Consider the following 139,062-nt stretch of genomic DNA (forward strand, 5'->3'; position numbering starts at 1 on the left):
GTCGTACATAAAATGCGCTGCACCCACCAAAAAATACAAAGCGTTTAAAATCGACTGGAGAATGGATTTATAGCCTTCTCTCAAGCGAATTTCCTGCCTTTCAGACCCAGGCTCCTGTAACAATATTCCGCTCCATAAGAGGTGGACGGTACAGTACACCGTGCTGCCCCCCCACCCCCCCCGCCCAACCCGCCCCCCTACCTCCCGGCCCTCTCCCCCCCCCCCCCACACACACACACCGCCTGGGAACAATTAATCTCATACCTCCTGTCATCTGGTCTCCGGCCGTCTACCAGTTTTACCCCCTGAATTTAGGGACCAGCTCCAGGCCTTTATTTCCATTTCCCACTCCCGGTATTCCCGTTCTCGGGACATAGAATGCTTTGTTGGAATTCTATTACGCTTAGGTATAACCTGCCACCCCCACCCTGTGGTGTGGTTTCAAACCCCTTGCCAGGGAATAAATGAACAGTATTCGCTGGGTTCATATACAAATGACCCAGCTGCGAAAATATTCACATAAAACAAGGCGAGACGGCGGAGCCGTAAAACACAGCGATTTGATTTAATTCACGTCGCCAGAAATAGTCGGTGTGGTCGGCTCACGGCATATTAGAGGGAGACTGCGGTGATCAAAGACCGGCGAGCTCCACCTGTGTCATTCCACTTGTTAGGTCATGCCTGAAGGTTTGCCGTACGAGGGGGGCGTGCGCAGCCGCCCGGCCCCTGCTCAGGTCGGAGACCCTTTGAAGTGCACACTCTGCTCCTCACCAGCCAGCCTACCCCTTGATGTGATGGTCCCTCGCTAAGCTACTGTGTGCCTCGCCGGGGCTCCTCTAGTCGAGGGGGACGAAGCCGGCCACGGAGCCACGAGGTCTTCATTAAGGAAGGGAAGGAAACCTAGAGAGCCCGGATCCCACGGGGGGCTTATAGAGAGTGCACTCGGCTGAAGGCGATTGTCCGAAAAAGGTGGGATACGGTCGTGTCCTTCCTCCGCCGGGGGGGAAGCGGAGCCTGTCTGAACTGAACACCAGCTGTCTGGCAGGTGAAAGCAGCCGCAGCCTTTAGATCTTCTGTCCGATAGCCTGGAAAAGAGCAGAGAGCTCTCTCTCTCTCTCTCTCTCTCTCTCTCTCTCCCGATTTCCCACCGCATGGTCACGCACACACGGATAGATAGACGGCGAAGACGGTTTAGGATGTGACAGGACATGATATTTATACGGATTTAGTAACCGCGACTAGACTAAATAAAGTGTAGACTATATGGAAAAGGTCTCAAAAGAACATCCTACACCATTGATCATCTCAAGAACTCCCATGGAGGTTGCCAACAGGCACTGGGGCTTGGTGCATCTTCTCTTTTATTTTATGGGCCTCAGCCATTCATCCATAGAACCTCCATGACTTATTCAACAGCACCATCTCCATCACCCCGCGAAGCCTCGAAAACATGTCCTTGTTGAATGTTTTATGAGCAACTTGACAGGAGAACGCGAAAGTTACGGCGCATTCTTATAAGGTCACATGCGAGTTAATCCGTGTTGAAAAATCAGGCTATATAACAGACATATGCGTGTGTGAGAGCGGGAGAAAGAGGGAGAGAGGGAGGAAGGGGGAGAGACAGGTAGAGAGGGGGGGGGAGTGAAGAGAGAGAGAGGTATGGGAGGGGAGAAATAGAATGTCTTGCAGGATTATCATGCGAGTAGCTATGCGTGTAGCTATGCGTGTTTCCTCGGGTGTTCTAACCGTGCCCTGGCGGATCATTTTAACTGTCTGGCTGTTAGTGGGAAGCAGAGGTTGAGGGATTGGTTGAGGTATATACGCACGCAGAACTCTCCGACGCAAAAGATATGTCCTGAACCCAACCATTTACGAGACCACTGAATATATGAATGAAAAGTTTCCATTTGTGTAGCCTATTTACATCGATTACAGTCCTTCAGTATATTCAGGCCCAACCAGGCATGTGTTTGGGTTGGTCCACAAAACCATGCTCAACTGACCTCTAAATCCCCACCAGGAGGGAACCATAGTTGAATGTGATTATTTCTGTTTGTGTCTGTTGGCTCATGCACCGATATGTCATCCGAGCATGAGATTATCCGTTGAATCGTTTTATTCAGCCTTGTTATCTGGGTGGCTTGATACTGCAGGCTAAATAGAACGCTTTGGGAAGTTTAGGTAGGAGGGAAGCTGACACTCTCTGCAAGGCCCCTAGCATTCTGTTCTATGAGCTCTGAGCATGTCAATTAGCACACACTGATGCCTGGCATCCAAGGACCGGTCACTGAGCAGTAGTGAATCATTCCTCCGATTTCCGTTTTCAGTTTATCTTTGATCACGGCAAATATGTAATGTAGCGTGGACAGTCCCCGGTGGCAAAGTCCCAACTATTACACTGTTTTCAGAATTCATGTGAACATTAATGTCGTTCATCTCATTACACAATGTCCATAGTTTCAATAGTAAGTCTGAGAAATGCTAGACATATGCCATTTGTAGTAGGATGTAAATGACTTTCTTAATTATTACACCATAAACATAGAAGACAGTTGGTTGAAAATGCCTGACAGAGCCGTCAGTTATAATCATGGTAAATCATTAATTAATTCAGGAAATTAATTATTTTTAAAATGGATTGAAATCCAGACCCAAAACAACGGCAGCGCTTTCGTATAGAGATTTAATTCGGGTTCCAATTCCATCTTAAATAAGTCTGGATTCCAACATAGCTGAATGTTCCACAGCCACAGCCCTTGTAAAACCTGGCTCACTGGCCTCTCTGTGGTTCCCCTTCATTAACCTGTCTGCTAACAAAACATAACCCATAACAATGCTCCCTGGACCAAGTGCATACCAGTCGGCAACGCAAACCACATGGAGAAGAACACGGCAACAGGAAACTGTGTACCGACCATAATATTTACCTCCACGAATTGGTCCCCCACTTCTCATGCATTGGCCTGTCATCAAAGTTAGACTGTGGTTGGGTGATTCAAACGGGTGAGCTCAGAGCTCTCACCATTATCAGACAGAGCGTCAGTCTATCAGTCTGCCTATCTGATTCTGTGTCCAGCTGTCTGTCTGTCCCACCACACCAAATGTCTGTCTGAGATGAAGATGAGCACGTCTGTGTGTGCCGTCTTTGAACCTGGAGCTCCAGGGTGTGTGTGTGTGTGTACAAGCCTGTGTATTTGTGTGTGTGTATGTGTATGTGTGTGTGTTTGCCTGTGCATGTCTTTCAAATGATTAGTGCATCTCCAAGAAACGCTCTCTCAATGCTTCTGGAATGCATTTACCCTTTTTTTTTATCAAGAGGTCACTGCGATCCGATTAGAATGTGATCACGCGAGATCAACGATAACAAAGCATGGAAAGTGCACGTTAAACGTGTTCCATCCAGTGCGGTTGTATTCTCTCAGACCCCCAGAGACAGTCACAGTACCCTGTGAGGCTGCAGTCCTGCCCTTAACCCTGGATGTCTGGGGGAGGAAGACTCTGCCACACATCTCATCAACCAAACCTCACTCTGCCGTGCTTTCCCCAAGCCCTGATACACACTTCCATCATATCGTCAACTGAGTCACTCCTGTATTTAATGGGAAATAATTTGCTATCCTAAAATGAGGTTTATCGGTTAGGCCATTCATGCTGTTGAATGTCATAATTGACTTTGAAGGGCGGGTGGGTTTAACGTCCCCATCTGCCCGCCATATGGGCTTGCGACGGTATAGCTTGAGGCGATTTGCAATGTTTTTTCACCTGATACAATTTGTAACGGAAAAGCTATTCAACCCTCAAGAAATGCTCCCACCCCCAGCTGCTACCAGCCAAACAGCCCGCATGAGGCCAGACATGCCATTCGAGTGTGGGCGGAAAGGCATTACTTCTATTGAAAGCCCCCGGATCGGAAGGTTGTTGTGGCAAGAGAGTGGGTTGAAGGATGCTGGACTGCTGGCTAGATTGGCAGTGGATTGGAAATGGTGTTGAATACTCACACAGCCTTGCTCTTTGTGATTGGCTACCATACAGCATGCCCTCACCCAGATGATGTCTCTTTCAGTGCAGTGCAGGCCCTGGAAAACCCCGGCTTGAACGACAGGCTTGAACAGAAGTACTGAAAGCACTTCTTTTTGAAGTAAAGCGCATTAAATTACCTTGAATCCTTTTACTTTTATCGAGCTTCACAATAAAAATGATCATCGTAATGTTTTTGATACATAAATGCATAAAAAAAGAAAGAAGAAAAAAATAATAATCATAAACTCCGAGTGCTTTTAAGAGACTACAGGGAGATCCAAAAGATCTTGATGTCCAAAGGCCAGGCTGAAAAGGGAATAGTCTTGGGAGACTTTTTAATTAAGTTAATGGACCCACCCTAGTGGGACTCCCAGACCAGTGAGTTCCAGAGGGTGAGGGCAGCCATCCTGAAAGCTCTGTCCCAAAAACCATCCTCACAACAATGTGTGTGGGGAGGAGAGTGGGGGCTGACCCAACCCCACCGCTTTATCTGAGCTTTCTAAGACCACAGAGACACTCTCTTTGGACCGGTCCCAGCTCAGTCCAGAGAACACATCCCTCAAAGACCTCACTGGATGATTTGAGTTTCAGCCTCCTGGCTGGGCTGGCTGGCAGATGAACGAACACATTCCGTACACGACGCCGTTCCCATTGGGCGCCGGGGAGAGCCATGTGACACTGATCTTTGATGGTGATTGTGTGCGTTGTTTGTGGTCGTGTCTGACGGGGCGGGAGCCCGTATACGCGTATGTTCGCGTCCCGGCAGTGTGTTTAGTCTGCGAGCACAAGAAAGAGACCTGCGGTTTGGACATTTGTTTCTGTTTGGCAGAGGCGGAGGGCCGTATGCGCTCCTCTCTGATAAATCTGTCATTGCTCCACATGAGATCGTAGCATGTCATTGGCTGGTGTCCCCCCGCTTAGCCCCGCACTATTAAATCCAAAGGATATTGGGTCGTTCTTTGAGCGCTCTCTCTCTCTCTCTCTCTCTCTCTCTCTCTCTCTCTCTCTCTCTCTCTCTCTCTCTCTCTCTCTCTCTCTCTCTCTCTCTCTCTCTCTCTCTCTCTCTCTCTCTCTCTCTCTCTCTCTCTCTCTCTCTCTCTCTCTCTCTCTCTCTCTCTCTCTCTCTCTCTCTCTCTCTCTCTCTCTCTCTCTCTCTCATCTACTCCCAGGAAATAATACTCGACCAGAACACAAACCGATTCTTTATTTTATTTACTGGTCCGTCAATTTTGCACTGAACTATGCGAAGCCATTACAATTATTTGCTTGAGGATTTATCTTTGCTTCATAACACGCAGGCCTTTTTTTAAATCATGAGAGAGACTAGACCAGAGTTTAGACGGGGTGTGTTGGGGGCGGGGGGGGGCGTTTGGTCATCGGTATGTCATTGTCTGACAGTAGAGGAAGCAGCTTTGTTCTGTTACCAGAGATTGAGCTACACAAGCAACAGCAGGACAAAATATCTGCTGAGCACCAGCCACGGTGCCCTCGCTCTGAGGCGGATCAATACACAACAGAAATGATGATGAGGAATGCTGCATCCAATCATCATTGGAGTCGGTCTCCATCTCGAATTGAACATGATCCACACAAAATACATGAAAACGGCTTTAGATGATGCACTGCATAGGGTATCCCTCCTGAGTGTGCTTCGTTTGAAGCCACAACTGTTAAAGATCTACATAAACAAACTTGCCGCGCTTGTAAACACATTTTTAGGTTGTTTCTTCGGCCAAATAGATTAGAGTCGTAAACTTGAAATTACCGTTACCAGTTGCCATCCTGTAGTGAAGTGTTTACACAATCTTGTGCTGGCAACTAACCTTTCCAACAAAACATTGTGCACACAATCCCAGACTTCTTATGCAAATCTCTCAGTAGAGCCTCCCGCCACAGAAACACAGAGTATGAACTTCTTCTGAATTTGTTTGTTGTCACTAGAACATTTTTCCTTTGCTTATGCCACTGAAGCCTTATCATGCAGTTCACGCAGTCCCGTTTGCCTCACTTGGACTCGATACGACTGAAAGTTTCCAGTCGTATTTATTTGATTAGGAGCCCATCTGACTCCTACTAAAACTTCCACACACTCATCCAGAGGCTACCCTGGAGCTGGATGGAAAAGTTTGGAGTTTCACTCTTTTTTTGTTCCATCTCGAGGCCTGTTATTTTATTACAGAGAGGGAGAGAGTGCTGTATCTCTGTATGAGGGAAGTGAAGAGGGCTCTGGAATAATGCTACTCAAAGGAAACTGTTTTCTCATTAACATGCTGGCATGTGGGCAAGGTTGACACATGGGGCATAAATAAGTTACATTTTCTCACATATAAGCCTTAGCAAAAATCAATTAGCACAGATGAACTGCATCCGGAGCACTTGGAGAACACTAGACCAGGCGATCTTTGGCCAAGACGTTGATATTCAATGCCCCAATAAAAGCCTGGAAATGTAATTATAGTGGCACCATCCTTCTTCTGACTATCACAATTCTTTCCACTAGTTAAAAAGAGAATGAAGAATGAGCAGAAATATAGTAGGAAAAAGAGAACATAATTTTGACTGCAGTTGACATGTCATTGGAACAAAAACAAAGTCATAAACTGAGCAAGGGAGAGAGCTGTGCCAATTGGGCTACTGGTTGGGAGTACAAAAGGAAGTGACACAACAAATTCATGGTTTTACATACAGGAAATGACATGCTGCAGCCGGGCTTAGAATACGCATCAGCTGTGCAGCTGCGGCTACTTTCAAGAAAAAAGGAAATCTTACATTTTACAGACGTGGCAGAGATCCTGATTGCTTATGATTGTGTCTTTGCTACAAGCAATCTTTTTCAGTCTGCCATTGAATGATTGAATGTGACAACAAACTGGAGATGGAGGTTTTCATCAGTTGACATCTTTGATGTCCACATCAAAGTTTGTATCAAAGATTGGGTATTTTGTATGCATCTATATGCAGCTCACTTACATGCACATGCGCCTTATCCTGCATATTTGACCCTGAGTCAGTGTATCCTATAGCCTGCATAATAGATTAGTTAGGCAGGGAAATCTGATCTGATGTCTAGTCGCATTGCAAATTCACTCCGGGTTGAACAGCATATGGTTTGTGTTACCCAAGGCCAAACAGGCCAACAATCCTGCAGTACACCAGTGAATTCACGGCACTGACGGACCATGTATTTCAGTTCAAGCCACCCTGCCACAACAAGCAAAGATACGTTGTTACTTCAGCACAGGCAACAAACAATGTTCTTGGGTTTGCTTGTATCTTTTCGGAGAGCGAGATGTAGAGACCCCTACGCATGTCTTATGGGCTGTTTGGACAGTCCTACGCACCAATAAAGAAATATCCTTAAAGTCCATGGTGGGCCAAAACTGACCGTGAAATCTACAATTTGGGATGCTCAGAGAACAGACACACAGAGAGCCAAAGGTGAAGTCATATGAACCCCAGAAAAGCCACAAGGGAGGTAGTGTTCACAAACATAATTCTTATTGGCACATTAGGAAAGGGGGAAGCAGTTCAACAGAACAAGCCGACCCATGGTGCTACATACATTGTTTATTTTCGAATATATGTCATTATTTCCAAAAGCTGAAATAATTCATACTATTTGTATCGGTTGTGTGCATCGATTGTGTTAAAACAATGGTGCTGAACTGATTGCTTGTTTTTCCATTCCAATCTCCTGCATCCCTCTTTTTCTCTTTTCCCCCTCTTTTTCTTTGGAGAGATTTTGCAAAGCGTTCCTGAGGTCCAACTAAAACAAAGCTAATGTCACTAGCTCCAGCAGCATTGCCCTGAACCGCCAAGCAATCTGAGCAGGCGATCTCTGCCATGATCCTGTCCAGACAATACCCCGACTTCCTCTCCTACCCAATGAAAACACATACCGTGATATGGCGGCTGCGAGACGGAGACAAGGAATAAAGAGAGAAAGAGAGAAAGAGAGAAAGAGAGAGAGAGAGAGAGAGAAAAAGAGAAAAAGAGGGTGCAGAAAGGATAAAAAAGGCGCCAGACAGCCATTATGCCTAAACAACTGACACAACTGTGCAGTGTGTCCACCGTGTGCACACACTGCACACCCCTCCCCAATCCCTCCCTGCTGTCCTTACTCTTTGTTTGAATAACCGTTGTGCTCTTGTTGAATGCGTGCTCGCCGCCATACTCCAGCAGTCGTGGAGAAAAGGCTTTCAGCGTGATGAAGAACAGCCACCGGGCGGCTGGTAATTTCCAGACAGAGGCCCGGCTGACCTGGGGCCGCTTCTGGTGGAGGTGCTGGGGGCACTGGGTGTGTGTGTGTGTGTGTGCGTGCGTGCAAGCGTGTGTTTCTGTGTGTTTGTGAATGTGTGTGTGTGTGTGTGTGCACGGCGTGCGTGTGTCCGTACGTACGTGTGTTTGTGCGCAGGTGTGTTTATGTGTTTGTGAATGTGGTGGGGAGGTCAACCATGAACCCTGGGTCTTCTCTGCCGCATCAGTCTCCCTCTCTTATCCTGAGCAGCCGAGGAGGAGACCAAAGCCCAACCCTGTGCCTCTGATTCAGAATACAGAGATCTCACAGATGTGGGGAGACGGTGGGCATTGGGGATGAGCCCGGTCGAAAACAGGACGGACCCGATCATTTGATCTGGGGTTCCAGAGCTGCATCTCAACAATGGCAGGATAAGTCCTTTACTGCTGTGCTGTGTGTCTGCCTCCCTCGTCCTCTCGCTCACCCTCTCTCTCTCGACAGAATGATCCGTAAAGCTATTAAGAGAGTCAAGAAGGCTTAGTGTCAACGCTGCGTTGGCTATTTAATTTGACTAAATCAGGACCAGCTTTACACGCCCCTACACGCCTTCTGAAGCGTATAACCAACACTGGCAGATAACAGGATCCTGATGTGAGATTCTGTACCATATCTGTGCGATGCATATACAGAGAGGCCCGGCCAAGTGTTTGATCAGAGTTGTTGTTGTTGTCGACTCGGATAAAGTTCTGTGTTGGCCGTCTTCACGAAGAATATGATCTGACAAAAGATGTGATTCAATTTAACCTAGGTCTTTTGGGTCGCTAGGATGGATGCTGTTAACATCAAAGAAACCACTGGTAGATCTGGTCAAATTAAGTCAATCTCAAGATACATTTTTAGATAATAAAACCGATCCACAGCCATTACACAGCGAAAAGAAAACTGCCATTAGGATGGAATGATCTGTGAGCCTTTCAAAGCGGATAATGTTAACGTCGACGACGGCGAGAGCAATTTTTAGACTACGCCATCTGGGATCTATACAAAAGGATTGATTCAGCATCACACAGCAAAGACAGATGTGGGGGAACTATGTATTGCCATGGGAACGCTTTCAAGTCAGGAAAACCGAGCATGGGTTGGATCAGGGTTTTTTCCCTCAGAACCCGAAGTGAAGTCAGCCTTACGTGGCCACAGCTACTATCTACTACAGCTACTAACTTTTCATCTTTTCTCTGACTCCAACGTCTCAACGGAGGGGGAGAAAATCCAGTTTGACTAAGACTTCGTGGGCTGAATGTGAGTCTCTTCCAGGAAAAAGGATTACTTACTTACTTAGGACTTTTTTTTTTTTTTTTACTGTATGACTTTTTGTAACACAAATAACTCACACTTGATTTGGGCTGATGTAGGCTTTGCTTGTGTCTAGATAGAACATTCAATGGATAATCATTCAGGGAATAGCATTTGTGGTTTCTGATGACATTTAACACCGGGCCAGAGCGGTTCAATAATAAATGGAGGTGAGAGGTTGTGGCGGATGACAGGAGAACCGACGCGCTGAACGAAACACAATAGGGAAGTGTAATATTTGTAGAGAGGTGCAGCGGATGAAGGAGAAGGCTTACATGTAAGTTCGGGTAGGCCACGTTAGACGCAATGCGTCTCGGGCCCCCTCCTATGGAAACTATTTCTCTGTCTCCCAGACATGTTGTTTTAACTTTAAAAAGCCCTGCACTGGTGCTGTCCCGTGTTTGATGGACCCCCCTCACCCCAGACATTCCCACCCCACCTTCTCACTTTGGCAAAGGGCGGTAGACGTTGGCCAGGGTCGGGTTCCATTAGTGCAGAAACACTGACCAACACCCGTCATTCTGCCAAACGCTTCCTGAGAAAATACTGGACTTACTAAATAAGGTCTAGGCTGCCCTCCTATCAACCAAATGATTAATGCATTTATTCAGGGATGAATGCCGGCCAAGCCATCAGGGTTGAGACTTCTGCGGTGGAAAACCAGAAGGTCATTGTGTCACGCCAGGAAAGAATACACAAGAATACACTACTGGACTTCTAGTTTTGACACGATTATTGGGGGATTTTCTAGCGCAGTATAAAACACACAGATGCAGTATTTCAATAGTGTCCTAGGAGTATGGCTAACAATACAATACAGCATAGTAAAATCAATAGCTCAAGGAAAAGCTCCAAGTTCGCAATGCAACACAACTTATTGAAAACAGCAGGACCTTTTGTTTGGCAGTTAATCCAAACTCTTTAAACTGAGTCACTAACCATTTTGCATGCTTTCCAACTGCAAGTCTAATTACTGACTACAGCCAGGGCTGAACTCACGATTTGGGCTCTCCGATATTTCCCCTCGTAAACTGTTAACAGTGTACGGTGAGACCACAAAGTCTATCAACATCAGCATGGAATAGAACAGTGGATGACAAATCCGCTAAACATGCCTAGAAGATAATGGTTTGGAAAACATCCTGTTCAGTCAAAATATCAAAGCAAAATATCAAGAGTACTCCATGTCATATTCCCTGCCGATGCAAAAGGCTATAGGTTATAATTGTTTGCATTTCTACGCATTCTGTGATGTCAATGCCTGTGGAAATGAGGAAAATGTTTGTGTAAAAAAAAATAAACAATGTAGAGTAAAAGCTAACAATTTTGTCATGTTTATAAGCAATGCTTATATTCGCAAAGATAGCAAAGATATTGCATTGTCACACAAAAGGATTGTCTATAGATAACAGGCAATCCCACCGAAAAAGCCCTCCCCATTGAATCCTTGGCTGACGCCTTGCCTTATCTAGTTACGGTACTGAATTCCAAAACATTTGGAGAGCAGATAGCATGGTTCTTGTTGAGGCTAACTTGAGCGGACCACATCGACGTCTGTGTCCAACCTGCTAGCTCATGAATCCCGCGCCGCAGTCCTCCAAGTGTCTGGGTTTTTTCAGGGGTGCTCACTGACCTCGCGGTGGGGTTCTGGGTCAGGGCCTTAAGCCCTCAGACCCCCGAGAGACGGTTGTTTTTTGGAGAGTAACAGTCTCGCCCCTGGGGTTCAGTTTCCATGACCCAGTTGAAGGCCATGCTTTGGCAGAGCAGCCAGAGAAGACTCTAGCAGCTAACCCATGCTGGGTCTTACCAGAACTCCCTGCCTATTTTAGCTCCGTGAAAAGGATATGGAAGGATGTGTGGGAGGTAAATAAGAAAAAGAACATCTGGACGATTAAAAAGGAAAAGTGACCAGAGTTTTTCAGTTTGTAAGAAGAAAAAGTGTGAGATGGTATGAGATCTGTGCTGAATGTACAAGGAGACAGAATACTTCTGTTTTGCTTTTCATAAGGTCATGTTATGATAACCCTCAGCATGAAAACATTTATGAGCCCAGCAGAGCAGGGACGAAGAAGGCTTTAATAACAGAGCTTTTTGGACCTTCCCTGGCATCGTTTCCTGTTTGCAATGAACAAGCCTCACCAAATCACAAAGTTATTCCGAGCGTCGGTTCACCATCTTTGTTCCACATTAAATTCTTTCTTTTCTGCATTTCCTTTTCTGTCAAGCATAATCTCCATATCAGCCGCAACCAGGCAGTGTCCCTGTGACTCGCCTCCTTGTAAAAAGACACTTCCTAAGGCCGTCTGTCTGTTGAACGATGGACAAATTGGAAGCATCTCAAGAATTGAAACAAGTGATCCACGAGGCTAATGCACCCCAGCAGGCCCATGAAAGCGACGTGCTTCACTGGGGAACCTCTAGCTGTCATGCTTCAGAAGGACCGAGGTCAAGCACCCGGGGTCAAGCTCGTCCATCCTCTGGTAAAGGCAAGAGGTACTAAGGAGCATTGCCCCCCCCGAGTCCACTGGTAAAGGCCACCTCCTGTCTGGTCTGCCACGAACCACGAGGAACAGCACTTCAACCTGAGTGCATGTTTGAATGTGGGCAGGAATATCTTGATGTAAAAACAGAGAGAGACCATCAGACAGGCAGGCAGGCAGGCAGGCTGACAGGCAGGCAGATAAGTAGATATATAGAAAGAAAGATTGATAGACAGATTTATAGATAAGTAGATGCAAAGATACATATTCAGAGGAAATCAAACACGTGGGCCGGCCCAACAGGAAATGAAAGACATGGTTTAGGCAACAGCCCACAGTCGCATCTAGTCAGACTCCCCCCATAACCTCAGCCCTGCAGGAACAAGGCCTGTCAACATTCTCACACGAGTCTGACCTCATGTTCGCCAGACCAGTGGCAAATATAAACCACCATCAGGACACTTAAACAAAAGCTCTGCCTCTGTAAATAACGAAAATTATATATATTTTTTTTATATTCTGTTATGAATATCTCTGTGAAGATCACCCACACAGTATTCCCCCCTGTAGAACAAAGAAACACGTTTGAATAAGTTGCTGAGGAGCTGTTACATGTTAGCGTGGCTTATTCGGTGGGGAACAAACATTAACCAAAGGATGTGCTTTTCCTTGGCTGTGCTTTTCCTTGTCTGTGGTTCCCTCCTAAACTCCCTCTTTCAAGGTCCTTGTTGTCACGTTTTATTATTGAGTAGGGCCTTTACGACATCCTGCCTTACAAAATGAAGACGAAAATTATCATCCTGGCGAAATTCTATGAGCATGAGCGTGACATTTCCAGCGTATTTCCCTCATTTCTCAGCCAACCGCAAGCCCTGTGGGATCCTGCCTCTCACTCCTCTTCCACAGCTAATTGCAAGCTACGCTTTGCTCTCATAAGTATCTTTAAGCTTGTTTCACTGGCAGTTACAAAATTAGCTTGTTTTCCCTAAGCCCATGGGCACGGCTTTACAGTACACAGTGTGGAACAGGCAATCAGGGGCACTTAAGTTGTAGAAAGGCAATCACCGTTGAATGGAAAACCTAGACCCATAGGTATGATAGGGCTCCTTCAACCCCAGTCAGGTTTACAAGACTGAATAACAACTTCAAGTCTTCCTAATAGCGCTTTTGAAAATCTGGTGAGAATTAAAGCGATACCGTGTTTACAGTTTTTATGTACTTGTGTAGCCCTTCTGTTTATCCAGGCTCACAAATCAGAAGTGAGATTCTTTCACTTCAACACTGCATTGGCAGAGCTTTCACCGTTTCTGCTGCTTCGTGTTTAGCTTCCAGGCATACATTGCATATCAAAGTGAAAAGTGACATTTTTCTCGAATCCTCTGTTGGAAAGCACTGTCTCCTGATCGTCTCCTCTCCTATTCGTTCCTGTGTCTACAATCCAAGTTGTTTTGACGTTGGTATTGCATGACAGGATTTGATCTTTAAATATATAATGTCTATGGACTTGGATATGCGCTGAACTCTAAAGTCACTGTAATGCTGTTCAAGGGAAGGAAACTTGTGCATGTGCGCTTGGACCGGGAGATAATGGCCATTGTGGAGTGGCAGGGTGGTTGACCATGCTGGACTGGGCTGTGGTGTGTTTGGCTTGCAGCCTTGGGAAGGCAGTAGCAGGATCCCTCTCTGCCTACAGCAAACCCTCTCTCTCTCTGCACGCTCTCAGCGGCCAGCCTCCATTTAGCAGGGCATAAATGGGTCTTTGCCTTGACTATGGAAGACTATGGAAACGTTGTTAACGGCAGGGAAACAACACGGTTTCTGTAACAATGGCTGCCCTTAATTGAAATCCTCTATTTATCGAACAGACATTTAATGCTGGAGCCAGTCTTTCTTTTCTGTTGGGCATGTAGTTCTGCTCAATAATACATAGACTGAAATCAAGCGGGCAGGGAATTCACTTGGGTTGGACATCGATGGTAATAGTGTTCTCAGGGTCGAGAGTTGTTAGATCATCTCATTAAATAGGTTATGGAAACTAAAGCAGAGATGCGGAACCATGTCCTTGCCCCTGGGGAAGCGAAGGCTATGCACTCTGTATATACGTTATGCATCTAGATCCATACATCTGGACTAAGTCAGCCAACAGTATCGGTGAAAGTAACACTTTATTGACTCTTTGCAGACTTTTTAAAACATATATCTTTCTTCTTCTTCGCCTTCTGACACGGTTGCATATTTGCACACTGAACTCAGCTATCAATCCGTCAAAATAAAACTACATTCAGTAGAGCTTGCGTCTGTGTCAGTTGGTGCAGAAAGGGGCTTGGGAGAGAGGGGACGGGAAGAGATTGGGTCCAGTGCTTACCCAAAGCGTTGTTTTCACCCGGGCCTCCTAAGTCAACAATCTAACCAACCTACAGGCGTTAGGGCCCAGTGGGAGGGAGAGAGAAAAAGCAGCAAGAAAGATGAAGAATGAGCAGCGAAAAAGAAACCTTGCAGGAAAAGACGTGGAACGGGGGTAGTTTTTCCTCTAACATCTAAGGTTTCACGGGTTTAGCATTTCCTACTTGAGAGGTCCACATGTGCCCCCAGTCATTCGTCTGACATCATCAATTACCTCAAATTAACCGAATGATGGTCCACCGAGCAGAAAACCTAGTAGGCGATTAATCAGTAAGAGCACCTTGAGCCTCGCAGCTCGACCTGAGGGGGATAAGAAGAAAAATGTGCGGGGTACCGACCACGCACCAAGTACCATGGAGTGTGTACTTTGCATTTCCATCCTTTCCAAGCCGTAGATTTGCTATTTGCACATTGGAAACAACACGGTCCAGAGAGTATATATCCCTCTGGGGATGAAATTGCCAATATCCACTGATCCACTTGACTAGACCCCGATGAGTGACTTTAATGGACAACACACCCATATCCCCGTGGCATATCCATACCGTAGAGCCATTGGGGAGAGAGGGAAGGAAAACGCAGAGCGAGAGATGGACTTTTTAGCAACTTGTTTTAGGTAGGCTACAGCCACAGCCTCAAAGCAGAGGTGTATTCTGGTTTTATTCAGTCATTTCTGCTTTATGCATCCTCTGTCTAAGCATGAGTTACTAGCGGTTTGGGGGATGACGTAATCGTGGAAAGGTCCTGGGTGCAGTCAAACTTGTAAGTCAGTGAGGAATTTTTCATCTGGTCAAGGCTGGCTGGGCTGTCTTTAAAAATAAAGATGTTAGTCATCACATGAGAGGAGGGGAGAGGAGCAGGAGAGCGGAGGAGAGAGAGGAAGGGAAAGTCATTACCAGAGGCAGAAGCCATGTTGTTTACTAAACACTGCTACCAATCGGGACTCGTATGTTGGTAATATCAATAATGAAGCACAGGTCAAAGTACATGTGCTTGACCTGCTAGGTTAACAACCGTATCATCTAAAGGGGAAACATATAAAGCTTGAAGTATGTTTACCCATAACCCATCGTGTGAACCTCTTGACACAAACACATTTACATTTGTGTTTCTCTTTGTTTGCTTTAGACATTTGGAGCCCAAGTTCATGGGCAAGTAATAGACGTAACAGTATAAATCATGCATTTGTCACCAGACTTTAGGGAGTGAGCACATGGTAGTATGTTACCATACACTACATGTTATGCTGTCAGGCCGACAATTTAAAAAGTTGTACTTTCGGCTGAGTTCAAGGCAGATTTCATTAATGACACCGGAAATAAGGCTTATCTTGCAAGAATGATCTTTTACTGACCTTTTTAAGCACATGACATCTCATGAAAACAAATTAGTCTACAGTGCCCCCAGCAATTAGCTTGCGTTCTAAAGATAGAAAACCGTTCTATACTTAATGCAAACGGTGCAGGTGTTTATATTACACCTACCTTGGCTTAGCTAATTCCTTCTGGACTTCCAGGATAGCTACTCAGCCCTTTTTTTATACATGACAATGGCATTTGTAGGACAACACGTATATATTTTAAATATATTGATGTATTTTTTATATATATAACAGAATAGTGAAAGGAGGCTGAGCACCACCAATTGTCCTTTGAGAAGGTCAAGTGTTCATGTACTCTTCATGTATGCTAACAAAGTAAAGGGCGAGGGTGGGGGGGGGGGGGGGGGGGGGAGCACTCTTTGGTATGGGTTCCTCGCATGTGTTCCTTATTACCTCATCTTCAGCGGGCAATTTATGACTCCATCGCGGGCCCCCCTCTCTGCTGAGCCGTTAGCATCTGCCCAAGATAAAAGAAAAGCCCTGCATTATTACTCAGGTTGCGTGGACCTGTTCACACAGCCAGCGCCAAGTCTCGGAGTATCTGGGTTTCATGCTGGTATAAACATATATTTGCAGAGGAAAGTATGCAAAGGGGGTGTATAGGGATTAAAATGCAACTGAATTATACCATTTGTTAGAATGCATTGTGTTGTCGGCTTGTGTTATTACCCAAAATAAATTACCCTGTCATGGAAGCCGATACAACAAACTTAGTTGCAAATGTAGAAAATGAAATATAGAAAGTGTACCTACATGATGACACATAATATAATACACACAAATATATGAAAAGCTTACTTCACTGTTACCTGTTTGCATAGATCTTGTGTGTACTGTCGCCTACTAGCGGTTGAAAATAAACTTTTTAAAGAGATAGTTTACTTCGCTATCGATTCGCCCCACGCTCTGCCCCTTCCCATGATTTGTATATCTCAATCATGACTTTCTAAAATTAGACATTTTTCTAATTCTTAAAGGGCAACTAATAACCATAGTGTTCTTGCAAGGTTCTAGTATTCTAGCCGTGGTGTACGTGTCTAGCATCCTGTGTAGCCTTGCTCGCTTGACGATCGAAGCAAAGTAATCATCTTTAGACGACAGCCCCATCTGGTGGTGAGAAGGGTTGCAATGCATGCCAGCTTGAAAGTCAAACTTAATTGAAGTACAGATAACGGGATTGAAACTGACTCTGGTAAAAGTTTATCCATAATAAAAATCACTTTAGGAAAAATCATATAGTAGATCAAATTAAAATAGAAATACTTAAAAATGAGTATGTTTGGTGAAATTATTGAGCTGCTGTAAGGTATAGTGAAAACAAGGTTAACAGTATTATATTTTATTAGCCAGAAGTCCTACAGGTTATCGTTGCTGTGGGTCTGCTGGACTACAAAGCATATAGAATACAGTTAACACAAGAAAGCAGCTGAAGACACCCACACAGTTTATAACCAATGTCACTCATGACAGATCAACATATTAAACCGATCAGTCATATCAGACTCTTGCCAAACATGTCGATTGAGAAGAATATTCCTTGAACAAAATGTCAAATTTTGATCTAAATTCATAATTTTATGTCAAATGCAACATATATGGATTAGACATTAGAACCATGACTAACGTGGTGAATACTAATAGGATGCGTTATGTCTGAGTATGTGTCAGCGATGGGCAGTGCATTGTTGGGAATCACAGATGTTGGCCCAAGATTAAGCCGCTTATAATCTATTATGATTATCCATTAAGATACTGATGATCATTTCAGTCACAAAATGGAACTCCTCTTAAAGTGAACTTAGTTGTATCAAGTTAGACATGTTGTGGTCAACAAGAAATAATTCTGAAATAAAAAAAAAACGAAATAATAACAAAGTGACCCTAAAATATAACGGTACTGCAGTAATACACTTAACCAAGTTTAGAGGCATTGCACGCGGAAGCTTTTTAATGAGAATATGATGTGCATGTAGTAGCGACTGTAGCAAGAGATACTGATACATCGTTTCACATTGGACCACGTTGAGTGCTACTGTCTTGTTCCGTCAAAAGATGCACGACAGACAGGCGGCCGCAGCATCATCTTCATCATCATCATCCTCTGCTGCAAAGATTTCATCAAACAGAGTCCAACAATTTTACAGGTAAACTACGCTACAAAGAAAAGCATGTAGTGTGTGATTCGCAGTAGCGGTCTCGGCTACGAGTAAAGCAGAAGCGTTTCGGACAGATTTGCCCTTAGATCAACTCGCCCACAACCCCCGCCCTCAATTCCGATTGGCTGTGGAACCAAGTCGAGGGGGGGGGGGGGGGGGGGGGGGGGGGGGGGGGGAGGCGGCGGCAGGCAGGTGGCGGGTCTTCATGTGGGCGTTCTCAGGGAGCCAACGGCCCCAGACTGAGCTCCACGTGGTGTGTGAGCCAGATGGCCTCCGTAGTGGCGTCGCCCGCCTCCTCGTTGGGCCTGATGGGAGCAGCCAGGTTGCGGAAGTCGTGGCGGATCTTGAACGACACCAAGACATCCGTGTCACCCTCCTTCTGGGGCACCACTTTGATGAAGAAGCCGATCTTGTTGGATTTCCTGAAGGCGACCACACTGCAGACAGGACAGGGGGAAGGGGCGAGAGGTGAGGATTTAATGAGCAATGGCCTGGGCATAGGGGTGGGTGCGTGTGTAAGCGTGTGAGTGTGAGCGCGTGTGTGTCTCTCTCTCACTCTGGGTCATCTTGAAAATCCTGAGGTTCGGCTAGTTCATCGTAATCAGCGGCAGCATCCTTTCCTGCCAGGACAAGTTCCTTGGTTGGAACCATCACCTACAACAACAACAACAATCCTTTAAAAATATGTCACGTGTAGGAGTCAATTTCTCACACTCCAGTTAGGGGACAGGCTTGGGGCCATATGGGAATTTTATAATCAAGTGTGACATTGGGACCCTATGATAACCCAGTTATCCTCATGACTAGATAACACAAATCAATTAGCATCAGTGCACGAGCGATATAATTGAAACGGCGTGTTCCGTGTCATACCTTGGCAGTGCTGTTCACGTCTTCTGGGTCGCCCTCTTCGCAGGCCACCAGGGTAACGTGGGTCAGGTTCTCCACTGGGTTGGTCAGGGTCAGCAGAACTTGGCTCTCCTAACCAAATATAGGGCAAGTGTAGGATGCATATGTTTGTTAGTAGCCAAGGCCTTTCAATGCTTTCAATGTCGATTAAGAAGCTAATTTACTTATTCACATGAGGTTGGCAGCAGCATCTTAAAAGGTCAATACGGGGCTGGGTGATCAAACTATTGTGGCGGTCTCTACTTGTTCAACTGAAACATTTGATGGCAACTATGGTTTGAGCACCCAGGCCAGTATTGTCATTTTGTCCGTGTATACATAGATTTTTAAGATGGGCTAGTGAAGGCCTTGGGAATGGATAAATATGTATACTTCAACATGATGCATTTATACAGTGTATTAATATTGTATATATTTGTATTAATATCCAGGAGCACATGAGACACTGACCTTCATGTACCGGAGATTTGGAATAGACATAATTCTCACTTCTGGGATGTAACTCCTGTGATCAAAATGGAAAACAATTATCTTCCACAAACAACATGCCAATAACAACAACAACAAGAACCCCTATTATCACAGATAATTTACAACCTATGTATCCATGTTTCACTATGGATATGTGGCCAACTTTAATGAACAGAATGAAAAACAATCATTAATTCATCATTCAACAATTTTTCAGCCATTTCTAAAGTTCTGACATTTTCTAAAACATTGATCACTGGGAAACTACCTTTTCTAGCGACCTGATGATGAATATTGGAAACAAATTTAATTATTTTCAGAAATATACATTGTATTCAAATCTTTGAAAGATAACCCAAGATAAAAAGTTGATAAAAGCAAACTAATACTCACACAGCCACCAGCTGAATTTTGAACTTAATCGAAGTCGGGTTGAATTCCGGTTTGCTCAAATTATGCTCGCATTTCTAGGGAAGGAAAGGCGAATGTCAGCGCGAGTCTCTAGCGCAGAGGACACACGTGAACCACACCATTCAAAACACAAACAGACGAGACGTACCCTGCAGCGCAGCGACCTCTTCATCAGGAGATGCTTATGTTTGGGGTGGAGTTGGGACGCTCCCGACGGCTGGAAGTCCGGCTGCAGCAGGCGCTGCCGCAGGGTCGTCACTGGAGGGAACGCCACCAAAATGAGGAAAGTTGACCACAGAGTGGCAGGCATATAGACACATCGATGCCGGGCCGACCTAGTGGTACAACCACCCTGCCAACGGTGCTCCTTTGGGGAGGGGGCACCTACCCTCTGGTAGGTTAATGGGTCGTGTGTAGCAGTCCTCAGGCAAGGGCTCGACCTCATCCAGGGCCTGGGCTGGTTCTATGTTGATCTCCTTCTGGTCCTCGCCTTCTTTGAGGCTAGTGGAACAAAGGGATTTCACTTTAGGCCAACACGAGGCCCAACCGATGTCCAGGCAAGCAGGTACACAGAAAGTCAGGTGTGCGGCACTTGAAAATGGGAAGTCGTTTAAAAATCCAAAAACGTAAGAATAATTTTTTTCGTTTTCATAGATTCTAATTGAATGCAGCAGTAGGTTATGATGGGAGACTCACGTTAGGCCGGCCAGGCTGGATAGGGGAGCTCCGGCCCGCTGCCTCTGCAGCCTGGTGCCCAGGCCGTACTTCTCCTACAGGAGAGAGCATGGCACGTCAGGCTCAATGCACTACGGTGCGGGATGTACCATATTAGTACTCGGGATGTCAACATACAACAGAATATTAAAAGACAAATGTCTCCATAAAGAAAGGCCATTAAAACTACATTTGCAAAAGATGCAAACAGAAATTCCACCTTGGTAATGGGAACAAATAGGGTTTCTAAAAGGGTCAGGATAGAGGGGTGGAAGTGGTTTGGTAAGACTTATGGTCAAATTAGTGTTGACCTATATGTTTTTAACTCGTGGTGCAACTACACTTGGTTACAATGTGTTTGCTACTCGTTTACCAATTCAAAAGGCCCCTATTTTGTGGATCAACAACATTTAGCTAGAGGGAGACATTCATGTGATCTGGGAAGTTAGAATTAAGAGAGAGAGGGGAGAGAAGAAGACAGTGCTACTGTACACAATACAGACAACCCAAAGTTGTGAAAAATACAACTCACCACCACATGAATAGTGTGTTGCTGGGAGGGTAAAGAAATAAAAAATAAGAATCATTGCACACAAGCAAAAGGGTTAAAAGGGAAAAACAGGTTAAAAAAGACAGGAGGAAGCAAAGCAGTTAAGCATGAGTGGCAACTGGGGACATGCAAAGGCAAACAAAATCCATCTTTGAAAGCAGCCGAACTTCATAGATAAATTGTAATATATTATTTTGTATCTACCCCCAACCTTTAAAACATCATGAAACTACTCTCGATAAAAAAAGATCTTAAGACATTGACCTAAATAACATGGATAATTGAGGTCAAGTTCCCTGATCATTGATGATGAAATATTTAATAGCTGATTGCATGGCAGACACATTTATAAAGTTCAATGCGACTTTGAAATAAATTAGAATTGTCCTTGGCCGCTTGAAGGACTTCACTCCCATTTTCCTTCACTTAAAAAAAAAAAAGACTAACCAACTTCTATAAATATTTGACATTAGAAATATATTCATTAAAAAATATTTCTCCTTGATTCAACTAATGTCTTTGAAATGACGTTGGATAATAATCGGTTTGTCCCTGGGGATAGATAGAATATATATAGAAAAGGATACATTAAAGTCTCTTTGTCAGTACAATGTCAACATTTTAGAAAACACAATGCATGCTTATTAATTTCACAACAAAGTTAGTCTGAGCTCATTTCTTATAACTTAATATAATCCACCCCAGGGACCACCCAATCAGAAAGAAGGGCGCAGTTTTCAAAGAGTAAATGGCTGTGCTACTTCAGATCATACGGCCCAGTGAGCTGAAAGCCTGCTGTAGTGTACCGAGAACGCCATCGGCATGCACTGTCTCCTCCTGGCCATCTTCTTCCGGTCTCGCTCCTGTCTCTCTCGTTGGGCCAACTGCTGGTAGTACTCTATCAGTTTGTTGATCTGCAAATTGAGCGAACAGGGATTAACAGTTTAGTAATCAATCACATGCGTCTTAATTTCAACGATAAGGAAGTATGCGAATAATGGGGTAATTGTGTGTCTATTTGCATGTGGACCAGAGATCTTGTGATCAAGACTCATGTGGAAAGACAGAGTTCCACTCACCCGCTGAGTGTGAGGGTTTTCTGGTTCTTGCCATCCACCACTGGCTGTAACGAACAAAACACAATTCCGGTACACTGTCACAACAGCTAGCAAGGCTTAAATGAGTTCTCAAACCAGGATTTGCCAAATATATTTGAAGTGTTCGAACCGCACTGTAAAAATTGCTCTGGCACATCTGTCCTATTTATTATGGACATCGTGATTGAAGTTAAGTCTCAAGTATGGGCCGGAATCCCAAGAAAGTGTAATGGTGGGTGAAAGGTTCTGGGTTCTTCCCCATGTCCTTCCTTGCACATACCCGTACCTGCTCATCAGTGATCTGTATCTACTTGTCACTGTAGGTGGCACTGTATAAAGCGAAATAACTATATGAAGCAGTAAAGTACAGTGCGTCATTCCAGTGTGTGACTCACCAACTGATTTGTCTGCCATGCCCACGTCTCTGGAAGTCCAGCGGCAAAACCCACACGCGAGGTAGTAGGCCTTCTTCATGGTGGTTTTGGTGGGGTCATCGGGCATGGGGGCTGGGATGTTGGTGGCCCGGGTGGACAGGGTGTGCATGCAACACGGGCAGTCGAAACAGTTGGCGCATCTGCAGCGACGAGGGAATACAGGAGGAGTTTCATATGTCGTTTTTCCCTCTAATGTTTACGCATCAAAAAATGTGAAGACACTTATGGTTTGTTCTTTAAGGAATCGCTGATGTATAAATGCACATGTTGCTCACCTGTTCTTCTTCAGTTTAGCCTCGGCTGAAGGCATGTTCTCCAAGCAGCTCGGGCAGTAATGAGAGTCCACCTAAACAACATCCATTAGTAGGACTCAATTAAACAGTAAACAATGGGCTCAAAGGCTAAATGATAACTATATGAACAGAATGAATATAATGACAATTTTATTATTTAATTATTAATATTTATAATGGTTGTGATGTTTTAATTCCAGTGACTATGTTATGCCAAAGCTGACAAATCCAGAGAGGTCGTGTTTGGGTCGCTCTTGTATGGGTGTGGTGTCTGTACAGTGAGAATGAACCCAATCCAAACCGATTGAAGCATAAAGCAGCTATAACACAAGTCATCACCCTTTTTAGGCCATAGCCTATTACGATATATAAAAACACAGAAATAATAAACAACTTCCCTAACATTGCCTATTCTAACAGCTTCTACACAGCAACGCACCGGCGGATATATGTGGCCTATTCATACTAGACATCTAGCTAGGTGGGAGGAGCACAGCATATCGTTTTAAACATTAACCGATCATGAAGGAAACGTAGAGCAAGTGTCGACTGAATAAAAGGAAGGAAATGGGTCTCTGGTGAAAAGGTACTCAGCAATTAGACCCATAACAGCCTGTCAAATCAAGGGGATCAGGCTAACAGCAGTCCACAACACTATAGCTAGCCTAGCTACCGATGCTAGCGCTAGCTCACTAATGACCACTGACAGAAGACGTGGAAACAAACCTCATGAGACACGCATTCCAGGGACCGGAGCTCGCTGCAATAGCGACAGAAATACAGCTGGGACAGCGGAGACCTGGTCTTCTTCTCCCCGCGGACCAGATAGATCACTCTATCGGGCTGCAGGAGAGACGCCATCTGTATACAATTGCAACTGGACTGCCTGTCAGAAGCCTAGCTACGAACCGCTAGCACGTATCCCCTCTATAGTCTTGACGTTATCGCTGTCGTAGGAGCACTTTCTGAAATCTTTACCCGCAAAATGCTGACCTCTGGTGGACACCAGTGGAAGTAACCATTACAATGCTGACCTCTGGCGGCCACCAGTGGAAGTGAGCCTTACAATTCTGACCTCCGGTGGAAGTGTTGGGAGTGGAGTCATGACCCACCCCCGCTCCGTAACTTAATATGAGGAAATTGTAAATGGCAGTGAAGCATTTAAAGTGTGAATTAAATAAAACGTATTAATTATTGTGGCTATAGTTCACATTCTCCTAAGTGTGCGTGTGTGTGTGTGCTTATGGGAATGCATGTTCGTCTAAAGTTATATCAAATATAAAGCAGTGAGGAACTCTGTGATTGTAATACACTCGTCAACTTTTTAATTATACACATATATATAAAACAGACAATAAACCACATGTGCTTAGGAGATGAAATTGTCTGCCAACCATCACTGGCGTGAGGTAGGCTAGTTTACTTCAGTCTTGAGTAAAATAGCCACGTATAATCAAAGAAAACAGATCTTACACCTGGGTCGAGTAAGAACAATAAGCTAATAACCCACATTACTATTGTGGGCAACCTTTTGGCTGGCTGGTTTAGGACATCTGGTTACCTGTTTTCCAAACGTCTTAGACTTTCTCTCACAGTCTAGAACCAGTGGCCGACTATAAGTGTTAGATTAATCACTAACTGCAGAAATTGTTGTTATGTCATGTTAGGTCGTCTACAATGTCTTTAGTGGGATCCGTTTTGGTTGACCGAAGCATCACATATTATACTATTAAGCAACTCTTACATACACACAGTTCCTTTAGTCATTTACTGTTGAATGTGAATACATTTAATTACTTTGCAACTAATTCTATGTCTTCAATTTTCCTTCATATCCTTCATGGTTCTTAAATTTCCATTCAAAATGTTCTTAAAAAGTCTATAATTAAACTTGTGGAAACATTCAGAAACCCTGTTTACTGTGTGTGTCTGTTTACTGTTAGGATTGTTTGATTTCTCTGCTTATTGGTTTTGCAGACCGGGCCGTTGTCTATCTATGTCTATATATTCTACTGAAATGCACACATATAGCTTGTGTGATGATGCGATGACAGGGGGAAGGGAGGTCAAAGGGCCAAGAGTCAAGGGAAACTCCAAGATGAGCCCACGATCACTGAATGCCTATTGGTTCAGACGGGTGCGCGTCAGTTTGTTCAATGCAGCATGTAGGTATAAAATTAACCCCAACCTGCGAAATTACAGGCAGCGACCGAGCCTACAGAGGGTTCAGACGTTCAAGACGACGGGGATGGAGAGGATACGGATTTTACCTTTGGTTCTGCTGGGTCTTCTCCGACCCAGCATGGGCACAGTGTTTCCATTGACCCAGGTAGGTGGCCTACATCCGCGGGAACACACTCCCGCGTAAAAATATCTTTATATTGTTATTGGTCATGGATCACTTTTTTTCAGATCATAAAAATTGGTTTAGACTAGGCTACATATTCTGCGGTCAAGCATGACCTATAATGGATTTGCGAATATCCGTGTATCAAAGAGTATGGGGTAGTTCTGACTTATGTTTTCACCCTGAAGGTAAAATCAAACACATAGGCCTATTTAGCATAGGATAATCAATTAAGTATAGTAGCCTACCTTGTTAAGTGCTAACGTCAAATAATGCGTTATTGGTCATTCATATTAATTATTAAGTTAATGTCAAAGCAGAAACGTTTAAGGACCTTGCCTCAGGACATCGACTAGAACAGTGTTTTTTATTCTTGAAATAGACATTGACAACAATATAAAATAATAGATAATTGAAAATAAAGATATAAAAAAGTTAGGTAGGTAGTAAAATGTTCAGTAAATAGCCTACCATTTTTTTTCTAAAATAGTGTTGCTATGTGGATTCCTTCATATCATTAACATTGTAATGTTTTCTTTTGATGTTTCGTCATTATTTGTGTAGGCTAGATAAACTCAACAGGGTTACTGAGGGTTCTCTTTTCACTGTTCAGGCCACGGTCTTGTAAAAGGGGCTGGCACTCTTTGCTCGGCCACACTGTGTTATAGGGCTGTCACTTTTTCCAAAAATGAAATTCGAACGAATTTCGAATGTCCATAATTAATTCGAATACATTCGACCCCCCCCCCCCATAGAACTATAAAATAAAAAGAAAAAAAAGAAACACGACAACGACTGTTGTCGTGTTTCTTTTTATTTCTTGTGGAAATCACGTATACCTACTGAATTCATAACAGCACAGGATAAAAACACATCTTTGATAACACATTTGTAAACACAACAAGAGGAAGCTCCGACACACAAGTGCGGCTGTCTTTTACGCATTAACAATAACTGCTTGGAGCGCGATATGCGGAGCGCGATATGCGGAGCGCATGTCGTCCATGGCACACACAGCCTATATAAACGAACAATCTGTGAGGCCGACCTCCAACACGGCATGCTGCTCTTTTGTACTTGTAAAGAAAATTACAAGTAGTCTCGCAGCTCTCCGTTACCGCTGCAGCTGCAGCCGCTACAGGCTGCCCATCGCAGCAGCGGACTTTTCTCCCTGTCGTGTGCGATCAGTGTCGGTCTCCGTTTCAATGAGCTCGTGTGAGAGGCTTTCAGTCACGAGATGTTTCTGTGCAGGGGAAAGGTGGACTAACCGGGAGAAGCGGGGATCCAGGAGGGCCGCTTTATTGAGGAAAAGCCACTCGCCGCTCTCTTCTTTATAGCGCATTTTTACAGTTCGAATGGAGAATTACACTTCGAATTCGAACTTTTCACCCCACCTTCGAACGAATATTCGAACTTCGAATAAAAAGTGACAGCCCTTTTATAGTTATCCTTTTTTTCTTTGCATACGAAGTGGTCAGCGAAAGGTCTTGTTGACAATCAGGTGTAATACCTAAAGACAAAGGTTGTAAAACACTGGACCAAGAGCATCACTTCTCTAGATGCAGACACAATTTGGTGTTTCTAACCGTAAAGACTAAGAACAAATTCTAAATGTACTAACTTTAGTGTCCTACATGTCAAGCCAATTTACTTTGTTACTTCTGTTTGTTATCAATACATTTTGCCTTACATAATACAATGTAGGAAAACCAAACACTGAATGAAATTAGATCGGGATAGATGTTTTTGACCTGTCGAAATAAGATGTTTGGTGATTCAACCAAACCAGACAACACACGACTTTGTTGTCATTGACCTGATAAGATGAAGACAATTATTTGTAACCAGCAGGTGTGTTTCCCTCCCTCAGCCGTGTGAAACAGATGTAAACGGTACCATTTATGGGTACCAGGCAAAAACCCTGAATGAGAGTCGAACCGTCTCCTTCAGAGAGTACGTTGGGCAGACAGTCCTCTTTGTCAACACAGCTACATACTGATCCCTTACCAACCAGTATGTGGGTGAGCATTGAATAACACTTTCTTCTTTAAGTCCACCATAAACAATCACCCCTTTCCTCCAGCTCCGAGGCTACATCATCTGTACTTTCTTCTGTTTGATACCATCAGAGTTGAATGCACTACACGAGGAGCTGAAGTCCTATGGATTCACCGTTCTCGGGTTTCCCTGTAATATTTTTGGAAAACAAGAACCAGGGAACAATGATGAGATCCTACCAGGTATAAAGTAAGTAATCCTCTTCTCTCTGCATGGCTAGCCGAATACACATAAGGAATGCAACCAATGAAACTGAACCAGGGCGTTTAAAGTTGCAGCATACCCTTGACGCCTGGCTCCAATGAAGGGATGTAACGTTAGATCTATGAATGTAGATATCTCTCAATCATCTGTCAATCTGCAACATTTTTAATTTGGTAACTAACCCTTAAGTCCCTCCACCTCTCCATGCATTCCTCAATGGAGTGAAGCGGCCAGGCTAGTGGTTCTACAATCCATAGCCTGCCATAAGAGAATGTAGCATTACCCAAGTACTACTTAAAGATTGGTTTGGCCCCATGAGGCAGTGGGGGCCCCAAGCCCTAATCGTCTCCCCGGTGGTCCTTTTCCCCTGACAAGACGATCGTTTCCTGCGTTTCAGACACGTAAGACCAGGAAAGGGATTTGTCCCCACGTTCCCGCTGTTTGAGCTCGGTGATGTCAATGGAGATCAGGAACAACCGGTGTACACCTTCCTCAAGGCGAGTCCCCTCCCCCCTCATGGAATATTACATGTGATATAGGACATATAAACATTAGTATGTATAGCAGAGTAGTGGGGGGGGGGGGGGGGGGGGGATCTGTCAATGTAATGCGTTTACGTTTTGCTTTGCAGAGCTCCTGCCCGCCGGTCGGCGACAACATGGGACCGGCGTCCGAGAGACTGTTCTGGGAGCCGCTCAAGCTGAGCGACATCAAGTGGAACTTCGAGAAGTTCCTGGTGGGGCCGGACGGGAAGCCCGTCAGGAGGTGGTGTTCCAGGGTCGCAGTCTCCGTCGTCAGAAGATTCATCACAGACTACCTCCGGCGTATACCAGCCCAAAGGGATCTGATCAGCCCCCTTTTAGAATCTTAAGCAAACGTTTAGACCCTTCAACTGGCGACTCGCTTGCTTTCACGGAGATGAGGCACAGGTGACGGTCCCCCCTGGCGGTCTGCGACAGGTTCTGTGAAGCGCAGAGTTGGGCATGATAACATGAAGATGGGGCTTGAAAGCAGGATCTCTGTGGAGCCTCTTCCGAGTCTGTGGGTCCAGAGCCAGCCCTGGAGTGCATCGGGGCTGCTCCGCGATCCCAGCGTCATGTCCTCTCGTACAGCGGCAGAACCTGCAGCACAACCGCCTGCAGAGGACCTGGGTTCGCTGGGTACCTTCAATAAAGCTTGGGGGAAACACAGTTGCTGACTCAAATTCCTGCCTCAAGAAATATGCAAAGTTATGCAGACTTATTGACTGTGTGTGTGTGTGTGTGTGTGTGTGTGTGTGTGTGTGTGTGTGATTGCAACCCCTGGATTTAGCATATCAAATAGGACGTTCAGAGTTGACAGAGGAAAGACATTTAGAATATTTATTAAGCTGGTCAAATACAAAAAGTCTCACATAAGATGTGCTTTTGCCTACAGCAAAAAGGAACAAGAAAAACATAACTAGGCTACAAACCAAGAAAATACAACTGCCAATAATTACAGCGTACCTTTCAAAGTGCAATTCAGCTAATGTCTCAATTCAGCTCCCACCAGTGAGGATTTGTTCCCAATAAATTGTTGGATTAAAAAAAAGTTGTCCCAAATAATCTACAGACAATTTGAAGCCCGCCATCCCATCTTCTGCAATACATACTAGGGGAAACTATGAATACTGAGCTAAATTGTGAATCAAACCAAAACAAAAAGTGAAAGGAGTTAACATAGCGAGTAAACCATTTCAAATGGCTGTGTCTGAAGCTGGGCTTGTTTTTAGTACTGGGCCGAGTGTTGCAGCAGGTCATCGAGGACTCTGTTGCTGGTCATTGACATGACATGACATGACATGACATGACATGACATGACATGACATGACACGACATGACACACACACAAACACACGGTGATACTGCTGCAACACAAGGTTGTGTGTTCTAAAAGACAATTGAAAATCTTCCTCGTCACTGCGACAAGACAACCATATGATGAGGGGGGGGGGGAGGGTCATCTTCCTGATCTTAAATCGTTATTTGACTCACCGCAAGTGACCTTGTTTGTTTGAAGGAATGAGAGGAAGCAGATCAATTGTTCACAGAGTTGGGGGAGAGAAGTGGGGAAGGGGTTCAATTGGCTAATCTCTGCAAAGGATGGGAATTTGTTATGGACAACGGTATAGGATGCTGAAGGATAAAGGAAAGGTAAGAACAAGTGACCAAATCATTAAATCGGGTGCGGTAAATTAAAGTGTTGGTTTTTATGAGATTAGGTCCATTAGAGTGAAAAAACGCGTTTGTATGTGTATGTGCTGTTTTGTCGAGTATTGTGTGTCTGATACAAACATACAATGCCAATAGCTACAATATATTGGGATTACAGTAACAACATAGAAAGAACAGCATTACTAAAGACAATGATTTACACTGAGTCAATGCAACTATCAAAACATTAGATTATAAATAAATTATCAATAATCACAATCATGTATTTTTTGCCATGATACCATCAAAATTAATTTCCCAAAATTTTAGTATTTCAACAATCACTTTTGAACAGTTACACATATGGGACAGGTCTAGAACATCAATGGTACTGAAGAAATCATCATAAATGAAATAACATTCACATTACAATGTCTATGATTCAATGTACCTACATAATCATTCTTTGTTGGAATGAATATATGTGGTCTTGTTCTTAAATCGGGAATGGCTTCCGTTTAACTCAACGAGTAACAAACTAGGTATGTGAAGTTGTTACATTTCTGCAGAGACAATCACGTAGGTATATTGTCAGAAAAAAAAAAAGTATGTTGATAGTTTCCAACCTATTTAACAAATGACTTCGGTTCCTGCATAGAATCATATGAAGCAGATTGAGTCTCAAAAATAATAAGTTTAAAAAAATCTAAACAATATATCATGTATATATATTCAGAATAGCGAAAACAGTGTTTCACAAATAGGCTTATAAAACGCAAGTATAAACAACATTCCGATATCTACAGTTCAGTAGGAAAATTATAGTTCAAATTACACCTTGTCAAATCAAAACAAACTGAATCATGCTACTACCCAAGCTTCATTTGGTTGGATCAGTGATGCTTCTAGTGCTTTCCAGGGTCAAGGTTCTGTCTTTCCCTTTTTCCGAATCCTGCCGCCGTTGACTGATCTGAAGAAACAAGACAGACGACCATTGTAAGCTCAGCGATCCCCAGCCGAGCGGCCCTATGTGGTGTTTAGCCTCAAAACAAGACGATGCCGGCTACGCTGACCGAACCACCGGAACCGTCTCTCCTGGATTCACTTATACATTTGTAAAAATTGCTTTGTTGTACCATGTCTAGTGTAGGGCCCGACCGATATTGATTTTTGAGTGCCGATGCCGATGCCGATTATTTTCAGAGAAAAATTACGATTACGATTTAATCGGCCGATTAAAATAAATAAATAAAAAAAGCCTATAAAACGTAGTTTTTGATACCTTAAATATACTTTAAACACTTTTGACGAATATGTGAATTGAATGCAGAACCTTTGAGTGTTTTAGAATACATTTACAGTAAAAAAATGAGTGTAATGTAAAATGTAAAATAAATAACTAACTCCCAATGTGCTGCGCTCGTGAGCAGTGACTAACACGTGCGTGCTGAGCAGTATGGTCTCACCGTTAGAGTCTACAGTATAACAAATTAACATGGCCTGGGACCTAAAGAAAAACAGGCACAACATGCTCAAACAACGCGTCTTGTGTACATTGGTGAGGTGAGCGCGCAGCTGCCTGAGCGAGCATGCTTTCATGTTGTATGGTAAAATTCAATCTCCTCTTTTTTACTCCAGCTAAAGTTGTTAGTTAGCAAGGCGAGTAGGAGCGCAATCTGCAGGATACTAAGCGCAATAACATTTAAAAAAAAAAAAAAAAAAAAACGGTTGTAATCGGCGTCTTTTTGGCAGATGTCGATTATTTTCAAAAAGGCTATAATCGGCCGATTAAATCGGCAGGCCGATGACACACTAGACTAGGTCGGGCCCTAGTCTAGTGTGTGCTTAAACAAGCCATCAACCAGAGTCACCAGGCCCGAGTAAGATCTGTTTGACTCTGGGGGAGGCTGACCAGTGCCCACAGGTTAAACAAGCGATCATACAACGCATAAACACACACACAAATACACAGTCAGGATATTTCGGCAGCATGTGACACCTGCTCTGTCAATAATTGATCCTCTGTCCTTGTTTTGGAGGAGCTAGTAAAGCCACCTAGATGGCATGTAGCTAGGAACAATTAGTCCATACCGCCTCTGCCTAAGAGCATTTAGAGTGAACGCTCCTGCCACAAATAAACACAATAAAGCGCTTTGCTTTTTGTGATCAAACATTTGGTAAATTACTAACGATTCAGTTATTTAAGTAGACGAACTCTGATCGACGCACGTTGGGCAACAGTTACACATATGTTTGTATTGCAGAACTACACTCAAAAGCAGTTTCGCAATCGTTTACATTCCAAACAGTTACGCCCACGCTAAATACTCTTTGGCCAAATAAGTATAAGGAATTATTTATGAAATGCTTCATCACGTTTGAGTAAAGCCAGGGGATCCGGTTCCTATTGTTTGATCACCAGGACCACTATGGTCCTTCAAGCACACTGTGGGCACAAGGTGCCTCACCAAAACGTGACTCATGAACCAGGTAAACCAGGCAACCTGAGCAACTTCAGCTTGAAGATAAGAGCTCCAAGACAGGGGGGGAGGGAAGGGGATGGCCTCTGACCGTACCTGTGGTCTCTGGCGGGGGTCTCGAACCCTCCCCGGTGACTCTGGACCCTCTGGGCTGTGGGAAGGACGACTGCCAAGGAAAACCCTGCGGAGGGAAAGAAAGAAAGAAAGAAAGAAAGAAAGAAAGAAATGTAAGGAGATAAAAATAAGGTCATGGAGAAAAAGAAACAGATGGAGTGAGTGAGCGACTCAGTCATCATCTACCCTTGAAGCACCTGGGACTAAACCCCACCAGACCTGCAGCTTCCTGCCCTACACCTGACCCTCGCCCTATCAGAACCCCAATCCACGCGCAGGGGGGAGCTACTTCTGGCCCTCAAAAGCTCCTAGGCAGTGGGGCGAGAATGAAGACACTTCCGATGAAGATGATGACTCTAAATGATGTCATCTGATTATGATACTCTAATTTGGCACGGGGGGGGGGGGGGGGTGGAGGGGCTCGGTTTCGGTCTCTTCCGAAGATCAAGCCCTTACCGGGTCGCGTCCGGGGGGCGGTGCTGCCGCGTTGGCTGCGGCGGCGGCGGCGGCAGCGGCGGCGGCCGTAGCGCCCGCTGCGTTGGGCATCCGGGGGGGGAAGTGTACAGGCCAGCCCTCCAGGCCCTGCCCAGCGCCCACCTGCACAGAGGGACCACAGTAGCTCACCCGGCTGCCCACGAGACACCCCCCCCCTCCCGCCCCCTCGACGTGGGCACGACGTTCGTACATGTTTTTGCACACACTGCCTTCTGGTCGCTTCTACCAGTGGGGGGGGGGGGGGGTTGGTGGGTCACGAGTAAACATCCACTGCATGGGGACACTACTCTCTTGGGCATGCACCCCCCCCCACCCAGCCGACCTCCCTCCGGACTTTAGACTGCTCAAACCGCCTCCCACTCAACCAGCCGTGGACCAATGCAAACCCTTGTGTAAACACACTAATGTAAACACAATGTTCACACAGAGTGCAACAGCACCACACAGTGGCCAGACTTCTGCAGAGCGCAAATATGCCCTCTTGGGCCACTAGAGGGCCATGGTGCTTACCAGAGGGCCATGGCAAAGTTTGCCATAAAAAAGGAATCCATAGTAAGCTTGGGTACATCTAACAATGAATCGCAAAGAGCAGTGGTACAATCCCCCAGCTAAAGGTAGTGATTAGCAGTGCAGGCTACGAGGGAGGGCGTACCTGTTTGTGGTGCTGCATCTGCAGTCTCTCCAGCTTACACCTTTCCGTCCGTTCTCTCTGGCACTCATTCTGTGCCTGGTGGAGCTGACACACACACACACACACACACACACACACACACACACACACACACACACACACACACACACACACACACACACACACACACACACACACACACACACACACACACACACACACACACACACACACACACACACACACACACACACACCGTTCTTTGTTAAAAATGAAAACATCTTTTTATCACCCATTTAATCTGCAGATAAAGGACTGATCTCCGCCGGTTGCAGAACAAGAAGGTATGAAGATTCGTAGAAATTAAATTCTCAGAATTTCATTGTTTGCATTTATAAACACGTTTAAACAACCATCTGTGGCTGATATGCTGCTACATACTGCTGCGCAGGCTCGCGTCCGTGTCCAAAAACGCTCGTTTGCACCCACCGTTTCAAAGTGTTCGCACGCTCCAACTTAATCCGGGCTTACCTGATTGGTTAAATTCGTCATTTGACCCTGAAGCCTCTCCACTTGTCTCCTCAGATCCTCCTTCTCCTCGTTCATGCGCTCCCGGTCGCTCCTCTCTTTCCTGAAGTCCTCTTCAAAGATCTTCACCTGGAGTGCAGAGAAAAGACCCCCGGGTTTAACAAGGGTACGGCGTGCGCACGGGGCGAAGGCATCTGAACGGCGTGACTCCTCCTCTGACCTGCTCCTTGAGCACCGCCACCTGAGTCAGCAGTTCCTGCTTCTTCAGGTTGCTGGCGGCGTCGCCGTGGTTACCCTGGCCCGGTGGGGGCTGGGAGGCGGCGGGGGGATGCAGATTCAGGGCCTCCTCCAACGCCTGGTGGTGAGAGAAGGCATCGAGTGATGGATACGACAAAACACACACACACACACACGTGCAAACTTCCTCTAATACACACACAGTGCCACACACACAGAGTGCCACACACACACACACAGATTGCCATACAGACACACAGAGTGAAACACACACACACACACACACAGTGTGCCACACACGGGGACACACAGTGACACACACACACACACACACACACACACACACACACCCACCCTGTTGAGCCTCTGGATCTCCTTCTCCTGGTACTCCCTCTGCTTGCTGAGCGGCAGCAGCTGGTCCTGCAGGTAGCGCACCTTCTGCTTCAGCTCCGTCGTCTCCGAGTTCAGACACTCCTTCTCGCCCTGGACACCGGACGGGCACACAGATCAGACCCCAGAACCCCACCGCCGCCCCCCCCCGGGCTTCTACTACAAGGGGGGGCTGCCGGGCTATACTCGACCAGTGGGACACGGCTGCTGTGCGTGGGACCTGCACTCGTAGCTCGACACTAGACGACCCTGCGTGTTCTACACCCAAGGACCTTGAATACTGCCTGCAAAAAGTCTTGTTTTTTCCATTCCTTGACTGTGACATTCAGTACAGCTCTGTTTATTGTCTTGGTTCCATCCCCCTTGCTACTAAAACAGTGAGTAAAGCTCTCTGTGTTATCTTGGTTCCATCCCCCTTGCTACTAAAACAGTGAGTAAAGCTGTCTGTATTGTCTGGGTTCCATCCCTCTAATTACTAAAACAGTCAGTACAGCTCTCTGTATTGTCTGGTTTCCATCAATCTAACTACATAACAGACAGTACAGCTCTCTGTATTGTCTGGGTTCCATCCCACTAACTACTAAAACAGTCATTAAAGCGCTCTGTATTGTCTGGTTTCCAGCCCTCTAATTACTAAAACAGTCAGTACAGCTCTCTGTATTGTCTGGTTTCCATCCCTCTAACTACATAACAGTCATTACAGCTCTCTGTATTGTCTGGGTTCCATCCCTCTAACTACATAACAGTCATTACAGCTCTCTGCATTGTCTGGGTTCAGTCTAGCTCTGTACTCTTTGCTGTGATCAGCGTGTGTGTGGTGTTCTTCCCACCTGGACGTTCTCGATCTTGGACTTGGCCAGCAGGAGCTTCTTGTCGTAGTCCCGCTGCCGCTGTTCCCGCTCCGCCTCCAGCTCCACCACCGCCTTCTGGGAGTCAGCCAGCCGCTGCCGGAGGTCCGTGATCTGGGAGGGGAAGGACGAGGCGTGAGGCGAACAGAAACAGAAAAGAGAGGCCGGTTTGTTGCCTTGACCTTCGGAACACAGCCTGGGGAAGGGGGCTCTACAGAGCCGACTGGTTTAGTGTAACATTGTTATTTTTCCCAACATTTGTAATTCTTTCCATGCGTTGTTTTTATTCTGTGTTTAACGAATATTTCCGTCCCGGATTCAGATTGGCAGACTATTATGAAATAGCTAGGGGCTAAAATCGTACTTTATATACTAATTTTGCACCTACATTATACAAATATTGAACCCATCAGTGAAACGCTACACAAACTGATATGATTAACACATGATGAGAAATCACTTCCAGCGTGTCCGTAAAACCAAACCCCCACACTGAACGGCCTACCTTCTGCTCAAACTGGGTCTTCATGTTGTTCCACTGGACGTCCCACTGCTTGTTCACCTCCAGCACCTGGGAAACACAAGAGACAAACGCAGCCAGAGTGAAACCGACTGGAACAATAAAACCCACATGTGGGGACCACATGTCCAGGTCGGACTTTCCCTGATCATAGCCACAGGGATGCGTGGAGAGCGAGAGTGAGGGCGAGAGTGAGAGCGAGGGCGAGTGAGACTTGCATCCTTTCTCTGTTTCTCCAAAAGCTTGATCTTCTTTTCGTACACCTCCGGGTCACATGACTTCACGGGGGTTTTCTCCGCAGCTTTCGCACTCTGGAGGAGTTCAGAAATATAATAAATGTTAATAAAAGACACTAATAGGAACACATAACCAGGTGCTATGGGGTGTCAGAAGAGAAGTACTAGTAGTAGCAGTGGACAAGGTGGTCGAATCCCAGCCGCAAGGTGCACGATCTACTGGTAGGCCTCCTCGAGCGTGATAGAAAACTGAATGACCTGCATGTGAACTCAATGCGAGTGGCGTGAATAGTAAGAGGCTCTTAAAGACACCATTCACATAGAACACACACGGAGCGATTCCGAGTGGCAGCATTAAATCACGATCCGATATGGGAAACTATAATTCCGATCCCCATTTATTGGCCTACTTCTTTGAACCCTGGTCTGGGGGCCGTGCGGGGGGGGGGGGGGGGGGGGCACACTGGTGGGTGACTGGGCAATTATCCCATCGCTGGTAATGAATCCACGTGAATAAAAGAGGAGGCCCTCCCCAGTGGTGAAGTGGGGGTCCTACAGGCGGTCTGGTTTCCTTCCATAGACGGGCATGTGAGACATTGAATAAGGATTCAGAGAGAAAATAAACTAAATAAATAAGAGTAACTAAACGCACTCTAGGCTTGATGTTAACTAAAATAGGCGGTGAATGAAATAATAGGGCGTCCACATCAGCGCAACTCATTTTGTGCGTGTGTGTGTGTGGGGGGGGGGGGCTTTTGCCGACCTTGGATGGAGTGGTCATTTCCATCTTGGATCTGACGCTGGGGGATTCCTCCTTCACTGGCTCCTCCTTGGCGTCTTCTGGCTCACTGTCTGTCTGAACCGCTGGGTCCGCCCCGCCGGTCACCAGCTCCTTCAGCTTCTGGTTCTCAAGCCTGTGACACACACACAGAAAGAGAAAGAGAAATGTGTAAAACAGAGGCCTTGTGCAAACACTGGGAACACCCCAAGACCCCCACGCATACAGTAGCCCGTCATTCTGTTCAAAGTGAAAGTGAGGCTCTTTACAACGTGAGCTAAACAAAGTCCAAACGTTAAGATGAATTATGTATCTCAAGACAGTATGGGCCGAGCTGACCGTTTACACTAGGGTTATGTTTGAAAGAAAACAAAACCACCTCAGTTGTTCCAAGTCTCGATTCCTGAACTGATGATCCTCTTCCATTTTCTTTCGAAGCTCATTGTTCTCCTGTCTGAGCTGCTCACAAAGTGTCTGAAACAAAAAGTATATTACTTTTATTGGACGAGAGATGGAAACCAAAAAGAACAGCCAACCCCAACGTAGAAAGCTCATAGTGAAACTGAAGTGTGTAGTGGATTTCCATTTGATGATACAGGTCATACAAAAGTTTGAATGTTCAAATGCATCAGCTGTTTTTTTTTTTTTCAAAAGAAGGTCACTTTCTTGATGACGCTTCCAACGATTGAGTCAACTTGGCCCAGTTAGGAGGGTTAAAGGTTGGATTTTTCAGATAAAATTATTCAAATCCCTACTGATCAGCATTGACCACCGATATATCCGGGTTATTTTAAGATATAAGCAGGTTGAATAGTTACACATTGCGACATTCAGACTAACTATCAATTAAAATATATTTTTACTTTATAGGCAATTCCAAAGTCAGTAGCATAAACTATATTCTCTACACTTAATAGAAGGAATAAAAATATTTCTGTCAATTTACTATTTATAAATGAAAGGGAGATGAAGGCACAAGATAAATGCTATATAATAATAATAATAATAATAATAATAATAATAATAACAACAAATAATTATGTCAATAAAATATGACATAATTAAATAACTGCAATAGATCAATAAAACATAATGCCATAATTAAATAACTGCAATTGATCAACAAAACAATGCCATAATTAAATAACTGCAATAGATCAACAAAACAATGCCATAATTAAATAACTGCAATAGATAAATAAAACAATGCCATAATTAAATAACTGCAATAGGGGGTTTTCCCCCACACCGCCCATCTCTTGATCCCACCCCAAGGTGTTCTTTCCTGTCGAACCCCATCTGTGACCCTACTGCGACCAGCAGACCCACCTGCAGGAGCGAGGTGCGCTGCTCGTTCTTCTGCACCTTGGAGGACAGGTGGTGGAACTCCACGGCCATGCGGCCCAGGTGGGCCAGCAGCTGGTTGGGGTTGGACTCCTCGGCGAACACGCTGAAGGAGCTTTCCAGCCGCTGCAGCTGGCTGGCCAGCTCCATGTTGTCCTGGGGCTGATGCGCCGCCACCACCCCCAGGGCCGCCGCCGCCGCAGCCGCCGCCGTCTGTGGGTCAACACAGGGCCGAGCGTGAGCCTCAGGCCGTCTCTCGGCTGGTGGTGGAGCCGCGGGCGACTCCATTCGGACCGCCGCGGACAGGTTTATGAGAGGGATCGCTTTACCGTCGCCCTCGTACGCCTCGCTTTATCCAGAGCTTCAGCAATGCTGAAAATCGAACCGCTCGCTATATGGTAAATGCTAAATGACGCTGTTTAAAGTCATTGAAAGATAAATCGGAACGTCTTCACGTTAGTCCCGTGGCGAAGCAACCAAGCCCAAGAGTCGACTCTGAACCGTCGGGAAGTGATTCAAATTGGGAGCTGATTCAGTCGGGAGGCAGATCACAAGACCCCATGTCCCATGGAAGGACGTCCTTACAGCACAATCAAGCAGCTCTATAAACACACTGCGTCTGATTCACAGACTTTGTGGATGCGTCGACATAGTTCTTGCCTGTGATAATCCTGTACTTTCCCCTCAGCCTGACTCAGAACGGGAGTACCAGTGTTGAGTTGTATTTCAGTTGAGTCACCGAAAGAGGGAGGAGTTCCCATCATCAACAGCATGGAGAGGCTAAATTTATCAGGAAATCAGTATATAACGAAACCCTTGGGCTTAAACTGTGGTAAATGTGTACCAACAAACGTCATGGTTAATTGATTGTTCAGCACAGGATTACATGAATTACTGGGTGTACTTTATATTTATTTATCACGCCTTTGTTAAAAGGGTGTAGTAGAAGTTTGGCAGAGTCATGCAAGGAAACAATGACAATGATTGAGTACTCACACTGTGACCTTCCAACGCCTTGTGTTCTAAATGTACCAGTTCATCTTCTGTGAGGCCCTCCTGTAAAACAGAAGAGATCTGTGAGCCTTTTTGGAAATGAAAGAAGAACCCTTCCAAACCGGAAAGAACCAGTTGGCTGCGAGGCACACATACACAAGCACACAAATGTAGAAGTCTCAATTCTAAAGCCGGGAATTATTTTTCTCTTCCACGCTCTGCGTTATGGAACAGACAGCCATCAGCCGCCTGGTCCAGGGCTGCCTCTGAACCAATGACTCACCAGAGGCTTCTCGGGCTGCAGGGCCTTGCCCGAGGAACACGCCGGGTCTTCCTTCAGCTCCTGGCTAATGAGCGCGTGGGCTTTGGCTTGAGAGGGAAGAAAAAAACAACAACAACACGTTACACATTCTACCCTCATTTTTGCATTTTGTATCTCAGGCATCCGAGAGCATACGTGCCCCCCCCCCCCCCCCGACACGCTCACCATTACCTGAAAGCCTGTGAGGCGTGAGCTGGGCTTCGCTCGGCCCACCCCGGTCTCTCTCTCCAACCCGGTCTCTCTCTCCAACCCGGTCTCTCTCTCCAACCCGGTCTCTCTCTCCAACCCGGTCTCTCTCTCCAACCCGGTCTCTCTCTCCTCCCGTGCAGAGGCTGGTGGTGAAGATGGAGGACTTGAGGGCCTCGTTGTCCCGGACCAGCTCCTCCACCCTCTGACGCAGTCGCGAGGCCTCCGTCTGGGACTCCTCCAGCAGGTCGCCTGCAAAACACACTGGCTGCTCAGTGACCCTGCATGCCTCAAGGCATTGATTGGGGTAGATCAGGGATTTCTATCCACTTTTTCCCATCTCGGGACCCAGAATATCATTTTAACATTGTGTTTGTGGGAACGGATGGTAAGCTGAAAGGCATTCCTGTGATTACAATCAATCAGTTATTAAAGCCATCCGTCAAGACAGATAATTCAGTTAGGGCGTGCCGTACATGCAGAGCTTCCACTAACAACTTCCTGCTCGACTGGAAGAAAATTCTAATCTACTTCTTTATTTTTCTAAGAAATCTTCAAAACAAATTCTTGACAAAAACAACAACAAGAATACGTCAGGGACATCTGATGGAATAAGATTACATACCGAAGCGACCAACAGGATCAAACTGGCATCCTAAGATAAAACGCACAGCAGGAGTGTCATGGCATTGTGGCGGGGAGGACCGAGGCATGCTGTTACTCATGGAATGAAAGGGTCACGTACTCCCTGGGGACACGTTCACCTGAGATAGACTCACATGCAAGCATGACCGCACGTCGCCTACCAATGAAAATATTCTGGTTTCACCGCATTCCGCTTTACTTTTGTGGCACGCAAACACACTTCACAACTACATGTATAGTTTAGACGAAATCTCTTATTTTATAATACCCGTATGAAGTGCAAAACAGAATAAATAAATAACTTCATAAACCAGTGCAGTTGTTTAGTTCTCAATTATCAACACGCAACAACCATAACTACACTCGTCGGTCATGTAACATCATGGAACCGGACACCTGCCGCAAAAGGTGACTAAGTGCCGCTGGCACCCTCTCTCTCCCTCCCTCTATATATTGCCATGATGGCCAGAAAGTCACCCAAAAAGAAAAAGCACCCACCTAAGCTTTTCAGCCCCTTCATCCTCTCCCTCAGTATGCCGTTCTCCTCCAGGAGCTGGCGGTAGCTGAAGTCCTCTCTGGCCTTGGCCTCACTCCCGCCAGGGTCGTAGATCCGGTAGGGTCCTTTCCCGTCCATCGCCACCGCTTCACTTACTAAGCATGGTGCTCGGAACTGAAAAGGGAAGAGAGAGCTGGTGAGGAAAATGTGGAAGAAGGTACTAGTGTGGTGGTGAATGAGATGCTTGGAGGATGGACTCTGATTGGTGGGAGGAGCGGAGAGAAAAAATCAAAACAGAGACGACATGCGAAACAATGCATTTGCATTTAGCAGGGAGCAAAAAAATGTAAACAATGCAGAAGAGAGGCGCTTTACATTACAATTACATTAATTACATAAATCTTTATTGGGGTCACACGCCCGATTATATTTATAGTACAAAGAAATTATGGCATTTTAATGGCATGATGCTAAACATTGAAGCCACTGAAGTGCAGTGACAACATTTTCGTCAAGGTAACAATACGCAAGCATTTCACTGTGAGTAGTACAGCTGTGCCAAAATTATAACCATAAAGGAATGCAACCACTGATGTCCCCGTCATGTAGGATGGCAGAAACTGCATGCACTCAGGCACCCCTCAAAGTAAAGAGTTACTCTACCCCCTTGGAGTCTTTTCGACCTCTTTTCCTCTCTTCGTTCATAATTCATAGAACGGAGAGTCTAAAATATTCAGTCCAAAAACAACAAAAGAGGACATGTACCAATCGACAAGATTAGATGTGCCGATAGCAATGACCGACACTGATAACAAGAAAAACAACAGCATCACATCCTTTCAGCGAGTTACGTTCATAGCAGCATCCGAGCTTTCAATACAAGGCAACGCTCACGTTTATGTCGGCTACATCTGCTATGACCGCTTATAATATATACACGAGAGCACAGCAGCAAATATGAGGTAAAACTACGGCGTATGAGATGCATTCAAGAAAAAAAAAGTTTACCATCTGTTTCTCGTATAAAGCCAGCTAATATTAGCGATGTGAATGTGTAATAATGGCTAATATCAGGTTTCGCTGTTGTCATGCAAATAGCTAGAAGCTGGCTAGCGGCTGGCTAACATGAAATGGCCATTCGAGAAATTGCAGCGAGTCGCTCCTTCATCATCCCGCGATTGCTCTTATTCGGATCCAAACTCCTCGATTTGGCATCGAAGTTAGACGACAAACAAAAGAACAAAGAGATGTCTTTTGTGAGTTACCTTTCAGTGGAGTGGCCTGTCTTCTCCTACCCAGACATCTATTGCGGAAGTGGTCTGCGCTGTAACCTGGGAAATTCCACCTCGCTAAACGCTCAATGTAAACAGCACTGAATGACAGCTCGGTGAGCCAATGGACGGCACTGAGTGGCAGCTCGGTGAGCCAATGGACAGCACTGAACGGTACCCCAGTGTGCCAATGGGTGCATAGGATGTCACCAGCGGCGACACCACGTAACCTCGTTCCCAGGTGTTCTCGTCTCACTACGGATCGGGATGCTCCAAATGAGCGTTATTGGCGAAAGAGAGGTGGTACTTTTAGTTTCATGGTTTATTGACAAGAGGCGGGACTGCCGGCAGATGGGTATCCGTCTTCGTTACATGCTAGGATGTTCCTTTGTCAATATTTTCTAAAAAAAAAAAAAACACTGCATATGTGTTCTCCTTGTCGTTGTGGTTTTTATTCATGTCGTGTTCCTATTATTCTCGCTCTTGGGTACACATCTAAAAGGAAGTAGGAGGCCGGAAATTGGCGCTGCGGTAGACCGGGATACCGCCATAATTCAGCCTGGCGGCGTCCGACCGCACCAAGTATATCAACATGGGGAGGGAGATATGTTTTCTAATGTAACTTTATTAGGTTGGTCTATGTTTTAATTAAGTTGTCATTTTAGACCAGAAATTTGTCAGCCTTTCCCCTCGTCGACTGAGACAAGTCATACAGAACATAAAATGAAAATACTCAGTAAACGGTACACATTTTATGTTTTGTTTTTTATCTATATACAACTGACTATATTACTGACTGTACAAACTGTTAAATAATCGATCATATACATATACAGTCCTAAGTGTCCATTTACTAGAGTCATTCTACAACTGGAGTAGTTGTCCTGCAAAGAGTGCCATCTTGTGGGATATAATGCTACATGCATAAAATACAGTTTAATCAGTCAATTAAACAGACCAACGTGTCCAACTTTTGTTTCCAAATTATATGTTTTTTTGGTATAAAGCTTTTTCAATATTCTTACTTTGTTATATCAAATCTAACACTTCCTACTTCACCGAGATTTTAAGTGTATGGAAAAGCCAAGCCTAAGGTGCGTATCAAAGCAAACAAAGCCGTTTTGTGAAATGTCCTCTGCCCTAAAGATGGTCGATAAAATAGGCCTACATTTTTCCTTTTTATTTATTTTTTTATTTTTTATAGGTACAATAAAAGTAAATAAAACATAAACAATAAGTAGTGTTTTACTTCGCCCTGTACCAATCCAATAGGATTCTATCTGTAATACAAACATTATTATATCACTGCTATACACCAGAAACAGAATACATATGGCCTCCGAATATGACGTCGGGTGAAGAATATTGATCCGAAAGCGTCCTTTAAAACATACTTTCCAAAAAATACAAGACTTTTTTTTACCGTTACATTTATCTCCTTAATTCATAATCATCATTATGATGTCGTTGAATAGAATGTAATAATATAAAATAAAATAATATGGATTCTAGATAGGCCTACATTCTGTCCAAATAATGAACTCTTACTGCCTTTACCCTCCATCTATTCAACTAAATATTTTCATCATTAATATTTTTCATGTTACTCATTAATACGTTTTCATCCACATTTTAACTACTAAATGGAATAGCATTATACATTTATTATAATATGTAATGCACTGAGTAATGTCAGTAATGTTTCTGGATTTACATCATTAATCATGTCGATGGTGCCAAATAATAATGATATATATGGTATAATTTATAAGTTCATTCAAGTATTCTATCCCACATTCTTGAGCAGACAATTTAGAGGGAATCCTTTCCCAAGTTTAGGCCTTAGTGCAAAACAATAAGAAACAACAACAATGCCAAAAAAACGATTTTCTTTTAGAATACCACATTAAATAGCAATAAGTAATCTATGTTCCTGTCCAGAATCGATCGACCCTTTAACACAACACAACAAAACTGAGCAAAGCCTCAGCGAAACCCCTCACACATGACAGCAAACGAAATCCGGACCATTTGAAGCAACATAACGGTGTTTATATATCAGTATCTTTATGTTTCATGATAACAAAACGAACTCAACACTCACCCACACATTCCGCTGGTTACACAGAGACACTTTTTAAGGAAACTAGTGAGCAGGGGAGAAGCATTTACTCTGATACTTAGGTGGGGAATTCCCACATCACCCCATAGAACCTGGTATGCGTCCAACTGCACGGCCTGGTTCAAATCGACAAGCACACACAAAAAAAGAACTGCACTCACTTCGTTTTTGTTTACACGCATGCAACATTTTACTTCTAAGCAGTACATTTTTATGCATTAGGCCAAAGGTAGCCTACACAAAGACCACAACCGCAAACACCGTATTAGGATTATATGTCTATCACTGAGTTGTTTTCATGTCGTGTTCAATTTCTTTAATTTTAAGATTTGACTTAGCCTACAAATGGAACAAAGCTGCAGAAAATTCAAGATACCAAACTACTCAGTGGAGGCCTATGTTATACGACACTCGTCCATCCTCGTGTTTGTATAACTTCCAATGAAGGAAGTGGCTTGTTAAAACGCCTTTGCATTTGCCTTCAATAAAATGGATTGCAGGGCCGGTTATTCAATGATTGTAATATATAAATTCATCACTGTTTCACATTGAGTGAATTCATTGAGTTAACCATGCCATTCACGCAAGCCTGACTGCTACACACTTGCTTTTTTGTGCCTTGAATTCTAACCTACTGCGGGGGATTTCCTCTACCGCAAAGATCGCTTTTTTTTTCTTCTTCTTTCCTCTTTTAACTCAAAGATGGCCTGACAACAGCTGTGCTCAGAAACATGCAGTGAGCCGAGACTCAGAACAAAGGAGGACGGAACAGAACAGAACCGAACAAGGGCTCCTGCCCAGTCTATTGACTAGTTTACCAAGATACACTTAATGAAAAACACATGGGTTGGGTTTCTGCTAGGATTTGTTGGACCAGTGACATGTAGTATGCTAATGTATTATTCTGAACACAACAAAATACCGTCTTGATTCCTGGCGTCCACAAGAGTCTGGTCGTCCTAAAAGGACGTTTGTTTGTAAATATCAAATGAAAAAGCATTTTTTGAATTCTTGCCTCAATATAAGATAATTCATAACTTTGTAGCTCTATGAGGGACAATGGAAAACTTTTATAAAAAAAATCATAAATTTAAATGTTTTATGGGAAGGACAAAAAAGAAAATCAGGGAGTTTCCTGGTCTTGTGTTTTCCCATCTCTATTCTGCCTGAATTTCAATAGCAACAGCGTTAGCCCATCCAAACAGAGGCGGTACTCATGGGACACAGCCAGCTTCACCATCGGCAAAGCAAAGAGTCTCATCCAGGGTCCGTTTGGATTTGACCTGGTTCCCTCCTGAGTCAGAGCCCATATACACAGCATGGTTATGGAGGGAAAAGTAGAGACTAGTTTTTGTACATAACTAAATATATTGCTATGCCATTCAGTTAATATAATTTTACCTGACTAGCGACTGGGCATCATATGGTGGATAATCCATTCTGTTACGGAAAAATTCAAAGACCTCAGATGTAGTGAGATCATCTGCATCTTCTAAGGTGCTTACCGTTGCAGTGTAAACACACTTTAAATGTCAAAAGCAACCATCCACCCACGCAGAGCAACAATGTATGGAATAAACTGACAGCCGGTAACCAGCACCTGGTCTGCTTGGCTCAGGTTGTCTCGACATGACTTCAATCAGGTTTGAATGGGATCACACTGGTTATCTGTAAAGCTATACGTCATCTAAATGCCAAAACCCCAGGCTAATTACTTCCATATACAGATTAAGATACCACTCCATGTTGCACATGGCAACATAAAACATCCAAACTGTATTTGCCCTGTAATCATAAAATCATAAAGACCTCATCAGATCCTAACATGAAGAGATAGTCAAAGATTGTCAATAACATTAGTAAAAAGGGGAACACGACAATTCTTTACTATGTTTTTAATCCAGGTCCACATTAAAATGAATCGGTACAGTACACATGTGCTATGCTCACTCCGTTTTCTTACGTCCAATAGATTTCTAAATCACATTTAGCCAAGCATATCTTCAACAGTGCCATATTTTGGGGGATTTTATTACAAATACAAATTTGAATTGCATGAAAAAAAAAGGCGTGTCCTAAAGGAACATTGATAGTTTATAGGCTAGCAGAACACCCTGGAATACGGTCATTCACCAGAGCGATTGGCAGAAGAGTGGCAGAAGTGAGGCAGCAAGGGTCTAAGGCAAATAACAACAGGAAGCTCTTCCTGGGGCCTCTGAGGGGAGTCCAATGGCCTCAGTCCTCTCCTCCACAGAGCAACAGCAGGGTCTTACGGTAGTCGCCTGACGTATCCCCCTGGCAACAGGAAGAGGAAGAGGAGGAAATAACAAAAGAGACATTGAATCACAGGGACATTTTATGATTTATTTGGAGACATTTTTAGGGCCCTGTGAGGATGTTTTGGATTTGATACTCTTTAACATGGGTCAAATAGATGGGATGTATTGTCCTGGCTAACCATGAAATGGTAAATAAATGGAAAGATATACTATGAATTTACCTTCGGTATATATAATTATTCTTTGTAAATGTTTTTCAATTATTGAAAAACATTTTCTGGATTAGTTTGGCTGTACTATTCAAATATTATGAATAAGGCAATAGAGCAACAGAATATAGCGATATAAATATAACCATTTTTAAATTGGGAAAGGACTCCAATACAACATTACACTGACAAACATTCAGAAAAACACGGGGTTAGTGACAGACATAGTGACAGCTCTTTAATCCCTTCCATCCTTAAATCAACATAAAATTACTTTAACTAATAGTAAATTACTCATACTAAATTGGCTGGGATAAGGGCAATATATACAAATGTTTGCAGAGCAACTTATTTGCAATTTTTGTTTTCTACTGGAAGACATCGTCTATGATGCTAGCTATTTATTATTTATTAATTAATACATGACTTGCGGTTGATAAATTACACTAAATATATAATAGCACACCGTTTTCAGGGTGCTTTCAACTGCAAGTTAATACTGTGCTGCCATTGGGCACTTCCTGTCTAGATGGGAGGTAACCAATGACTACCGGATAGAGGAAGTCAAGCACAGAAGGGAAATTCCTAAACAGATGTTTACTGCCCGCACACTAACCGTGTGGTGAGCTGCGTGATATACATGCAGCGTCTATCGTTTACAACAGAAGTTCTCAAACATATTCATATTGTCGCATAGCCAGCTATGATTAACCAAAAATCTAATAAACATTTGGTTATCGTCATAACAGGAACTCTGTCTCTACCGCCACGGGTTCCTCATAATCTATGACGTAGGTCTCAGCAATTGTTAGGGATGATGAAAATGGCTCGGTTTTGAATACGTAAATAAATAATTATTTTACCGTTAAGCCTATAAAGGCCTATAATTATAATTAAAGGCCTTTATAATAAAATGCATTGTTCTAAAATACCATCGGAAAAGGGCATTGATGACCTTCCAGACACCTATCTGGGCCTAATCTGTAACCATGACCCCTGGTTGGAAAACAACTGCTTAACAAATGAAAAACCAACACGCACAGAGCAAGAAGTTCCCATAACGAGATATCATTCATATGCAGACGGAAACACTGCAATCCACACAGAGAGGGTTAATGGACTAAATGTGGAACTTACAACCATGGTTTCTACCTGGATGAAATCATGCAGGGACTCATCCTGAGTTTCCTTGAACTCTTTGCGAATGTTAAAGAGGTCCACCTCACTACGAGACACCAGGATGCGGATCAGGGCTCGATCGTCTGTGCCAAGGCCCTGCGGATGAAACCCAAACGTATCAACGATGCTGTATTACCAAGTCTCCGCCAGGCCTTTTGACTCATGTCGCACCTTTCAACACAAAAGGCTATTTAGAGAGCTCTAGGCTGGAATCACATTTCGTCAGCCTCATAGCATAATTAGTCTTATTTTGCCAAATTGTGATATCTAACCTAACTCCACTCTCCTAACGCTGCTGATTCACTGTGCCTCATTGGCTATATCCTAAGCCAATCACGGAGCTTGTTACATAACATAATCACTATCTGCCTCATCACAAGTCATCTTTTTAATTTAGGAATAGGTATTAGGAAAATATGACTTGGGCAATTATGCTATGAGATTAACGGTTTTAAAGACACTTCAAGTCAGGTCATTCAATTCAAGGACATTCATTTAAAGTCAATGAAACATAGGCTAGTGCTAAGGAACCGAAAAATGTAATTAGATAAAGGGTTGTATGCATGTGCAACGCTGTGAAATTGTCTTTGTGTGTATTACTTTCTCTAGTGCACGGTGGTCAAAATCAGCCGTATAAAATAATTCACCTTCATGGCCTTGTACAAACGATCAGCAAAGTAGGACGGCTGGTTTTTGACACTACAGACTGCAGAGGAAACAGGTTGTGACAGGAAGAGCGGAGAGTTAGCGTTGTGTAGCTTTACACCACGCAATACAATATTAAGAGAATCATATACGGCCAGCCTTTCTTTAATCATTCCTTACCTATGGCATAAAAGGCATTCTTCACATCGCCAGACATTTCCTTCTTGATGATCTGTTCGATGTCCTTATTGGTGAATCGGACAAACTCCTGGAACACTGCACATAGTGAAGGCTCTTATCAAATTGCTTATTTGACTTGGCTTTTGTGACAGGTTAGGTTATTGTGCAATCTTTTTGAGAGTCTGTGACCCTTGGGGCGCTGGCTGACTGTTCTCCCTCTTTTACGTGTCCTTTTTATGGTACTTTATTTTCGAAGGAAAATAAAATAATTAAAAAGGATAACAAGGGAGAAGTGGAGAAGATGAGGACACTGATTCTGCGGCCACCTGCCGTCGGGAGAGGGCCTCAGAGTCCCAGGTTAGTATATATACCGATATGATCTGTGTTTTTACGGGTGAGGTTTTAGGATGAGGAATAAGGACCAGGTGGGGGGTAGTGAGGTTGCTGCTACTCACCTCTCCTGAGATGAGGGAAACTCCTGGTGCACAGAATGGTCTGGAACTTCATTTCCATGTCATCAGACTCTGCGTTACACGCGTCTGCAAGTTCCTGTCGAGTTAAAGCATAGCGACGAATAGGAGTATTATTCTTCTACCTTTAAAAAAACTATGGAGGCAACTGGTAAGATGCAGAGTATCTTATTGAGCCCAGTGGGAAATATTTCCAAAACAGTACAACAGTACCACCGAAAAATATAAATGGATGAAATATATACATCTTGAGCACACTCTATCATAATTAATTTGACATGCACAGCTGTACTGAAAGGGCATTGAACCAATAGTCATCCAGCTGACCTGAGCATCGGCATCCGCTCTCTCTAAGTCCGCCTCGCCCTCCTCTCTCCCTCCCTGGACACAACAACATCATGTGGATCATTTCGAAGATTTTCAAAAGCAACATGCAATTAAAGAAATGAAATGAGAGCCGTTCTCGGACCAAAGACGCGTTTCTTTACCTGCACCAAAGAAGTAAGGATGCGGCAGAAATGGCCACTGGTGTCCGACTGGATGTCTCCCTCCAAACTCTTCTTATAGGCTGCAATACACCACCCCCATGATCAGCTGTAGGGATTATGGGACGTAGGGATGACCTCATGTGTGTGTGTGTGTCTGTGAGGAAGCCCTGGGAGCTCACCACTACTGTAGGCAGCGTTCATGGCCTGGATCCCCTCGTTACTCCTGGTGACCAGGATCTCAATAAGAGCATGCTCGTCTGTTCCAACGCCCTGGGGAAAAGGATGAGGAGACATGTGTTGGTCAGCTTAGCTCAGGCGGTAGGGAGTTTGTAACCGAAAGGTTGCTAGTTCGATCCCCGGCTCCGCCTAGCTGAGTGTTGATGTGTCCCTGAGCAGGACACTTAACCCTAACTGCTCCTGACGAGCTGGCTGTCGCCATGGTTGACTCTGCCGTTGGTGTGTGAATTAACCGATGTAAGTCGCATTGGATAAATGCGTACATAAATATGATTGTAATTGTATATGATTTGGATATGTTTTGCATAAGATCAAACTAATTATATTATTTTTATATTTATGGATAGGCCTATGAACAGAAATAATTGTATTATTTTGTAAATAATAAATGTTTCCAAAAATGCATGCCAATTTTTCATACTAAAAAAAATATCAATGATCCCTCACACTAAAACAACGTACTAGCGTAAATCCATTATTCGAGTGCATTTAGAAATGTTAAATGATCAGGAAGCCTTACAAACTTAATTGAACAGCGTGGCTAAAAACTAAAGGGCAGATCTGTAAAACCCCCAAAGATCTCAAACACAGGCGCTCATACCATACGCATCTAACCAGACTGCACACCGCATCTGACGGCCTGCCCTGTGGGTAGCTGACATGACAGTTGACCCATTTCCACAAAACGGAACAACCCTATGAAATAAATGTCTACTGTTGCTGCTTCTGACATTTTGTTGCAGGTCTCAGTACCTCGATGGCCTTCCTCATCATTTTGGCGTCAAACTCTGCGGGCGTCAGCATGAGTCCGATGACCAGCCTCTCAAGGTTCTTGGACAGCTCAGACTTGAGGTCCTTCATCAAGTCCTATAGAGAGAGAAGGACTACAGTAACAACAGGAGCGCACATAACAATGAACGATAACAACCTGATCCTATGAACCCTGGTCTTGACTGATCACACTTATTCCTCACCCTCCCCAGTAGAGATTTGAAGGTCTGCCGGATCTCTTGTCTTTGGGCATTGCTTCTACGTGCAATAATATCAATGATGACGTCTTCGTCCGTTCCTATTCACACAGAAGGCATCAAATTGATTAACACGTGTTGGAAAAATAATATATAATATTATGCAAAGAGTTATGTTCTGCTGCTGTTGCATACCAAATCCTTTCATGGCTTTCCTCAGGGCCTGTGCATCAGCCGCGGGATCAAAATCTACTGCGGGCAAAAGGGTGGGCCTTAGCTTGAGGAGGAGAAGAAAAATGATCAGAATTCAAAATGGCAGAGACAGACAACATGTGCAGCCTTAAAGCAGAGCAAAGCTGATTTCCCATGACATCACTAATCGTTAGTTACTTAATAGTTAGTTAGAAGTGTAGAGAGAATTGCACATGCAAAGATCTGCAAAAATACATGGGTGAGCTCGTGGCCTTGAAAGCATTACCACAACGAAAAAAATTAAAACCGTTATAAGTATTAGCGATGGTTTCATGTTTCGCAACAGCAGAAAAACCTCAAACATTTTTCGTCTTCTCGACTCTTAACAAATTGCTACTTGTGGGGTTTTCAAGGCCAGGACTCCGTCAGCACAACAATGAGCATCTGTGTTTATTAGAAGCAGTTAGTAGAGAACGCTGTTTGTTAATCAAAATGCTGCGATCTCATCCGAGTGACATTTGCTGCGTGGGTTTGTTACGAGAAGGTGGCAAGAGTCAAATATGCGGGTTTCGCTCTGTGAGGTGAACAGCGTTCGGAGGCCTTCAACACTGAGACAAAGATGTTTGTTGTGCTCACACAACAATGCTGCTGCTACCAAACATTTTGGGCCACTGCACGCGTAGGTAGCCTGCGCTGCAGATCATTTTGGCAGGAACAGCAAAAAACAACATGCATGTCGTTGCCAAGCCAAGCTCAATGACACGTCTAAAGAGGGAGGGGGACAGGGCACACCTTTACTTTGGTCATAGCACTTTGTTCCCACATCTTGTAAGCTATCTGAGCCGCTTCTGGGAAGAACTCTCCAGCTAAGCTGCAAAGACCAATGTGATAGCAAACGTCAAATTCCCACCCTAAACGCAGCCAGCACACTCAAAAGGAGTGAATGTTGTCACATCTTGTCACATTTAATTAGCATGGCATTGAATTGGTACAACAAGCTAGGCTATGTTTTACAGTCCAGCTATAAAGTCCAAGAAGTATTCCTCCCACTTTTGGAAGAGAGGCTGTCTATATTAAAGTGAATTTTCTGACGTGCTACAATGAGTGATAAGTGGGGTTTTAGTGCCACTGTGTGGCCACTAGAGTCCATGATAATAACTTACTCATCATCTCCGCCACAAAGTTGGAGAAGCGTCCTTTTGTAGTCCCCTGAAGTGTCCTCCTGAGATGATAATACAAATCACATGACACATTCAGTACAATTCAATTGAAACATATTTGACATGCAAAAATGTAGTTTTGATCCGTCACTATTTTCCCAAACCTTAATCATGTTATAGAGAGACTTTTCGTATCGGAGACGGAAACATTCCCGGATGTCCAACATGTCTATTTCGGAGCGAGCGATCATGATGCGGATCAGGGTGTTGTCGGCTGTACCAAGACCCTGCAGGGAGACGAAACAGGGATGTGCTGCAACGTTTAATTATTAAATTCCCCCATTTGTATGTATCAGATAACACATTTATATTCAGAGGGGTCCTGGAACAGAGAGAGAAAGTCCAGAACAACCCTTACATGCTTAAAAAATATATATTAAATTTCTTAGTTGATACTTCATAGTCAACATTATATGTGTTGGCTTTAACCTCATTCCTGCATGTGACATATTCCAGCTGCCCTTGCTAAAATGTATTAAATAAAGGGGCGGCTGTGGCTCAGGTGGTAGAGCGGGCTGACTGGTTGTTAGTTCGGTCCCCGGCTCCCCCTGGCTCAGTGTTGAGGTGTCCCTGAGCAAGACACTCAACCCTAGCTGCTCCAGGCGAGCTGGCTGTTGCCTTGCACGGTTAACAACCATGTCGCTACGTGAATGTGTGTATGCATGGGTGAACGTTAGGCAATAATTGTAAAGCCCTTTGAGTGACAACTGGTTTTAAAGGCGCTATATGAATGCAATCCATGTAGCAATGCAATAATAAATCCCAAGCAACACCTCCATAAAAACACTCATAAACAACAAGGTTTGGTGTTGGTCGTGTTGCTGAAGCATTCACCGTCAATGAACCATGATGTGGCATTGTCTGCACTCTGGGTGTTTACCTTCATGGACTTGTAAAGACGCCTGGCAAAGAACATGGACACACTTCGGATGCCATGGACTGTGGGAGACCAAGCACAGAAGGCCAGTGTGAATAAATAAAAGGAGATCCCTATCACATCAACTACTGCTACTCCTCCTCCTTCTCCTACTACTATCACTACTACTGCTCCTCCTCCTCCTCCTCCTCCTCCTCCTCCTCCTCCTCCTCCTCCTACTACTATCACTACTACTGCTCCTACTACTTCTAATACGACTACTGCTACTCATCCTCCCGCTGCAACTATCACTACTACTGCTCCTATTAACACTACTGCACCTTCTACTACTAGTGATACCCCTTCTCCTCCTGCAACTATCAGTGCTGCTCCAGCTATTAATATTGCTACTTTCACTTCTGCACCCTACTACTACTTCCACTTCCACTACCCCTACCCCTACTACGGCTACTGCTACTAGTCCAACTACTCTAAATAGCACTACTTGTTGGATGGGAAGGAAAACCTGAACCAGAGTGAACTCTCACCCACGGCCAGCATCACCCTCTCAAAGTCCCCTGACAGCTCACTCTTGATGCTGTCCTCTATGCTCTTCTCAGCAATCTTCTCGTACTGATCAAAAACTGTGGGGAGAATAATAAAGCACACAGACGCAGTAAATAAAGATACGATCAGAAGAGCTTTTGCGAAATCATCCATAAAAATGAAAAGAGCAACGTTGCAGAAAGTATTGATTACATCCATAAGTAGCAAGTGGCAGAGGAGTGGCTGGTATTATGTATTCTTTAAACAACAGCTTTGATTGTTCCGATGGCGACAAGTCGCGTAAACCAAGTCCCAGCCACATGACTGTTTCAAATTCCTCTGACATGTAACTGCTTAGGGACGCAAAGGGTCTACGGTCCATGTCAGGAGGCCAGGAGGACCCTGTTGGTATCCCCCCCCTCCCCCCTCCGCTGCCCCACAGATGAGCTCACCCATTTTCAGATGGGTCACGCTGCGGTTTCCCAGAATCATGATGAATTTGGCCTCATCCGTCCCCCACTGCTCCTCGCCAGCGGCAAACAGATCCTAAACACACAAGGCACAGCAAACACGGATGTTGATTTTTGAGCATTTACAGTTGGACTTAAATGGTTTTACTCCAAAATAATGAAGACCAGTGCTTAATGAATGCTGTCAGGGCAGTATGTCCTTGTTCTTCATTTCCCACCAAAATGTGTGGCCACATTACCAGCGTAACATATTTCTTTAATCAGATTTATTTTTGCGTGTTTGGCACACAGATTGTCTAGTTGATTGCCACGATGTTTCCAATGTATTGGATGCATGTTCTGGATATTGAATGTTAGCAGTATGGCCCATGTCTTCTGCACATATTGAAAGTATCTAAACAGGAGGTTCAGCCCTTTCAGATGTGTCCTCTTAACTCACCTGGGCGTCCTGCTCCACCAGGTCTGCATCCACCACCCCCGACTCATCCCTGGTCCCCTGTAATCACAGACCCTCCGTCAGCCCCAACACAGAGCCACAGCCATGGACCACCTAAAGCTCTAGACACCTAGAGCGCAGGGCTTATCAGAGGGGAGCAGACCTGAAGTAAAACCACAAGCATCTTCTTAAAGTGCCCCGAGGTTTCCCGAACAACGTCCTCTTCCATGTCACTGCCGTAAGCTGGAGGTGAGAAGGTAGCATCAGTCAATTGTAAATCGTTTGCATTGATGCCACAAACAGCACACCTCGAATAAAGAAATAGGACATTGAAGGCAATTACAAAATACCACATAAATAAATCAATCAATAAATTAAACTCCATAGTTAACGCATTGAAATCATTTAATTATCATCATTGTATGCATGTAACATGTATGTTATTCAATGTAGTGTGTTTTTTTATGATGATGAAATATGATTCTGTTTTTTAAGTCATGTCAAATAAGGGTGGTCTCACCTTCCTTGTACGCCTCGACCATGTCATGTATCTGCTGGTTGTTTCTCGAGGCCAGCACTTCAATCAGGCATCTCTCATTTGTTCCAGCGCCCTTCAATCGCAGAAGTCAATCACGAATAAAACTACAGATATCGAACAGACGGGCAATGGCACGGGGGACTATGAGAGCGTATTGAGTGAGCTTCTTACTTGCACAGCATCGTGGATTTCTTTGGCATCATGTTGTGGTGGGGTTCTCATCAGACTCACGATGAGCCGCTCAAAATTGCCGGTCAGTTCGTACTTCAGATCACCTATTAGATCCTGGGGAGATGAAGGTTTAATGGTGAGAGGCGTGGCCCTCAGCCCTACTGTGTGACTTCACACAGTTTTATTTAGCTTACGTGTTTACTTTGTGAAAATATAAGACTAGATATTTGACTATGAGAAAGAAAGATGGCGTCTTTTGACAGTTACGTACCTGTCCATAGCTGGATTTGTATGCTGCGATGACCTCCTGCCTTTGGGCGTTGCTCCTAGAAGTGACCAGTTCCAGGATAGCTTCTTTATCGCTGCCTAAAGAGAGCACAGGGGCATATATTAGCAACAATTAGCTTCACATTAGACCTTACTATGTATTCCAATGTTAGCTACTGGTCTGAAGGTGCTGTTGGTGATCCTTTAGGAGACAAGAATGGAGAAGACGAAGGAAGACAGTTTGTTTTGACCCTTGTTAGACAAAGCATGAATCAAGGGGCGCCTCACCGAAGCCTTTCATGGCGTTGTACAGCGCTTCTGAATCTGCTGTCGCATCGAAGTCTGCAGCTTCGGTTATTGAGCCTCGGAACACCTGTAAGAGGACGTTAGTATTCATATGAAACCTCATCCTGACTGCTACTGGAATGAAAATATATGCATATATATATAGTATTATATATACAATACAAGAGGGCATCAACTCAGTATTCCTATGAAGCCTCCTCCTAAAATGTTGCTATATTTTAGTGTCTCTCTGTGTTCACATTTCTTAGTCAAGGAACAGGCCAGTGCCTCTCACACTGATACGAGGTGTCATTTACAACATTCCGCCATTTGTTAAGTTTCAACAGGGACGAACCAACACCTGGGACATAGCCAGGGCCATATACCTTATCAAGAGAGAGTGCTTCTGTTCTGTTGTTATTCACGTTCTCTTTATTATAATACTCGCCCCAACCCTTTGGTTCGGCAAGAAGAGGGATCGACAGCCAAGGAGCACGTCTTGAAACTGCTCCTCACCCGCCTACACTATCGATATACATTTATATCAATGTACATCTATCAAATTAATAAGTAGATTTTGTTAAATCCCAATGGTAAGCCTTGCCATCCACTTGTAGGTCCTCAGTTTGACCAATGGGATTTTGAAATCATGCATTACATATTATATATATTGTATACAATGATATGATGATAGAATTTGTCAAATTTCCCTAGCTTAGTGTAATTTAGATGAGGGGTATTCTGTGTGTTTAAAGAGGAGAGGTGAAAGGGGGTGAATGACATCATTAAAGCCCCCGCTGGTCTGAAGAGACGGAGGCCCAAGACCCAAGTCAGTGCTGCCCAACTGTAACTGGCACCTGTTTTACGAGTGCAATTCCAATATTGTGTGTGTGTGTGTGTGTGTGTGTGTGTGTGTGTGTGTGTGTGTGTGTGTGTGTGTGTGTGTGTGTGTGTGTGTGTGTGTGTGTGTGTGTGTGTGTGTGTGTGTGTGCGTGGGCGTGCGTGCATGCGTTGTCTGTGTGTGTGTGTTTATGTGGGGTTTGTGTGTGTGCGTGTACTGCGTGGATGGACATTGGGGAGTCAGGTTACGGTAATGTCCCTTTGCTCTCTTTGTTGGAGGTTAATGACTCCGTCAAATGACCTGTAAAATAGGGCTAGCTCTCAAAACAAAAAAAAGATATCAGAATAGCGCTTTATCATCACTGCTCCACAACCCCTTTGACTTTGACACTAAGGAACTGTGAGAACACTCATTGTTGGGGGAAAGAGACAGGACCCAGCCTCCATTAGACCCTCAACTGCAACAGCTGCTTAAGGATTTCTGCTGCATGGCGGCACGCTGCCAATATGTCCTCTCTATTCCCACTCGGCGCACGCCCATATCCTGGCCTTCCCCATTACCAGGGCAACCATCACTCTTCATGACAGCTGGGGAAGCTTTAACCTGGTGGCAACCAGGACAACAAATACAGGAGCCTAGCAACATGCATGAACCATACCATAAGTTGTACCGTAATTCCCGTCAGACATCTGTTTACAATCCAGTGATCATCGGGCTATCAACATTAGTTTCAACTTCTTCATTCACAGTTGGGGAGAGCTCTTCTTCTATTGAAATAAAACAAACTTTCCTGTTTATGGTCAAATAAGGAAGTGATATTATTATCAAGTATTAGTATACCTCCGAGCTCCGAAGTTGCCTATATAAGGGGTTACTAAATGTGAAACGTCATGTACAGGCCAAATCACCAAACTAAATGGTTGAGCCCATACATAGTCTGATCTGACTCAAAACTACCTTCTAAAGACTGTCAGCAGTATAGCTTAGTCAGTGTCCATTAGCCCCAACTACAGCAATCCCAGGTAACCAAGACACCCTGAATGCTATATGAACTCAGACGAGTACAACCCAAAGGAAATGCATGTCAGGCTTTCCAAGGATACTCACTACCTCCACACTGAACAAAGAATGATGTTGTCTGCATGCTGTCATAGAGATGTTGCTCCTTTTTTGGCAATGATCGCAAAGACCTAATATTTTCAGAGAAAAAGTATGCCAACTTACCATCGCTATATTTGGTCGTCGGTACTAGCAGTTTAGCTTGAATAAACGTCACCGTCGAAACACCTAAAGGAACATGGATACAAGATAAGGATTCATGTAAAACAAAGTGTGAGCCTAAATTCTATGTCCTTGAAAGAGGGCCAGTACAGGACACTGCAGTGTACACTATTGATTATCCATATATGATACAACAGCAGTTTGATATTACAGTCTCTGCTTATCATGTATTCTTGAATACCACTCCCCAGGTCAAACAAGGCGTGGGCCTACTTTTACTTCTTAGACGTTTATCATTGGCCTTTACCCAACAGTAACCTAGGGAGAGATATGGAGACCAAAGCTATAACCCTTTGACCTCTCCTTGACCAAGCCGACATCTCAGAAAAGGCTTTTAGCTTTAGAATGCACCATTTCACAACATTATTTTCCTTCTGTGGGCCTTCAACCTTGCTTTAGATATGGAGACAGTTGCAATGCACAATCACAAACATTTAACTTCCTATCCTATTCCTGTGTGATAAAAAGATATGTTTAAGGATCTGTCCTGTGCACAAGGGGTGTATGAATGGGGCCACACCCATTCAGCTGCCACTCTCCAAGAGCTGCAAACTTTGGCCCGATTTTGCGATGCCTTTGTATTTTTGATACTTAAGATACTATTATATTTTGGAAAGTAATATTATCTTAGTACGATAAAGCATAGGCTATAGTACATGGCTATAGCTAAGGCTAGAGTGAAATTTAAACGTAGGCTACTTTTGGAATCTCCAGATATCAACTGTTAATGCTACCGACTTCAACATTAACCTTACTTGCTAGTAAAAAAAAAAAAAAAGATCCATGCGTTATATCTCTAAATATAGGCCAAATAACTATTAGTTTAAGTGTTGATTAGGACATTAGCTCATGACATGTCGGCAACTGCTAATGGTACTGGCTTTAGTTTAAAAAATATACAATTAATTCACTGAACTCATTGACAAACAAGAACCACTGCAACGAGCAAGACATCTTACCTTGTTCATAAAAAACGCAAATTGTGCTGTCGTCTGCAGTAACGGTGCTGGTCTCCGTCTCCAGTCACCCACAGCAGTGTCACTAGACAGCCACAAGCTCCCCCTGCACAGCAGTCCTGCAGTCAGCTGTGACGCAACCAGCCCGCTGCGGACCTCTCACAGCAATCAATGCCTTCTGTCTTCCAAAACCAAGGATGAGGGCAAATAATTATTACTTTGACTTTTTTTTTTAATTATTGTCCAATAATCATCCCGTCAGAGATTTAAAAAGGGAGCGTAGTGAATGTACGTTTTACGGATGTTATTGTTTTATGCATTTAGTTTCAGGGTTTTGATTCCGGGAGCAAACTTCTGATGAACTTTAAAACGATTGCCTGCGGAGCAATGACCACAAATGTCAGTTTTTACGCGGCAACATGATGCAATTAGACACTGTTTGTCCCTCTTATTGATCGATTCTAAGCCGAATAATATCCTAACAGTCATTAATGGAATGTTTTTAATTCATATTTGACACAGTATAAAATAATATATAATTTGTATTAGATATAATTTAAACAGAAATCTTATTTGCAATTTGACCTCATACCTTTTATATTATATATACGCATGAGATAACACGTGTCCTAGGTGGTCTATAACATGTTCACATGAAAGAGAGTGGAAGTGGGATACCAGGGGTGTAACATACTTGAGGGCCATAGTCTATTTCTGTCCCGGCCTGGACGCGTGTTCCAGTAAGAACGTGCGGAATTTAAGACCACCCTAAAAGCGTTGGGGGTTGGAGGGGAAAACCAACAGAGAGGTCTAAACGCAAGGAAATACCCCTGCTATCATGTGCTATGCGCCAATGCTATGGCATAGATAACTGTTCCCGTTAGGTGAATACTCAAGCTTGACGTCTTGAGAGATCACACCAGCCTGCTACACTTTGCAGAAGTATGGCTTGCATGTCGGCCAGCCCTCCAGCAGAAGCAAAGCACCACATATGGAGGTCGAGACTCTCACCTCCTCGACCCCAGCTTTCGCATCACAGCGACACGACGTTGTGCGTCGTTGCGACTCGGTGTGCTTTAGATTTTAGTAGGGGAGTGATGTTGTACTGTACTATGTTGACCTCTTGTGGTCGGAAATGGAAGTGCACCTCATATAAAAATCAGCCCCGAGGATCAATTCCTGAAAGCTAGCTGGCAAAGCAGAGGACACAAATGCAGGACATATAATACAATACATGTTGGCCACAATGTGGCAGAGACAGAAATGTACACATCAGTGACAATACATAATAGTGGCAATGACGGTGAGGTAAATATCAAATATAATTTTCTGGGTTAGGAGTTAGGGTTAGGAGTATTGAGTCTTAAAACCTTAGAAAGAGTTTTGAGTCTGCCATCACATTTTATTGGGTTCACTTGCTCTTTGATTTAGTTTACTATGATATTTTATTTTCTATGTAACCATAGAATATAAATATAATCTTGAAAATAATAATTTTAATAAGAATTACATTTATTTAAATGTAATTACAATTATTAATGTAACAATTACAGCCCAGAAAAACTTAAACAAACACTGTCAACAATATGCATTATAACACCCTCAGACTTAAGACATTAATGAATTACAAAAGCAAAATATGCAATCAGGGTCAAACAATCACTTGGACTACAAAAGCATTTTTTACATTGTAAACAAGATTGCCTATGCACTATTCTCACACCCTGTGCCCCGGGCCGGCCATAATGACCACATTATGATCCCAACCAGACCAGGCCAAGAAAGGCGACTTTGTAACTAATTTGAGGGGGTGTGTCGCAGAGGCCAGCCTTGTATATATCGCTGTAAAATTCATGTTTCTCCCCATCACAATATACAGAGCGGATATTTTTCAACTCTCACTTTCCTCTGACAACACTGCCTGGTAGGGTGATTCATATTTAAAATTGCAGTGTATGAAATTACTTTGGTTTGAAAATTTACCTCTGGTTTAACCCTATTCCTTGGGTATACTCTGGCTTATGGTTGTTGTTTGTTGCTGTTGTTTGTTTGCTGATCACGATTATTATTATTATTTAAATATTTATGAGTAGTAGTATTTCTTTTTCATTCACCCTACCATGACAAGATTAATTACTCACCCTGCATATGACTTGAAAGCCAAAAGAAGAAACTTTTATATTCCACATTGCTGATGGCGACTCATGTAGCCACTAGTTAACTAGCTAAACCACCAATGATAAATTATACCACGGCTTGTTGCACTCCTCAACAAATACTCCAGCCATGGGGAAAGCATAGCGGTTGATGTCTGAGATGGATCCCTGTCATACTTCATTGTAGAACATCAGAAAGAGCCAACTCATTATATAGGCTCGCTAATATTCGACTAATAATAATTGTGTGTGTGTGTGTGTGTGTGTGTGTGTGTGTGTGTGTGTGTGTGTGTGTGTGTGTGTGTGTGTGTGTGTGTGTGTGTGTGTGTGTGTGTGTGTGTACGTGTGTGCGTGTGTGTGTGTGTGTGTGTGTGTGTGTGTGTGTGTGTGTGTGTGCGTGCGTGTGTTGCTGGCAGGCGAGGGGGATGTGCACAGCCATGTTCCTGGCTGCAGCCTTATTACCTGAGCTTTATTGTGGCGCTTATCACCCTGTGCATGTATTATTCTCCACACAAAAGGTGATTAAACCCGCGGTGCACGTGCAGTGGATGCAGGTCTTCATGACTCACTCACTTAATACCCACGTGGGCTGTATCTCCGGAAGATCCACCAGAGAGATAAGTTAGCGTTAAAGACATAGCTCTGGTCAAAGGTGCTCCGTCCGTATTCTCTAAGCAGGTAACCTCCGTACGGGCTGGGCCCCGCTGAGGGGAATGCCAGGAGGGATTAGGTCAGCTCAGATCACCTGATGGGAAGCTGAGAGGCAGGGGGGCGAGGGGGGGGGGGGGGGGGGGGGCGACCTCACTAAAAGTATGCATGCATGTGATTGTGTGCATATGCACGCCATGAAGGCAGCTTTGTCCTCCTGGATTCATTAACTCGTAGGGGCCTTGTTGGGGGGCAGTACTCCGGAAAGGAAAGGAAGAGGGTCTGTGTACAGCTGCACAGGGAAGCCATAGCATAGCAGGTCTCCACAGCTGTAATTACTGCTTTGAGCAACAATTGTTTGGGGAGAATATAAATAACACATCCTTATTACCGTGACTTCACATCATTCATATTAATAATTATGAAAAAAAAGCTGAGTTGTACATGTTTTTCCTTTAATTAATCTCTGGAAGCATAATCATAGAAAGATAACCAGAGCCTATGCCTACACCTTATTAAAGCAATTCGTCATGATGACAAATCTCGATTTTGTGGAACGTGAACATTGTGAATGTTCAGCATGTCGAATGAATGGGGATTCATTTGACATGCTCATGCTCATCTTCAGAGATCAACCTCCTTAGAACCGAGAGCCACGGGCCTCGGCCCATGTGAGGTTGGCCCAAAATCTTTAATGAATGTGAGACTGATGCATTCTGAAAGCTGAAAAAAATTTGCTTTTTCACAGAGGCAATAATTACCCATGTTGGACTATGAGGGATGGGGGCATGCACAGAGCAGGGCGTTTCTGCCAGATCATGGGCGTCCTCCAAAACGACACGCATCAGCACTACCGTATCAGAAGGGTGATAAATAGGGCTTGTATAAAAGAATAATGTGAATTAGCTGAATAACATATGCTATCAATTGTCTCTTCCGAGTGCACCTCCGTGGCAGCAGGTGAACCAGAAAAGGTAAGACTTTGTGTCTCTCTCTAATCTTTGTTTCTGATTGTGTTTCAAACCCACGGTGGACTTAGCGTTGGGATCATGTAAAGCGTCCAAGGTTATCCGTTTTTGTTAGAAGTATTAGACAAGCAGGACAAAACACTGATATAAGGGACCATAAAGACATCCTGTGGGTTTGTGTGTGGTCTAATCTTTGTTGTCGCTAATGTTATGTAAAACAAAACAAATCCTTTTGTAGTTGTTGTTGTTATTGTTGTTCTTTTGGTTAGGTTATTCTCAAATAATACATGAAGAAGTTAAAAATGAATCCCTGTAAGGCTACCGACTTTATTTCCAGTAAATTAAGAAAACTGATTTAAACAAACAAAATGAATAATTATGCTCGGGTCAGATCTGACAATTATTCACTCATCCTCCTCGAATCTTTCTCCTTCGCCTTCCCCCTCACTCACTCAGACCAACGCGGCCCTCCCACCTCAAGGTCTGTTTTCAACTGGACCATTGGAAAGCAGGCTCCTGACACCTGGACCCCAGAGGAAGCATGTCGTGCAGTGGGATCAAGTCCTTCATAGTCAGCCTGTCCCGGCGGAAGCCCCTGGAGCCCGAGGGAGAGGAGTCCACGTTTGTCCGATGCCTGACCACGCTGGACCTGGTGGCCCTGGGGGTGGGCAGCACCCTGGGAGCCGGCGTCTACGTCCTCTCCGGTGAGGTGGCCAGAGCCACGGCCGGACCCAGCATCATCATCTCCTTCTTCATCGCCGCCGTGGCGTCCGTCTTCGCCGGGCTGTGCTACGCTGAGTTCGGATCCAGGGTTCCCAAAACAGGCTCAGCCTACCTGTACAGCTACGTCACCGTCGGGGAGCTCCTGGCCTTCATCACCGGGTGGAATCTGCTGCTCTCCTACGTCATAGGCAAGAATGATCCGAAGGGTGTTTGGTCTCAAAGGGAGGGAACTATGGCAAAGCAGGATCAACTTGAGTATTGATTCTTTGTCTGCTATTGTTACTGTTGTTATCTGAGGTGATAATTATATTGTTTGCCTATAGTTTCAATGTTTACCTTGTGGGAGATGGTTTGTGCTTGGCTTCGTCTCTGAGAATAGAAAAGTAGTATGGTTTATACACTGAGATCTTCCAGCTACCACCATGGTCATCGTATGGTATCAACTTCAAAGAGAAAACTCTTTCACTCTCTTAATGATCAACACCAGACTACTGCATCCTGTAACCTTTCACCTGCTGAAGATGCCGATGTCGGAAGAAAAAACGCTGTCAAGGGAAAAAAAAGAGACCAAAAGTCCCGTGCCATCATTCTTGATATACTTTGCCATGCTTCAAATGCGATCCGGTATTGCATTTGAAGCACGGTAAAATGCTTTCTTATTACAAAAGCCATAAAGTCTTAATGGTCTCAGGGATGAATTACCAGCAATCTGTTTGGCTGTTTATGGCTGTACTCAGTATGGTGAGTCAGGCTGATGGCTTTATTGCATCCTTTTCTTCCTATCTCCCCAGGGACCTCAAGCGTTGCTCGGGCATGGAGTGGCACCTTTGATGAACTCGTAGGAGGCGTCATGGCAGACTTTTTTGGAAAACACACCTCCATGAACGCACCTGGCCTGGCCCCTTACCCAGACTTCTTTGCTGCTGGTCTTATTTTGCTATTGGCAGGTACTGACACATTTGCACATTCAAGCCTATTCTATTTATGTAAACCTTGTAACAGTCTCAAATGGGCTTAACGCGACGACATCCAATGACAGCCCTTTAACCTAAGCTTGAAGTGAAAAATCCCTAAACCCAAAGGGAAGAAATGTTGAGAAGGAACACAACAGAGGGATCCCTCCATCCAATATCGTGACAATTTACACAAGTTACATTAATTAAGACGGAGACCCTGATATATATGGCCCCTTCCCTTGTGTTATCCCTGTGAAGGCCTTCTGGCGTTTGGGGTGAAGGAGTCAACAACGATTAACAAGGTCTTCACAGCCGTCAACATTGTGGTGCTGCTGTTCGTGGTGGTGGCCGGCTGCATTAAGGGAGATATCGCCAACTGGCACATCACCATCGATACCCTGCTGAACAGATCGGACATATCTTCGTAATGCCTACGTTTTTAATAATAATATTAATAATAATCATGTTCATACAAGTCGGGAGGTCCTTCTGATCTCTGTATGTTTTCTGCTTTCAATTACCTGGCTATTGTAGATAACGTGGTATCTAACACTCTCTTCACTCTTTTACAGAAACCTTACCCCCACAGCCAACCTTACAACAAGTGATTTCGGAACTGGGGGTTTCTTCCCTTATGGTTTTGAAGGAACACTGGCCGGAGCTGCTACTTGTTTCTACGCTTTCGTTGGATTCGATTGTATCGCAACCACAAGTATGAGAATATCTTTGACTTTAGAGTAGCCAAGCAAATTATATTTACTTCATCCGTTGGGATGAATTTCATTATGCGTTTAGGTAGATATTGATGATGGTGCACCTAATGATATGTCCAATGACTATTTTGTAGTAAATTATTGACGTGTAGTAAATGATAGACTTTCCTTACCAGGGTAAAACAACATAACTGCCAGGGATATTTAGATAAAAGAACAACCGTTAACCGTTTGAACTTAGATTTAGATAGATATTAAAATTAAAGCAGCAGCAGTTTAGTGTCCTGCTTTTAGTAAAGAGTGTTGATTTGAAACCATCTCTGGGAAAAACTGCTACCTTGTTGTGGTCGTAGTGTCTTATTAACTAACGTGGAACATCGTTTGTGAACGTCTCACATCCCTCTCATGAAATTACATCTGTGTATCTTTGTTTCCTCTCAGGTGAGGAGGTGAAAAACCCTCAGAAGTCCATCCCCATCGGCATCGTGGCTTCACTGCTGATCTGCTTCCTGGCTTACTTTGCCGTGTCGGCTTCGCTCACGCTCATGATGCCCTACTACCTGCTCGATCTCCAAAGCCCGCTACCGGTGGCTTTTGAGTACATTGGCTGGGCTCCTGCCAAATACGTAGTGGCGGTTGGTTCACTCTGTGCCCTGTCTACAAGGTGAGAAGACACCAGGAGAAAATGGCGGTTACACCTTTTTGTGCAGTAGGGCCGGGATCGTTTATTGGCCTGTGGCATGTGCCACCGCGACCACTGACATACCATGGCCTATGCTGTTCAAGAACGGTAACTGCCGTTCTGAAACGGTAACTGCCGTTCTGAAATGGTAACTGCCCTTCTGAAACGGTAACTGCCGTTCAGGTGGAACGGCAGTTACCGTGATGCCGGGTTCATGTCATCATATATTTATTTGTTGCACGTGAAACACGGTTTCTTGCACTGGAAATGGACTCATGTTTAAAGTAATTATCATATGATTTGATGAACAGCTGAGGTCATGATTGCTATATTTTCATAAAAAGGTTTTAAGGACCGTTTTCGTCTTGTAATGTCGTTAAGCTACGAGAGCTAAACATGGTGGACATGCTTGTATTGAGATTCTTAACATAGTTTCTGTGTCCCTTACCCCAATTAGGTAAGATGGCATTTTTTCTAACCAGGATTTCTGTGTTTGCCTCTCCCCAGTCTGCTGGGATCCATGTTCCCAATGCCCCGGGTGCTCTTCGCAATGGCCCGAGATGGCCTGCTCTTCAAATCCCTGAGCAAGGTCAGCAGCAGGGGGAGTCCCGTTGTGGCTACACTGTCTTCTGGAGTCGTGGCAGGTACCACCTTCAGTGCCCTCAAAGATTGCGGCTCGAACCTGAGTATCCGGTTCTTCTGTTGTAACTTTGATGTGGCTTTCGTCTTCCGTTCAGCCTTCATGGCGCTGCTGTTTGACCTGAAGGCCCTGGTGGATATGATGTCCATTGGAACCCTTTTTGCGTACACCCTCGTGGCTATATGCATTCTAATACTCAGGTATGCATGGCTCTGCTCCAACCGTCTCAGTATAGTAGGCTATAGTAGGCTTTTTGATACTGAGATACTGCTTCACTGCTTTTCAATACTGCTATTCAACACCCTTTCTTCTTGCCATTTCAAACGATGAAGATACCAGGAAGACGAGTCGGATGCCTCAGAAGAAATAATGGTCGAAACATCGACCAAATGTGGATGCATAAAGACTCCCTCCTATCCCAACTCCAAAACCTCAAACAGAGTTACCATGTTAACAGTGTTTTCCAGTAAGTCGTCCAGACTCACACTACCCATCTCTCTGGCTTCTTCTCACCCAGGGTTGCATTCATGTTTTAATCCGTTGTGGATGCTCTCCCTCTCTCTCTCTCTCTCCAGTTGTGTGTGTGATTGGGCTCTGTGTGATCCTTGCCCAAGCCATGTACGCTCTGCAGGAGCAACATGCGTGGAGTCTAGTGTGTGTCTCCATACTGGTCGCTGCGCTGGTGGTCACAGTGGTGGTCATCTGGACACAACCACAGAACCCTAAGAGGGCCTCTTTCATGGTGAGGCAACGTTACCAGCGTTGAGGCTGGAGGAAACTAGATCGAGGTAAAAGGTGAAATCAGGCTTAAAACTTGTTCCCAACTGCCACCCTTGTCGATTAGGTGCCGTTTATTCCGGTCCTGCCTGTTTTGAGTCTGTTCATCAACGTCTACCTGATGGTGCAGCTTGGACCAGACACCTGGCTCCGATATGGTGTCTGGATGTTAGTGGGTAAGACTCGTTTATCACACTATGTTCGGAGTGATAGCAGGAGGACACGATTGGGATGAGTGAATTCTGACTGTCTTTTCTCTTTGTCATGATCTCCCTCCCTCTCTCCCTTTCCCCCCTCTCTCTCTCTATCTCTCTCCGTCACTCTCACCAGGGTTCATCATCTATTTTGGCTATGGAGTCCGACACAGTGTTCAGAAGAGGCGTGAACAGTCCAACACAGAAAAAACATTCCCATCCGTAAGCAGAGAAATAGACAGAGAAGACAGAGAAGGCAGAGAAGATATGCCCCCGGAAACTAAGTTCTGAGCCAGGCTGTAGGGTATGATATTTGTTACCGCATGTGTCTACTGTTGAGACTGTTAGTCAGTAGGATTATACTGTATTGTATGCCCACTGACTTAGGGTCCCATGCGTTTGAATGTGTGACTGTATTACATGGTAATATAGTTTGTGCCTGTACATACTGTACATATTTTAACGTGGCCTTCCTGTGGTATAAGCAATAGAAAGCCATCTGACTGGAACATTTGAACTGTGTAAAATAAGATTTAAAGTGAAGAAATTTCATGTGAAGTTGTGTACAGAGAATGGGATTTCTTTTTACGAGAAAACATAAAACTGTACAAAATAAAATATTGCTTGAGTGTTTATAAAGGCCAATTTAAATAACAATAAATGTTTACATTTTTTTACTTTTCAAGATGTAATTTAGAGCACAACTTCAGAAGATGTGTATTTGTTTATTTATGTTTGCAAAGATAGAAATACCCCTACTTTAAATATGGAGTAGCTTTTGAGGAATCAAAACATTATTTTAATTATTCCATATTAATGCATGCATATATTTCTGTAAATATGTACATGTACATAATTCCTTAATCATGCATTGTACATCTTATACAAAATAAAAAATAAGAAAATTCGGAAGGACATGTTCTAAAATGCATTTTCCTTCATTCCTTCATTCTCTGCTGGTTACGTCTTTGTAAGAGCTCTGTTCATAATCAATGGCAAAGACACGATACTGCTCAACTAGAACAATAGACCCATTCACACAAGCTTTCAAGGTTGTAGTCATAATCTGAGCTTCAAAAAGAAATATGACAAATGTTCACCAGCAACGTTCACTGGGCCTGTCTAATTAGCATTGTTCATTATTATGTTGATCTGAAAAGAAGTGATGATGTTATCAGTTTATGTTAGTTATCTATCCACCCATCCACACGTGCACAAATGGACTTTTTTGCAAAACATTTTAATAGTTTTATGAGCTGCTTTATGATCATAGTTTGACATAGGATCCTACGTTGTGAAATATTTCTTATTGTCAACAGGAAAGAGGGGGACGGGGACTTTGAGGTGGCATGTTAATGATTTTCATGGTAACCACAGTGGAATGTATATAACATGGGTTAAATTCCACAACCCGGCCTATAGGTTACACTGTACAACTCATCAATACAAAGGCAATGTGAAATAATTAACAGAAGCCCCGCTTACAGTAGAAAATACACTTTATGCTGCATCGAAAGCCCTCGTCCCGGTTCCAAGCATATGTGTCGATAGAATTATTTACCGAACGACCACGAATACTTGAAGGCTACTTGAAAAGCTGTTATTTGTCAGGTGTAAACTGTTTACAGAGACTTCTAGAGAGAGCCACGCTGCCGCTTCACGTCCAGTGTAACAGCTAAGCAAACAGGTCCCGCCATTCCAGACGGAGGGGCCACTGATCCAGAGGCCCTCATTGGTCCACAGCGGCTTGAAAGGCTCCATTGAGCCCATCTGGAGGAATTTGGGGTTCTAACGCCACTTTCAGGAGGAGGAATTTGTGTAATTCCGATAAACAGCTGACCACTCATTTTGCTCGCGCTCCTGCTCTCTCCCTTGATCCCCGCATTCTCTGCCTCTCTCCTTCCCTCGTCTCTTGACTCCTGCTCTGTGTCCTTCTGATAAACTGGGTTGAACCGAGTGAACCTGATAATCCGTAGGCTGCTTTGTTATTAATAATTATAATAATCCATCGGTCATGCTTGTGCCCATATGGAGGTCAGTGTTGTGCTCTCTCTGGATTTGTGCTCTGATCCTGGAGTTTGGTAAGTAGGCTACACTTGTTACCTACCAGCATGATGCAGGCAACATGCATTCCTGCGATAACATAACAGCAGGAGATGTTAAACTCAGGCTTAAATTCTATACTGGCAGGGAACTTAGATTGTAGGTTTTACTTGTTAACTTGTGTGTAATGTACATAAGCATAGTGCAATTACAGTATATTATATTTCAATTTTTCTACGATAATGTTAATGTTATTTTGGAAGGTGTCCAGGTTCCAACCCCTCAATTCCATCCCACTTTGAATTTATTTTGGTGAATTATGAAGTGAAACGAAAGGCAAATTCAGGATGATTATCAGGAGTGAACCAAGCTTCCTCTGTTCACATTTGGCCTAGGTGCATTATTGATAATGATGATGTCCATACATTACCGTCTAGGACACTGTCAAGGAGATGCCGAAGAACCAAAGACGACCTCTGGGAAGAAGCCCAAGGCTCCTAAAGCTAAGCTAGGAAAGGAGACAAAGAAAGGCCCAAGGGCCGTCGTGGCTAAAGCCAAGGTCAAAGCTACGGCCCCCGCACTGACCCTACTAACACAGGTATCAGGTCCCCCTTTAGGCTAGAGGTGATAGCTTTATACGCAATGCATTGTTAACGCAATATCATTGTGCCACGGTATATTCCACCGTTTTTATTACATTCAATTTATTTTGTACATCACATCTCAGATATTGCCCTTTAGCATATGAGACACGTGAACCTCCTAAGAAGGCGCAATTCGATCGGTACGCTATCTCGGGATGGGCAATAATATCCCATGATTGAGACCTCAGACTCGGATATCGTTTTCTAATGGCGACGGTCGTCTTGTCACGCTAATAAAAACAAATAAACCGCTAGTAAAAACAAATAAATGCAAAAAGCGATATTTTTTATTATTGTTATTTTTCGGAGTGTTCATATACTAAAACAATTATTCACCTCAGGCTCCGTGAATAGCGGGGAATAGCCCCCACTATGAGGCTATTCCCCGCTGTTCACTTCGCCCACGGCGAATAATTGTTAACTATTACATTTTTTCCTGCTTTATTTCAATTAGATCTCCTCTTGTTTGAATTGGACTGTTCCTTCGCTACTGTGACACCTGAATTACCCTTCGGGAATTTAAAATGGTGTTATCTTATCAAATCATTTATGGGAGCTTATTACAAATGTTAAAGTCCATGAACAATGATTTATTGAGGTCATTATTATCCTTAATTTCTTTTCCATAGAAGCGACACGTCGCACACCTCAACCCACACACTATGGTTTCCTGCTTATTATGACTCTTATCTGGGGGGGGATGTCACGCCCCTGGTCAGGTGCTGAAGAAGGGCCGGTTCCAGCGGGTGGGGGACACACTCACTGTGCGGGCCGGAGATGCTCTGGAGCTCAGGTGTAAAGGCACACCTGTCCAGTGGAGCGTACCCCCCTATCTGGAGGAGGATAATGAGGGGAGGCTAAGGTACCCCTTTACTATGACCAGCCATTTGGCTTTTATCAAAAGCCACCGAGTTCCAGATTCATGTCATTATGGAGCAGATATGGGCTTGGTATCTTGCTAAAGGATGCCTACAGTACCTAAGGCTGTGGACACCCCATAGCCGGTATCCAACATACACTACTCTCCTGCCTTTAATATCTATACATCTGCACTGAATAGTTTAAATGAGTATCAATGTTTCTGATATCTTAAGTAAACCCATCTAGGCTTTATCTTTGTGTAACCAGTGATAAACTTTAAATCTGGATAAGATTTAAAGATGATCGGTCTTTAAAGATTAGATAAGGTGTACCTGAATCTCAAACGAGGGATGACTCAGCTGCCATAGTCTCCTGGAAGATTCAGCAGGTGGGGCCTGATGGCTGTGTTTTGTTGTGGTTCCACAGAACGGTCCAACACCAGAGATACGGGACGCTGTCTCTGGTCAACAGCACGGGGGCCGATACAGGGGAGTACACCTGCTACCCCATGTACTGCGAGGAGACTGACTGTAGGAAGGAGTACGACAAGGCCGTCAAAGTCTTCGTCTTCTTCGCTGGTATATGACAAAACGGATACTCTGTGACCGTTGTTTGGGGCTAACATCAGACCATGGTTCAATTGTACCGATGATTCCATTAAAGCGTAGAAATTCGCCTCATGTCCTTGTTGATCGAATAACAGGGTTCAAGGAGAACATAAAGACAAAAAATATAGAACTGAAACAAACTGACCAAGTGGGGCAGAAATGGGCAGACCTTAAATTGAGGAGTGCACAGGTGAACCTAATCAGTAATGAACACAGGTGGAGTGTAATTAACTAACGAGGAAACCAATGAGAGAAGGTGGGGTTGGGGCAAGGGGGGGGGGGGGGGGGGTGGTATAAACTTCATTCAATTTCTACTAAATTTGATTTCCTTTATTTATATTTATCTATATTTAGTTTCTTGTTTTATTTATCGAGCTGTCCATGATATAAATAATTATCGTGCCACTTCCCTACCATTTTGTATTTTTTTTGTATTCTTCCGCAGATCCACAGGAGCTGTTTGTGCCGTCGTCCAACTACTACGAGGTGATCCAGCTCCGCACCAACTGGCCCACGCGGCTGCCCTGCCAGGTGACGTCCCCCGGGGCCGCGGTGTCCCTGCACCGGGAGTTCCCCCCGGCCGAGGTGCCGGTGGACGGGGCGGAGATCACCTTCAGCACCCGGGGGGGCTTCACCATCCACCGGCCGCGGCCCCAGCACGCCGGCTCTCTGTACTGTGTGGCCAGCTTGGGGAACCTCAGGCAGGCCTCCACCAAGTACATGCTGATCTACGTCAACTGTGAGTTCCTCCCCCCACCACACCACCGAGAACGTCAGAAATTTTAGTTACAGAACTATTGACTGTGATGCATAACATATTTATTATTTTATGTATTTATTTAATTATCTATTGTAACTAATTGATGCACAGCAACCGAAAGTCATTATTAACGTTTCTACAGCATTTTCATGTTATTGTTTTAATTAATATTCTATTTGTATTATTTATATTATAAGAAATAAATAATATTAATATGAATACATTGATACAAATGTACAGACATTCATGTCATTAATGAGGATAGACCTGTGGGCCCCGTCCTGGGACTGTGGGCCCCGTCCTGGGACTGTGGGCCCCGTCCTGGGACTGTGGGCCCCGTCCTGGGACTGTGGGCCCCGTCCTGGGACTGTGGGCCCCGTCCTGGGAGGTGATAGTGCTAAGGTGCTCCGATATTGTAATAATAAATCAGTCGGTCCTAACCCAGAAAGACAATACCAAAACCCTCACCCTAAAACCAAACCCTAACAAACCTCCCCCTAAAACATAAACCCAAACCCTAACCCTGTATCTCTCCCCTCCCCAGACCCCATGGCGGTGCCGGCCCCTGCGATCGAGGCCTCGAGCAGCTCTCTGACGGCGGGGGACAACCTGAGGGTCAGCTGCACCGTGGTGGGGGAGACCGAGGTGGCCATAGACTTCACCTGGGAGTACCCTGGACAGCAGGTCGGATATAGGAGACCCTAGAACAAATCATTACCATTTTCCGGGACTGTATCTTTTAATGACTAGGCCTATCAAATTAACCTCCACATGAAGATGTTTACCACTCCACTACAGCAAACACCTTTTAAGGGTTTTGAACGAGTCATGGTGGGCGGTGCAGCATATTATACCACCGGGTGTGAGTGTGACTAGCCGTTACAAGCCTCTTCTGACATCACAGGTGGGCCTGGCCACCTAGATGTATGACGTTTGCTACAGTCCACTAGGTAGGCTGGTAGACTGATCTATCCAGCACACATGTAGGTGGACACGCCCACTAGTGATGTCAGAAGAGACGGGCTTGTGTTGGCTAATCACACTCACACCTGCTGGTACAATACGTCCCCTTTAAGAACATCACAAGCGGTCTTGTCTCAGGAGCTGGATCCATGATCCGTTCATGTATCTCCTGACCTGGGTTCCTTGTGATGTCTCGGCAGATCGGCAGGCCGTTGTACACCCAGGAGATCAGGACCCCTGTGGCAGGGGGTCCAGGGGTCAGGCAGAAGATCCAGTCCGTGCTGCTGGTGGACGAGGTGAGGGAGGTGGACCACGGGACGTACACCTGCACGGCTGAGAACCTACAGGGGGCCAAGTCCACCTCCACCACGGTTCAAGTGGCGGCCAAAGCTAAACTCAAGAAGAAACCTCAGTGATGTATCCTGGAGTGGAGGCTGATGGGACTGAAGAGAAACAGAGAGGGAAGGGAGGAGAGTGAGATGTTTATATAAGAGGGAGTGAGAGCGATCATTTTATAGTAAACTGCACTGGCTATAGTCACCTAAAGAGATAGCCTACCATTATTATATAGCAACAAGTATGCTCTGATCGATATTTAGCTTGCAAAAAGTAAAGTGGTCCATTGAATGAAAATCATTTTATATAGCACATGCCTGTTTTGTGTGTTAAACTTTTTCTACAAAAATGCTTCTTGCGTTTTATTTTCCTGGGTGTTTCTCATTTTGCATATGGTAACTCAGATTTCGCCTCAAAACCCCCACTTTTTGATAAGGACACTAGAGGGCGATGTAACCCAGTGAAGGCTCAGGTTTGCCTGTACTTCCACGGGGGGGACGAGCAGCACATGTTCACCAACACTCTTCTTGCCCCTCTGCTATTCAAATCTGCCGGAGGGAAACGTCCCAGCACTCTGTCTGCTTCTCTCTCTACACAGCCGACCCAGCGGAACGTCCTGCTCATAGACGTGGATCAACCTATCTTCGGATCCATATATACACGCCATAATTCAAACTCATAGGCCTATACACTTATAACGAGTCAAACTCCGCACTGGGATCGTTTTAACTAAATTCAAGGAATGTCCGACGTCCGAAATATGGTGAGCGCCGATTTTGCAATCATTTTGGGATTAGAGGGTATAGTTGTGCATTAACCAAGGACTCATTAACATGCTTATACTACTGCTATAGCTTAATGCATGATCTATCTGCAGGTTAAATTGACAACGTTGTTGCTGCATTGCTCATGATGGTTGCTTAACAACAAGACTAAATAGGCAATAGTCTTGTTTATCTCATGTTACTTATTTGCCGTTTTCAAAGAGTCTGTGGAGGTGACAGAGATTGAGAGGAGAAGCACAATCTATCTTGTCATCTTGTGGTCCCTTGGCGAGGGGTAAAATAAGGGGACTGCCGTGGATAGTAATGTGTTTGGCCTGTAAATGTTTGGGTGGAAGAACGAACTCCTACGTCTCTTTTGATGCCCTGGAGTTTGGGGACAAAAGGGTGTGTGCGCGTGTGTGTGTGTGTGTGTGTGTGTGTGTGTGTGTGTGTGTGTGTGTGTGTGTGTGTGTGTGCGTGTGTGTGTGTGTGTGTGTGTGCGTGCGTGTGTGTGTGTGTGTGTGTGTCGCTGTGAGAGAGGCCGTATGAAAGAGTGTTTGAGTGGCGGGGGAGGGAGTCGGTCAGTCTTAAAGATTGCAAGGCTGTTGTCGTGGAGACCAGAGGCCACAGGTGACCTCTGACCTCTGCCCAATCATAGTGCATTCACAAGAGGATGGTCAAGCTCTGGTTGCGTGCTTCTATAGTCCTGGGAAGAAACGGGCTGAAGTTTAACAAGTGCTCTAAACTTTCTTCAAACAAAAAGAAAAGCAGACTGATAGTGTGCTGACATGATTTATGGTACAGTTGTGTATCTTTGGAATGGCTTTGAAAAAGCCAAAAGCTGGGTGAAATACCGCTTTTACATTACAGAGTCAGTGGACATTCAGAAACGGTCTCAATGAGAATGTCTACGGCTCCCATCATAATTGTCAACGATAAAACGTTGCGTTGTGGTTATCCTCGACCCACAAAGATGTGTCTTTTAGCCTGGGTCCTCGATCCCTAAAGAACAGTATATTAATTGTTATCTCTGTCAGTTAAAGAAAAATAAGACAGATTGCAGACTAGATACAAGGTGAGCTTTTAAGATCAGTCCTTATCACAGGTCCTGCGGGGCCAACCGGCCCCTGTAACTTAAGGAGAGATCCTGTAACTCAAGGGGGGGGGGGGCATCTCTTTTCTTTCTTTGGTCAAACAGCTGACCAGATCTCTAGATTCAGCTGTTTGGGTTCCCAGGAGGTTGACACGTCCTCCGCGGCTGTGGGTGTGTGAACGCATTTGTTTGTAGTGTGTGTGTGAGAGAGAGAGAGAGAGAGAGAGAGAGAGAGAGAGAGAGAGAGAGAGAGAGAGAGAGAGAGAGAGAGAGAGAGAGAGAGAGAGAGAGAGAGAGAGAGAGAGAGAGAGAGAGAGAGAGAGAGAGAGAGAGAGAGAGAGAGAGAGAGAGAGAGAGAGAGAGAGAGAGAGAGAGAGAGAGTGTTCTTAAAAGCGCTGGCAGCTGATGTAACAGGGATTCTGCTGACCGTTGGATGTCTGCCGGCCGGCTGCTTAGCCCGGCAGAGCAAAAAAAAAATGAAAGAAGAGATGCAGAGTGAAATGTTCTCTGCCTCCTTTTTCGTAATAACGTTGATGAGGAGTACTTTTCGACATCAACAACCCTCCCGTCAGACAAGATTCCTCAGTGCTTGCTTATCCAAGGCTCTGCATGGCTTCTTGTAAAAAAAACAACTTTGTTGTTTTGATGGGGTTTAAAAAAAAGTTGTTTTTTAAACCCCCAAATAATGTCATTGCTTGCGTGTCTAGTGTTTATGAGTAACTGTTGTGGCTTGAGTGGTCTTGTTGACCCGTGCAAAGAATGTCAGTTGGTGCAAAGCCCCGCCAGGCAATATACCCCAGGCCAGCAGACACACAACAGTCCGCTGCTTCTGTTTTAGTGGACAGACCTTTCCGACCCTCAGGCCAGCCAACCAGCTAATCATCCGATAATCACCTTTTCCCCTCCTTTTACACTTCCACTGGGTCTTCCCTCCCTCATTAGTTCCTCCCTCCCTACCTTTTCTAACCAGCTGCTGTCCATCCTTCATCCTGTTAACCCTACGCTTCTTCCCTCCTCATCCGACAGACTGCTTATGGACGGTCAGTATGGGGCGCGCTGGAATGCTCTGAGGGGAAAGTGTTGTGCCCGGCTGGGATTAAACACAGTGCTCTCACACCCTGGCAGTCGCTGTGGACTCATCCTCTCTCTCTTGAGGGGCCGTCTGTCGAAGCGATTAAAGCATGGCCGCGCAGAGGCAATCACTTTGGGACCGACCGGCTGAAAGACTGTTTGGAACTGTTGGAACTGTTCCTCCCTAAGACGTGAAGCCCTTTAGCCCTCTACACCAGACGGAGCTGCACGCCATCCACAGCACTAGGCTTTGCCGTAGTAAATCTAGCTAGCCACACACACATAATCTATGACCCACCATGTTGCAGTGATTGGAATGGCTAGCGCCTGCTTTTTCCTTCAATGTAAGTCAATGTTCATTTCTTTCTAAGCTACTTGACTGTAACAGATGTGGAGCGACTCAAATACTTTATATTACAAAGTCGAGGCTTGGTTGTGCTGTGAGAGTCTCACATTGCACCAATTTGATAAGCTCCAGTTGTATCAGTTTAAGCAGAACTTTATCAGTCGATAAAGGGCTATAATGTTTAATTGGCTTGATATCAGCTAATATTACGCCCTTTGGATGGTTAGAGTTTGGAAGATTCTTTGCAGCGCCTGTGTGTGTGTAGGTGGTAAATCCTAACAGGAATAGTTTGGCTGTGTTTTTTCTATTTCAGTCCTTACATTTGAACATGCATACCATACTGAGCTTAGGTTTGTTTGGCGAGCCAATACAAGGAAGTTTGGAATACTTTCTTGTTCCTCGCGTCATCAGTGGAACCCAATTCCTGGGTTACACATGTAAATAGAAGTAAAAAGCAGTTTGGCACTGAGGTATTTGGTCTTTGTCAACATCGTAAGGGATTGGATACCTGACAGGAGGTCAACTGCCTAATGCCATTGTATAGATTAGAGTGTAGCAACACTCTCCACCTGTGAGGTTTGAGTGTGGCTGAAGTGTTTGTACATGGTGTCAGCCCAGCCCAAGGGGCCTCAGCACTTGCAATCACAGATCCATAAATCCTTAACTTCTAAACCAGAATAATAATAACACCTTGCTTGCATAACTTAAAAAAGAAAAGGCTGGTAGAAGCAAACGGATGTTATGCAATGCTTAGTAAACATTCACGCAAATCCAATGGTTCCTCTAAATCTATTGTGTAGTTGCCAGAAATGCTGGGACCTCAATGACCTTCAGCGGAAGAAAGGTCAACGCATGGGAGGGTTAAAAAAAGACCCCTAGCAGGGGTCTTTGTCTCTGAATGTCCCTCGCTCCGATGGTGGATATAAATAGCCCCCCTTCGCATCTTAGCCTGCCGGCATCCGGCTGCTCGGACAGGGTCTGGTGTAAGTTTTGTCATAAGCTTGTTCTGATTATTTCTTAATGTTTTCATTGTGTAGGCTTATCTACCCGATGTATCGCCACACCCTCAACTGCCATTGATAGATACCGACGTGTACTCTGTTAGTAAAGCCCGGTATAGTACTATGCCTTTTTATGCCAATTGTTTGGCAGTTACAGCCCAAATCCTTGCGTCTTTCTTGAAATTCTTGCTGTTTTACACTATTTGATCTAATCCTTAGCCTAGCTTTTGTCTATACCTCTAGGGATCCAACCTGACAGTGTTTTGGAACAAAGCCTGATCCACTGGACCAACTCAATACTGATTACAAAAGACTGTATATATATTGGCATTTCCATTAAAAAAGCAAAATAAATGAAAAAATGTGAGATAAATCCTTTTGTTCTTGAGTCACAAAGCAGCTATATTAATCACTGCTGATGCTATGTATGCAGAGGTTGACAGATTTGGCGGGTTTCCCTTAGCCTGCATAGTTCCAAAAGCTGGTTTCCGTCTTGTTATGGAGGATCACTGCAGGATCCTAGGAGGAAATGAGTCTGGTCCAAAAAAAGGTCTCCTCATACCTTCCAGTCAGACAGGTAGATGAGGCTGTTAGCAGACCCGTACTACCTGCCCCTTTTTATGAGTTGCCTCTGTGTCTATCTCCAGTTCCAATCACATCTATGTGTCTGTTTTATCCTTCCTCACACTTCCTGCCTGTTCGTGTTCTGTACTGTTCCCTATGTTCTTTTACTGCTGCACTTCCCTTCAGCCTGCCAAACACTCAAGCAAAGCGTGCCCCCAGGTGCGACCCTCAGCTACCGCCGCTGTGTGAGGAGAGAGACGGTTAAGAATCTCCCGACAACAACGCTATCATCTGCGGAATCTGGTCTGAACTGAAGCATGGCTGCAAGGCTCACCAGTAATGACAAGGACGGTGCACTCGTTAAGGATAATAAAGTGTTACTGAGCACTGCTTCATTTGGGGGCTGTTGCCCTTTCATTCATCTTGTCTGTATTCATAATTTATACTTCATGTGGTCTAGTCAGCGGCTTTCGAGGCACTGTATTAAAAAAAAAAAAAAAGGCATTCCATGTTCACTTTTAAGGGAATGTCTTTGATTGTCTGCCAGGGTGTTCTGCATATCTGCGGGGTAGGGCACTTTATTACTTGGAGCTCCACCAAGACTTCTCATCGGGTCTGCACAATCCATCCGTTCACTCGCTTCCATCGCGCTTCCCAAACATCTTGTCCGATCAGCCCCCACCCCCGGGGCCCACCCCGCCCCGAGGGAGACCAGAGAGAGCTCTTCTCTCAGGGAGGAGGCAAACAATGTGCTCTCTCTCTCTCTCTCTCTCTCTCTCTCTCTCTCTCTCTCTCTCTCTCTCTCTCTGTGTAAAACGATAGGGCATCGGAACCTACGCTGTGAGCAAGCCTCCCAGGAAGGAATGGGGTCGGGGGGGGGGTAACTCATTATCTCGTCAGTCCACACAGAGACGTACCTATCCGCTCCCTTCTCCTCATCGTCCTTACATCTTGGTCTCATTCTCTCCCTGCCGTCGTTTACTCACCTCCTCCGATCATCCCCCCTCCATCTTCCTGTTCTGTCATTCTCTGTAGACCAGTCTGATCCCCTCCACCCCCCCAAACTCTATTGTGCGTTTAACTTTCCACAAACATACCCGTGCATTATATGCAGCCTGAGTAGTTGCCTGGTGGGGCCGTGTCTGTCCCGTGTCAACAGCAGGGCCGGCCGGGCCGCTTGGCGTGAACCATCTCACATCCTGCTCCTTTGTCTGTGAACCGGGAGAACGGGTTTGACCGCGCTGGGTCCAAAAAGAGGAATCTCTGTGTGAATGATCCACACAAAAAGAGCGAGAATGAGGGTTATGTGGGGGAGTGGGTGTGGGTGGGGGGGTTGTTTGTTTGGGTTGTTTGTCATCTTTCTTCGGACTTGTGTGGAACCCACATTAATTGCGTCATATGCGGGTACAAAATAAAGAGGATGTGAAATAATACATTCAAAGAGTTTTTTGTGTGAGTGTTATAGAGTCATAGGATGCTGTTGTACCTGAACATACCATAGTATTTACCATATACTATTGTACCATAGTACCATATAATAAACCATGATGGGTTACCTCTGTGATTTTAAACTTTGGGACAAGGGTTCTCTTTTGGCACAGCTCAGAAAAAACTAACCTAAAACCCTTAGGTGAGGTGGGACATTCTCCTTTATGGCTCTGCAGAAAAAGGGAGGAGGTTAAGACAGTGAGACTGCATTAGAGTTCAGCCTCCTCCAATCTCCGCCTCCCCTCTCAGTTTAACTTCTATGGCAACACACAAAGTTGTGTTGAGTGACACTGGCTGGGGCATGATATAGAGCGAGACAGAGAGAGAGAGTTTGACACAACATGGGATTAGGATCACAGAGCTGAACAGAAGTAGCAGGTAGGTTATCTGTTACATTAACCTTTTTTTGATTTTAAACCTCAGCATTCTTTACATCACTGCTACACATCTGTTCAAATATCTTTTGTCAATGTGGATTTTATTTAGTTTAGTATATTTTTGTATACTCATTTACTATGCTAGTAGTTCCTCACACTGCTGGCTATTGTAATCATCAGTTATTATTGTAAATCAGGAACAAAAGTGAACCTTGTATAACCTGTCAGTGCAAGTGTACACATTGTAATCATCTCTGTTGATAAAAGGCTATGAACTGTAAAGTTACTGCATGGGAACATGCTTTACACAGAATAAACACCCACAATATTCCAGGAATAGCAGAAGACCCACCAGTTATGAATATATATTTTTCACATCCATATGAGTCAATATGAGCATATCCATATTTATTTGAAGCAGCGATGGGAGAGGTGTAGGCTGGGATCCTTCTACGGTCAGTGAGGAAGTTCTGATGTTTGTGATGTCGAACCACACACATTTTCCAGCTTCCAAGGAGGTGATATTTGAATCCACTGGTCTGACTGGCTTAATCCTTTCCTCGGAAATCCCCTAAGACAGGCACTCAAAATGATTGCACTCTGTAAATACAAGAACAATGTTTCAGGAAGTCTTAACTTTGTTTTCAAAATTTGATAGTTTCTTTTTATTGTGGCATCTTAATTATCGTGGCAGCCTCGGCATTCATCACTATATTTAGCTTACTTTTAATTGTGTCATACCGTAGCTTTTGAGTTTATTGTTGGATCTTTGTAGTTTAGTCTTCTCTTGCCAACCGGCCCATCGTTTTAATAGTGGCCACGATGGAGGGATTTAAAACCGGTGTTTCCCACCGATTATTTTCTTCTACTCAGCACTCGCTAACACCAAACGCTAACCTTATTTACACAGAAACTTTGGGTAATGCCGAAAAAATGTGTCGTCAGCATCAGTGTTTACCCACACTGCACTTATCTCACCCGGTTCATTTTCTGTCTACTTGTGGCCGGCTGAACACAAAACAGAGGAGTGAGGCATACAACAGTTTGAGATATTCTTTTCTCTCCATTGCGATTCAGCCGATATCACAGTCACATAATAAGAAGACTGAGAGAGTGGGACCCAGGACAGTTATAGCACAATGGGTGTCTCACTGCGGAGGATAATTACAATGGACATCATAGTACTATACACAAGTAATGTTTTAGGTCATTCTTCTAAACTGTGTGTGTGTGGGCTGGTGCGCTCTCTCTCACGCACCTGCTGTTTAGTGAAAGTGGTTCAGGTGTGAGTTGATGTACTGGGTGCCTGGGTGGGAGTCACTCTAAATGCATCGCTGTAATCACGGTGTGGTGGCTCCTACATGAACCCTTACCAGGGGCAAACAATGGAGCCTTTTCTGTTTTGTAGCGGCAGATAGAGGACCTTTTGTGGAAGGTTCACGTTCACATACGTTTCTCTTTTATAAGCTTAATTTAGAGCTATTACTCCTGGCTACCTCTCCTCTTTCTACTCAACGGTGGGCCTGTTATTGGGGACTGGGGTTTAATGTTTCCTAGGAGTGACAGGAAATTGTGCATTTTCTAAAGGTGCTGTAGGATTTAGTGGCATATAGAGTGAGGTTGCAGATTGCAACCAACTGATTACCATACCCACCACCAAGTGATGAGGTTCGTTGATATATTATTAAGTAGACCTACAGACTGTCAAACTGTAGGTCATAGTTTATGAGTCAGATAGTGATTAGGATTAAAAGCTTTATGTCTGTTCTGGGCTACTGTGGAAACATGGTGGTGCATCATGGCGGGCTCTGTGGAGGAGGACCCACTCTGTGGGTCCACTGGTTTAAGATAACAAAAACGCAACCATCTTTCTTATTTTCATGGGATTATACACAAATAAAAGGGATGAAATAATGACAATGATATTCCATCTCTGCCTCGTCCGTTCCACTACAGTGCACCTTTAACTCTCAGTCTCCTGAATTGTAAACGCAGGAATAGCCGCCTGTCTGCCTGGGACAGAAATCCATTAGCCCTGTGCTAATGGCCACAGCCCCACAGCCTTACCATCAGTGCTTATGCACCATTTACCAGAGGGAGGCCCATTAATAATTAGCTAGTTAGAAATGTACGGAATGTCCCTCGGTTCCCTTCCAACGCTTCTCCATCATCCACTGCAAACACGGCCCGCTGCTCTGCGCTTAACACACTTTCGTCAATATCTTTCAGCAAACAACTGTGTCTGACCTCACCCGGGGAGAGGAGGCCAAACACAGGAGTTGGACTGGATTCAGGATCAGCAAAAAAAAAAAAAAACTGAAACGTTGTGTGTGTTTATGTTGTTTGCTCTTTGTGATTCACACAGTGCCGCTACCTACGTAGCACTTTACCTTGTAGTGCCTTTGATATCGGTCTTGTTCTCCCCTCTGTTATTTAGAATCACATGGGCATTATGTCAGTACAAGTGCATAAAGTCCTATTCTTGTACACAGTACCTAGCCTATGAACGGTGCCAGGTGGCGCAAATAGACACTGTCGAAACAATTACTTGATACAACTCCACGATACTACAGTCTATATTTTACAATAAATATAGTACACATATCCTTTTCAGGTCGTGTCCTGTATAAAATCAGGATGTGAACTAGATATTCATCAATGCTGACATGAGCAGAGTACAGTATCGACTGTTCAGTCCTGGGACTCTAGATCAACATCAGACTACATCGACCTCTTCCCATGTTGCTCCCCAGTGTACTGCTGTCCTCGCCGCTCTCTCGTCCGTACAGCCATCTATCATAACACTGGTAAGGCCCGGATCAATGGGGTCTGACAAAAGGCCAATGGACCCCAGACAGGCGTCCCTGATAAGTCCAACAGCCATACTGAGGCCGTGTAGCAGGTCGTTTGATTTGAATTGCTCCACAAATACAATTCATTGCAGTCAGATTGGACAGTGAGGGGGCCGAAGCTTATCGGCCAGGATGATAGTGGTTGATGGTGATGGGCTGAATTGGTCTGAGGAATTAGCCTAGCTAGAGCAGGTTCAATACGTAACAAGAAGGTCATCAGTGCGATACAAAGGTTTTATCGGTTATCGAAGAGGAACATGTTAAAAAAGATGAACATGTTCCAAAAGAACGTATCAGGCAAGCGCCAGATTTAAATGGGAAATCTGGGATTAGTATTTTGATCACGCAAACCATATTTGGGTTGGATCGCGGCCTCCAGCTTTATCCCTGATTGACGCGTCGGAGCTCGTAGGATAAAGCCAGTAGTGTGCAGTACTTTTTTCCATGGCCGACATTGTCTGGCTAGATCAGTTTGGTCTCAATGGGGTCTTTTACGTCAAACGTTGACCTTTTGGCCCCTGACAAGTCTCAAGCAGTTGCCATCAATGGAAGGCGTGTGAGTCAAAATAGCACGGCAATCATGTCACTGACCACCGGTGGAAAATATCTTGTGTTTCCCCAGACACAACAGTAGTGTATGGGGAAGTCACATCGTCATCAGTCTAGCAAACTGTTATTACTTTAAGGCATAAATATATTACATGCTTTTTCTTTCTTAGTAAATTTTTACTATAATTGACCTGAATCTATATCCATCTTTATATTTAACTACATTTTTTGAATTTGTATATTATTTGTATTTTTACCAGGTGCACTGGGTTTCTGTCTACTGTGAGTTTATTGGTTGGTATATCCTGTCTTGTTGTGCAAAAAGTCATAATAAAAGTACTTGCGCATCTTTTTACATGAAGAAGTAGCGGACCACCACTTCTTCATATCTCATAGCAAGTGGTGAGAAGGGCTGAACACACAGTTTTCATGTGGGCCTTGGGTCAGTTCACCACCAAATGCTTATTTTTAACATGTGTGTACATGACTGTATACTCGACCCAGCACCTAGCGCTGCATAGATCTCAGCCAGAGAAGCAATGCGTTGCAAATTCAGCTGAAATACTCTCCTGACTTGACTTCAAGGCTCCATGAAGTAGCCTCTATCTTTCTGTTAAGTCTGTCGGTCTGCCTGCCTTTTTCTGTCTGTCTGTCTGCCTGTCTTCTTCTCCCCATCCCATAATGAATAAACTCCTGATAATTATAGAGTGCTGCTGCTTTGCGATGCCTATGGGCCCCGGAGCTCATTCATTACAGCCTGGCCTGCTAAGGGCCAATATGTGCAGCACCACTGCCCTCCTCCCAGCTCTCTGCCTGGCTCTGAGCACCTTGGGCCCCCAGATGTTCACTCACTCCACATGTCACAGGCTGCTGAAACAACCTAACACTAAAGAGAAAATACTCACTTTTTAGCACTGTTAAGGCTTTTTAATGTTTTATGCTGTTTTTATGCATGAGCAATTTCTTTGACAGGGGTCACGCATGCCTTGCTCAGCTGGTCGAGCATGGCACAACTGACTGTTACAGCCCCAGGGTTAGGGGTTAGCTTCCCGCTGTGGCCACCCATGCTACTAATGTAAGCATTCATCCTATTGTAAGACAACAGCGGTCCACCGAACGGTTCAAATCCCCCTGGAGGTTACGCTCTGTTCAGATGCAGCGCTCTCCCTGTGTGCCCAGATGAATCCTCTTTGTGCCCTCCCTCTCCTCGTGCTGCCAACCTTTCTAATGTGTTAATTGCCCATCACTGCAGTGTACAGTCAGCCTGGCCCATAGAAAGCTCCGCTGGCAGAAGCTTCCTGAGACCGCCAGCCCCGTCCTGCTGAGTCAAACCTCTGCAGTAAAACACAACACAGCAGTCATCTGTTACCGAGCAGTGGAAGGGGAACAGAGTTGCAACCCCGTTTGACAGTCTGCTACAAACATAATTTTACGCAATTATTATATTGTCATCAGCGGTTTTTACAATTGACGATCGCCCTGAAATTCTTTGTGTCTGGAAATATTATAGTTGCCTTTTATTATGAATTAGCCTATTAATACATTTTAGTTTAACATTTTCATTAAACAATCAAATCATAAATATATCATTATATATATTCCCAGGATTATTTCAAAATGCTCTTCAAATCGTACTCGGGGCTACTGAGATACGCCGCTGCATAATATGGCCATATATATAAGTATCAGGCTGTGCTTAGCCAAGCATCTCGTAGGCTTGTGAGCACAGCTCCTTCTACAGTGAGGACGGAATGTGTCATCTGCAAGTGTGCTGGTGTGGGAGTCTGAACAGGACCCATACTGTATCCAACACTTGCGTCAACAAACTTTGATCATGGGACAGGAGAGAGTAGGAGGGGGAGTGAGAGAGACTGATGAGAGAAAGGTTGGCACAGGGGTGGAGTACCAAAGTCCTTTTTTTGTAGCATTTGGCAGATAGCTGCTCACACCTTTCGGTGCGTCAGCCAGTGTTCTATTGAGCGAGGTGAAGCGCACACACATTGAAGCGTGTGTGTGTCAAAAAAAAAAGCTCAGGCTCATCAAAAGCCGCGGACGAGCCTGAGCTTGTGTTGTGAACACAAGCGTCTCTGGAATGTGTCTTTTCTGTGGCTCTCTGTGGGATACTCCACGCGGAGGTGACCGGCCTCCAGCCCGAGTGTCCCCACGGCACGCTCTGGGTTTATTTCCATGAGTTACTTTGTGTTTTTCCGTTGGCCCCCTGACTGGTGCACTGGCTCAGAGAGTGCCCTCCCGGAAGCCGTTTAACTTACTGTTTAGCACCTTTTTTTCCCACAGCGACGCACGGGGAAGTCAGACACGTTAATGAGCAGGTAGGGGTCAGGCGCGTCGCTGAAGGATGCCTAGACCGAGGACATTGAGTTGCGAACCCAGAACTGTCCAGCTGGGAGTCAAATACACGTCACACTGTTTTGGGTGACTCAACATTTTTCATCCAACTGAACACTAAGAACACTAAGCCTAAAAGGTTCAGAACAAAACATATGATAGAGTCAAGGCATTGAATGAAGTCACATTATTTGTGATCAAATCCATTGCGGCCATTGTTTTTCTATTGTATTTTATTTAGCAAGTGGGATAAGATGAGTTTGGTGAACAATATAATTTCAGCTGATTCAGTATTAAGTGGCTGTCAGAAGTAATCCGACCTCTGTGAAATAAAGGCTTGTTTGATCATGTAATATATTGAGCTAGAGTGAATTGTACTTCATCATGTCAAATATCAAATCATAGTACATATTGTTCATTATCCAAAGATTTGGGGTTTCTAGCAGAGAGTATAACCCCCGGGCTGGCAGTCCAGCAGATGCAAGTCAGGATGTGAGAGTCTTATGAAGTCGGTATGCTCCACCTGCTGTCACTTAACAGCACCAGTAGTTGATGTTGGCCTTCTTTTTAAGTTCTCCTCAAGAAAAAACTCCTTTTGAACAAGTACATGAGAGCTTTTTTGTAGCGCCGCAGCATAAATCAAAAGCAGAGCAATCCACATACTATCAAAGGCTCCAGGCCCCCACAATTTACCGAGTCACACACACACACACACACACACACACACACACACACACACACACACACACACACACACACACACACAAACAAGCGCCCATACGCGCACAGACACGCACACACACACACACACACACACACACGCGTGCGCATTCACACAAAGTGTGAAGTGCCGGTCCCTTATGTTTGGGGGCTGAGTTGTAAATCTTGCAGGGCCTCCTGTACTCCTGAGTCCTGGCCCATAAACCTTTGGGCAATTACGGAGAACAACTGGACGCAAGATTTCCTAATGCCTGACGGATTTGTGCTCCCTGCCTAAAAGGATTTTCTGCTCATATCCATCTTCCCCAAAGCTGTCTTTTGCTCACTCCCTCTATCTCTTTCTCTAGCACTTCCTCCCTGATTCACTCAGCCAGCCATAGGGATCTTAATTTGGTGTATTGATTTTTAACGAAGTGACTCTTCCGATATTTCTACGGTATTGTTCTCTTTTCGGCTCCGTGCCCAACATTGATTGCTTTTAATCTACAGGAAGTGCATACTGTACCGCCTACTGGGGGCCTAAACCCCTGTGTAAGAGGTCATGGGGTTCTGTAAAAGATACATTTTCATGTAAGACTGCCTTGTTAAAAAAGTAAGCATTGAAATTACTCGCTGACAAGACCTTTCTTGGCAGACAAAAAAGGAAGCGGCTCAAAAAATATTATATTATAACCAATATATTGATGCATCCCTTCACTTAAATGATCACGATATTGACTTCTGTATTGACGCGTCACACACCAGCCCTGCCCGTAAAACCACATAAACCATTCGGTTTTCTCCCGACCACACCACTAACACAATGCATTGTCAATGTTTAATTACGTTACCGGTATCCCATCAGCGGTTAGGCGTGACTAACTAGTCGTGCGTCAGTGCATGCATGAAGCCAGATGTGTACACAGGATGTTTTGTTGTTTGAAAGCCTCATGAATACCTCTCCCCTTTACCGCCCGCTAGCTGCTATGCTATTTTAACCATCTGAGTAATCGATGTCGACGTCAGGGAGAGGGGGAGAGGGGGGCACCTCCCCCCTCTCCCCCTCTCTTGAAGTATAGTGCATTCATGCTGTTTTGAAGAGAGGATTTAATAATGGCTCTAGGAATCTGACTATGCCTGTGTGAGCTAGAGCAGGGGTTCTCAACCACTGGGCCGCGGACCAGTTTTGGCCAGTGAGCCATTTGCCACAGGGCCGCAGAGATAGTTATGAAGACTACAAAAATTTGATGCCGTCAGACCAATCCCAACCCCACTTCTCCATCATGCTGAAGTCTGCCTGCCACTATTGTCATTAAGTTTTTATTGACTTATACCGGGCCTTGAAAATATTACAACTATGCATACTGGGCCTAAGTATTAAAAAGGTTGAGGAACTCTGAACTAGAGGGATGACTATGTCAGAACTGATTTCAGTCACTTTGTCACTGACGATATATTGGTTTCCAGTCCCTCAACGTTTGAGGATCGTCCAATGCCGAGTACTACTCTGATCTGTTATTTTTAATAAATAGTTCTGACATGATTCATAAGAAGTTATTAGAATAAAATTGTAGGCTACCCATCTGTTAACATTTTCCACAAAGGAATTTCCCTTCTCTTATATCAATTTGCACTTATTCCTTATGCCTTATGATTATCTTTGTGGAACAAAAAAGAAAGAAAATTTATTTGCTTTTAATGGTATTGCATTTATGACATTGTGACGTGTTTCCATATAGAAATCTCTGTCTCCACTTGCAGTCAAACCAACTCTTTAAAAACAGGGAGAGTGGACAGCATTGCGGATGTAACCCTATTGTAAAACCATTGTCGAGAAAGGAAAACATCCATCATGAATACTGTACACTCACAGCACACGCCAGCACAACAGCGCTCCACCCTAAGGCAACAGAGGCAATAGACTACGTCCGTAATGAATGACACCATTGAACATCTGCAGTCTGTATACTCCTCCCTCTCATCTCTGTCCGAGTCCCAGGTAGGATAAGGGCGGCCGAGGCAGGTTTGTGTGTGTTTTACAGCCTGGAGAATGTCTCCTTGCTGCTGGCGGGGATGTTTACGCTGGGAAGGAGGGCGAGGTCAATGGGGTGAGATCAATATAAAGGCCTTTAATGAGGCGGTCTGAGCACAAGGAACAGAGGGAGTGGTAAAGAAGAACAGGAGAGCTGTGGCGCTGGTTGCTGTCGAGGGCGGTGGAGGGGGGAGTGACAGTGATGATGAGAGGCTGGACTTAAGAAGGATATGAGATTGTAGTGCCAACTGGGATGGCGGTTCTGGTGCTCTTCTTAATCCCCATTTTACGCCCTTAGAATACACCTTACTCTCGTCTGCTGCTGTAGCCCAACGCAGACCGGCCAATCAGAATCCTTTTAGATTCATGTGGATCATAAAACAAGGAGGGCGTAGACATTACCGTGGAATGATCCAGAAAGATGTGCCAAGTTGTGTGTTTGCATGGAATATAAACGTATATCACAGTCTAATATAAGGGTTGTTTGTGTTAGTGGTTCCATTGTATTCCAATAAAAAATCCTCGATGCGGTCTTAACTTAGAGACTCTAAGATAAAAATATGCAGTTTATATTGCTTTCTACGGTGGAATATAATCATAAACAGACAAGTAATTGCAGTTTTGTTTGGGTTTGGTTTGTTGACACACACACACACACACACACACAGGCTGTGCCTATAATTGCACATCATATGCTCTATAAATTGCATTCACATCATTATGTTAATGCATGAAGTACGGGAACAAACTCAGGCACCCTCATTTTTACAGTTTTTCCATGGAATGGGTGTTTCCCAAAGTACTCGTGTTGACTCTGGTTTGAGGGGGATTGAGTCCGGATGCAGCATCATGGTTTATGAAGTTATGTAAGAGACTTGTGAGGTTGTGTGATCCTTGAGAAGATCTTCCATTCTCTCACTGTTGGAAACTGAATCGACGGTTGAAATGCCATGAGGAAGATAACATGTTAATGTTAAAAATTTTCAATCTTAGTTGATTATTCCTGTGATTAATTTAGTCCAACACACAAACATCCCTTTCACTGTGCCTTGTTGCAACAGTCTATGTTTTTAGGGAGGCTTCATTGCAAAGATTTCCCATATGGAAAATGAAAGTACATGCAGTTTGCATTTCTGTGTGATATGGAGGGTGTCATTATGAAATTAGAGCACTATGCTGCAGTCGGCACTCACTGTGTGGTCAGCCATGTTGGTCTTTATGTTCACAGTAACAGCTGTCTGGATTGCGAAAGCAGTCCAAGACACATCTGTGCTATCGCCGGTTTTTGCGTGTGTGTGCTAATTGCACACAGGGCATCTTCAGTGAAAGAGGAGGAACTACTAGTTATTGTAACACCAGCTATGATGATTGACATTTTCAAATGTATTCTGAATCACTTTAAGAAGTCATTGTGCCGTGTTTACTCACAAGTACACATGCAAGTACCATTTATAGCTCTCACTGTGTTGGTAATTTTTTCAATTTGTTTTTTCCCAGTGCCGGCCTCATTGGTAACCAATGGCTGCCTCGGTGCAGACCCTCCCTCGAACGCGAAACTCCTCCAGCAAGACCTTCCGCTCGGCCCCGCCTCTCTCCTCCAACTGCACCATGGGAAGTGTAGGCAGTCTGGTGGAGAGGCCAGACGTGTCCCAGACCAAGAACAGTCGTGCCATGCCCCAGGTGAGGCCCCGGCAGAGCAACGGGCTCCTGAAGAAGGGCTTCACCCAGAGAGACCTGCTCAACTACCTCAACATCAGCAGGTGGGTGCGCTGCAGTGAAGCCGGCTTAAGTCCACTCAGCATGCACATTTTCGTTGGCAGCTAACACTGAATGGGGGATTTTTCTTTAAAACAGGAAGGAGCCAAGAACAAATCCAGGAAGTAGGAATAAAACGGAAGTTATCTCTGGCTGCACTTCTCTCAACGGGCTCGAGGATGAAAGCCTCTACACCAAGGTTTACAATAAAGACGGAACCGAAATAGACGTGGGGAAAAACTCACTGCCCATCGGCGGGAAGTATGGAAAGGTAACTGCTGCTGGTGTGTTGTTGAGATGGGAAAGCTATTTCGGCATTTTGCAGCTACTTCCCAAACGTTTTTTTAACAATGCATGGATGTACTTAAAATTGCAAGCAATGGTTCAGGTATTTCGATTTTTATCAGGGGAATATAAAGATAACGAATGTGTTTACATTCTGGCAGTATCAGTTGGGTAATATTTAACGAAAGCCAATCATACTTTTTAATCCCGGTTGGTGTTGTTCTTTTGGCTGAGCAACAGATTTTATGATCTTGGTGGTATGAGGTCTTTCAAAGTGTCTCGAAATAAATTCAAAATTTCAACCAATCAGATTGCTAGAAATAAGTAAATTCTTCGACCAATCAGATAGCGCATGTATCTAGATATGTTTTGGATCGTCCTATAAAGGAGAGAAGCACACCCCTAGTAAAAGGGTAAGCTTCTTGGCTAAAGCAGGTTGCATACTTCAGTTAGAGTGGCCTTTGTCTGCCTTCTAAATGATTTATGACTGTTGGCCATCGGCCAGATTGGACGTTTTAAATTGGTCAGGCTGAGAATGATGTATAGATAAAGTAAAAAAAGTAAATAAAACCTGGCAATCGCGATAAAATCAATTGACCGTTGCGGTCATGAATCGTTCAGTATAATATACTGCCCTACAAAGGCAAACCGCAGTATCTGTCTCAACGGTGAAACAGCGAAATGGCTTTAAATGGTTTAGTGTTCTAAGTACATAAGTGTAAATACCGTTAATAAACAATGATTCAATAGAGTAATTTGAACCTGGAAAAGATCCAGAATATTTTTGACCTATGACCTCAAAAAGTAGTTTGCATTACTATGAATGACTTTTTAGATTTATAGGCAATACAGCAGTGCTGTAGCTAGTGTTTCAACATTAAGAGAAAGAAAATGTCTTAGTACATTCTATTTGTTTAAAAATTAGTTTAATTTAGCCCACTATATGTTTGAAAAAGTAGTTTATGAGTAAATTGTGACTCATAACCGTTAAATAAACCAAGATAAAGTTATTAACCACCTCCTCATTATCAACTTGTTCAGGCAACCTAATTTCTACCACTTCATTGAATAGAATACCACGGCAGTTTTAGAGCAGAGGCCTCAACCATGTCGATGGATTATGAACACAGACACAGCTAGACACAGTCTAGCACACTAGACAGAGTTTGTGAGTGTGCCGCACCTCAAAAGCCACAGCATTACTAATGTATTTTAATGACTGATAAAAAATGTGTAGGAGGATTTTGTCTAGTCTGCACTGCAGTTAATAATTATGGATTATGTTTCTATGTGTAAGAAAAGTTACTTAAGATAGCTAGAAATAACGTAAGCAGCATTTGAAGTATTTCTAAGCCGTTCCACCCTCCCGTTGTCCCCCCCCCCCACCCCTGCAGACTCACTTCAGGCCTTCCGCCTTCAAGCGTGTCGCGCCCAAAAACTTCAGCTCCATGCAGAACCTGTACCCCACCTCCCCGGTAGAGGACCTGGACTACAGGAACAACGGGATACCCCAGGCTTACGGCCACCCGCCCCCGGCCGTCTCCTCCTCCTCCTCCTCTTCCTCGCCTTCCCGCCATGGGAGAGCCAGCAACACCACAACGATAACAGCAACGTCCAGCGCGGGCCACAAGGTGTCCCCTCGCCTCACTGAGTCATCAGCGGTCATAGCTTTTATGTTACATAGATAGATAACTTTATTTATACCCAGAGGTAGAATTAATGATACATTATGTATAGATAGATAACGATATGGATATAGTTATAGATAGATAGATAGATAGATGGATGGATGGATGGATGGATGGATGGATGGATGGATGGATGGATGGATGGATGGATGGATGGATGGATGGATGGATGGATGGATGGATGGATGGATTTATTAGCTTACTGTGTTACAGCACAGCTGCAGTGTTAGCCATAGGAAATAATACAACACAAATAAAAGTATAAAGTAGTGCTAAGGAAAACAAAAATAGATGCTAAAGTAAATGCTAAAGTAAGGACAAAAAGGACAAACAGGGCCAAACAGGACAAACAATATGAACAGTATAAATGATTATTATTATCACCGATACTTGAGCCTGCATGACTCTTGTCTCGTTATTATCTGAAGCACCTCTTTGAACAAAACAGCCGCACCTCATCTCTGTGATCTCGAGGGGAGTCAAAGTCAATGAATCACGTTGTTTTTGTTATGACTGATGGGTACCAAGCATGACGTTTTCCCCTCCTCTCCAGGCCTTGGCTTGCTTGCGCGGCGCCAGTCAAGAGGATGACAACATGTCCGACTCGGGACACAACTCCATGAACAGCCTGCCGCCGTACCGCCCGCCCTTCCGCCCACACCTGTCTCAAATCAGGTAGACCACTGCTTCCTTATCAGATGACACTGCTGCTCTATGACTTGTATGTTAGAACTTGAGCAACTGATGGTGTTATACATTCACGTTCAGTCTCCCCGTAAGTTGTTTTATACAAAGCGAGTGACAGTGTCAGGGAGGCAGTGAGAACATTCAAATTCTTGAGTGCTGCACTACCCAGGTTTGAAGAACAGCCGGACAGAGTTGCAGAGTAACTCGAGGAGACATGGTTGTGCTCTTACTCTGAAAGTACGGTCAGTGATCGGCGCTACACATTGAGACGGTTCTAATTCGACTGTGGGTTCCCCCCAGCGCGTCCACGGGCCACATCAACACCATCGGCTCCCTGGACCGCTCCTGCATGGGGCCCCGGGGCGTGGGCCCGGGGGGGGCCGTGATGGGGGGCGACATGGCGGTGACCTGTCGGAGCATGGCCACCCTGAGCCACCTGACGCCCTGTCCGGGGGAGGCCCCGCCCCCCTACGAGCTCCCCCTGTCCCTGTCCATGGAGGACGTGGTGAGTGCGTGGTGGAACACAGAGCAGAATCGATCTTCTTGATGCAACCCCTTTCAAAAGCATCTCTCGTGTGAGTGTGAGTGGACGGACGGGGAAACGGTATGAGCTGCTACCTCTCTGTTCCTGGGTCACAGGTCCGGGATCTAGAGGAGCGCCTGGTGGAGAAGGAGTACGAGCTGAAGCAGATGAGGAGGAACCTGGACGAGAGCGAAGGCGCCATCGCTCAGGTGGGTGGACGCCACTTCCATGTTCTCAAACTTCGGTTGAGAGGGGAACGTCTGCGTATTGCGTAATGTGTTGTCTGGGAAACATGATGCTCCACCACCGGAATAGACACTAACACCTACCAACAACAAGGTATGTGTTGCACTAATATTTTATGATGCCCGTTTCTATGGTAACAGATACTGCAGGCTCTTCTACTGCAGCTGTTCAATAAATTAAAAAACGACTTTTAAGTCAAATTGGAATTGATCAGTATTTTAGAAACATTAAACGATTGCCAACCAAAGCGGATGGAAAGATGGCTACACGAGGATCGTCCATCCTCTGTTGCGATCCCAAAGAAGTCTCAATCTTCAATCTCGAGCCCGAGCGACCGGCCCTGACCCGCGCGTGTGCCCAGGTGTTCGAGGGGAAGCAGCGGCTGTGGGAGAAGGAGGTGGACGAGCTCAAGGGCCTGTACGCCGCCAAGCTGAGGCAGCTCTCCCAGCACGCCCAGCGCTCCCAGCGCAGCCTCCAGCTGCAGCTGTACCGGGCCCAGCAGGAGAAGGGTCGCGCCCAAGAGGAGCTGGACAGCCTCCGCAGGGTCAAGGGTCAGGAGGAGGAGGAGGTGGGCGCAGTCAGCCCCACCCTGGAGGAGACCCGCTGGCAGGTATGTGGTTGGGGTGGAGCACAGAGTTTGTTGAGCATTAAAGGTAACAAATGTTAGGCGACACCGTTAGTAGAGATTATTATGCCACACGATGGACACAAGGATACAGTGGGGTATTGATCATTCATCTGGACGTGAATATGAATGCGCTTTCTGAGGTCCCATCACATTTATTCATCTATGAATGAGACACGGGTGGTGGTTGATGGTTCAACTGTTTTGCTCAGCTGTGGGTCTGTGCAGCTGGCCTGACCCGACCATGGCACTAACACTGCCAGGGATCAGGGTGGTGAATATTATAGTGTAAGAAACAATGGCTGAAATCGTCCCTTCCATCAGCAAGTGGAATATAAGTATTTATTTATTTAAAGCCTCAAAGAGCCAAAATGCACCAAAGACATGCACTGAGAAGGCTCGGTTATTTTTCCACATAAGCACCTTGGTTTTGCTTACATGTTCTCTCTCTCTCTCTCTCTCTCTCTCTCTCTCTCTCTCTCTCTTTCTCTCTCTCTCTCTCTCTCTCTCTCTCTCTCTCTCTCACCTTGGTTTTGCTTACATGTTCTCTCTCTCTCTCTCTCTCTCTCTCTCTCTCTCTCTCTCTCACCTTGGTTTTGCTTACATGTTCTCTCTCTCTCTCTCTCTCTCTCTCTCTCTCTCTTTCTCTCTCTCTCTCTCTCTCTCTCTCTCTCTCTCTCACCTTGGTTTTGCTTACATGTTCTCTCTCTCTCTCTCTCTCTCTCTCTCTTTCTCTCTCTCTCTCTCTCTCTCTCTCTCTCTCACCTTGGTTTTGCTTACATGTTCTCTCTCTCTCTCTCTCTCTCTCTCTCTCTCTCTCTCTCTCTCTTTCTCTCTCTCTAACTCTCTCTCCCTCTCTCTCTCTCTCTCTCTCTCTCTCTCTCTCTCTCTCTCTCTCTCTCACCTTGGTTTTGCTTACATGTTCTCCTCTCTCTCTCTCTCTCTTTCTCTCTCTCTCTAACTCTCTCTCTCTCTCTCTCTCTCTCTCTCTCTCTCTCTCTCTCTCTCTCTCTCTCTCTCTCTCTCTCTCTCTCTCTCTCTCTCTCTCTCGCTCTCTCTCTCCCCCCCTTCCCACCCCACACCCAAGGTGTGTCAGAAGTCGGGGGAGATCTCCCTGCTGAAGCAGCAGCTGCGGGACTCCCAGGCGGAGGTGACCCAGAAGCTGAGCGAGCTCTTCCAGCTGAAGACCCAGCTGAGGGAGACGCGCGGCGAGCTGCGGAGCCGCGAGGGCCAGCTGGACACGCTGAAGACGGCGCTGCAGGGCACGCTGCAGCGCCGCTACACCTGCCTCAGCCAATCGCACGAGGAGGACGCCGCTGCGGGCGGAGCCACGGGTACGGTATACGCGCTCTCTCACGCGCTTCATGTCAGGAGACAACAAGTGATCTCGCTTGAAAGCAAATTTGTTATGTGATGCTGCATAATTATTTGGTAATTTTGTGAACTCATTAACATTGTAAAAAAGAATGAAAAAATGTAGATATACAAAACATTCTCATCTCCTGCTCACATATTCCTCTGTCGTCGTCTTCTAACATCCTCCCACGTCTATTCAAATGTTCTATCGTCTCCTCCTCCTAACGTGTCCTCTTGTCTCCGCTCGTGTCTTCCGCTCCTCTCCTCCCGCCCTCTCTCGTGTCCTGTCATTCCATGCTCTCCTCTCCTGTCTTCTCCTCCTCTCATCCCCTGTTGCCTCCTCCTAACGTCTCCTGCCATCTCTCCCCGTACATCTCCTCACATTTCCTCCTAACATCCCCTCTCTCGCATCCTCCTCTCCTTTCCTAGTAGTATCTCCTCAACACTCCTCTCATTTCCTATCACCTCCTCCTCGCGTCTCCTCTCGTCTCCTCCCCTGCTTTCCTCGCATAATCTCTACTCTCCTGTCTTCTTCTCCTCCTCACATCTCCTCTGGTCTCCTCCTCTCCTTTCCTCGTATCATCTCCTTTACCCCCTATTCTTTTTCCTCCTCTAATCTCCTGTCACCTCCTCCTCCTCACATCTCCTCTGGTCTCCTCCTCTCTTTTCCTCATATCATCTCCTCTACTCTCCTGTCTTTTCCTCCTCTAATCTCCTATCACTTCCTCCTAACATCTCCTCTTCTCCTCCTCTCCTTTCCTTGTATCATCTCCTATACTCTTCTGTCTTTTCCTCCTCTAATCTCCCATCACCTCCTCCTCACATTGCCGAACATCTCTTCCTAATGTCCCCTGGCCTCTCCAATCGTCTTCTCCGCTCATTTCCTCCTCTAATCTCCAATCGCCTCCTCCCCATGTCTCCTCCCGTCTCCTCCTCCAGGTGGGGGCGTGGCCCCGGTGGAGGACCGCCTGCGGGCGGAGCTGCTCCTGGAGCGCCGGCAGAGCGAGGCGCAGGCCGACGCCTTCGAGGAGGAGAGGCGCACGTGGCAGGCCGAGAAGGACAAGGTGATCCGCTACCAGAAGGAGCTGCAGGCCAGCTACCTGGACATGTACCACCGCAGCGAGGCCCTGGAGGCGGAGCTACACCTGGCGAGGGCGGGGCCGGAGGGCTGGGAGAAGGCGGGAGGAGGAGGAGGAGGAGGAGAGGGAAGAGGTGGCGGTGGCGTTGCCGCCGGCAACAGCGGCAGTGGGAGCGGGACGCTAGAGCGGGACGGGTTCCCGTCGGAGTCCGGGAGGGCGGAAGAGGACGGACGTTCCTCTGGCCTGCCGTGGATTGAGAGAATCGAGTCGTCAGAGATCTGATGACTCAGGTCGACGAACGTAGTAACTCCTTGACGACTAAGCTTCAGGATTTGTCCCTCCGTCAACCCTCCCTCGCCTTGTTGATTTGAGCTCCCCTCCCATGATCCCATCCACACCTCCCTCAGAAAAAACACTGCTGCTGACAATAGCTGCACTGAACACTACCCCCAAGTAGTCCTTAAGAAAACCTTTGGGAATGGCCCAACAAGCCTTCAGACTTCCTAATGAAGAATCCTCTGTGTATTTAAGTTAATGAAATCGACTTGTTTTGTAACCTGTTCCAATGTTTGGTTATCTTTGTACACATATTTGGAATTACTGAACTGTCTTTAATCCAAATTCAAAGGGATTCAAAGGGATTTGTGGCCAAGCACCTGTTGCACATAATGTCTGTGCATAAAGGGCACAACCTAGAGCCTGTGGAAGAGCCACGCCACTGGCTTAAGTATGGAGGATTAGGACTAGCCAGGAGCCAGACACGATGGCTCTGCTCTGAGTTCTACCTGGGTCTCCTGCCCCGGGACGCCAGCTCACCTCAGCAGATCAAACGGTTTGTAGATGACTCAAACTGATTTTTATTTTACCAAACAAAAGGGTATACTTACTGTATAATAAGTGCATCGTTTCACTTTCCGCAGAGTTCTACAAAAATGATATTCAAAAAAACAATGCCCAGCTCAGTGACTAGCTGAGAAGACCTTACTTGATCTGCCCCATGTTTAATGCAACTGTTTTCAAAGAAAAAAAGCGATGATATACTGTGACTTGTGTTCTTTTACTGGAATAACTGTACAAAATGTATATAATGTTTGCTCGGACTGAATAATAAAACATATATCAACAGTGGCATACTAAATCGAAGAGATTTGCTCAAGATGGGTCCTGATTGGCTGAAGGCCTCATTCCCGTCCGTATGACCTACACCAGTTTTCAGAACTATTTTATTCACCAATACAAACCATGGGGCATGAGCTTTGGAACCCCATCGCCCACATTGTAGAGGAGTCCTGTGGGTCTAGAAACCGTCTTTCATTGGATTATATCTATTCCACCCCCATGCCTACACCAAAACTCCAAGGCCAACCCTAAATACCTTCTCGGTATATATAACCGAGGGTGGAAGATCAGCTTGGATGAAACAGGTGGAGCCTTTGTTCCAGGAATTTGTGTTTCCGTAGGAAAAAAAAAAGTGTTCCACAGAAAAAAATGGAAAGATTTGGAAGTTTCTAGGGAGATGAGTACGTCAGGAACGGGATCATTCAAATGCCATCCGAAACGCTTTGTGCTGTATGCGTTTGCTGGTGTGAATCATTTGCAAAATGTATGCAAATGCCTATGCAGATGCCGTTCTGGAGAGTAAGGAAATGAATCCATGCTGCCTTGTTTTCCACAGCGGGTCAAAACCTGAATAGTTAGGAGATGGGGCTGACTCACCAGGTTGTTACCCTTGCATTTATTACATTATTTAAACCTGGGCTTATTTTAACTCCAGAGCTCACGTGGTTGCTGATATAAGACACATTAGACTGCAGTGGAATGGACCATTTTCCCGCGGTCGTCAATAATAGGGTAAAGATACCTCCTGTTCTTGTCATTTAAGGTCTGTTTTATTTTTTGGTGGTCGTAGCACCAGCAAGGTCCACATATATTTACTTGACTAGTTCTGTCTACACTGGTGCACTGCCATTCCTATATCGACCCTATAATTAGAGTGAGGAGCTACACCTGTGTTTTCCCCGCTGTGAATAGGGCCCATTGTCCGTCGAAGGCTACTGTGCCAGGATGTTTAATAAACACTGATTGGCATCTTCCCAGTTTCTTATGCCGAACATAAAAAAGGTGGCCTTGAGAGGCCAGCCTAAACCTCGCGGGCTTACCTCAGGGTTGTGCGAGGCTAGGAAAAATACATTGAAGACCAAAATAATTTTATATTTTATCCTTTTTCAAATGGAAGCCTCGAGTGTTTTGATTTGCGATTGACACTTATGGGATAATAGTGTCCCGGCGCCACCACATGGTAAAGAGGGGTACAACAGGATGTTTTTGCCTTAAATACAATTTCAAATCCCAGAAAGGACTTCTCGAAGGCAAGATTTATGTATTCATTTTGAAAAGTTACTTGGAGTATAAAGTTTTTATTTTTATATCCAGATGCAATTATATGAAACATATTAGAGGATACATATTTACAATAAAACTTAGCGCAACACTCAAAAGCAGGAAAAAAGCATACATACAAAGTGATGACAGAATCAGTCGGCCCGCACAATCCCCAAAGAAGCAATGTATGATTGTTAACCAAGAAAGGAAACAGACTATTAAAATGTGGTAAAAACATCCGCCTAGGTCAGAATAATTAACAGAAATGGAAAGATGAAATATGTTTTTGTTTTTTTATCAATTAATTCTCTGCTCCAGTGATGGTGTGGAACATAGTGCCATACCGGTGAAAGAGCATGTCGTTCCGATCAGTGGTATATGGATCATCCACTATACACCCCCCTAGTGGCTGCAAGGAGCATCACTGACCCCCACTCCATAAACGCTATGAGACAATCCCATCGATTACAAATAGCTAAAATATATGAGGAATCTTTTCAACACAATAACCATTAACCAAGTGTGCTGCCCTGACAATCAATTGTTTGTTTTTTAGTAGCATTTCAATGAACATATCTTGAACCAATTTCTTTTTGTTAATAGGAAAAAGTATGACCCCTGAGGAAAATGGTTAAGATGTGTATATCCCAATGATCTGAACCTTACCGCAACATGACATTAAAGCCATACATACGCAGCAGATGCATTTAATATACGTGTATATTAAAAAAAACAGCCAGTTAATCAAGAGGACCTCCTGTTCAACAATAAATGAATAAAGCTGAACCAAGGGCCCTAGTAAAGTAGTTGCAGGTTCAACAGTACAGCTAACCCACCGCAAAATATGTCCCAAACTAATCATGGTGCAAGCCTTAGGGGCTACAGACCAGTCCTGGCCTGAATCATTAGTACTATAGCTTAATATGAGAAAGTCGTCATGGCCGTTTCAAGCGTCGCTGATCAATTTATAACACACACACACACACACACACACACACACACACACACACACACACACACACACACACACACACACACACACACACACACACACACACACCCCTTTTGGAAACAAAGCACATTTCACAGTAGCATGTAATGGGTTTTTGTTACATACGTTTATGGTACAACACATGGGGCTTCTGTAAATGACATTTTTTGCTGGTGTGCAGTCACAGGAAACAAAAAAAGTTAGGAAAATAAAAGCAGTTCTACTGTTGACGAGAGCCTCCTGATCATTACCATCGCCCTCATTATCATCACATGAGCCAACAGTTAATGTAATCTATGAGAGACTTTTATTTTAACGTAACGGAGCAAAAACGGGTCACATTCACAATCAGTGTTCCGTTCTGCCCGGAACTCCTGCGACCCCCTCCGCTAGGATCAAGCCCCTTCCTCGCTCAAACTAATATACTTTCACAGAGCATTCTGTGCCCTTTCTTGGTTACAATAGAAGATAAATACTATGCTGAAATCATACCTCCTTTAAACAATACCATACGTACAGTACCCTCTCTACAACCATAACACCTGTGAGCAGTCCATTCTCCAAAAGAAAACAGGGAAACGCAAAGAGGAAAAATTCACCCATAAGCCAACTCAGTTTATTAAACCAAGAGAGGGTTTTTTTTTTAAACTCTTACATACTTTTAAAAGTGAAGAAAAAAAATAATAGGTTTGCAGGCATTTACAAATGACTTTCAATGAATGATCTTTTAGCTATCTCTGCGGGTCCCTCCTGCGAGGCCTCCGCTTGGTAACACCGGCAGACTCCTCCGGTACGGGTTGCAGACATGGACCTTCCCATCCGCTCTCTGTACAAGTTGTTGTGAAGCCAATGTGGGTGGGGTCCAATAACACGGACACGGCGGCTGCCCATGGGCCAAACCTGTCCGGAGGGCGGGGGGGGGGGGGGCATCCAGGCTGCCTGGGAGCACAGGAGCAGGGGGGCTGGGAGGTGAGCAGAAGGTCCTGTTGAGGCTCGGGGAGGAGCTTCGTTCTTACTTGTGACAAAAGAGTCAGCGGGATCAAAAGAAGATCTGCTTGGCGTCTGACGGGTTCTGCTCCATCGGGCAGTAGGGGCACTTCAATCTGGGGAGGAGGGGAGCACGGGCAGAAGGCTGAGTGGCAGCATGGGTTTCTGTCGTTTACCGTTCCCCGTGACAAAACTATACATGCGATGCGACTACACAAATTGAAAATCCCGAAGCATGTGATACACTTGTTTTGCCTCTTCACGCCCAACCTCAGAAGCTCAGACTTACTTCCCAGCGTTGGTGAGTTTGTTGAGGGCATCCCTGGAGATGACGTGCCCACATATAAGCTTCATGGGCGGGTTGCTCTCGGACGTCTGCTGGCGGAGGATGGGACACGCGAACACAGAGTGGTACCAGCACTTCTTACCCAGGTCGATTTCAATCTAGGCCAAAAGAGATGGGGAGGCAAGGTGCGAGATTAGGTCTTTGAGATGTATTGAATGGACCTGATGTGGAAATAGTGCATGATTATGGTAGTGTTTTAGGGTACAATGATGATGCTTTATATAAATATACATTTAGACGTATATTAGACTACACAGACAAGTTATGACTTAAAAAGTTGAATGAATTACAACAGAGATAATAAGGTAAGATGTATAATATACAAGGCAACAAGATAATAAATGAATAACCATTTATTACTGCTAAGCAAAAGTCAATTTTTTAATAAAGTGAAAAAAATGGGGTAAAGCCATTTTAATAAAAATGCTGGGTAGGGAGAATGTTAAAAGCAAGGGACTTACAGGCAGCTCATCCTTGTGTGTCCACACTCCACTGCACTGTCTCTGCTCGATCACCTGCTTGATGTTCATCAGCACTGGCAAGGCCATGCATCCTGACGCAAAGCTACAACACACACACACGTGAAGATCCTTGGAAATGACTTACATATGCCTTGTTTCCATGACTGTGTGAATCTCTTTTCAAATCCTGAAAAAGTAAATGTGAGATTGCGATGCAAAGAGAGATGTTATCCATGTCCGAAGAGGCAGAAGAGGTTGTACGAGAACCGTTTTAACAATACATTCCGTCTAGATTGACTCACGATAGTTTGTTATCTAGACACCATCTCTCAACTGATATAAAGCTAATTAATGTATATAAAAACATCGCCGTGCTGCGTCTACATTTCCTACAATTACTAAACCATGCATTTCAATTATTAAACTTGATTTGCTGCATTATCCAAAGCAACATTAACCGGTACACGCGAAAACGTGATTGTGTTACAAACCTGTTCTTGTGTGCGCATATCAAGCAGGGATCACTCATACACTGCCACTATGTGTAAACAGGCAACCTGTTTTGAGCGTCTTGTGCCATTGGGGTAAACAGATTCATATTTCCTTGTAGATAAATTTCAAAAACGGTTGTAGAATCCAGAAGTGATCCATGCCTGAACAGGGCCATGGTGAACCAGGCTCACCATGGCCCTGTTGACACAAGAGAAACATCTCGATGCAATGTCAATTCATCGACGGTCGTTTTTTTTCCCGAAATCAATGGTTTTCTAATGTTGTCCTTATTGAAGTTCAATACACACACTGTTTGAACAGAGCCCTAGTGAGCCCTGGGCACCCTGGGGGTCCTACCTCACGCTGAGGGGCGACTCCACCGAGAGGCCCAGCAGAGCGCAGGCGTCCCGGGTGAATATGTTGCAGATCTCCGCCCACTGGTTGGTCTCCAGCAGGGTGCGGTAGGGGGAGTTCTCGATGCCGTGGCGCAGGTACACCAGGCTACCCATCAGGATCTGGATGTCTGCAGTCACAACGGATGACGAAGGGGGTACCGATAAAACGGGGAGGGTACGAGTTATCATCCCTGAACGCAGGAGCAGGGGTGTATTCAGTGGAGACACGCAGAGGCAGAATGGGGTAGAACTTGATGTGCTTGTGCTGGACTACAGACTGTTGTCTCCTTGTCCTGGACGTTAGACTGACCTAGCCCTGTGCTACCGGGGTCAGCCAGTGAGGGCTGGGATGGGCTGGGGCTCGGGCTCAGCTCACCTCTCTGGTGCTGGGACGCGAAGGGCTGGAAGTGCCTGGCGTACTGCAGCGCCTCCAGCTGGTTGCCGATGCCCCCGTTGAGCAGGCTGATGAAGTACAGGCGGTGCAGCTTGAACTCCAGACTGCTGTTCAAGTCCAGGAGGCGCTGACGGTTTGTCACGGCCCACCTAGAGAAGTTGAGTTAAGTTTATTTGTTTATAGTATCGCCGACAGTCCCCTTTGATTAGCTGTACAGTAAAAGGAGCAGCTGTAGTCCCCAACAAAAAAAAGGGGCATGACATGGGCAGAGAGGCATTGGAACAGGGTGATCTGTCTGTAGGTTGTTTATTCTGTGTGAGACAGTAGGATTAAGGTATCACTCCTTAGCCAAAGTCCAAGTGTGGTTTTACAGTGTGATAAATGGGATCCAATTTTAAATGACTCCATTTGTGTAATATATTCTACTTTAGAGCTTCAATAAAAATATTGGCTGGACATCAACTTCTACCTATTCATATCAGATAAATGATGGCTGGGCAATCATTATTTTACTTTTTTTTTCTTCAAATATAAATAATAGCATACTCCAGTGCTGGTCTGAGGTCCTGCATTCTCAGGGCCTCCAGGATCCGGTTGAGCTCCAAGAAAGGCTGCTTCATGCTCATATCTATGACTACTCCAGACTCCTACAGCACAGAACACACAGCAGTGGAGAATGACATACAAAGATCCCAACAGATGAGTTTTCTCCAAAAGGTGGAGAGATTCAAGTCATGTGACTTACCTGGCAGAGATCCTCTGCTACGTTGAGCATCCCTTGCCTGTATAGATGCTCTACAATGGTCTCGCTCAGGTACTTCTGTCTCTCCGGTGAGTCCCACACCGTCTCTGCCACCACAGCGCTTACCTCTGCATCGAAATTCTGAAAGTACAAAAACAACATTTGAATTGGCACAAGACAATGGTAATCCACACGCTGCAGTAGGAAAATATTGGATAGATGTGTTTTAGTCCTTACCCTGTCGATTGCCTTCCCTACTTTTGAAACGCTGCCATGGATGTCCTTATGCCGAGATGCAAGCATTTGGACTGTTTCTTTGATATTCTTACAACACTGTGCCATAGTTTGAGACAATACCGATAGGTCTCCATCTTGTACCCCTAAAAGACAATATAAAAAGTGTTTTTTGTCATACAAGCAACAAAAACAAAGCACAACACACTTCAAACTTCATCATCTTCAACAGACACTGTACTCGTCTTACCGAACGCAACGAGCTGTCCCCGTATCTCGCAGACGCTCCTCAAGAGCTCATCCAGCCTCTCCTCCGATTGGTGACCGTACATGACAAAGCGATGGAGAACCTTCTCCAGCTCACGCTCCACACAGGCACACTGCTCCATCCTCTCAGACTGGGACACGCATACACCCCAAACCTGTTGGCCGGAGGGATGTTCTTAGGATACATTACATATTTAACAAACTATTGAGTGATTAATAATCACTAATTATGAGTATTATGATTATAAACCCAAAATAGCATGTATTTTGTACTGTGCTATGGCATTTTACTACTCTTATAGAGCCGTTTTTTGTCCTGTGAAACAACATACTTCCTGACTTGGGTCAGAAAGTTTGCAGTAGATCCTAATCGCCCCCTTAGGCCTTAGCCTAGTTAAATGACCCACACACATCACAACAACGCTACCTATAAAGGGCTTTACCCCATTCTCTGATGTCAAAGTACAACGTAGCGGAACGCATAAAACCCTTTAAAACGATCAACACAAGATATACAATAAAGAATTGAAGTAATCCCGAAGTCAGGAGCCCAAATGACCACTGACAGATTACCCTTACTAGAACATGTCCCACTAGCTAGCTGCAGTAGCTCGACTTCGGTCGTATAATCGACATCTAACGACACGTCTTTGCACTGCAACCGTGTATGTCAGTTCAGTTTAAGGGGCCACATTTTAATGAAGATATATAACAATGCTTGAATTAAATGGCCGTGTGGCCAACGTAAACAAACGGGCTTTAGTGTCTCTCGCTCCCACAAAGCTTGACATCATCCTCCTCCTCCAGGGTGAGCAGTGAATGTTACCCGGCTGCTGTGTGACAAGGCCTGGATCTATCCAGGGCACAATGACAACCCTCACGGATGTCACGTTTTAGGTTTTACCAACGGTCGGGATACACATCGATATTTACCGCAATCTCAGGACAAATACATTTAAACAAACACGTACCTATTTTGATCGCTTGTTAGCAAGCGTTAGCGTTAGCCACTTGCTTGTTATGACAACAATTTACCACCAGTCGATCTCGGGGCGGAACTTCCTGTGTCGTACTTCGCCTGCCTCGGGATTTCAGAGTAAGAGTCGTTGTTGAGAGTGTACATTTTGATGTTTGACCACATGGTCTATGTAAATAAATAACGTATACTTTAATACATCTTACCTTGTATACATCAGACTTTATATGAAGTTAAGAGAAGAGTATTTGAAAGTTGAATACATAGTATCTAGATGATCTAGGTAGGTCGTGCAGACAGGACTGCAGACAGACTACAGAGAAGCTTTACAACTATTCTAGTTGTAAAGCCTCTCTGTAGCCTAGTCCAGCAAACATGTACCAACATGTATTTGGGTCCTGCCAGCATGTACCCCAGAACTGATGTGTGCAGAAATCCCTGATAAATCCCAATCATTGATGAATTATAAGTATACGATACGATACCGTTGATTAAGTTATAATGGCTTGAGTTGTCAAACTGACATTTGTGAGCTTTTGATAACAAGGATGTGCTAGAAGAGGGAATTATATCTTCTGTCACAGCAGATGGTCTTTTAATATCTGTCAAATCTGATACATTAATGGGTTATATTGTCATTTTAATGTATACTTTTTAGCTTTATATTTAATTCATTATTTATTTATTTATTTAGAACTTGAAATGATAACTTATGCAACAGAACATACACGAGCACGACCACAAACATGGAATATCTTTCAACATTATTTTCTGTAGGGGACATCAATAATATCACCAAACTATATTAAATGATCTGCTGCAACATACATTAATAGTCGCTTCAAATATATTTGAATGAATCACTTTTAGGCCATCACAACACAACATTTACCTATTTTACAGAGCCAAACATCTAGAAATCCAGCACCATTCATTCTCTAAAAATAGCCATAGAGGTAAAATGCACCAATCATATATGCAATGCTTCAGACAACTGAGCATTATAAAAAGGGGGCAAAAACAAAACCTGTACAAAGAGTTGTGTCTATGAGGGAATTATCTCAAAAGTGCACTCAACCTCTATACACTTGAAATATACATTTGAAATAATTGGCGCCCGTGGTTAAGCCATGCGCAAAATCCTGAACCTTTTTTCATTTTGTCAAATTCTTGAATAAAGTCTCATTGTTAATTTCATGTTTCAATTAATACACAAACGCTGAATTTTTTTTCTGCTTCAAACGAGTCACGAGAGAAGCAGAGAAATCAGTTTTCATTCTCGGCAGTGAAGGGAAAGCCACCTTCAAAAGAGTGGCCAATGCCAGGTCAGGGGAGACAGTGGAGGAGGTGGTGGAGGAAACAGTCAAGGAAACAGTAGAGAAGACAGTGGAAGAAATAGTGTAGGAGGCAGTGGAGGAGGGAGTGGGAAAGACAGGAGGAAACCCTATAGGAAACAGTGGAGGAGGCAGTGCAGGAAGAAAAAGGGAAAAAGCACAAAACTTTTAGATGAGCAGCAGCCTATAGCTGCTCTTTTACAAGGGAGAGGTCAATATGGAAAATTGCTTGAAAGTTTCATTGATAATTGTGCCGGGAGAAAGCCAATATGTGTGGCCAATAGATGTTGATTAAAAAAAAGCATACACAGGGTCTACACTGACGAAACTGATGTACAATACTGCACCGCACACAGTATTTATTCTCTCAACATGTCCATGTCTGTCCATAATAAGACAGAAAGCCTGATCACACTTGCATGGCGTCAAAGCTTATGATGGAAAGATGATGTGGTGTGTTGCATTGCAGAATGAGTAGGCCTTATGTTACTCATCTATCAGTAATCCAGACAAAAGCCCGCCATTACAGAGGTGCTTATCATTCCTTCTTCGTGAATCCTCCAGTACTATGTGCCACATGTGGGCTCAAATTCATGCACATGATCGACAAACACACACACACACACACACACACACACACACACACACACACACACACACACACACACACACACAGAAACACTGTAAGAGCGTCATCCTCACATGCATAAAATATTCTGCCCTCTCACACCCACAGTACGATGACTGAAATCTATTTGTGATCGCTGACTTCTTGTGTATTTATATTGCAGGACATTTTACTGTTGGGAGGTTTATACTGACTATGGCAATACCAATTTTCTCCTTATAGCAAAATGGTATTGCATTATATTTACATATATTGTGGAGCTACATGCATAGGGGCTCATTTATTACAACCTGACACATTCAAAATAAATTATATACACACGGACACACACACACACACACACACACACACACACACACACACACACACACACACAATTATTGCCTTTCAGGGGGACCCTATACTGGGACACTAACTGAGTTATGCATGGGTTCTGAGCTCTCTCAAAGCTGGGGGTCTCTGATCCGTCAAAATCCGAGTGTCTAGCGTTGATCCTCCTCTACTCAAGCACACACACACACACACACACACACACACACACACACACACACACACACACACACACACACACACACACACACACACACACACACACATACACACACACACACACACACACACACACACACACACACACACACACACACACACACACACACACACACACACACCCCTAATGTACACCCATGACAATAAAGCGTAACCGCTGGAGTGTCTGTCAGGTGCTTCAAGTGTGAGTGGCTCTGCTGTGCCATATCTCTACCCCTCTCTGCCTTCACATATGTGTTCCCGGGCAGCTAAACCTCTAACAATCTGGGCCTGATAGTGTGGCACTATATTTAGCGGGGGTCCTGCCGCTGAACTGGGTCTTAGTGTCAGATTCCAGGGCCCTGCATCCCCCCTGGCTGGATCAGCACCTGCTGCTAACTATAAACCTCAACCGGCCGAGCTCAGACAGGGTAACCTATGCCAAAACCTATTCGCAACCTAGAGAGGGGAACCAGGTTGGAAACAGTAAGCCCTTCCCTTGGGCTTGCTTGAATGGGAGGGGCAGAATGGAGGGACAGAGAGAGGGGAGATAGTCAGAAGAAAGAGCATGAGTGTGATTCCCCTCTCTGCTTCTTGTAAAGTCATGGTGAAAACTGTTGGATGTGTGGAGATCGTGTCCTACAAACATGGCCTTGGACTGTTTTACTCTGTTCTACAGATACTAGGTCCCTAGTTAGAAGTTTGCTGAGGCGCTATATGCTGTGGATTTAATAGACAGTTGATTGGATGAAGGGGGCATTTGAAACACTGAAACTCAATGCCTGAACTACCCCGTTTTGGGCTGAAGGTAAGCGAGCGAACATCCTCTCTTTCTTTTTCGATCAGACACACGCTCTCCTTTTTCGAGCGCTAGTTGATAGGTATGTACAAGGCATAATTTATTTCAATAAAATGTCTTGCTATATCAGACCAGTCATTTAACATGTGTAAGACGAACATGCAATTTCCTTGTGCTTGTTTCTTGTCTCTTGTTACTAACTTGATGATTTATTTGGTTTTGATTCTTGAAGTTTATTTAAGAGATAGCTTGGAAAGCAAAAAAGTAAATGGGACATCCAAACAATGATGTTCTATTTATTTATTTTTTACAAATGGAATAGATGAAGCCACTTTAAAGATAGTAATATTAATAATAATAATTGAAATTTATATAGCGCTTAATATGGTACTCTAAGACGCTAGTAATCATTATATAAGCTTGCCTCTCTGACAAATTACTTGAATTTTTGACTCTATGACTAATTCAATGTCGTTACCCCATTTCAGGTACGGGACAGTTTTGAGAACCCCAGGGAAAAAGACTGGCCTGGCCCCTGTGAAGACCTGGTGCCAGTGAAGACCTGGTGCCTGTGGTCTAGCGATGGACAGCTGGACTCTTAAGGGGGACAGCTACTCCTTCCTGCGCAGCGCACCTCGCACCATCTCCCTCCGCAACCGAGAAGGCACCCCGAACCACGTGGAGATCTTCGACATCACCAACATACCAAGCCCCCGTTCTGCCATCTCCGAGACGACCTGTCTGTGTGACATCTTCGGGGACGATCGTGACTCCCCCTCCCTCTCTGGCAGTCCCGCATCTGGGGCTTTCGTTCCCCCTCCCAGGGAGGTGGACCGGGCAGCAGCCGCCTCCCCCCTGGTGGACGACTCCTCGGGCTCCTACCACACAGCCAACGGCTCCAGTGAAGGAGAAGAGGGCTTTGAGGATCCTAAAGAGAGACTGCGCAGCCCACTGTTGCCAACAGGGAACTCTGAAGGCCAAAATTCAGAAGGCCACAACCAGACCTCTGAGCATTCAGGTCTTTCTGAGGAGATCCCCAAATTAGAATCAGCGGCTTCACCGCCGCTACCGCTGTTAAGTACAGAGGGTGCATCACTTGAGGTCCTAAATAGGGTTCCCACTTCTAGAACCCCATCCCCTCGGCCTAACAGCTCCGAGACACTGGAGAGTACAGAATATAGAGGGATAACCTCATCTCCCTCCTCTTCATTATCCTCAAATCGGACATCAAGTCCGAGTCGCTCCCCACAGCCTAGTAACCTAAGGGCCAGCTCATCTTCTATCGAGTCACAACTCACGCCATCTTTGCTTGAATCCAGGGGATCTCCCAAGAGAAGTAGCTCATTAAGTGGATCTCGCAAAAGTAGTCCCTCATCGGAGCAGCGACCACAATCATCCGATCATCTAAGGGGATTGACCCCACCCACATTTAATCCCAGGGTCGTCTTCTCTTCGAATTCAACTTCACGCAGCAGCGTGGACATCCATCGGCAGTCAGGCGAAAGATCAACCACTCCTGAATCTAGAGATTATTCCTACTCCCCTGATACCCAGGACTGCTCGCCTTTCTCAGAGCTAAGAGGGAGGGTCTCTGTACATGACCTCTTCAGCAGAGGCTCAACACCTGACATAGACGGCTCTCCCTGCACACCAGAGCTTATTTCGTGCACTTCGTTAGCTGGAGGAGACACACCCGAAAACCGAGGCAGCAAGCTGTCTGCTGAGGCCAAGAGTGCTGCGTCCACACCTCTTCCTAGATACACACCGCCAAGCCCTGTCAGTTCAATACCCCGCACTCCTGAGTGTAGAGGACCCAGCGTCTCGCCTGCAGTCAGGTTTACCCCCTCACCTGCGCTGTCACTCGGAGTACCACACACTGCTCCCACCCCTGATTCCCTATCCCAGGCTCACTCACCTGTACCATATTCACTCCCATCATATAAAGGAAATAGTGACTGTTGTCCAAAAGAGTCAGACTATACTAGTTCCTCTCCAGAAATAAGAGTTACGGCATCTTCGCCAGAGGTGAGAAGGAGAGAGAAGTCCCTTGAGGAGGATTTAGCATTGAACTCTGCAGATCCCATCCAGTGCTCCAGAGCCACCACGTGCTCCCCTCACATTACAGGGCCCTGTTACTCTGTCGTCCAGCCTGAAGACGGCGACACAGCAACATACACCGAAATAGCTCACCTTTCAACTTCAGAGCCCATTTGCAGGAATCCTCAGTCACCTGAACCCCAGTGCAAGAGCCCAGTCAGGCAGATAGATCCCACGACTGCACAAGAAGAGTCAACAGTTACAATAGTTACACCTGAACAATATTATAAATACAGTGACCCAGAGCCCGATAACACGGACACAACTGAGTTACCTCAACCAAGGGACAGATCTTTGTCCCCTGAGCCCCGGAGTTACACACCCTCACCTGAGCTAAGGAATCAAAGTCCTTCAACTGAGACCAGTCCTTACAGTCCGATACCTGAACAAAGGAATCTCTTTCCAGTACCTGAGAAAAGAGAAGATACTCTCTCACCTGAACCCAGGTTTCTTGCTCCCTCACCTGGGAAAATACATTACACTCGCTCACCTGAACCAATACATTTTGAGACACAACCTTCCCCCTCACCTGAGTCAAGGAGTCAAAAAGTTGAACTGTATAATAACTCACCCAAACCAAGTGATATTCTGCCATCACCTGAGAGAAGACAACTTACTCCATCACCTCAACAAAGGAACCTCCGTTTGTCATCTGAAAAAATACAAATTCCTCCTTCACCTAAACCAAGGGATCTTACTCCATCACCTGAGAAAAGACAAAAAACTCCCTCACCTCAACCGAGGAACCTCGCTCCATCACCTGAGAAAAGACATCTTACTCCATCACCTCAACTGAGGGATCCTACTCAATCACCTGAGAAAAGTCTGTTTAATCCCTCACCTCAACCGAGGTATCCTACTCCATCGCCTGTGAACATACATTACACCTCCTCACCTGAGCCAATAAATTTTGCTCCATCACCGTTAGACATACAATATTCACCCATGTGTGAACCAAAGCATAATGTTTTCTCACCCAAGGAGAAAGGGCAAACTCAATCGCCTGGCCTTATACATAACCCTTCCTCACCTGTGTCAAGCCTCCTTGTTCCATCACCTGAACCAACCTTTCGCAATCTCTCACCTGAACGGAGATATCAATCTATATCCCCTGCATCAAGACGTCATATTACATCGCCTGATCCACCACGTCCAACTGTTTCTCCTGAGTCAAGAATTAACCAGTCCTTACCGGACATAAGTTATCAGAATCTCTCACCTGACACGAGATACCACACTCCTTCACCGAGAGATCTTGTATCCTCACACAAGTCAAGTCTTCCCTCTCCTGTCCCTGTAGCAGAGCAACTGACTCCTTCACCTCAGCCCAGCCACATTTCTCATCCACCTAGTTCAAGGCACCAGAGCCCTCAGATAACCGACTCAAATGCTTTGAGTAAGTCACCTGAATACAGCATTGGACAACCATCCCCTACGGGATCCCCCTTGCACAACGTTGATCCTTTCTCTACCCCAGAACTCTCTCTTTTTCCTCAAGACACACCTGAAATGGGAGAGTCTTTCCTTTCAGATATATCAAACTACAGCCAAAGAGCAGTAGATCGCAAATCAGCACCACTTGAAACAAATAGAGTTGTCAAGCCACCTGGAGAGAGAAAATCTAGTAGAACACCAGAACAACACTGTGAACCGAGCGAAATCACACCAAAGAAAACATACCCTCAAAGTGTACAAAGCAATTATTTTAATCAGAAGGAAGACCACCATTGGAATCCCCCGATTGAAATGCAGAGCCCTTTTCACGGTCTACCAGTCTCTACTGTTGACGGACAGCCAGACACCTTACTTGCCCGCCAGACTGCGGGTATCTCACCTGTCCGTCAAGGGAAACATCCAAAGCCTAATTTTCCAATTAACTCCAGAAGATCTGATAGAAATATCGAAAATAAAAATTCTGAAACATCTCGCACGCCTGACTACCCAAGAAAACAGCCAACCACCAAAGTTGTAATTCTAAGCAGAGAGGAGCCGGCAGAGGACACGGCCCGTCATGGGAGCAAAAGGAGAACTCCCTCACCCCCGATCACACGGTTTACCCCTGTACACATTATAGCCCCAGAGAAACCCTACAGACTGTGGCAGAACAGGTGTCGGAGCCCCCCACAAGCTGCAGCATCGACACTAACTGACAATTTCAAGAATCAGATGGCAAAATGGGGAAGCCCCGGTGAAACGTGTAGAAACAGCAATAACCAAGACGATTGGCTGGGGCAGAATAGGCAGATGGGGATTGTGGGGGAAATTTCTTTGGAGGCGGAGCGCAAAAGGGGGACAGATCCTGGGAGAGAACAACACAAGTGTACCAGGAAGGAGATGGAGAGTGAGAGGAAGAGGGAGGAGCGACTGCAGGAAAAGAAGGAGGGTACGAAGGCACATGCCAGCTACAGGGGGCAACAGGTTGAGCTGTCATTCAGTGCCAGAAATAGAAAAGGGCCTGAGAGTCACAGTGCAGCGTCCACAGGCAAACAGACCAGTAAGGGAATGCCAACAGCCCACTCCTATTCAGAGAGGTTGCCTGCCACGAGACAGCCACAGCAACAACAGAGAAGAGGAGGTCCCGCCCGGAGGCTACAGCCTTCTGTGCCCCAGAACATGAACGTTGCTACTGGACGTGTTTCTAAAAACAGGCCCCGCCAGAGTTCTAGCTCCAGCATGGGAAGCGAGCAAGACGAGGCAGACAGTGAGGTGAAGTGGTTTACCGATGGCGCTTTCCACAGTCTGTCAAGCCCTGAGATTGACTACCTGGATATGTACAACTCTAGTCACCGATCCTCCACCAATATTTCCCAACCATCTACCCAGGAAAGCCCAGCGGGAGTTAGTGCGTCTCTGCTAGCCTATGCTGACTTCAGGGGGTCCGGACAAAGACTGGACAACGAAGACTTTCCATTCCAACCTACTACGTATTACTCAGATGGCCTAGACCCAGCTAAGCGCTATGAAATGGGCAGCTTTGAGTGTGTGGATGTTGCAGTGGAAAGAGAAGAACCTAGGAAGGCTAGGAGAGGAGTTCCCAAAAGACAGATCCAGCTGAAGAGAAAGAACACGCTTGAATCGAGGCAAGATGAGAGCAGTGAGAATGGCAGCCCTGTTGTTCCAGGGATGGCTGACAGTCCCTCATTCCGGGGATCCCTCAAAGAGACTTTGCTGAGACAGCACAGCACACCAGTGACAATGCATGAGCCCTACCCTTGTGAACTGAGCACAGACATACAAGAATACAACAACAAAACATTTAAACTTCAGAAGTCAACTTCACTTGATGAGACGCATCCCAAAACCAAGATGGCCACTTGCCTTATCAAGAGTGTGCTGGCTAAGAAGATGCAAGGCGTTGATTCTTCCCATGAGGAAAAACCATCATCATCTGTTCAAGTGGAGGACACACTGGAAAAGTCAACTGAAAAGGATACACTGAATCTGAGTTCCAGCCTCAAGTCACAATGCAGCCTTTTATCTGCCGATCCTGCTGCAGGAACCGAATCAAACACAATGGCTTCCGATCAACACTTTGCCGGTAAAAGGTCAAGTCCAAATGAGAGGACTGGAATGAGGTCGGAACTCATGGTTCCATTCAGAAGACAAGCAGATGGCTGTGAAAGAGAGGAAGAAAGAGCAGCAAGCAAGTCAGCAAGTACCACTGTCGGGAATAAAGGAGTTCATTTTGCTACTGGATCAAACAGCCACATGGAAGCCAGGCAGGAACAGGAATACAGAATCCCTAGCCCAGAGATCACAGATGGTCTTGACAAAAAGAAGTCTTCTCTAAATGTCTCCCTTACACCAGAATTGGATATTAAACCAGATTTGCACTGTGAAGTTCCATCCCCAGAATCATCACCAAAGCCATCGTTCAAGGAGAATGAGGAAAAGGGAGAGTCCCCAATAGATATGAAGACAGAGGAGGGAGATGTAAATGGAAACAATAAAGTCAAAGTGCCAATGCACAAAGTAAGAGATGTGCGAAGGCTGGTAAAAAACACATATAACCTGTCATTCAAGGCAAGCAGTGCTACGACACCTTCACCTAAAATGGAAGAAAATGTAGAAAATGAGGAGATATATCAGGACAGGAGGGAGGAAATAACTGAGGAAAGAAAGGTGAGTAAACACGGTATATTGGAAGCAGGGCAAGAGGACAGGAGGAAGGAGATAACACAAGTAAGCAAAAAAGTAATGACAGACAAACAGAGAAGGGAGCTGAGAGGGGACAGGTTGGAGGAGCCGAAGGTGGAGGGAAGAGATGCAGAGCACCCGACATCATCAGCCACTCCACCGGAACAAAAGGGAAGGTCTCGGTACCACTCACAGCCAATGCAGATAGAGTGTAAAGCAGTGTGTTTGAAGGAGGACAAGGAAAAAAAGACACCCAGCAGAATGGAAGAAGGCAAACGTGGAGAGCAACGGCAGGCCCCTGCACAGCTGTCTGTTGCAGAGGCCACCAAGCCAGAAGGTTACTTATGTGGAGGCCCAGAGAGTCACATGACCGATCAGACAACAACATCAAAGCCACGTGAGTCTGATGCTAATAAAGAGCCGAAAGAAGATAGCCTTGAAGCAAGAAATAACACAACACCAGTTGAGGCTAAACCTGAGACAGCCAGAAGATACAAGAAACCTCCCTTGCTGGGAAGTCTGCCTAAATTACCGAGTAAGGAACGAGAGGTTTCCACCGCTGTAGTTGTGATAAGAGATGGGTTCAGTAAACACAAGACTGTCCAGGATGAGAGACCCATGCAAGCCACAGCCTCAAACAGCGAGAGCAGCGGCCATGCGGTGTCCATGTTGCTCAAGGAGAAGGGCTACCAAGCCGAGATTGGAGCAGTATTGAATGAGGGAGAACCAAACACAGTTGGAGGTAAGGGGATGCCTCATAAGCATGTGAACCGACTGGAGATTCCTTTGCAGATCTGCTCAACTTCGGAAGGTGGCGTGTCAGAGTCACGAAGAGAAAGGACCTTCTCCACCTCCTCTACCAAGTCCATCCCCACGACAGAAACTCCACCAATAATGGGAGTAGAGGAGAGTGTGAGAGACTCTGCACAGCAAAATATTGAAACTCCTTTGAGAAATACAGGGAGGCAAACAGTAACACCACCAATCAAAGATTTTGATTCTTTGAAAAGACAAGATCCAATTTTTCCACCAAGATCCCCTGCCTTGAGATATAAACCTCAGCAAATCGAGGTGAACTCTCTCTCAAAAGAACAAAATACATCCACAAACAAAAAATCTCAATCAATAGAGGTCAAATCTATATCAAACAATCAAATAAAACCAGCGGTGCCACCAAAGCCTAACTACAAATTCAAACCACCTGATTCAGGCCCACTGGCAAACGATTCGCAAACTCCAGCTGAGAGATCTCAAACAATAGTAGTCTCCTCACCAACCATCTATAGAAAACTCTCCAGTGACAGCACACCAGCTTCCAACTATACAAGAAAACTAGCTGTGTCTGCTGTCTCTAGCTGTAGACCGCCGCAGAACAAAACGACAACAAGTGTTTCGAGTCAGTCCAACTCATCAGCATTATCTGATAAAGATCAGCCCAACAACAGAGCTCATCATCCCCAGGCCTCACCTCAAAGCACCAGTGATGCACAGAGTTCCACAGCTTTGGCCCCTGCTTCAGTATCAGCCACAAACCCAGCGACAAACTCAGACCCGGGTCTGATTCATGGTCCAAACGTAAGCCAAATCTCTGGATCTTCCTCGACTGTTGCCAGCGGGTCAGGGCAGTCAGCTGTTGTGGATCTGAATAGTCAACCACAGTTTTCCAGAAGCACATTAGCTCATGATCAAGTAAGGACTGTGACCTCTAACTATGAGAAACAACCCACTGTGGTATCCACAACACGAGTGCCACAATATGCTCACGAACAAAGGCCTTTCCACAGGTCCTTATCCAGTGAGCAATCCCAGAGAGCAGACGACCTGCGTTTCTACTGTTCAGATGACCCGCCAAGCTACGACGAAAGGGAGAGTTTCAGTCCGCTTCTGCTGCAAGGTTTGACCCCAAAGAAGCCAAACCGCTACTTCGCCGCCCCCCGCCCTCCCCCATGCTCTTGCACCTCTGGATGTCCCTCCCACACTGGTCTCACTCCTCCACACCGTCACCACAGCCCCCACAACCACACCCCTCCGGCGTCCGCTCACTCCCCAGGCCACCCTCACCCTTACCCCATAGCACCACCTCCCCTCCGACCCCACCAGGGCAGAGCTGAACCTCCACCTATGTGCTACCAGCCTGGCTCTCCTAAATCGAGTCCCCTGGGTCCCGGCCCGCCTCCGACCATGTACCACCCCCTCAACCAGCCTCCTTCCTACCCTCCCCACCCCTCTCTCATGCAACCCTGTGCCCCGGAACGCCCCCTGCAGCCACACCAGCACATGGAGCCCAGACGGCCCTCACTACAGCGCTCTTCTCAGCAGCAACAACACCAGCAGCCTGGAATGAGTGTGGCTCCCTATGGCGACCATGGCCACGGACACTCCCCTGGCCTGGCACATCTGGATTCTCAATACATGTGTGGCCCTCAGGGCATGGGGCCCTCCTATGGCTCCGAGTACGAGGGCGACGGCTCCAGCATGTACTCTGAAGGTAGCTTCGGGCAAACGCCTCGAAGGATGCTGATGGACCCGGAGACGGGGAAGTATTTCTACATCGAGGTCCCTGTGCAGCCGTTGAGGAAGATGCTGTTCGACCCGGAGACCGGCCAGTATGTGGAGGTGCTGATCCCGCAGCAGTCCATGTCGCATTCGGGCATGTATCCGCCCACCGCGGCCCCTTACCCATCCTTGCACAACCCTAACATGTATGCCCCCGCGCCACAGTATATGCAGCCCTATGCGGCGCCACCGCCACCCCATCCCCAGACTCAGCCTCCACCTCCCCCCCGCCTCCCTGACAGCTCCGCCGCCACAGCCCTGCACCCGAACGGGGCAGGGGTCGTCTACGGAGGTCCCCCCGGTCAGGGGTCCAAGATGGACCCCCAGACCCATCAACCACTTGACCAGGGCTATCTAGAGGGCATGTATTATGTCCCTACCGGTATGAATGCAAGTCCCAATCCCCCCCCACCAGACTTCTACCACAAACATTCCCCCGGCCCCCACTCTGGGGCAGGGGGGAAGAGGTCCTGAAATAGAGGTTAGAGACCGCCTTCCTGGAGCCTGTTGGGATTTAAATACACTGTGCATAATGGATGGCTGCCTAATCATAGCCTGTAATCTAATCAGGTTTTCACACAGCAAGTGTTATTTGTTTGTCATTCTCTTTGCTGCTTATATTATAATGCACTGCTTAACTTTGGAATAATGTGACTATTTTATGTTTAGTCCTTTTGATATGGGAGCCACCCTTTTATACAATATGTTATTAGCTTAAGTTAGTGAATGGTGGATCTGAATGTCTATCAATTAATTATTAGTGCACATTTCGGTGTTACACAACTGTTTACTTGTTTAAATGTGTTTACTTCAAGACAGATCTATCACAGTTGAAAAGACTTTCTCAAGAATAATGGAATATTTATGTATTTGTATTTTGTTTGTATTTCGAATTTGGAATTTGAGTTTATGCACATGTCTATCAGAATAATGCAAATAAAATAAGACAAAACAATAACTTTATATCTGGTTTCATGTATTCAGTACAGTAGCAATACATTAAATAATGGGACAATCAATTATTTATTACTAAAGCATCTAAAATAAAAACGTACCCAGAAATTAAACTATATTTTATATAGCATTATATGACAAACATAAACAGGGAGACGCTTTAATTAACCATGGATTAATCCCCTTTTATAAACCTCTGAGGTATCTCATCAGTTACTGCTTCAATTCCATCTGAAACCCAGAGACTAGTGATTAAAGTTAATGGCAACATTTATTGACAACAACTAATTTATCGATTAGACATCATCAAATTGTACTTCATGGCGACGATTGGTCCATGAATGGTTGTGGTGGTAGTGGTGGTGGTGGTTAAGTGCCGCCTAGTCCCTGAGGTGAAGGGATGGAGCCATCATGGAGCTCAGGGGGATGGAGGAAGGGTGTGACTGGTCGCCATAGAAACAAGAGAGACGAAACAACTACGCCAAGCATGAATGACAGATGTTTACATAAACTTTGCGTTGGCGCTCTAGTGTAGCCTACTACTGTTAATTGCATGATGTCCTGATTGGCTGAGAGATGATGGGGAGGGGTCTACAATGCAGTGTGGAAATTAAGAACCCAGACATAGATCGATGAGAAATAGAAAGAGAATGTGTGTCCTGATTTAACTTTAGCTTAAGCCACTTTTCTACAGTTGAGAGAGTCGGAGTCATCCCCAAATAAAAAGGGTGTGGGGAGGACAAACATAACAAAAAGTTATGAACTCAAATAAGTAAAAATACATGCAAGAATTGACAAATTTGATAACAAAAATACATTTTAAACTAGTATCTCTTTAACTGCCTTTGTGCTATTGCACCAGATACCCATCTAGTGTCTCCGTGGGGGCAGTGCAGCGAGAAGTTGAGAAAAACAAGTCAACATGCGCAGTATGACATCATGGGGGAGGATAATGTTCCAAGACCCTGCTCATTGTTTTTTTAAATATTGATCTGATCTGATTTACGCATGGCACACTGACGCATATAAAAACAAAGCCAATTGGCCTTATTTCAATGGTATTACACCAAAATATGAATGCATTAAGTGGATGCATTACAATAGTTAATTCACCATGCCTTGAGTTTAAGGTTATAATTGTGTTCATTGTGTAATAAAAATAAAATTGTCGATACCTCAGATTAAGATCCATATTAAAGGCAACGATGATAACCTTTTTTCTTGAGGTTGTTTGTGTTTTTGCCATAACAGTGTAGACCTGTCAAGGATCACATTTTAGTCTAGGAGACTAGGTGTATATGTGCTTGGTGTATAGTATACTGTATCATGAATAGAACTAGCATTCAGGCAGCATGTCCATTATGCTCAAATATCTCATAAATAGTCAAAATGACATAGATGTGACCATAAACGGCCGTCTTCAAGTGTAAACTTAACAGAAGTCCCTCAAAGGAGCTGAGTGTTGAACTAATATAACCTTTTTACAGAGGCGTCATCGTAGGACAGACTCAAGTGTTGTTCATAACATTGTCATGGGTCTGTTTTATATACCTGGGCAGGACTTATCTTCACTGTAGTCTCAAAGCATGCCAGGCTTGTACATGGTACAAGAGTGGCAGACCCATAATTAGTGGGATGACAGACACCTGTGTTTGTCCAACAATGACCCCTCTCTGAAAAGGGTCTATTTTCATGAGGTAGATCATTAGCCTATAATAGTACACAGACTCCAAGTTTCATTCGTAAGCGAATCAATCAATTAATAATATAAAGACACAATTAACTACAAGGTCTAAGCTAAATGTCAAATAAGACAGTAGGCCTATAGGCATATATGTATATATATATATATATATATATATATATATATATATATATATATATATATATATATATATATATATATAAAATGGGTTGTACAATATTTGACAGTGGGTACAACAATGGATTTGGTGTGAATGGCAGTGTGGCAGTGTAACTGAAAACTGTAATATTGTAAAAAAAAAAAAAAAAATGAAAACAACAAAATAAAAACATGATCTAGTCAGATTTATTGGCATCGACTGTTGAATTGTCGCCACTTGAGGGAGCCAAACACCTCAGGATCCAGAAAATGCTGTGGGGTCTATTGAGGTTTCTAGGAGGTAAATTTCCAAGCTGTTTGTGTTAGGTTTCGTGACAAGAGGTGATTATAGGTCAACATCTACACCTGCTTTCGTTGACGAAGCCTGAACATTACATGTTAGTCCAAAAGTCCCCCAGATTTGCTTTGATGTTTCCCTCAGTAAAATTACTTCTTACCAGCTGATGCTGCTGATGTGTGTGTGTGTGTGTGTGTGTGTGTGTGTGTGTGTGTGTGTGTGTGTGTGTGTGTGTGTGTGTGTGTGTGTGTGTGTGTGTGTGTGTGTGTGTGTGTGTGTGTGTGTGTGTGTGTGTGTGTATGTGGATGGTGAATAATACATTTTCTCAGAATCAACGTGTGTTGTATTAAAATATTCATGGTAATTATAATCATGTAATAATCATTATTAGGAATTATTTAACATCTATTTGAACGAATTGTTTATTCCCATAACATAACTTAATTTGAAGCGTCTAACTGTTCTGGGCTGAATGGAGCTGAAGGCTGAAGGCTGATGTGTGCTCAATGCGATAAACAAACAAATCACAGCACAATACACTTATCCTCAAGCGTATCCCGTCCCTTCTGTGATTCACTGTGTACCACAACAGCGATATCAAGAAGCAGCCACTTTCGAATTCCGTGTAACGTCAAACATTCCAGCCAGGAAGAATGGGATTGAAAAGGTGATCCTATATCACTTCCTTTGACTAATAACAATCAAGACACAAGACACAGAGAGGCACGCCTTAGAAAATCAAGATAATCTGTGTAAACTCCAGGTCACGCCTAACGATGCATTCTTTTGAGAGCTGGGCCCACAGCATATGCACGTGCACAATACAGACCCATACGCTTCAATACAAATGTGTGTGTTGCGGCGGCACGCCAAGCTAAACATTCGACAGATTACGGCCTCACTTACTATAGTGTACAGCTTTGTTTTTTTATCATGGTGGCCTTGCTTAACCTCCACACCCGATTGCGCATTAGCCATCCGTTGACGACTGATATTCTTTTTTAGAAATCTCCTCTCGTCATAGAGTGGAGACCTATAACCCTTTTGTCAAATAATCTAGAGACACATTTCCAGACACATCCTCACAATCATGTCCCAAAATGTTTTGAATTTCCAAATAAGACGCAGCATACGGAGCAGACACCATGACATCACACACAGAGCGCCAGAGAAGCCCAGGTCTGTTTCCAGTATCTGTTATTGTTAGGATTAGCCTCAATTTGGAGGTTTATATTTGATGATACGCACAAATCTCCCCCACCCCCCCTCCCACACATGTGTGTGAGTGTGTGTGTGTGTGTGTGTGTGTGTGTGTGTGTGTGTGTGTGTGTGTGTGTGTGTGTGTGTGTGTGTGTGTGTGTGTGTGTGTGTGTGTGTGTGTGTGTGTGTGTGTGTGTGTGTGTGCTTCTAACACACACAGATGCACCCGTGCACGCATGAATACACACGTGCACACACCAGCACACGCACACACACACACAAACACACTTCAAGTCCAGCTTCCATGGCCACACCTTGGAGTGACTACACTTCATGTCCTATATGAGTCTGATTGTGGATTTGTCAGTGCAGAGAGAAGAGTGTATGTGTGTGTGGGGGGGGGAGCAGATGGAAAAGTCCATGAGCACATGGAAAAGTCCTCCCTGCATTGTTGAGTGCTATCATCCAAGTGCCACGCTGCCGTCACTCCCCCTCTGTAGGTGGCCCGGGCCCCGCAGCCAGATAGTAGGGCGGCTTTGTGTTGGCTCTCCATAACAACCGTCGATCTGGAGTAGATGATGAGCGTCGTCTAACTGCAGCGACACGTTCCCTGAAGGTGCGACAGTGAGACAGTGTGCACTCCTGTTATACTGGAGAGCGAGCCGGTCAGTGCTGTTCTTCTGCCAAACGTGAGCGTCTTCCTGCCAGAGGTATTTCTGGATAACTGGTGCACTGGGTGTTCCTGCTGGACGATATCACCAGGAAGCAGGCACCGGCCACGTCGGCCTCTCCGCTTCCCCCATTGAGACTCTTTAATGACATAATTAAGATTTTATGGGATGATTAAATAATTACCATAGTCCAACATAGAACCAGATCCGGCGAGTGCCGGTCGTGAGTCAAGATATTTCTCTCCAGTGTTGCAAAAGGTCTACCTGGTGGGGCAGGTCACGCCCATGTATGGCGTTCTTCCGCAGGATGTGGGCGTGTGAAGACAGGTTGGCCTCTGTCTGTGCGCATAATCAGCCGATGACAGCAAGTGAGTGGGGCAATTAGAAAGAGGATAAGAGCAATGAGTCGTTAACTGAGGGGAATTGGGAAACTCCTTTATGCTACCTGAAACGGCATCCGCCCGTTCCCTAGCAACCACTCGGACACCAAGCCCACCATTATATACACCTCTGGTGTATATTGTGTTTGTGCATATGTTCTTGTGTGTTGGTGACTGCATGAGTGTGTCAGTGTGTATGGACAGGAGAATTGCTCTATTGATTATTGATTAGCCCACTGCCACTCTCTCTCTCTCTCTCTCTCTCTCTCTCTCTCTCTCTCTCTCTCTCTCTCTCTCTCTCTGCCTCTCTTTACCCTCTCTCTCTCTCTCTCTCTCTCTCTCTCTCTCTCTCTCTCTGCCTCTCTTTACCCCTCTCTCTCTCTCTCTCTCTCTCTCTCTCTCTCTCTCTCTCTCTCTCTCTCTCTCTCTCTCTCTCTCTCTCTCTCTCTCTCTGCCTCTCTTTACCCCTCTCTCTCTCTCTCTCTCTCTCTCTCCCTCTCTCTGCCTCTCTCTACCCCTCTCTTTCCGGGTTACACAGTGTGGTATGTCTACCTGCCGGTGCCTGACCACATTTCACATCAGCCCCCACTATTGCCTCATCTGAGTCCCAGCGCTCACAGCCAGCGAGGGAGGGTATCCTGTTCCGAGTGACTCACTGGGTCCACAGCCACCACACAACCGCTGCATTTGTTTCTAATTGCTGTTTTGGACCACCGTCGTGTTGTGTTATTACTGGTACTTCAATCGCACAGGATGTTGCTTCCTTGTCTGAGACTACCGTCTGACACTTTGTCAATTCACTGTACTTCTGCTAGCCAGTCTCTATGATTCTGTTACTGTAACAGTCGAATCTATTTGTTTAAATCTTGAACGGTGAGAATGGTTATACTCGTCTAGACAGTCGACCCTCAGTGTCCCGGCATCCCTGAAGTCTAGGAAGGAAAAAGTAACACATGGAACGAGTCTGGAGCACGTTACATACAACTGCACTCTCACACAAACAGACACACACACATACACACACACACACACACACATTAACGCACACATACAGGCACACAAACTCAATCAATCTCGCTCACACAAACACAGACGTACACACACACTATAAAACACTCTCTCTCCTTCTCTCTGTCTCTCTTCACACACGCACACACACACACACACATACACACACACACACACACACACACACTCTCACACACACACACACACACACACACACACACACACACACACACACACACACACACACACACACACACACACACACACACACACACACACAGTCTCAGACACATACAGTAAAACACTCAATCAGATTCTGGAACTCTCACACGCACACACACACACACACACATACACACACACACACACACACACACACACACACACACACACACACACACACACACACACACACACACACACACACACACACACACACACACACACACACACACACAACCACAAATAATTTAATGTCGGCAAGGATGAGGTTGCTCCAGGATGATGTCATGGCCTGATCACTTTACCCGTTCCCCCCCTATGGAGCCTGCATGGCCGATCAATGAGGAATAGAAAGTATGAGAGGTAGAGGATAATAAAGAGACACACACACACACACACGAGTGCACACGGGTGAACACGCACACACCCTCTATCTGATAGACGGATACGGATACAGACCGAGAGGGAGAGAGAGAGAGACAGAAGTAGAGACAGAAAGAGAAGGTGGGGGTTAGGGGGTTATTATCTACCTTGAATCACTGAATCACTGAAACTGCTGTCTCAATATATATACAGGCTACAGGCTACAGGCTGTTCAAAAGAAGTGAGAACAATCGCTATGTCGCACTGCAACGTCACCGTAAGGCCTTTGAACGAGTAAGGCGGGTTTATATGAATCCTATGAATCATTATCATTGCAAATCAGGTATTGTAGGGGCTGGTCGTAGTTCTGGCTGAGCGCTTTAGTCGTGTGTGGCGTGGAAGGGTCACTGGATGCTTAAGACATGAGCTAGCGCGGTGACTCATCCAAGCACTGAGAGGGATGTCTGTGTGGCCCCACTGGAGCTGATTTAACAGAGCTCTCATTAACCAACCGAAACACAAACATTATTTTAAACAAAAACTCAAGAATGCTAATACTTATAGCCAGCCGCTTGAGCTATACAATTGTCACCCCTTGCTTAAAGTCCAATATCTGGGCTATTTATAGGTTGTGTCACCTTGTGGAATCTAGAATCATCTCGGTACAATCCATGGATTCCTGTAGAGGGGTGCTACCTGGTGTTTGACCCTCCTCGCTGCCCATGCAGCTACGATGCTAGCACTTCAATGACAACACAGACGATGCTCCAGGCGGGTGTTCGCAAAGCATTGCAATTATTACTTTTGGGAAAGTGATCGAGAGAGCACTGCCGAGAAGAGAGCTCAGGCCTGCACTCTGAGTCATGTAACATCGGAGCGTAGACATGGAATAAAAACACTACATGCTATATATGTGTATCTTATATTTTCCAGTGGTTTCAAAATGTTAGATTTTGAGCCGGGGCGGAATCTTTTATGAGAAATGTACTTTAGGGCGCCGTTTTGAGAACTGGTTAAGGATCGTGAAGGAGAGTGTCAAGGCGTACGTAAAATAAACAGAATTTAAAGGTTCCTGAGCAGAAAGCCAGCTAATGATGGAGGATGAATGATTCCATATCCGTGAGGTTTGCCGTCCTGGTCCAAGTCTCAGTCTCTCAGGGTAGATAACCAGTTGTGGTTTTACTATACTATTTAGTTTCATCACACTCACAGTAAACCCTAACCGACCCCCTTAATTGCATGGTGCGGCGGCAATCTTAAAAGCGAGTTACAACACAAAAAACAAGAGTCAGCTGCTTTTTTTTCATTTAACAACTTGGCAACGGCCATAACTGTACACATTATCCAAGGTTGCCATGGGATGAACAATTAAAGATTGCGGAAGAGGTGTATACAGCATAACAATAAGAACAATTGAACAAAACAAACTGAAAAGCTGAACTCTGTTGGACGGCTTTGCAGAGGGAATGTCCTGCTCAGATGTCTCCCCTGCATTGTTCTGGAGCGATGCCTGCGTGACAAACACATAGTAGCGAATACGTGTTACAAGGTATTTTCCATGAGTTTCCTCCATCCGCATGGTGAAGCATTTTTCTCGGGGAATGCCTCACGTCAGCTAAGCACAAGTTTACGTTATTTTTCCCCTCCCTGCTTTTATTAAAACAATTCACTACTTGGTCATTTTGGCGCCACTTTAATCAAAAGAATCTTGCATGGTTTTCAGATCCATGTCGTGAAGGAGCAGGTAGGGGATGAGGCTTCTTGTTCTAAAGGCGCCTACAGACAGGCTGTTGACATGACGGTCGGTCCGGGAGGCGTCCACCCCAGTGACCCCTTCACTGTCCTGCTCTTATGTTTGCCCTGCATATTTGTCTCTTGCATCTCCCTAAAGCATTGGTTCTCAAAGTGCGGCCCGCGGAATCATTCCTGGCGGCCCGCAATGACATACATAATTATGTAAGTTATAAAAAAAAAAAAACTTTATTTTTTTATTTTTTTTATCAATATTAATTTAAACAAATATAAATAAATATAAAGAGAAAATTCGACTCTCTCTAGCTTTCAATTAAATCCTTTTACATTTTTTAGTTTTAATCCGGCTGTACATTACTTTGAAAGGGTGAACCTCAGCTTCATGATTTAGACCTCACTTGACCTCACTCCCAGAGGTCCACGGTGCGGGTGCAATGTTTTTTTTCACCACTGGGATGCTGACGGCGTTTCCCACCAACATTTTTTTTCCTTTGGCGGCCCTCAGTCAAATTTTGGGTCCCTAAATTGGCCCTCAGTTGTCAAAACTTTGAGAACCCCTGCCCTAAAGGGATAGCAAACACGACTTTAGTGCACACAATGAGCTTCAAAGTCAAAGTTATTGCCTCCGTGGGTGTGAGGCCGTCGCGTTCTAACATGCCAAAGTATCTCACTAGTCTCCATCCATCCTTTCTGTCGACAACTCTGTTGCCACAGTGTTTTGCGGCTCTTTCAGGACTCTTTTGAAAAGGTACTATTAGTGACTCCCTGCTGCCAGGGAAGGGAGCAAACTATTCCTGTAGATAACACCCAAATAGCAACTGCACTCACGTTTGATTGTGCTCCTTGTGTTGCTAGGAGTGTATAAATAGAAAATATACAACGGTAGCTCTGAGGGCGGCCAAAAGCACACATGGACAAGCAGTTATCAGATATGCGACTTGGGACGTTTGACTCATGGGCTTTCCTGAGGGGTTTCTATGTTTTTCCAGGTGAGGCTGTTGCTTGCAGCTGTGCGTCAGTCGAGAAGCAGCCAAAACAGAGAAATATCTGGGTGTTGGATCGACAGCCAGGAGAGGGTGCGCGGGCCGACGAAGAAGGCCCTCTATTGTTTGGTGGAGAATAGAAGCTCTCACGCAGCTAGATTCCACATTTCTGGTGCGGTCATGGTAAATGTGGATGAGAAGGCCAGATAACCCTCTTCGAAACCCACTCTGAAAGGGCCTCTTGTCCCCTTTACTCAGAGTCAAGAGATTTCCGTTCCTTTGCTCAGTCAGTTGGCTCTTTCAGACAAGGCGAGTCAAATACCAAACAGTGTCTCCGGTGTGTGAGTGTGTACCTACAAGGGTTTTCTCCTGATAAGGCTTTATTGTTCCCCTCGTCACCTGTGGATAGATAAGGAAATGTTTCCCTCCTCCGAGTGCCAGTAAGGACTGCTGTGTCACAATGTTTTTCGGTCGAACATCATATCCTGCCGACTTGCGCAACTTCCTGCGGCGGCGGCGAGCCAGCTCTCCCATATTTTCCCACCCACAGCCGCTCCTCCACACTTTTCAGACTTTGGATGGAAACCATGGCGATGGCGCGGTAACACAGCAGTGACGGCTGACCACAGGCACCCGAGCTGGGTAGGGACACAGAGGCCCTCTAAGTGCACGTTCCTCCTACTGCTCTCCTACACCACCGGCCCCCTCGCCAACTCTCCCCCGCCAACACTCCTTCCCCATGTTTTTAACTGTAGGAGTCAGAAATAGTTGGATCGACTGAATCAACACCAAATACACTTTCTTTTCAAACGCGCAAGAGAAATCGACGCAGAATCCCGTCTCGGCGAACGGTTGAAAATTGAATGCGGAAGTATTTATTTTGAAGTTATATGAAGCACATGACCGCAGCCTGGATTAGGCCAGCCATGCTAACTAGCCGTGGGCTTTGCTATATTTACAGAGGGCCAGGCCAGGCATCTATCATCGCCGATACAGAAGCAGCGTGGGACATCCGTCACCAGGGTCCGCTCCCAAGGCTTGTCTATTCCAAACACTTTCACAACTTCACAACAATGGGTCACCTTGCACCACTGGGCCGACAGCGGTGCAGGCAGCACCTCTGTCTCCTGCACGAAGCACGGAATGATGTACTGTACATAGGTACACGGCTTTACATACATTGGACATGTTTCTGTTTACCCATGCCTGTGGTATTTGTCGGTGCGTGTGTGAGCGTGGTGTGTTTGTTTGTGTGTGTGTGTGTGTGTGTGTGTGTGTGTGTGTGTGTGTGTGTGTGTGTGCATGCATGTGTGCAAACTTGTATATTTGTGATGCTTGCATCACACCCAAACATGTACAGCATGATCCTGTGTTTTTATGTCTGATTGTGTGTATGCGTGTGTGTGTGTGTGTGTGTGTGTGTGTGTGTGTGTGTGTGTGTGTGTGTGTGTGTGTGTGTGTGTGTGTGTGTGTGTGTGTGTGTGTGTGTGTGTGTGTGTGTGTGTGTGTGTGTGTGTGTGTGTGTGTGTGTGTGTGTGTGTGTGTGTGTGTGTGTGTGTGTGTGTGTGTGTGTGTGTGTGTGTGTGTGTGTGTGTGCGTGCGTGTGTGAGTGTGCACATGTGCGAGCGCACGTGAAAGGGCACACGGCGTGTCCGGTGTCTGCACCGGGGTCCGTCGTGCAAGAAGGCCCCTGGCGATGTTGACGCCTCGCTGGGGGCCCTCGGCGCTCCTCTGGCCCCCGGAGCCGTCCCTGGCACACTGCACCTGAATGACATCACCCGCACGCACAGACAGAATCACACATCAAGTGTCAGACACAGCAGACACTGTCTGAGGCTGCAAATAGAGGAACATACAGGCCCCGAGCCAGCACCGCGAGCACAGATCCTCTGAGCTGAAAAACACACATACAAGGTCAGGGGACGGGGGGGGACAGGAACAACAGATCGGTGCGACTGCGCACCGATCTGTTGTTCTTGTCCCTGTTACACCGCTGTAGATGCTCACGCACAGACTGCATCACACTCCACTGATGGATACGTGACGTGCAGCTTGGCATTCAAATGATGGATGCAAAGGTGTTTTGCAACCGGTCCGTGACGTTGTGCGATTGCTTAAGCAGAGGGGTTTTTTCTACACGTTTAAATCTTCTTCACGCAATGATAACCGCCCTCATGTTAGTTCACGACCGGCTCGCTAAACACGCCTTGCTGAAAAGCACCAGAGTAGTGGTTTTCTCGACATATCCAATGTCTGCGTGTGTCTGTGTCTGTGCATTCAGTGGGTGGATTTGATGCAAGCATGTTTGCATATTATAAAATGACCTTGTGTGTGTGTGTGTGTGTGTGTGTGTGTGTGTGTGTGTGTGTGTGTGTGTGTGTGTGTGTGTGTGTGTGTGTGTGTGTGTGTGTGTGCGTGTGTGTGTGTGTGTGTGTATGTGCCGTGCAAGTGGGTATATGTGTTTGTGGACGGCCCGACTTGCTTGCGTGCACATTATCAGGCAACAATGCTCTTTATAGAGATGGACCTCATTTCACGGTGTCACCCGGGGGATTTGGGAGATTGTTGTTTCTGTCTGGGGTGCGGTGTCCGGGGCGTGAGATGGGCGGGGCACGGGGTGGCCGTGGCATAGCCGTTAGCACATGTACTGCTAGAGAGGGAACAAGCCATTTAGGGACATTCGTGTATGAGCTCAGAACCTGTGAAACCCAAGAAGTATCCGAAATGCCTCCCACTGACCGCCTTGGGGTAATAATAACACACACAGATAAACACACACGCACCTTTATGCATGCACTCACGGCACATAAACACACACACACGCATACGCACTTTAACACCAACACAGACTCACACACACACTCACACACACACACACACACACACACACACACACACACACACACACACACACACACACACACACACACACACACACACACACACACACACACACACACACACACACACACACACTCACACATTCCTATCCATGCTGGTGATGAACAATGACCAAGAGCACGGTGGCTTACTTTGACAAGTGATGAGCCCTGATGTCATCACCCATTGAACCTGCGAAAACTGGAAAGTCCAAAGTGATGGAAAGGTGCATCCGTTCCCATCCCCTCAATTTCTCTGTTGTTTAAGACAGCATGGAATAGAAAACGTCAGCCTTTTCATTTGCCAATTTCAACGACAGTTTGAAATAAAAAGCTTCTTAAAAAAATGGAAGCACATGTTTCAGCGTAAAAATGTTTTTATCAAATCTAATCAGCTTAATTTATGTTGTTGTGATTTTTTGTGTGTGCACAACTTGCTGGCAGGGTTGATGATCCTTCATTACCCATATCACCATCGGTGTTAGAACATGTTTCTTCTCCCAATCACATCAGGTGTGTTGAGGGACTTTTTGAATTCTAAGCAAATCAGAGATTGTCAGAAATCCCAGTTCTCTGACTTGGAGGGAGACAGAATTATTTCTTAGGCCAGGTGTGTGCAGGTGGGCATGCAAAAAGGTAAACACATTTATGTGGGTGCATTTCTGTCATTGTCAAAATCTTTATGCGTCAAATAGAGAGTAGACCCAAGGTCATATATTAAAAGCAGAAGCATAACTGACAACAACATGCAAAAAATGTTCTGGTATGTATGCACATATGCATGCATGCATATATGTGTTGTTGTGTGTTTGTGTGTGTGTGTGTGTGTGTGTGTGTGTGTGTGTGTGTGTGTGTGTGTGTGTGTGTGCGTGTGTGCGTGTGTGCGTGTGTGTGTGCGTGTGTGTGTGTGTGTGTGTGTGTGTGTGTGTGTGTGTGTGTGTGTGTGTGCGTGTGTGCGTGTGTGCGTGTGTGCGTGTGTGTGTGTGCGTGTGTGTGCGTGCGTGCGTGCGTGTGTGTGTGTGTGTGTGTGTGTGTGTGTGTGTGTGTGTGTGTGTATGCACATGTGTGTGTGAGCACGTGTGGGTCTATGCGCGTAGAGTATTAGCATGTGAGCATGTGTTTGTATGTGTGTGTGCGTGCATGAGTAGGTGCGTGCGTGTGATTCAATGACATCATGTAAATGTATCAATTAGAATGGCTACCCCTGCCCCCCCCAAGGCTGCTCGGGACTCCATGGGGATGAGGTCATGATGGTCTGCAGATCCGTGTGTCATGAGGCTGGTGGCGGGGGGGGCTTAGCTAAATACAGCATGGAGCTGGCAGCCTGTGTGTGTGTGTGTGTGTGTGTGTGTGTGTGCGCGTGTGATATGTATACTCATGGATTCCCACACACGACGCGCCACCTCTCTCTCCTACGTTTGACTGCACCTGCAGCCGCTGTGTTCTACATTCGTCATCCTGCACGAGTTTGAACGCGGAACGTTGCCCATCTCTGACGGGGGGAAGGTGGAGTGAGTTGGTTCATGTGTGTACTGTAATGTGAAGTGAGTTAAAGCTCAATAAAATGAGCAGCGGGCCTGCCTACTCAGCGAGCGCTGTTTAATGACTCTGAGCTATGAAAAGCAACTGCATTTTAACAGTGGCTTTGGGTGTGAGAGCTATAAATTGTTTGAGTGTTGATAGCTGATATCTGTGGTGTATTTTTGTGTGTCGCTGTGTGTGTCTGTGTGTGAGTGTCTGTGTGTGGTGCAGAGAGAAAGTGTGGGCGTGGGTGTGTGTTGTGCCTGTGTTTTGTCGGTCTGTTTCTGCTGTGTGTTTGTGTTAGTGTGTGTGGTAGAAGAAAATAGCGAGTAAATGTGAGTGTTCTGTGTGTTTGTGTGTGTGTGTGTGTGTGTGTGTGTGTGTGTGTGTGTGTGTGTGTGTGTGTGTGTGTGTGTGTGTGTGTGTGTGTGTGTGTGCGTGCGCGCGTGTGTGTGTGTGTGGCAGAGGAAGATAGCAAGTAAATGTGTGTATTTGTTCTGTGTGTGTGTGTGTGTGTGTATGCGTATGTATAGTAAAAGAAAAGAGCAAGGGTGTGCGCTTTCAATGTGTGTGTATGTGCGTGCACGGCTTGCGTGTGTGACCGTGCAGTGTGTGTGTTAGTGCGTGCAAGAGTCTATGTGTGTATGCATCCGTAGCGTGTGTCTGCGCAGTGTGTGTGTGTGTGTGTGTGTGTATGTGTGTGTGTGTGTGTGTGTGTGTGTGTGTGTGTGTGTGTGTGTGTGTGTGTGTGTTTAAAGTTATGTTAAGAAACAGACGGGCTACTGCGAAAGAGGGAGCACTGCACTGCATACCAGAGCTGTGAGTGGTTCATCTGTCACAGTGATGTCATGACAGCTTCAGTGTGTGTGTGTGTGTGTACGTGTGCATGTGTGCATGTGTGCTTGTGTGGGTATTTGTGTGTTGGTGGAGCCTGCCATCTCTATCGTGTCCAAACAGAGCTGCTGTCCAGACGTTGTAGTACACCTTCACCAGAACGGTTTCCCTTGCTACTCCACAGCTAATTCCTCCCAAATACCTCAACAGGTTCCACTATTGTCTCCTCAAGGTCTGAGCGCTGTGTGACGCGTGAGAAACTCCAGAGAGGGAGAGCGTCTGGCCCTTACTGTCTAAAAGTAATTTAGTCCCCACTACCTGTCTGTAACAGTGTCCCAATGACAGAAACTTTGAGCAACCCGGCTCAGACATATGCCCTATCTAATATCGCACACCTCATCTTACTTAGCTTTGCTCATTTTGAAACGACAACGCTGTCTCCACCACCGCCGTCACCACCAGCACCACCATTTTGTGACTATATTAGATAATCGACCCAGTCATATCTAATGTCACTCACACACTCCACACAGAGCGATGTATATGAATCCCCCTCACGGCATATCTCATGTCGATTTCATTTGTAAACAGAAGAAAAGGGATGATAATAAATCATTTGCTTCCCGCTCGTCCTTCATCCAAGACAAATATCACAGATGTTTTCTCACAGTATGTGGGAATAAGGAATGTGTGTAAGATGTATCGGTGAGTCAGGTGCATCCACACCCCCTACTCCCCCCTCCCAAACACACACACACACACACACACACACACACACACACACACACACACACACACACATACACACACACACACACACACACACACACACACACACACACACACACACACACACACACACACACACACACACACACACACACACACACACACACACACACCCTTTCCCTGCATCGAGGGGGCTGGTCCGGTCCGGTATCCAGTTCTCTCTGGTCATCGCTCTCTGTCTGTGTGACACAGCCGGCTGCCCCGGGATTTATTTTCACAGTCACGAGGCTGGTTTGTTCTTCAAACGTTGCAAAGTGTCTGTCTCTCGTCAAAGGCCAGCCAGGGGCCTGTCTGTTAAGCCACGCAACGCAGGTGATGGCTTTCCTCTTAATGCTCTCTCTCTCTTTCATTCTCCCACTCTCTCTGTCACTCTATATTTCTTTCACTCTTTCTCTTTCTCTCTTTATCTCCCTTATGCTTTCTCTCTCAGTCCCTCTTCCTCTTTCTCTCAATTAAATTCACTTAAATTCTAGTCAATTCAATTAAATCAATACAAAAAAGCTTTATTGGCTAGGGAAACAAATGTCCACCCTATGCACACAGTTGGTTTTGTGTGCAGTGGATGCACAGTCTGACTTCTCTTGGAAGCCAGGTCAGGTCTGTCTCTCTCTCTCTCTTTCTCTCCCTAATAAGATACTGGAATTGCACATGCAAGTATCCTGTATACTTCAGGAAGTGGGTGTCTAAATTCAAAAGAGAGTTTTTTGATGTTGGGAAAAGATCATGGAGAAAAGAATCTCAGCTATTTGGTCTGAGGGATTCCCCAGTCAGAAGTGCTCTCACCCTCTCTTTCTCTAATTCCCTCTCTCTCTCTCTTTTTCTCCCTCTTTCCCTCTCTTTCATTTTTTAATTCTTACTCACACATCCACACAGATTACTCTCTCTCCACCACAAACGCACATAGAGAAACAGACACACACACACAGACACACACAGACACACACACACACACACACACACACACACACACACACACACACACACACACACACACACACACACACACACGTACACACACACACACACACACACGTACATACACGTACACACACACACACACGTACACACATACATCCATGCCAACCGGCCTTCCCGTGTGCTGCAGCAGCGTCGGAGACGTTTGAATGGAGGCATTGTGGGAAGGTCAGGGTACTGTGTGGTATGAAGGTCTTTCGTCTGACATTCTGAGAGGGACCAGCTCGGACCCCCAGCTTCTGGTCTCTGGTTACCAGGGGCCGAGATTAAGCCAGATACACGGGCTCCTGGGCCGGCCTGCAGGAAGCGGGGCGGATGCCTGGGTATTGTGTAAAGTGCGGATCTTGTGAAAGTGTCTGTGTTTGGGTGTGTGTGCGTTTGTCTGACTGCGTATTTGGGCGCGTGTGCATGCTCCCAAATGTCTCAACCATTTCAGAAGTGATGTGGGTGTGTGTGTGTGTGTGTTTGTGTTTGTGTTCGTGTGTGTGTGTGTGTGTGTGTGTGTGTGTGTGTGTGTGTGTGTGTGTGTGTGTGTGTGTGTGTGTGTGTGTGTGTGTGTGTGTGTGTGTGTGTGTGTGTGTGTGTGTGTGTGTGTGTGTTTGTGTGTGTTAATAATTTCTGCGTAATTTAATAATAATTGTACGCTTAATCACAGACATTACGATCATCGTTAATGAGGTGGTGATCGTTTTAGTGGTTTTCCTGGTGAATGCAATTCAAGCAAATTTCAGAGGAACTATATTGTGACATTGTGGACTTGGTCTAGATTGTTGCATCATGCTTACAGAATGACGTCCCAAAAAAAAACTAAAAACACAATTCTGTTTTACACATGCAATTCGTCCTGTTGAAGCCTTATTCATGTCCTCAGGTGCAGAAACGAGTTCCCCGAGACAGAATCCGTAGTAGAGTTTATACAACGCAATCTCCATTCCAGTCCAAAGTTGAGCCGGTGCCTCCAGAGGTGGCTGTGTGACGTAAACCTCGGTCAACGTCCAGTATCAATACGGCCCATAGAGAACTGAACAACCGGAACCCCTTATCTCCTGCAGCTGGACTATAAATAGAAGTGTTATTAATGAGGTGTTATCAAAGGCCATTAAGGTTTTGTTCTTAATGGCCTTTGAATTTCTGTTCTTCAGCCTGAATTCTTTTGAAAAAAATGTTGAATGTGTGTGTGATGACACAGCCCCAGCCCTTCATGGGAAGTGAAACCGCCGAGTGGGGTGACGAAAGACCACTTAGCCAACTTGTAAAAATGAAGGCCTCAAGATCGAGCTTGTTTATGGTCCATTTTTCTTACCACCTCCGAAACCCACACTCACAACCCTTCCCTTTGCGTGCCTTCAACTGGATCCCCCCCCCACCCCTAACCCTTTCTTGCGTGAAACCTATCATGATAAGAGGGTAGAGCTAATGTTTAACCAACTATTTCTCCTGGCAACGGCGGGGAGGAATGTGACGAGCAAATGAAAACATCGATACACAGAAGGGTTCTCCCCCAGGTGACAGGAGGGCCGGGTACGGCGGGTGCTTTGACCTGAAGTCTCTTATCGTCCGAGAGCAATCTGAGTCACGTGTGCTGGAATGAATACGCAATGATGCCCAGAAACCTGCCATTGTATCCTCTCCTTGACCGATATTCTCACTATGATGGATGTTGAATGTGAACGAGCATACATTTTTTATAACTGATTGCTCGTGCCAATGTGGATATACTCACATCGATGATAATAATGGAGGATCGATAATTGATTACATGTCAGAAATTCATTTCGTGAGTCATTTCATTTGACTCTCACTTTTATTCCTTCCGATGTGTCCCAGTGACCCTGTTTATCGTCTAGTGAGTTCTACTACAGGTGTGCCCTGCTAGCCCTCCTGTAGGTGTGTCTGCACACATTCAGGCTGTCTGAATCACTTGGGCCGTCTTCCCTGGCCCAGTGTGAGACCTTCAGGTCAGCAGGAGGTGAAACGCAGCGTATATGACATGCTGGGATCTCTTTATGTGATCATACCCACATATTTGACCCCATACCCTATTTTCTGATGTGTTTATACCTGCATATCTCCCTATTCTGGTCTCTCTCAGTGACTCAGCTGCTGAAAGGAATGGAAAAACTACAAGAGGGATCACCTGCCATTTCTGGCTTGACGGCATATCAGGAATATTATGAAATACTTTAGATCAGATCAGTTTATCTGCTTTACTTAAGCAAGTATTTGAATTGTGTCTGGTGAAACAAAGGGACATTTTGTTTCCCACACGACTGAATTCGTCCGAGGAGCTGTGATCACAGTGATGAGTGCACATTTCTACAGTTGGAGTTGACTCAACAAGTAACAAATCACCACAGCTACACACATATGCACACAGGTACACACACACATACCGACCGACCGACACACATACACACACACACACACACACACACACACACACTCAAACACTAATACCGACGCACGCACACGCATACACACACACACACACACACACACACACACACACACACACACACACACACACACACACACACTCACCCACACCCACACACACACAGAAGGATCCGGGAACAATGATTCAACTCTAAAACTATGGTTCTACTCTACTGAGTTTGCTCCACTATAATGCAATCCTTAAGTACTCAAACCATTTAATATTTAAACAGGAGTTTCTGTTTTTCTTTTAATGTATCTACAATTGTCTGCCATTTGATTATTCCCCATTCTCATAATGACCCTTTACTCATCGTACTGTTTATTGTGATTCGCCCATACTGGATGCCATCAGGTTTTTCTGCTACTCTTTGCCAACAAAAAACTTGTTGGAAAACAATGTGGTGAATCAACGTCCTCCGACACAATCAAAGGCTTGAGAGTTGTCTCCAGATAGAATCTTCTTTCGCTCGTGTTTGACATTTGCCCTGTCTCTGACGGAGACCGCAGGCCGAAACACCCTGTCTTAGACGGTGGAACATTCCGGCGAAGACATGCGATATGTTTAATGGAAACAGAGCATGGAGATTTCTTTCTGTCACCTGTTTGTTTGTATATCTGTGTGTGTGTGTGTGTGTGTGTGTGTGTGTGTGTGTGTGCGTGTGTGTGGCAACAAGAGAGCGTCTTCCAACGGGGGTCTTTATGCGTTGTGGTAACCCGGTGCTCGGTTGGGCCGGGTTCCACGGACAAAACACGCTTGGCATTGGGGTTTTAGCCATTGCAGGCATTTATTGAGTACAATCCACTTAAATCAAACCATGAAGGCGACGCGGTCTCTAGGGCCTCCGTGGGCCTCTAGGCCCTCTCGCTGCCACGAGCACTTCCTTCTTCCTCCCGTGCCGTGCTGTGCTGTGCCGTGCTGCTGTCTTAGACCTCCTTTTAAAATGGCTCCCCTGCCACCGGCCAGGTGTCCACCAATCACCCTGATTGGGGCGGCGACAGGGATGCTCTCCGTCGCCGGCTGGTGGGTGGGGGTGGTATATCCCGTCCCTCACGGTCCCTCAGGCCCGTCCAGGCCGAGGTTTACGTGGCGGGATGCCACAGCGTATCTTTACAGGTATTAAAACCACAAGGCTGGTACGACCTGTGTCTCAGATACTGCCTGCATGTACGTAAATCATAACTCTGTCATCAGGCCTTACCTGATGACAGAAGAGGTTGCTTCAGGCTACAATTAACGCACTTGATGCAATATTCAACCCCTTACCTCCAGGCATGCACACACACATGCACACCAACACTCACATATCACATTCCAGTGATTTCCTGTCAGAGCTCGCATTGAACCTGCACAGAGTGCGTCTGCATGATGCTGGTGGTTAGTGATTTAACCAAAGCAATTGGCAAACAAGAGTGCTGTATTTTTCCATGGTAATGAGAAGTTGTAGTCTTCTAGGTGAACTTTCGTAGATGTTTGAAAGTAGCCACAGTGGAATAACAATACTGTGAACGCATAGTTGGCACTATATAAGCAGGCCCATTAGGCAGACTACCAAGTGATAGAACCTCAGTCTATTAAAAAGCACTCATTGGGCATTTCAAAGCCACATCGTGTTTTCATTTTAATAGCTTTGGTGCCTAGCTGTCTCTTGGTCAAACAATAATGCCGCTTTGCATGTCTTTATACGAGGGAGTTGGCAAACAAAGGCGCAAACGCTGAAATAGCCTGGCCCTGCTTTCAACACATTCCATAAAAGTGACACAGAAAGGCCTATAAACCAGCGTTTTCTGTAAGTGCTGGGAAACGCTTTTACCTTGGAGACCGAGAAAATGCCCCAACTCATACAAGAAGCAGGAAGTTTGCGTCTGACTGCTGGGTGTTAAACACAAAACAAAATAAAAGCCAAACATAGTAACCCAAAAGCTCCGGTTGGCTGTGTTTCCAGACCCAGGAGGAATAGGAGAAAGTGCTCATGCTTCACGCTCATTGTGTGTGTTTGTGTGTGTATCTGTTTGTGTTCATGTGTGTACATGTGTCTGTGTCTGAGTGTGTTTGTGCGTGTGCACG

General features: G+C 45.2%; 9 protein-coding genes across 20 annotated transcripts; 5 read left to right on the forward strand and 4 right to left on the reverse strand.

Moving 5' to 3' along the window:
* Positions 1-17,197: 17,197 nt before the first annotated feature.
* dctn4 (dynactin 4) lies at positions 17,198-23,860 on the reverse strand. Of its 2 annotated transcripts, XM_060062762.1 has the most exons (14): positions 23,636-23,860; positions 22,892-22,962; positions 22,578-22,756; positions 22,165-22,208; positions 21,892-21,999; positions 21,068-21,088; positions 20,518-20,591; positions 20,210-20,322; positions 19,970-20,079; positions 19,804-19,877; positions 19,390-19,444; positions 18,904-19,011; positions 18,587-18,684; positions 17,198-18,467 (listed from the first exon to the last, which is right to left on the reverse strand). In XM_060062762.1, the coding sequence occupies exons 1-14, from the start codon at positions 23,768-23,770 to the stop codon at positions 18,248-18,250; spliced, it is 1,410 nt and encodes a 469-aa protein (XP_059918745.1). In that variant the 5' UTR covers positions 23,771-23,860; the 3' UTR covers positions 17,198-18,247. The 2 variants fall into 2 exon arrangements, with proteins under 2 accessions (XP_059918745.1, XP_059918746.1); XM_060062763.1 differs by lacking the exon at positions 21,068-21,088 and having other exon boundaries at positions 23,636-23,859.
* A 1,262-nt stretch (positions 23,861-25,122) lies between these two features.
* On the forward strand, positions 25,123-29,073 carry gpx3 (glutathione peroxidase 3). The gene is made up of 5 exons (XM_060062782.1): positions 25,123-25,238; positions 27,127-27,277; positions 27,386-27,503; positions 27,916-28,015; positions 28,150-29,073. Exons 1-5 carry the CDS (start codon positions 25,158-25,160, stop codon positions 28,387-28,389), a joined length of 690 nt encoding a protein of 229 aa, XP_059918765.1. The 5' UTR covers positions 25,123-25,157; the 3' UTR covers positions 28,390-29,073.
* Positions 29,074-29,724: 651 nt separating this feature from the next.
* Positions 29,725-44,466, reverse strand: tnip1 (TNFAIP3 interacting protein 1). 6 transcript variants are annotated; one of them, XM_060062764.1, is made up of 20 exons: positions 42,201-42,410; positions 41,599-41,659; positions 40,938-41,109; positions 40,420-40,449; positions 39,780-40,046; positions 39,570-39,655; positions 39,290-39,349; positions 38,279-38,506; positions 37,329-37,423; positions 36,935-37,085; positions 36,154-36,246; positions 35,921-35,986; positions 35,398-35,529; positions 34,532-34,660; positions 34,161-34,295; positions 33,944-34,069; positions 33,434-33,517; positions 32,743-32,883; positions 32,269-32,353; positions 29,725-30,662 (listed from the first exon to the last, which is right to left on the reverse strand). In XM_060062764.1, the coding sequence occupies exons 2-20, from the start codon at positions 41,638-41,640 to the stop codon at positions 30,598-30,600; spliced, it is 2,187 nt and encodes a 728-aa protein (XP_059918747.1). In that variant the 5' UTR covers positions 41,641-41,659; positions 42,201-42,410; the 3' UTR covers positions 29,725-30,597. The 6 variants fall into 6 exon arrangements, with proteins under 6 accessions (XP_059918747.1, XP_059918752.1, XP_059918750.1 ...); XM_060062769.1 differs by lacking the exons at positions 41,599-41,659; positions 42,201-42,410 and adding an exon at positions 44,311-44,466; XM_060062767.1 differs by lacking the exon at positions 41,599-41,659 and having other exon boundaries at positions 42,201-42,408.
* Positions 44,467-46,207: 1,741 nt separating this feature from the next.
* On the reverse strand, positions 46,208-61,360 carry anxa6 (annexin A6). 3 transcript variants are annotated; one of them, XM_060062772.1, is made up of 26 exons: positions 61,184-61,360; positions 59,046-59,224; positions 58,030-58,092; positions 55,968-56,052; positions 55,684-55,778; positions 55,413-55,526; positions 55,224-55,314; positions 54,867-54,946; positions 54,707-54,763; positions 54,250-54,343; positions 53,800-53,895; positions 53,276-53,334; positions 52,500-52,622; positions 52,339-52,397; positions 51,974-52,046; positions 51,179-51,260; positions 50,990-51,084; positions 50,769-50,882; positions 49,958-50,048; positions 49,779-49,858; positions 49,618-49,671; positions 49,276-49,369; positions 48,821-48,916; positions 48,643-48,701; positions 47,954-48,091; positions 46,208-46,623 (listed from the first exon to the last, which is right to left on the reverse strand). In XM_060062772.1, the coding sequence occupies exons 3-26, from the start codon at positions 58,030-58,032 to the stop codon at positions 46,564-46,566; spliced, it is 1,992 nt and encodes a 663-aa protein (XP_059918755.1). In that variant the 5' UTR covers positions 58,033-58,092; positions 59,046-59,224; positions 61,184-61,360; the 3' UTR covers positions 46,208-46,563. The 3 variants fall into 3 exon arrangements, with proteins under 3 accessions (XP_059918755.1, XP_059918756.1, XP_059918754.1); XM_060062773.1 differs by having other exon boundaries at positions 47,969-48,091; positions 51,968-52,046; positions 61,184-61,358; XM_060062771.1 differs by having other exon boundaries at positions 51,968-52,046; positions 61,184-61,357.
* LOC132465889 (cationic amino acid transporter 2-like) lies at positions 60,843-68,346 on the forward strand. Its single transcript, XM_060062776.1, has 13 exons — positions 60,843-60,966; positions 62,788-62,820; positions 63,271-63,725; positions 64,329-64,484; positions 64,752-64,917; positions 65,066-65,205; positions 65,648-65,870; positions 66,396-66,532; positions 66,626-66,728; positions 66,861-66,994; positions 67,104-67,270; positions 67,373-67,481; positions 67,636-68,346. Exons 3-13 carry the CDS (start codon positions 63,356-63,358, stop codon positions 67,788-67,790), a joined length of 1,860 nt encoding a protein of 619 aa, XP_059918759.1. The 5' UTR covers positions 60,843-60,966; positions 62,788-62,820; positions 63,271-63,355; the 3' UTR covers positions 67,791-68,346.
* A 493-nt stretch (positions 68,347-68,839) lies between these two features.
* Positions 68,840-74,065, forward strand: LOC132465892 (platelet-derived growth factor receptor-like protein). Its single transcript, XM_060062780.1, has 7 exons — positions 68,840-69,580; positions 69,980-70,140; positions 70,906-71,048; positions 71,474-71,625; positions 72,101-72,394; positions 72,960-73,099; positions 73,579-74,065. The coding sequence occupies exons 1-7, from the start codon at positions 69,514-69,516 to the stop codon at positions 73,792-73,794; spliced, it is 1,173 nt and encodes a 390-aa protein (XP_059918763.1). The 5' UTR covers positions 68,840-69,513; the 3' UTR covers positions 73,795-74,065.
* A 178-nt stretch (positions 74,066-74,243) lies between these two features.
* Positions 74,244-100,114, forward strand: n4bp3 (NEDD4 binding protein 3). 2 transcript variants are annotated; one of them, XM_060062775.1, is made up of 10 exons: positions 74,244-74,477; positions 90,394-90,656; positions 90,751-90,922; positions 92,331-92,567; positions 93,178-93,299; positions 93,612-93,816; positions 93,951-94,043; positions 94,442-94,690; positions 95,793-96,039; positions 97,001-100,114. In XM_060062775.1, the coding sequence occupies exons 2-10, from the start codon at positions 90,415-90,417 to the stop codon at positions 97,420-97,422; spliced, it is 1,989 nt and encodes a 662-aa protein (XP_059918758.1). In that variant the 5' UTR covers positions 74,244-74,477; positions 90,394-90,414; the 3' UTR covers positions 97,423-100,114. The 2 variants fall into 2 exon arrangements, with proteins under 2 accessions (XP_059918758.1, XP_059918757.1); XM_060062774.1 differs by lacking the exon at positions 74,244-74,477 and adding an exon at positions 80,272-80,419.
* Positions 100,115-100,618: 504 nt separating this feature from the next.
* Positions 100,619-105,913, reverse strand: rmnd5b (required for meiotic nuclear division 5 homolog B). 3 transcript variants are annotated; one of them, XM_060062779.1, is made up of 10 exons: positions 105,803-105,913; positions 104,815-104,986; positions 104,568-104,710; positions 104,334-104,471; positions 104,135-104,235; positions 103,571-103,737; positions 103,157-103,322; positions 102,308-102,410; positions 101,790-101,944; positions 100,619-101,616 (listed from the first exon to the last, which is right to left on the reverse strand). In XM_060062779.1, the coding sequence occupies exons 2-10, from the start codon at positions 104,951-104,953 to the stop codon at positions 101,553-101,555; spliced, it is 1,176 nt and encodes a 391-aa protein (XP_059918762.1). In that variant the 5' UTR covers positions 104,954-104,986; positions 105,803-105,913; the 3' UTR covers positions 100,619-101,552. The 3 variants fall into 3 exon arrangements, with proteins under 3 accessions (XP_059918762.1, XP_059918760.1, XP_059918761.1); XM_060062777.1 differs by having other exon boundaries at positions 103,505-103,737; XM_060062778.1 differs by lacking the exon at positions 105,803-105,913 and adding an exon at positions 105,586-105,693 and having other exon boundaries at positions 103,505-103,737.
* A 2,739-nt stretch (positions 105,914-108,652) lies between these two features.
* On the forward strand, positions 108,653-118,844 carry si:ch73-43g23.1 (serine/arginine repetitive matrix protein 2). The gene is made up of 2 exons (XM_060062783.1): positions 108,653-109,105; positions 109,585-118,844. The coding sequence occupies exon 2, from the start codon at positions 109,679-109,681 to the stop codon at positions 118,358-118,360; it is 8,682 nt and encodes a 2,893-aa protein (XP_059918766.1). The 5' UTR covers positions 108,653-109,105; positions 109,585-109,678; the 3' UTR covers positions 118,361-118,844.
* Positions 118,845-139,062: the final 20,218 nt, after the last annotated feature.

This window comes from Gadus macrocephalus, chromosome 10 (genome assembly GCF_031168955.1).
Source record: "Gadus macrocephalus chromosome 10, ASM3116895v1".
NCBI classification, from domain to species: Eukaryota; Metazoa; Chordata; class Actinopteri; order Gadiformes; family Gadidae; genus Gadus; species Gadus macrocephalus.

Coding starts and splice junctions, on each gene's coding strand:
- dctn4 (XM_060062762.1), bottom strand. CDS start 23,770: ATGGCGTCTCTCCTGCAGCCCGATAGAGTGATCTATCTGGTCCGCGGG. Junction 22,963..23,635: donor TGGAATGCGTGTCTCATGAG/GTTTGTTTCCAC, acceptor GATGTTGTTTAG/GTGGACTCTCATTACTGCCC. Junction 22,757..22,891: donor GCTAAACTGAAGAAGAACAG/GTGAGCAACATG, acceptor TCGTCGCTGCAG/ATGCGCCAACTGTTTCGACT.
- tnip1 (XM_060062764.1), bottom strand. CDS start 41,640: ATGAACGAAGAGAGGAAAAGAGGTCGAAAAGACTCCAAGGGG. Junction 39,656..39,779: donor CACGCCTCACAGGCTTTCAG/GTAATGGTGAGC, acceptor TTCCCTCTCAAG/CCAAAGCCCACGCGCTCATT. Junction 34,070..34,160: donor TGGCGGTGCTCAAGGAGCAG/GTCAGAGGAGGA, acceptor TCTGCACTCCAG/GTGAAGATCTTTGAAGAGGA.
- anxa6 (XM_060062771.1), bottom strand. Junction 53,335..53,799: donor GAGGGTGATGCTGGCCGTGG/GTGAGAGTTCAC, acceptor GGTCTCCCACAG/TCCATGGCATCCGAAGTGTG. Junction 52,398..52,499: donor CTCTCTATAACATGATTAAG/GTTTGGGAAAAT, acceptor TTATCATCTCAG/GAGGACACTTCAGGGGACTA.
- LOC132465889 (XM_060062776.1), top strand. CDS start 63,356: ATGTCGTGCAGTGGGATCAAGTCCTTCATAGTCAGCCTGTCCCGGCGG. Junction 65,206..65,647: donor CGATTGTATCGCAACCACAA/GTATGAGAATAT, acceptor GTTTCCTCTCAG/GTGAGGAGGTGAAAAACCCT. Junction 67,482..67,635: donor TGGTGTCTGGATGTTAGTGG/GTAAGACTCGTT, acceptor CACTCTCACCAG/GGTTCATCATCTATTTTGGC.
- LOC132465892 (XM_060062780.1), top strand. CDS start 69,514: ATGCTTGTGCCCATATGGAGGTCAGTGTTGTGCTCTCTCTGGATTTGT. Junction 70,141..70,905: donor CACTGACCCTACTAACACAG/GTATCAGGTCCC, acceptor GCCCCTGGTCAG/GTGCTGAAGAAGGGCCGGTT. Junction 71,049..71,473: donor GATAATGAGGGGAGGCTAAG/GTACCCCTTTAC, acceptor GTGGTTCCACAG/AACGGTCCAACACCAGAGAT.
- n4bp3 (XM_060062775.1), top strand. CDS start 90,415: ATGGCTGCCTCGGTGCAGACCCTCCCTCGAACGCGAAACTCCTCCAGC. Junction 92,568..93,177: donor CGTCCAGCGCGGGCCACAAG/GTGTCCCCTCGC, acceptor CCTCCTCTCCAG/GCCTTGGCTTGCTTGCGCGG. Junction 96,040..97,000: donor CGCTGCGGGCGGAGCCACGG/GTACGGTATACG, acceptor CTCCTCCTCCAG/GTGGGGGCGTGGCCCCGGTG.
- rmnd5b (XM_060062777.1), bottom strand. CDS start 104,953: ATGGAGCAGTGTGCCTGTGTGGAGCGTGAGCTGGAGAAGGTTCTCCAT. Junction 103,323..103,504: donor CCCCGGTAGCACAGGGCTAG/GTCAGTCTAACG, acceptor TTGTGACTGCAG/ACATCCAGATCCTGATGGGT. Junction 102,411..103,156: donor GAGTCGCCCCTCAGCGTGAG/GTAGGACCCCCA, acceptor TGTGTGTTGTAG/CTTTGCGTCAGGATGCATGG.
- si:ch73-43g23.1 (XM_060062783.1), top strand. CDS start 109,679: ATGGACAGCTGGACTCTTAAGGGGGACAGCTACTCCTTCCTGCGCAGC.